The sequence below is a fragment of the Athene noctua genome, chromosome 1, assembly GCF_965140245.1.
Source record: "Athene noctua chromosome 1, bAthNoc1.hap1.1, whole genome shotgun sequence".
Classification (NCBI taxonomy): domain Eukaryota; kingdom Metazoa; phylum Chordata; class Aves; order Strigiformes; family Strigidae; genus Athene; species Athene noctua.
In genome coordinates this window covers 28,699,557-28,836,986 of record NC_134037.1, presented here as the reverse complement: position 1 = coordinate 28,836,986, position 137,430 = coordinate 28,699,557, and the positions used below count along the sequence as shown (strand labels likewise).

The 137,430-nt window shown below is 38.2% G+C and overlaps 1 protein-coding gene across 3 annotated transcripts; it reads left to right on the top strand.

Annotated features, from left to right (window-relative positions):
* Positions 1-57,069: 57,069 nt before the first annotated feature.
* Positions 57,070-117,775, top strand: BMP5 (bone morphogenetic protein 5). 3 transcript variants are annotated; one of them, XM_074922478.1, is made up of 8 exons: positions 57,070-57,981; positions 58,126-58,184; positions 84,603-84,795; positions 90,678-90,826; positions 101,216-101,413; positions 109,905-109,981; positions 111,808-111,918; positions 115,533-117,775. In XM_074922478.1, exons 1-8 carry the CDS (start codon positions 57,701-57,703, stop codon positions 115,680-115,682), a joined length of 1,218 nt encoding a protein of 405 aa, XP_074778579.1. In that variant the 5' UTR covers positions 57,070-57,700; the 3' UTR covers positions 115,683-117,775. The 3 variants fall into 3 exon arrangements, with proteins under 3 accessions (XP_074778579.1, XP_074778559.1, XP_074778569.1); XM_074922458.1 differs by having other exon boundaries at positions 57,070-58,184; XM_074922468.1 differs by lacking the exon at positions 111,808-111,918 and having other exon boundaries at positions 57,070-58,184.
* Positions 117,776-137,430: the final 19,655 nt, after the last annotated feature.

Genomic DNA, 137,430 nt, shown 5'->3' with positions numbered 1-137,430 from the left:
CTATGTCGACCCTACTCAAACACCTCCAGGGACAGGGACTCCACCACCTCCCTGGGCAGCCCATTCCAACACCCAACAACCCGTTCTGTAAAGAAATGCTTCCTAATATCCAGTCTAAACTTTCCCTGGTGCAATTTGAGGCAATTTCCTCTTGTCCTATCGCTTATTACTTGGTTAAAGAGACTCATTCCCAGCTCCCTGCAACCTCCTTTCAGGTAGCTGTAGAGGGCGATGAGGTCTCCCCTCAGCCTCCTCTTCTCCAGACTAAACACCCCCAGTTCCCTCAGCCGCTCCTCGTACGACCTGTGCTCCAGACCCTGCACCAGCTTCGTTGCCCTTCTCTGGACACGCTCGAGTCATTCAATGTCCTTTTTGGAGTGAGGGGCCCAAAACTGAACACAGGAATCGACGTGCGGCCTCAGCAGCGCCAAGTACAGGGGTAAGATCCCTTCCCTGTCCCTGCTGGCCACTCTGTTGCTGACACAAGCCAGGATGCCATTGGCCTTCTTGGCCCCCTGGGCACACTGCTGGCTCCTGTTCAGCCGGCTGTCAATCAACACCCCCAGGTCCCTCTCTGACTGGCAGCTCTCCAGCCACTCCTCCCCAAGCCTGTAGCGCTGCTGGGGGTTGTTGTGGCCCAAGAGCAGCCCCCGGCATTTGGCCTCATTGAAACTCCTCCAGTTGGCCTCAGCCCATGGTTCCGGCCTGTCCAGGTCTCTCTGCAGAGCCTCCCTGCCCTCGAGCAGATCAACACTCCCACCCAACTGGGTGTCATCTGCAAACTGACTGAGGGTGCACTCAATCTCCTCATCTAGATCATCAATAAAGATGTTAAACAGGAGTGGCCCCAAAACCGAGCCCTGGGGGACACCACTTGTAACCGGCTGCCAACTGGATTTAACTCCGTTCACCACAACTCTCTGGGCCCGGCCATCCAGACAGTTTTTTACCCAGCAAAGTGTGTGAGTGTCCAAACCTTGAGCAGTCATTTTTGCCAGGAGAATGCTGTGGGAAATGGTGTCAAAAGCCTTACTAAAGTCAAGGTAAACAACATCCACAGCCTTTCCCTCATCCAATAAGCAGGTCGCCCTGTCATAGAAGGAGATCAGGTTTGTCAGGCAGGACCTGCCTTTCATAAACCCATGCTGACTGGGCCTGACCATCTGGTTAAGTATTGAAATAGAAGAAATAAAAGAGGCAAATAATTTTAGGAATGCCTCCACCTTTAACCACCTTTTGCTTCTTACTATATTTATGTACTATTTTTTAAAGAAAACACCCTGTATGATAGACCTAAGAATCAAACAGGTTAGAAACAGTAGGTTTTGGTGTTTTGAGATGAATTTTTTCATAATTATTGACATCTGCCTTTGACAAGTTACTTGAAACTAAAGGAGTGATTTTACATTCCTACAACATTTCCAGAACAAAGGAAAACTTCCCAACGCAGCTATCAGTATTATATTTTAATGCCATCTTTTTTACTTTCTCACTCTGCCTTAGGCTTAATGTTGCAGGCCAATATTCACAGCAAAAAAAATGGGATGGATAAGAAAAAGTGTCAGTGATTTAGATGTCTGAAGGAGCTGCAAATTTGTTTAACAATATTCCTAGATAAAGCTAGGAACAATTTTCTAGTGAGCAATTTTCTATGCAAGAGAGAAACAAGTTCTTTCCCCTTCTCCCAGAAGTGGTCATGACCTATCTGATTGTGTGGGAAATTCCTTCATGATCTAAAGCATGATATTCTGTTTTAAAATACGTTCAGACAAAATGTAATTCAAGAGACTTTGGTACCATGAGGAGCACTTGTACACATTGTCTGAAAATGCTATTTGATTAGGTGGACTTCACCTTTGTCTCCTCTTTACTGTGCTTAAGGTAGTGAATGAATAGCTCAGCTTCAACTCTGTTAAAAGTTCACCTTTTTGTGAATATTCAGTGAATTATGCACTTTGTAATGAAATGAACTTCTCAGACTGTTTAAGATAATTGAAGTTCAGTTCTGCACAGAAGTCAGACGGTATCCTGTGTTTCTGCTTTGTCCAAGTGTGGATTTCATTCAGAAGAGAAAACAGATTCAGCTTATTAATTTAAAGTGCAAGCATTTCTGAGCTGTTCAGCAATGTTTATTCAGCTCTAAAAAGTGTATATTCTGTGCTAGTATACATGATCAAGTTCTCTCTGCAATATCTTTCTCATTTGAAACCTCAATTAACACAAGATAGCATCCAAATCATAGAATCCAAATTCTCTGGATTCACTCACCATGCCACTCTGTGAGTGTGTATAAGACATAGGGAGCTGACATGAAGGGGTTTAAGGGGTGGAAGGGAGATGCAGTATAGCCAGTGGCCTCTAGAGCTGGATTCAGAGCCCTCGGTGAGGTGCCTGGATTTCCTGAACTAGTAAATAGCTGTTGAGAGTGAGCTGAGAAGGAAAGGTTTAGGAAGGGATCAGCCTTAGATTCTGCCCTGGAGGCACCTCTCTCATTGCTGAGGAGGGAAGCAAAGCATCTATATCCCATTAGCCACATCTGAAGGTAGGTACATGAAGATTTTCTCTTGATAAATATCAACATGATTGTAATTTCCCTTTCCTATAAAGTGGGCTATTTTTGAAAGCACTCATCCAAAATATAGGTGAGAGCATTTGATTCCTGCTCGAGACTGAACGGTTTGATTGAGCTTCAAGGAACTGAAGGGAATGAACTATTGTACATCTCAGGCTACAGGGCACCTACCCAGAAGTTACGTATGGAAAAGTGGATATCCTGCTCCTGCTTTCATAGAAGTTTACACATGTTTGAATGCCCGTTGCCTACAGAAACAGGTTTTGAAAAGAGACCTGACTGCAGTACTTGCAGTTCAATGTTTTAAGAGTCACACCACTGTGTTGTGCTCCCACCCTGGTGCAAAGAGTAGCATGAGGTAGACAAGGAGTGACAGTGCTCCGGGATAGTCTTTAAACTGCTCTTTTGGCTGGGACCTTGAGCGTCTTCGGGATAAGAGGGTTGAAACTTCTTTCTGATTTCTAAATGTTTTCCCTAGCACCTGGGCTGTGCTGGATGCTGCTGCAGACCGCTTGTAGATGGGCTGCTGCCCTTTGAAGGAAATTGTGAGTGGCAGACCTGGCTGCAGCGGGGATCCTGGACTGAGGGTCAAGGCAGGATTTCTGCACAGGACAACCTAGCCCAGGAATCCTGCCTGGATGAGAAATAAGCCGTGTGGCAAGTTTCTCTGCTTTGCTGGTGTCAGAGGGCTCCTGGCGTGTCCTCTGCCACTACTGCCCTGCATCTTGGAACCTGCCGAGCCCTTTGGGCTGAGTTCACTACCTTCATGCTGCCTCCCGGATGACCAGAATTTGAACTGACAACACATGCAGTCAAGGGGGGGAGTTTCTGCCCCACTCCTGAGGCAGAGTGAGGAACTCTGAGAGCATGGCAACCCCCCAGGGGCACCTGAGATGTTTGGAGGTAGCTGGGCCAGGCACAGAGCCTGCTGTGGGGTCAGCAAGGCTGTTTTTACCAAAATCTAATTCTTGATATGCCCATGCATGGATGGTGAAGATAGGACTTGAATTTAGGCACCAGATAACTTCAAAAGAGAAGATGTGGCAGCGCTGAGGCTGGTCTGTACTCTGCATCAGGCAGTGGCTGGGGAAGGGTGATTTCAGGATTGCAGGTTTTGACTGAAATGTTCAGTTAGTTGTTTTGTGGGTTGGGCCAGCTACAGTCCTGGTCCTGGTCCCAAATAAACTAAATTATTATACACATAAAAGACAAAAACCTCCACCTTGAGGTTTATAATTGTCCTCCTATAAAATTTCCCCTACGATTTTGGCCTGAAAGACTATTAAATTCTTATGTTTCCTTTGATTCACAACCTGGTATGTTTTTTTCATTCCTGAAAAATCAAACAAAGATTTTGTAGAAAAAAGATATCAAAGAAAAGGGGGAGTGGCAGGGAAAAGCCAACAAGGCAGATAAATCCATTACAATCAAAGAAATAAAATTCATAGGTGTATACAAATGGGAGATTTTTAAAAAGGCAGTCAGAAGGCCCAAAGCCTTGTTCTCTGCTTCAGCCAAAAATTTTGTGAAATAACATAGCACAAAAAACTAGCTGAGAAATTACATAAATAAATACTTAATTATTACTTATAATTTAATTATGGAACAGAATCTACATGAAATGAAAAACAGTTGAGTTTAGTAGTTGGAGTTGTTATTTTCTCCACCCCCCCCTCCTTTTTTTTTCTTCTTTTTTTTGCAAAATGAGAGATGTATGACAATGAAACATGTAATTTCCATGATGTAAACTGCAAAGAGTGTTTTAATGCGTCTGATTTCTCACTCAGCTGTTTCATTCCCTCATCTAGCTTCCAAATTTTCTCCAAACAGGATATGGATTCCTCATTGGATTTATCTTTTCTCCAATCTGTGAGTTAAACTGCTCAACTTTTCCATACTCTTTATGATTTTATAGATCACTACTACATCCTTCCTCATCTCTTTTTCAGGTTCTAATCTACTTAATGGTCTTTTGTACAGGAGTCTTTTCATATCATTCTCATTGCCTCCTTCCCTGAGCTTTTGTATGATATCCTGTAAGGCATGATGTCATGTCATGATGCAGTGTTTTACATTTTGTATATTATGTTTACTGTTTTTCAATGTGTTTTCCTCTTTTATTTTAGTAATTCCAAATCATATTTGACTTTTGACTGTGGCTGAGCTTTGAGTTAATGTTTTCACAATTTTCACAGTATTCAAAATAACTATGAGGCCTTTGAGAAGTAATAAGAAATTCAGACGCACATTTCTGTATCTGTCCTTAGGAGTTTTTTTCCCTCTGCATACAGTTTTTCACTTTCTGGATAACGGCTTTCATCTTCAGGAAATTTAATTGCCTGGTAACTCTTTCTAGTGAAAACTTTTGATTGCTCTATTCAGCCAGTTTTGGATTTGATGATCCTGAGTACATCTGTGTCATCTGTGAACTTGGCAATATTTGTGAACTCATTATTATTCCATTTTCCACATAACTTCTGAAAATGTGGACCAGGAAAAAAGACCAGAGAGCAAATTCTTCCCATTTCAGTGTTTGTTTATTCTGCCTAGCTTTCTGTCTTAACCAATTACTAATTTCCTAGAAGACTTTTTCTCTTAGTGCATGATAGTTTCTCTTCTTCAGCTTAGCAAGGAATTTTACTGAGAAGCTTTGAAAAATCAGACATACTACATTCCGATGATCATCCTTATCTGCATTTTTATTGATGATTTTTTGGTTGCCTTGCTCTGGTTTTACGTTTACAATTTAAATATTTCCTCTGGATAGATGTTGATTTAGTTATTTAAACTGCTTTCTTACTTTAATTATTTTTATTTTCTCCTTTTCTGCTATTTATCTATACTTTTTTTCTTTCGTTTGCTAAGTTCCTAACTTGTTGTTTAAAATGTCTCTATCATGCCTGCAAACCTTTTTAGTAATTTATTTTATGCTTTTTTTAGTGAGTCCTCCTGTTTAATTGTTCTCAATAAAGTTAAAGTAGAAAGAGATCTGGGGGGAGGGGAGAGGGATTTTTCCATTCTACAACGATGCTGAGTGTACACTGTGCTTGTTACATTTTTCTGTAGCTGCATTTTGATTTTTGTCCTCTTAATTACTCAGGAAACTCCATAGTTACTTCTTTATGGATTTTCTGCCTAGATTTTGGCAGTCGTGTAGTCATATCTTGTTTTGCTTGAAAGTTCATATTTTTTCTATTTCCTCCCAAAGCCATGCTTTAAGTTATACAAACTTATTGAAATCATGATAATAGTAAACAAGATTTTCTCCATGGAGTACTTTGAGACTTCTGTGTTACACAGTCCACATGTACTATAAAGTATTATTGTTATCATCCAAGTCAAATGCATTGAGAGTGTCTCAGAAAGCATATTTGAACAATAAACTCTTCATATTTCTTCGGAATTTCAATGTACAGCATAAAATAGCTTAAATGATATATTTAAGACATGTCAGTTTTATCTCTAAATGTAAGAAGTTTTCTTAGTGCTTTGAAAATACGCCTAATAATCTGATGTAGAGGAAGAAGGGAAATATAGTAGGATGCAAGAAATTTAAAGTATTCTTCAATGACTGGAAAATTAAACAAATCTCACTGAAAGCAAGAACAGGTATATTTCTATTCTCTGAAATGGGGCATAAATGTGAGGCGTAAGTGTGCAGGTGTAGAATCAGAAAGATGAAGATTTAAATAGACTAAAAATTATCAAGAGACAGAAAGAAAAACTTAAGTTAGTAGAAAATTTGGCTAAACCAAAATGTTTTATTACAATTCTTATTATCATTAATGTTAAGAATATGGGACAGGAAAGGAGAAAGGTCAGTTAGTGAATATTTAGATAAATATAGGATGATACAAGACTATATAGTTTACTTAAGGAACAACATGAATCAATTTCTGAATCATTGAGTTCTTGGGAAACTCATGGAAGGCTAGGGAATCCTTGAGAACTGGTAAAAGGCAAATAAATTACATTTAACGTAGAAGGAAAATAGTTTTGAGTGGGGCCTATTTGTTGAGAAAATGGTAAATTGATAAAAATGCAAATCATTGCTTGTCAATAAAATATCTTCTCAAAGAAAATTAATATCCTTCCTTGTAAGAGCAAGTAGTCTAATGGACAAAGGGAAACAGCATTTATGATACAACTTGTCTTATGTAGGCTTTTGGTCTGTCCCCCATGGGACTGTCATGAACAAATCAAGTAGTTGGCTGTGAGGTGGATACAAAACTGTACAGAGACCTATAGTCAAACAAAAAAGTGTTTCTGGTAGCTGGCTCTTAAGGTGACATGTCAGTGAGGTGAAACCAGCCTCCCCTTCTAGAACAGCTGGTGCCCTTCTAAATTTTTATGTGTTCTCTGTACTTGGCACTGGAGAAAAACAAGATGTTTGCAGAAGACAGTCAGCTGGCAGACATCAGAGAAAACATGACTGCCATTCAAAATGGCATCGCTGAATTACAGGAATAGCCTGAAATTGACACAATGAGTGATACTTGATAATTTCATGGTCACCCTAAGAATCGTTTTCTAGCTTCTCATCCTTGACTCACTTCTGCCTGTTTTAGGAATCCAATATAAGAGAACGGTCATTCTCTTTTGTATCCAAGAATTGCTCATTACACTTTGATTGCTTCTCCTCTGTGTGAAGTTCATGTGACCAATAAACATTGCAGACATTTGTATCTGAACTTGTAGTCCACGGTCAGGAGAGTGGAATAGGCTGTGATTTTTTTCTCATTTTAAAGTAAATGTCCAAATTAGGCTAGATTAAATCCTTTCTAGAATTGCCTGGTTTTGTTTACTGAATACTAAGGATTACTATGTTGGGAGTAGCCTCTACATTGGAGGTATATTAAAAACTGGCAAGATTAATCCTTCTCTCTGGCTGAATCTGTACTAGAAAGTGAAGCACTGCCAATGAATGTTTTTGTGTCAGTGAATTGTTGGAAAACTCTGTGGCATGATGACTGATCTTCTCCCAAATAATTGCCAGGTACAGTTCAGAAGTTAAAACATTCCAGAGACCTTTTCACTAAGCCATGTGCATGTAGGTACCATGTTTTAGACACCAAGAGATCTGATCACATTAGACAATTAGTTTACTAGTATAGAAGTGTTAATTTGCCCTTTCTAATTTACAGCTCCCAACAGGACCAGCTTTTCTGCTCTGGATATTTATACTGGTTGCCTCCACAAAAGCTTTTGTCCACTTGTTACTGTTTTAGGTATCTATGGACAACCACTGTTGTGACCACATTTCCCTCTACCCTAAATCCTACATGAATATGTATCTAGCCATGATTTCCAGGTAACACCTAAATCACCTTCCTACTGTATTTTAGTTCTGAATAAGTAAAATGTTTGTGAAAGCTATATCCAGTAATTCTCTTGTTATTCTAACTGGGTCATAATTTTGATTATATGAATGCTTCCACATTTTGCTAGCACTCTTTGCTTTAGGATGAAGCCATATAATGTATTCATCAACTTGACAAGTGACTTTTAATGTTTTTTCTGATTCTCATGCCACCTTAATCAATGATCCTTAACAACTAGAATTTCTTCAAGAGTTTCAGATGACTGTATCTAAAAAGTTTGTTTCCTTTCTTTTTGGGTATCCCATCTCTATGCAGCAAGATATCTGCAGCGCAGAGAAGGAAGCCAAAGTATATATATCTTCCCTCTGCTGCTTTTATTTTGTCCTTCTGTCCCTGAAAGTGTGTGTATACATCATATTATCCAAAGAGGTCAGTCGTTGTCTAGCTTTTTCATACTTATGAAAGAACTGAGGAGAATATAATCTGAACATTTGCCTCTAGTAATTTCTGATCTGACCACTTTTAGTCCCAGAGGAACCATCAGTACATATGTGGGTTAGTAATGTGGTGGAGTATTCTGTGATTCAGATGAGCCCTGGCAGATTTTATGTAGTGGATTTAGGGGCCTTAGAAGTGGCACTTTCTGATACTTCACAAGTCAGCAGATCCATTCTTCTAGCTTCCTCAGTGGTGAGTCCCAGAAACACTGCTCTTTGAAATGCATAAGCACCACTACAAAGAAGCAGCAGAGTCCTTAGGGCATTTATTTATTCTTTTTTAAATCCATAGGGTAGATTCCCTGCCAGTTACCAAGATAACAATGGGTTATTGGCCTTGACTTTTGGGGGTAAGCAAGCAGCATTTTCTGCCCCAGGAGCAGCCACATTCTCTTCTAGCAGAGTTGCTTCAATTTCTGTCCTGGTTCAGCTAGGTACCCCAGCAGTGGGGAGGGAGCTCCAGCCCGGTTATTCAATACCATACTGAAGGCCCAAGCGAGGGAACAGTTTCAGGGATAGCTTTTGTCCCTGAAGTACCCGTGACAGGACTGCTGTATCCTTGTGGTATATCTCTGTATATTCTCTTGGCCTGTTCATTGTTATTACTGCTTATTGTTATTTCTATCGCTATTGTTGTTGTTCAAATTATTATTTGTTACACTGTTGTATTAAATTTTTCCTTATCTCAACCCCAGGGTTTGTGTCTCACTTCCAGCCCCGTCTGATCCAAGGGTAGGGGAGGGACAATGGCAACGTGGTCTCGGGTCCTGGCAGGGACCTAAACAACAACAGATTTCCTGGATAACCTAGAGCCTTCACGCTTCCAGATCTTCTGCTTTAGACAAATATGTATTTCTCATGTTTCAGTCTGCCTACTTCCTTCCCAAGCTTTTCTTCTCTTCTTGAGAGGGTCTACTAACAGCAACTCTTGTAATGGATTTTTAATTTTATTTTCCTACCTACTTTCAGTAGATGTAAGACCCACTCTTTAAAAAATCCTTATCAGTACATGCTTATGTTTATTGGAACTCCTGTTTGCACACAGCTTTCACAGAAGCAGTGGAAGATCTGCCAAGGAGATGTCTGCAGTGAAACATTGAGGATGCATCATTTTTGTCCTTGCATATTACCATGATCTTCATTTTCCTGTTCTGTAGCTGTTTCCTGTGGCAGGAAACTCCTCTGCAGCTAACCTCTTCACTTTCCTTTTTTCTATGGTTTTCTGTAGGTGATTACAGAAAGGGGAATGCTTATTGGAGCCTAGAGTATATTCCTACAAGATAGTGATTATAGAAATGCATACAAATAAGCAGTTATGAATTGATGTCTCCTTTGGGATTTTTAGTGAATGTTAGTAGCCAAGATCTCTTTGCAAGACAGAGAAACAGAATAATTTACATTAGAAAGGACCTCTGGAGGTCATCTGGTCTCTGCTCAAAGAAGGGCCAGGTTTCATGTTAAATCCACCTTTGAAGCTAGATCAAGTTGCTGATCCATAAGATCAGCATTTTCTTAGGGCCCTTTAGTTATGGACAGTGCTTCCTATTTCATGTGATGGCAGAAGCTATTCTTTTCTACTAATCTTCTGTACCCAAAAAGTATATTTTTATAGATGCTTTATAGATTCCTGTCATTTGATGAAGAGGCTGCAATACTGGGTATGTTAAAGGCATGACCAGAAACCAAAGCAAAAAAGATGCCTGGGAGCAACTGACAAGGGTAGGAACAGGAAAGCTGAGTTACTGTTATAAAACCACTCATCACCACTGCACCAATCAAGGCAGAAGTAATGGAGATGACAGACTGGGAAAGCTTCCCTTTATTGACCTTTTCCATTGTTGGAGGGCACAGTTCTTTTACACAAATCGAAGTTTCTAGCTGTGGTATTCTTGAGAGAAGGGAGAGAAGAGGAAAATAGGAAAGGCTAGACTGAGCCTAGCCCTAGGCAAGTAATAAATAAATTAGAATGGTTCCTTGCATACCATGCATTCCTGTACAAAATGTGCATCAAAACAGCCTTGGGGTGTGTGATCTGCGACAAACATCTGTATTTTGTGGCCTTGTACAAACTTATTTGGAGCATGCTCATGTTTGATACTGGTTGATCTAGTTATGCTTTTGGCTGCACTGAATTCTGAAGTTAGTTCCCTTCTACTTTAGCTTTGCTGTTGTCAGATCAGGACATCAAATTAAAATATAGTGGATACTCATATCTACTTCTGAAACTAATAGCTATTGTTGTCCAAAGCAATAACCGGTATCCTAATAGTAAAATGATTTGCCAGTGACATGGCAGCAGAAAGCTTCGATTTGCTTTTGATACCTCTAATCATTAACCAAAGTGAATCCTACCTAATTTGCAAGAATTTGCATCATAGTCTACTTCCATCATAGACTATTCCAAATTAACCATGAAGGAACAAGACAATGTTGTAAGTCTATTGAAATCAAAAGGTGATCTCAGAACACCATTAGAGTCATAGAAGTACTCAGAACTTGTAAATAACCTTACTCATCAGAATCGGTTATTAGCTATTACACTGAAAATTATTTTATTGTAATGTATTCTAATATTTGCTACTATTTCTCTTTTTTTTTTTTTTTCCCTTTCTCTTTTTTCTTTAATTGTTCAAATACATTGAAGGCAAAACAAACTAAAAAGTTACTTAGCATATGTTCTTCCAAGCACTTAAAATTGCCAGGAACCATCTAATTTCTAGCCAAAGTATTTGCAGTTTGCTGAGTTGGAAAAAAGTACATGTAGCTGACACAAAATTAAACAGCTCCTGTGTGCAGCTGATCTTTGGGGATTCTTGTTTGAAAACACTGAGCTAATAGAAGTACCACATGTGTTGGCTACCAAAATGCATCTTATTACTTGTTGCTATGGTCATTGCCTACGGAAACTAACTTTTCTGCTTAATGGTAAAATACAGCACTTCTTTCTGTAAACATGGTAAGAAAACCTGGAAATTTGCTTATTAAGATACATTATTATAACCTTGGGCTGGACTTCAACATGATGTGCTCTAAGTTCATATATACTGTCCTTTTTAAACATGTAATTATAAATATACTGCTTTGCAGTTGAAACACTCCCTGCAATAATGGCCATATGCAACAAAGTCTGTTTCTTCAATTTTTTGGCACTCTCTGACATGCATCAGTATTTCATAAGTGTTATCAGGGTCTCTGAGGAAAACTTGCTTTTAAAGAAAATTATTTGGATGATGCAATCCATAATGATATAGATAACTTGTCACATCCCTACTACTACAAAGAAAAATGCATACAATACTTTTGGAAGCTGATTATGTGGAATTAGGCAGAGAAATACATAGGTCATTCAAAATGTGCGGCTTCTCAGCAAAACCAATAAGAAAACTGTAATGAAGAAGAAAAAAACTGGAACTCTTCACTCTTCTTGTCATGGTGCTCCATATTGCTCTCATATTGCCTTTTATCCAATCGGATTTATTTTTAATATTCCACCAAGTCAAAATGGCAATCACACAGTATTTCCTTTTCTTTCATATAAATAACAAGCAGAAAAGAACATAAGTAATGCCATACTGAATCAGATCATGTGTGCATCATGCCTGTTATTTTGTGCCTTGCAGTGACCAGTAACTTAATATAAATTTGATAGAAATAGACTATGCTTAATCTGCTCACTTCCCTGGAATGAGCTCTTCATTTATGGCCATCAGTGGTTGTAAGCATTTCCTGAACTGTGGGTCTCATCTGGAGTATCATGCGATGTGGTCTCTGACAGATCTATTCTCCATGAGAAATTTTTAATGCCTTTTAGACCTTTTGGACTTTTGACCCCCACAACATCCTTTGATAATGAGTTCCACAATTTAATTTTGCATGAGATTTAATTATGTGTGAAAAATTACTTCCTTTGTTTTAAACTTTCTGTCTAGTAAATAAATTGGGTACTCCCTGATTATTATTCTAGGAAAAACAGTGAATAATACACTATTCAATTTCTCCACATATTTCATGGTTTTTTGGACCTCTACCACATCTCCCTTTTGTTATCTCTGTCCAAACTGAAGAGACTGTGTCATCTCTTCTTGCATTAAAATGACTTCATATCTTTGTTCAAAGATGTGCAAGGATATATAATGATGGAACAGTGAAGGTGATGATGCTCTTTATGATAATAACTCACACTAAAATGACTGTGACTCAATTTCTTTTACAAATTAGTGGGACTTCTGACCAGCCAGTCCTTCTGACTACTGGGCTGTTAAAATGAGTCTCTGCTAATATATATACTTTTCTCAACATATCCATCACCATGATGGATGACTAGCGCATGACATTAAATTCAGAGATTCAGGTTAAATTTCCACTCTGGAATCACTGTCACCTTTACTTTCCCCTCTTCAATCTAGAATCGGTGTACCTATCTATGATTTTTTTTCTAATCTAAGAATTTAAAAGTGCCGTTTAATTTCTGGATATTCTAGACATCGTCTGACCCAGTTGCTACTAAAGCTACACTGTCTTCATGACCTGCTTAGATATTAATAGGTTAGTAATACAAGTACCTGATTAACAAATTTCACAACTATAGAAAATGAAATTTCTACATCAGGCAGCTTTGTGTCACACAGCAAAGACATCTGAGTCACCTGATTTGCAGAAGACAGCTGCTTTGGCCACTGCGGTCACTCAGAGGTGCATGCAGAAGGAGTTGTGGGAACTGGTGGAACCAGAACTTCTATTAAAAGTGCTGTGCACAGAGAAATAACTTAGATCCCAGATGTGCTGTGTTTTCTTGTATTTCCAAACATGGCACTTTCATTCGTAACCAAAATAGTCTTAGCTGCAACAAACCCTATTTTTATCACATGAATGCTTTTAACCTGTTTTGATTAAGCATTATATTTTATGATAAGATTCAGTGATCCTTTTCCATTAATGTTTTTCAGGTGTATACAAGTTACAACCTGTTAAATAAAGTAAGTATGTGGGGGAGCAGTCACTGTCTTGGTGACATTAAAATGCTCTGACACTTTGTCAATGTGAACCTCTCTGGGCTTTGGCTTTTGTTATATTCTCAGGCCAGGTTCCCTAGGTTTTGCCAATCTTTTGGTGATTCTTGGTCAAGTTCCATCGAGTTGGGGCCAAGTCTTAAGTACTCTGGAAACTGGACTTGGTTCAAAACCTAGAATAATTTATAGTTTGGGACAATATTTATATAAAACTTACTTTGATTCAGCCAGAAGTTGGTGGATTTGTATGAGTTTTATTTCTAGTTTTATATCCTATTTGAATGGATCTGTGTAACTGGAATCTGAAGCTGATGAATGCATATGCTTATGGAAAAACAAACAAGAAAAAATGCTTAGCGTAACTAACAGTACTAGCTGGTTTTGCCTATTTCCATGAAGCAAAGAGTGAGATGAGTAATTTTCTTCCATTCTATATAGTAAAATTAACAAGGTTCAGGGATCCATTGCAATGGTTTTCTGGCAAACTGAAATGATGTTCTAATAGGATCACACTGTGATCTTAAATTGTTCTGTGCCTGTAGGGGCAAACATATGTATTGTACACCTACCCTTCAGTATGAATCTCTCCAAGATCTTCCTACATTATCTAGAAATAATATAGCACACATGTTAGAAAACATCTGAGATCTATTTTGGAGTGGAACATGTAGTTCTCTCACACACAACATTTGGAATAGTTTACCTCTTGCATGTTAAAATGTTTCTCACTTAGAGAGAGGTCAGACCGGCAAAAGACAATTTAACTGAAGGCCTACATCTGAGGGAGGGTGTGCAATTGCAGAAGTTCACAATATTGTCACCTGTGGGTATGTTTCTGAATGACTTCTCACTGGAGGTTTTCAGCTCAGCCTGAAAACAGTTCCTGAAATAACAAATAGACCCCAGAAGTCTAAAATGTAGTCTGTGTAAAAGTCCATGACATGCCTAGTTTAAGTGAGATGGAAGGGCTTGATGTGAGTAGGCACAAAGATCTGTGGAGCTGGGGCCAGCACACACTAGAGGGTGCTCCTAGTCTAGAGAGGGAAGACATGAGCTGGTCCAAAGAACGCATAAAGGATCATGAAGGTAGTATAGGTGTTAAGTGATAATTCAGTCCTTCTTTGCTAGTTGAAGTCAGTTTGCAAGATCAGGCTTCTTTGACTTAGCACAGTTTAATTCAGAAATAGACTTAAGACAATGGAAATTCCTCAATAATTTTTTTTAAAATGTAAATTTTATCTCTGTTTGCTTTGTAAGTTGCCTGTGAAAAATTGTTTTCTCAGATGTAGATGCAATACTTATTTAGTAATTTTGTAAAATTAATGGTCATCAGTGGCTTTTGCAAGAATGATTACATTGTGTGATACTAAGCTGCTTCAGTTTAAATTGAGAGGATGACAGGTCTGTTTCTCTGAAAATATATAATTGGATTTCGAGGCTTTGGGATTGTAATTAATAAATGTTTCCAATGAATATTCTATAATATTTATTTAAAGTCAATCTTCGGGATAGAAAAAAAAAAAAAAGAATGCAAGCACAGTTGAAATGAACTATTATAGTATTTTAAAATAACTTTTTCTTACAAAAGGGGCATAAATATATAGAAGCCTAAAATTCAATGGCATTTAATCTTAGGACAGATTTTGAAAGAGGTTTACATATACATGCAGGGGTATATGTAGACTTGAATATTTGTATGGAGTCCCATCAGGCTGAAAAATTTCATAATTTACATTTCTTTGCTATCGGTGGACATGACTTCAGGTTGTTATTCAAATATTGACACCCAAACTGTACTTCAGATGACTTTGCCTCAACTGGGTCCTCAGTAATTAACTGAAGATTTCCTGAGGGTGAAATTAAATTGTATTGTCATTGTTGAAGGCATTATCTGACGTGAACACAGAGACTACTTGGGTAAAATTTATTACTTGGCCAGGTAAGTCCAGCAATGAGAGAAGTTTTCTATTCTCTAAAACATAGTTTGCAAAATCACCTCTGTTCAAATTATCTTTCAGGTTCAGCACTAATACACTGGAAGGTACAGGTGGCTGGTACCTTCAGGTTTTCTCCAGCATGTGTCTCAGGAAGGTCAGTATTAAATTAATGGTACTTATGATTAGATTACCTATTTATGATAATACTACTTACTTAAACATTACTCTGACATTTGTTCTTTGTAATTCAGAATTTGATTATCTTAAATGCATTAAATATGGCAAGAGGAAGAATACTCCTCTGCTTCCAAGATACTATGCAATGACTTCTGCATATCCCAAATGGCACAAAATGCCTATGTGAGGACAAATGAATTGAACCATTTGTAGTAGTGAAAAGAATGAAAATGTTTTCCTTTATTTTAGAGAGATGTCTTATTTGAGAAACAGAATTACATAAAACTTGTTTACTTTTTGACTTATATATTTTATTGCCATGTCTTCATCTATACACTTAACATAAGACCCCGGAAAATAACTAAGCTGCTATTCTTCAAGCACTTATCAAAAGAAAGCCTTCAACTCACAGTATACACACAGTAGTTACAGCCTTACTGCTGTATCCAAAGTCAGTGGAGTATAGCTGTTGTGATTTCCTAATCAGAGAGCTCTTTGGGGAGAAAAGCTGCGGGAAACCGACAGGAAGCTCATCTGGAGTCCTAGGCAACCTGCCCTAGTGTTACTACCTATCACTTCAGTTGATATATTTCATCCCCAGACATATTAAAGCAGTTGGAAAGACTCCAGTAGACTCCAGTGGGCTTACATCAGGCAATGATATGATTGTTGGAGAACTGGAAATTGATGGGCTTTTACTTTAAGTAAAAATTCTTTTGAAATCAATGTAAAATTATACCGGACTATTTTAGCAGATATTCATCTTGGTGACATATGTGTCGTTTCCCCTAAGTACTGCCATTGCTGAATATTAGGGAGTGAATAGACATAAGGTTTAATCAAATATTTCCTTCTGAGTCAGACAGGGATGTAAGCTTGTCAGTGTAGAAGTGCGAGCGAGCTGGTACTGGCACGAGAGTGTAGCCATCTGCCCTGTGCACATGTAGTGATACGATCACTGAGCCCTACAGGCACTGGAATGGTTATTTTCCTAAAATAGTTTCAGTATTGCATTCCCACTGAAAAAAGTTTCCTTTGTATTGACAAATTGGTTGTCTGACATAGACACTTGCAGATGTAGTTTTCATTACTTTATAAAAAAGATAATTATTATCTCAAGCAAGTCTTAGCCTTTCATATTCCCTGAATATCACATTAGTATACAGACTCCTCACCTCTATGTCTGAAGCCATGAGTAAGTGCAGACTTCCCTGTGGTCAGTTGAGAATAGCCCATAACATGTAAAAGATATGTTAGAAACAATTATCCACTCTTCATTTTCCCCAGGGTGTTCTGAGCCTTCACACTTAAACATATGAACTGCCTTGTTGAAGTCAGTGAGACTACAAGCAAACGTTTTAGGGTTGAGCCGTTTGTAATAAGTTTGGTCTTCAGGGTTTTCTCATTGATTTATTTCCATTTATAAGGTACTGTAAGTTGGGCGGTATACAAAACACTTCTGATATAATATTAAAAGATGAAATTGTGGTTTTGGACTATAACTAGCCAGAAATTTTCAGATTCAGAAATAAATGTACCGAAGCCAGAGTCAATCCAAAAAGCAGTCTCATAGGCATGCTTGTTTCCTGGCCAAGCATTGTAGTCTTTCTATACTGATGCTTTGTGTTCAGGTTTAGAGTTTCCCCAAAGGGCAATAACTTCTAACAAGACAGATTTTTATTTCTATCTTTTATAGACTCTCTAGCTCTCTCAGGAATGCCATGAAGATTTTTTGCTGGATAAAAGGTTAAGTCATGAACCAGCATTGGCTTTTTCAAATGGTTTTGTCTGCAGTGGTCTGCCATATATATGGTACAACACACAGAGAGTTAATACAATTTCATATCATGTGTGCTGACTGTAAGAAATCAGTGTTGACATTTATGCATGCTTATTTCTATAAGGAAGTACTTCAGTTATTGCCTTTGTCTCCTTTTAGTTTCCTTTCTTTTTTGCCAAGAAGCATGTTTTTTTCAAATGAATCACTAATTTTTTTCCAACACTATTATTTTGTTTAACTGAATTTTGAGGCCCTCTTAATAATCTGGAAGGAAATCTTGGCAAGAAACAAAACAGATCTTGAATTAGTTGTCTGAGTCCATTTTTACACTCCTTTAAAAAGACCAAGGAAACATTTCAAAAGAGTTCAAAGAGAGGGAGTAGAACATTTGGTGCAGATGTGACTTTATGGCATGTGACTAGAAATGAATGGTAATGCAAAATGTACATTTTGACTATCAAATGTAAACAACTTTGTTTCTTATTGGTTTTAAGGGTGTTTTTTCTCCTTGATTTAATTCATGGCATGTATTGATTGCATTTCAGCAGCTGGATTGACTCAGAGTTTTGGATTATTTAGGTTTTTTAATGTGACCTTAAATCTACATTGAGTGTTAAGTAATCATTATATGCTTCACTACAGTTTTCACTCAATTGCAATTATTTTAATAGGTTATTCAATATTTATAAATTATAATAGCACATAGCTCTATGAACAGAGTTTCAATGCAGTCAGATCTCCTACATATTTGTGTCTTGGGTAGATATTTAATAAAAGCTGAGATGATACTGCAGATTTGAGGCATTAAAAAAACTTGTCTTCTGTTGATCTGCCTATTTCCACCAATTTCATGAGTTCTTTGCCAAATTGGGCTAACTTTTGGTTACCTTGAGATCAAATGTTTGTGGGTAGGACTGACAGTATGCCATATAACACTGATTTTTACTTTTTTTTTAAGTATCCAGACAAAAGAATGACACACCAGTGCTGAGCCTTATCTTGCTGTTATATGTCCATTTCTCTCTCCTCGGTTTTGGCAACCAGTGGCTTAGGGATTTCCTGAGCTAGAGGCAGCATCTGGACCATCATATTTTAATAGCCACTGGTGGACCCCTTCTCCATGAATTTGTCTAGTCTCTTCTTTGACTCCATTTATGCTTTTGGCCTTAACAACATCCTGTGGCAATGAGTTCCAAAATATAATTACGTGTTGTGTGAAAAAGTACTTCCTTTCGCTAGTTCTTAAATAGTTGTTATGGGCAAAGTACATTCTCTGCTGAGTGATAACATGGATTTCTGTACTGCACTGGGAAACAATCGCACCCCGGACAATAGGTGTTCCCAGCAGTAGGCCAATGTTGTTCACATGGACATCAGTGAGAAGAGTGACAGCAGACAAGAGAAGCGTGTAGGGGCCCTAAGTTTATTTGACTTTGTTCTGTCAGGAGACTATGTGCAATAACATTATACCCTTAAATAGGAACTGCACTGCTGGGTCATTTATTGATGATGTTTAGCGAAGTGGACAAGTGTTTAATGTAGGCTCTTCCTCTCCCCTTACTTTGCAAATGAACTGAAATATAAACTCTAATTTACCATACATGGTTAGATGCAAGTTTCCACCTCTCTGTGTTCAACAATGTACAGTTAATATATTATGCACTAAACACTTGTGTTTGCAACATAGAAACGTTGCTGTCTGACCCACAAGATGTACTTAATGTGTCACAGATTTCAGGGTAATTTTTTTCTGGCCAAGAGTTCAGACCTAGCAGCTGCATCACAGGATGTCGTTATCAAACCATGCCCCTGCGCATCAGGATGAATACTTTGTTACTAAAGATGTTTTATTTGGTAATAAAATCTTTAACAGATATGCTGACTTAATTGGGATTCCTAATTGCTTCGAACTTAGGCTTTTTACTTATGCAGCAAATTAAGGATATAGGGAACTGTAACCCAACAGTTACTAAAGAAATCAGTGCCTAAAAGGTAGGAAAAAATTTGACCAGCTAGATCCTCTTATTCATGTCATCAATATCCCAAAAGAAGATTAGGTCAAATAGAGAGGTTTGAGGGGGGGTGGGTTGGGGGTGGGGTGTCTGTACACAGTAAGTTAGTTTTTAATTATATCAAGTCATTTGTTTTTTGACCTTATATTTGGAGAGCAATCCTACCCATTTTTAAGAGGAAGATTCAAGAACTAATATTATTGTAGAAGTAGATGAAGGTCACTCTTTTCACCTGGGTTTTGAAGACTAGAATGAAATTGTTACAGAGACATACCTGACTGCAATATAATGTGATGTCTTCTTTCACTTCTCATTAAAATGAACATTTATTTAACAATTAATAAAGAAAAAAGGTGACCAAAGAAATGCCTTATTTTACCTATAAAGGGAAATGAGATATTGCTTTATATGGTGGTGACAGAATGTCATACTATCTCTAACCAGTAAAAGCATCTGGAGCTGAAGCCATGAAAATGCAACAGTTAGTCTAAATTACTAGAGTTTCAGTTTGTTCTGTGTCATCAAGTTGTAGGTGTCTAACTCAAATATCTAAGTAAGGGGGCAGTCTCCTTATATTCCCATGCATAGGAAACCATAAGAGAAAGGAAGGAATTCAAAGAAAATCTTAAATTAAATTCGACGCCTATGCCAAAAAAGAGACACTACTAGAGGAGGCGATCCATTGCTCCTATTCACAACTATGCTTTGGAGGGCCCTGTTTATTAGCTCTATACAGATGTTAGCGAAACTAAGATATCTCCTTGAAGTTTGGTGATGTGGATTTCCTCCCTGCAGGTCTCACTTCAGGGAAGCATCATGAACTCCTTTGCAGGTGCTCAGGGAACTCAGAATAGTGTAGAAATGAAAGGTGGGGAAATTACGGCATTCACATGGACTGTGGGATTCAGTTAATGAAGAATTTAACTTCGTACTAGATGTTTTTCAAGCACTTGAATCTACTGCCATGATTTATGCAAACTGAGGAGGTCAGAGTGCAGTAAATTCAGTCAGTATCATTTAACTTAAATTTCACATGCAAAATAATTTCCAGCAAAATGTTTTCTTACTTTCCTTCAGAGGCAACTGATCATTTTCTTCTTGGTAAAACATTCAGCATGAAGTCAGTTTTTTACAGCCATGCTTTCACCAGGGGCTCTAGAACTGTGCTTACAAACCTTCTCCTTTAAAACACAATGCTTAGAGGAATTGGGACAGATGAACTACAACTCACAGTGTGTACAGTATAGTCCTCAAATAATTTCCTAAAATTTACTGGGAAAGTAATGGGCTTTCTTAGTGTTAAATATATGACATTGTTTTTCTTGAATATCCAATTTCTGAAATAAATAAAACCTTGCTAATCAGTTAGGAAATGTTACATTGTCTGATCTAAATGTAAATTGCTGAGTATTATTTTCCAGAACTGGCACTGCATGCATAGGTCTATTCATTTACCTCATGGTAAACAATTTCACTCTAGTATTAAAACGATGTATTTTAATAATACAATGTTTTCTCTTTTTGCAGACTGTATCTGATCACCATAAGATGAGGTAAATTGCCAATTGTGGTAATTGCTTTGGTACAGACTAATTACCTAATTACCATCTGCTATAAAATGAATATACAGGGAGCTTCTACAGGGGTAGTTTCTACCTCTTCTGTAGACTCTCTCTTTAGGATGACCTAGTAAAAAAAGGCCCATATTCTCAAGAATGACTAATAACCTTTCATAACCAATTTCAGATCCCTAAAAGAATTGACTTGTGGGGAAAGAGTGGATAACTGCACAAAATTTCTGAAAATCAGGTTATTTTATGATACTCTGCATTGGTTATTCACAAATGGAGGTTACCTGAGCCATAACCCACTTTAATAATATCAGCCTACAAGTTTATTTGCCAGACTATTTTGCTATTTTTAGCAAACCCTACTCACTAAGAAGAGCTAAATGGAGGAGGCCTGAAAATAAAGAGTAAAATTCAAAAAGGAGGAATGCTATAGCAGGTAGAAACCTGTCAATCTTAGCTTTTTGAATTTCATTCATTAATTTCTTCAGTTATTCCCCAATACTTGTAAAATATATGGTCAAACTATTAAAAATCTTCATGCAATTAAAATGTGACCCTATCTGTGCAGGCACAGCTGAGCTTGCTTAGACTAGTTGACTTGGGTGCTGGCAACAGCCTTAGAAGCAGCAGTGATGGACAGTATGAATCAGCTACCAACGTTTTTAGGCAGGTTCCCAGCCAGGTTTTGCTGTCTAAGTTAAGCTCCGTGTCTTTATGGTTGAGTCTGTAATGAGTACATGAGTGGTAAAGGTTCAGAAATGTACTACCTATAGCTGTAAAGGTAGGCATAATAAAAATATACTGTGTGCTATACAGTATTTTCATCCCAATATACTTGCAGCATTGTCTCTGCTTGTTAGTGCTAGATTAAAACGTTTGTCAGGTAGAAATGTTGCAAAATGTGAGGAAAATGTAAATGATTTGGACTCTGGCTTTTTTATGTAAGTGGTTAATTTTATTTCAGTCTGCTGCAAGTACATAAGGGCAAAGGAGTTAGAGCTGGGTTAAAAATAGTCACAACTTTTATTTCTTTGACCTAAACTCTTTGTATGTCCTTCACAATCTGTGGAATTGTATTGACTTTGCACACAATGATCACTGTGTGTAACTTGTTTTTTCAGTCTCTGTTAATAGATGTTTATTTCCCTGTTCGGAAAATAACCTAGATAAGTGAATATTACAATGCATATGATCCCATTAAAATAAAATCTTTGAATAATTGAACTTGTTATTCCGTGAAAACAGAAGCTAGACTCGAGTCTTGGTAGAGTTCTGATTGCCCATCTAAAGCCGAAAATGTATCCAAAATCCCTTTAAAATATTGCAGCATAGAGGGACTGGTATGTAAAACTGACATTTTAAAAATATTTCACTTTTAAATAAAAATCAATAAATCCTTGTATTAGGAAGAGTAGGGAGGGTGAATAACACAGAGGATTTATTGGAAAATTTTTGTAAGTATTCAGGACAGGCTTAAAACTTCTAGCCATATGGACAACATATGTATACATTAACTAAAACAATATGTAGTTTCAACTGTCCAGGCACACAGAATTTATTTCATAAATGCATCTTTAGACCAATAATTGTAAGACATAATTCCTTACATAAATGAAACCTATAGTTATTTGTTTATTGACTGAAGTAAGCATGAAGAATCAGCACTTAGATTAGCAAAACTGAGATGGCTTCCCATCCAACTCACTTTCTGAGCCAAATTTTTTAATTATTTGAGTGATATTTTGAGGGAGAAACAGTAAGCAAAAAAATACTGTATTTGTTAATATACATTAAAAACATGCTTTTGAAAAGACAAAGTTTTGCTTGGGGATGTGGATTGTTTTTCTTGTTTGTTTGTTTTTTTTTTTTTTTAAATAGTGGTTATCTTTGTGCATAGCTTTTCATTTCAGAGGTATATGTTATTTTTTTGTAAACTGTTGCTCCTCCAAATGTGTCATGACTTGAGAAAGGTACATCATGAAAATAGGCCTTAGTATCTTACTCCTGGAATAGACATAATCAATCCTGCCTTAGATTAGTCTCAAAATTATTACATTTGAAGGGCACCTGATATTTGGAAGGTATCTTGTATTTCTTAGCAGTTTTTTTGACTATCATTTTATTTGTTGAAGGGTAGTTTCACATGACTTAGAACTATTTCATGTAGAGATAGAAAGAATTGCTGGGATCCCACCCATGCAATCTGTTGCAGCATCCCTATACTGACTGGTATTCTAGTATGGACTAGAATGTAAAGTCATATCATGTAAATGTCATGTAAATCATGTAAAGTCATATCAGGAGCAACATAGCATATAAAACAGTGTGGGCAGCCCAGAGAACAACCCCACACACAGCCTTATGTTTTTCTCAGGGGTTTTGGAAAAGAGGTAATTATACAGTCCTTACATATAAGAGCAGGTCTTGGGAACAAAAATCCAGGTCAATGCAAACACAGACCTGCTATCAGTGAAGGAATAGTTGGTATGCAAACTATTACAGGAGATTGTCCCCTACAAATTGATGGGCTCTGATGTTACCCACTGAGACTGTTCAGATTTGGCTGATGTTGTCGTGAGACCACTCTCTGTAACCTTTAAGAAGTTGTGGAGATTAAGGGATATCCCAGAAGACTAGAGGAAGGCTAAAGTCATCCCCATCTACAAGAAGGGCATCTACAAGGAGGACCCAGGAAATTATAGGTCCATCAGTTTTGGTTCAATCCCTGGAAAATTTATGGAAAAAATCCTCCTGGGGGCTGTCACAAGTCAAATGAAGCACGTGATTGGGAAAAGTCATCATGGATTCACCAAAAACAAATCATATTTGACAAACCTGATCAACATCTACGATAAAGTAACCTGCTTGGTTAATGTCAGGCAAGCAGTGGACATTGTCTCCCTGGATTTCTCCAAGGCTTTTGATATTGTCCCCCACAGCCTCCTCTTAGAGAAACTGATGTGTTATAGTCTAAACAAGTGGTCTGTGTGGTGGGTGGGGAACTGGCTGACAGGCTGACCCAGAGAGTGGTGGTAAATAGCTCCTTTTCAAGCTGGCAACCTGTCACAAGCAGGTCCCCTGGGGATCGATATTGGGCCCACACTATTTAATATCTTCATAAATGTTGCGGTTTGAACTTGACGGGCAGCCAAACACCATGCAGAAAGGAAATAGGGGAGGAACACAAGAAGACTCAGAGGCTGAGATAAAAAACAATTTAGTGATGTAATAAAACAGTAACAATAATAAGAAGTAGAAACAGGTAATGCACAATGTGATTGCTCACCACCTGCCAACTGATATCCAGCCCAGTCCTGGCCAGTGATCCCAAAATAATGAAGATCCAACTGTTGCAATCCAGGAAGCAAGAGAGAACCAGCCCCCTTTATATACTGAGCATAATGTCACATGATATGGAAAACTCCATTGGCCAATCCAGATCTGGAACTCCGTCTGTGCCCCCTCCCAGCTCAAGAAAAGTTAACACTATCCTAGCCAAAATCTAGGACAATAAGTTATCTGGATGATGGGATCAAGTATAGCTTGATAAAGACCTGGGTAGGCTGATGAGTGGGCTAACAAGAGCCTTAGGAAATTCAGCAAGGTCAAGTGTAAGGCCTTATACCTGAGAAAACATAATCCAGGAGTGCAGCACAGACTGGGATCTACCCAGCTGGGGAGCAGCTCTGTGGAAAGGGACCTGGGGGTTCTGGTTCACAAGCAGCTCAGTATGAGTGAACACTGTGCTGCTGCATCAGCGACAGAGAAAGCCAACAGGATGCTGGGTTGCACCAACAAGGGCATCACCAGCAGAGATAAAGGAGTCATTGCCCCACTCTGCTGAGCCCTTGTCAGGCCACACCTGGAATACTGTGTTCAGTTTTGGTTCCTGCTATACAAAAAAGATGTGGACAGGCTGGAGAGGGTCCAGAGGAGGGCCACAGAGATGGTCATAGGACTGGGGAGCCTGCCACATGAGGAAAGGCTGGGAGAATTGGGTTTGTTCAGCCTTGAGAAGAGAACCCTTAGGGGAGATCTCATCATCATGTTCTGCAATTTAAAAGGTGACTACAAATAAGATGGAGACTCCCATTCTTCAAGGAGTCACATGGAAAAGATGAGGGGTAAGGAGTACAAGTTACTCCTGGGGAGATTCTGATTAGACACAAGAGGAAAATTTTTCACAGTTCACTGGAATAATTTCATCAGGGATGTGGTAGATTCCTCAACATTGCACACTTTTAAGATTAAGCTGGACAGGGTTCTGGGCCATCTTGTCTAGACCATGCTTTTGCCAGAAATGTTGGACTAGATGATGCTTGAGGTCCCTTCCAATCTTGTGGTTCTATGATTCTATGAAGCTGCAAATCTGTGGCAAGCCAGGCTGTGGTCTAGCTGGGTGGAGCTGATGAAAGGTAGTGAAAGGCAGGAACCTGAAATTGCACTGAAACAGCTGTTATGATAAGCAGGATTAATACTGGCTTCCAGCTGGGTGACTAAGATGGGACCTTTGGAAAAGACGATCAGGAAGTTTCCCACCCATCACTGTAGAAAGCTGAGATCTGACCAAGACCTTGGAAGGGAGGTTGGATCCACACTGCATATCTGATGACACATAAGCCCCTGCTACTGGGAGACAAAGATCACATAAACTGTAAGGGAATATTTGTGTCTGGGATGGTGAAACTTCAGTTGTAGGAACAAACATTTATTTGGATCTCTTTCCATGGGGAAGGGTGTAGTTTTTCTTACTATGTTTGAAGACTCATTTCAGTTTTCTTCTCTATTGGAATAACAAGACTAAAACCAATTCACTGCATGGAGATTAAGAAAGGAATTTGCGTGAGTTAGTTATTATGGTGGTATGCTAAATACTTACATGATTTTTAGGCTTCTATTTCTAGGATTTTAAAACTCACAATCACCGTGCAAGTTGTGTGCCAGTGTGGCTTAGCTGTTAGCTATGTTACTGCTCAGAAGAAAAGTCTAAGAAATTAATACAAGATTTTTTTCTTTCTTTACATAGATGGGGATTTTTAGGGTTTCACATATGCCTTGACCTCTTCTATTGAATGTATCTAGACACCTTTCTTTGACAACTTTCTAGAGATGACAAGGTCTAGTACAAGGCTGAATGTTGTCAGATGAACCCTTGCAGACTTGCACACTGGACACTAATGCTGTTTTACTATAGCTTTTTGTTTTCAGCACACTTTATCATTAGACTGTTTTAGAAATTCTCAAATTAAAAAGTGCCTACAATACAACTATTCATATAAATCTGAAATCTCAATGTGATTGGAGTATATAATATTAAAAGTTGCCCCTTAAAAAGGAAGTGGAAATTCTACCCTGTGGAAAAGAATGTCTCTTCTGAGAGTTTCAGGTGGAGATTCAGATCTGCTCATTAAAGCAATTGGATCAATGTCTTCTGGGTTAGTCTCACTTCCAGTGACAGGTTAATCAATACAGTCCTATACATAAACTACTTGGCAATAAGAAGCAATGATCTAATGATCTCCATGAAACAGTTCATTCAGCCATTTTTAAGAATACATTGCCATCTGGTGTACAAAATTTTGAATTTGTCTACTATTTAAAATCTAACATCCTTGAGCAGAAAATCGTGCGTCATTTGAAATGAAATTCCTGGAATCAACCTACTGATCTCAATGAACTGAAAACTATTGTACCTTTCGATACTATAGTGTAATAAAGTTTCTCTGAACCTTTGTGAGTTCATGCAATGGAAATAATACATTTAAAATGTTACAGAGACTAGTCACAATTAGGGGCTGTTGGTTCCCTGTGTGACTGAAATATCTCTTGTTTTATCTCTAAGCTAAGAGAGGAAAGTGAACATAATCCTACAAAAATAAATTGTGCTTATATTAATAAGACAGGCACTACACTGAGGTGCAATATCTTTATTGGTTGTACCTTGTGCAAAAGCAAGTTTAAAAATCAAGGGGCAGATCTTCATACCAGATTTTATAGATTTTAGGGGACATTTAATTGATTTAAATTAAGTAAAATTTGATTTCTAATGTCTAGTTTGATTAAATTGCATCTGTGTCCAAAGAAGTGTGGTTAACAGCAGATTTTGATTACTTACTTTCATTTGGTCTCGTAATAAGCAACTCCGAGTTTGTATTAGCTCTTTAGAATATGTCTTCAACTCTTCCATAAAGGTTGATCAAGGCTGATCATGGTATTATGGAAGCTAGTAAAACCGACTCTTCAAATATTACATTTGTCACATGATAGACATCATACAATAATTTTCCTGCTAAAAATACAGTCAATCTGTAAAAAAAGAGGCTTGCTTAAATTCATACATTTTTCTGAAGTGCATATAAAAATCTCAAGTGTCTTAAAAGCAAACAAAAAAACCACACCACCTCCCACAACCCAGTCTACACCCACCCACAATTACATCCAGTCTGATGAGAAATGGACCAGTTCCTATGTCCAAATCAATTTTGGGATTGGTTTTGAATTTTTAAAATTATGCTAATGAAGTTTTAAAAACTTGCCTCTTTAAAACAAATTATTTCTATTTGGAGTAAATTTTGGGTAAAGTAGTAGAGTGACTTTCTGACAATGGCGGTATACTTGCTGCTCTGTGCCTCTGCAGTGTCTGGTACAATAGGGTCCAACTCTCCTTGGTCATGAAAGCCTGCCATGCCAATAAACATGTTTAATACTAATCTTTCTTATCTTGGGTTTCTGAGGATGTCTTTTTCTCTTCTCATGGAATCTGAGGAACAAATACATGAGGTTACTGGGTTAGGCTCTAGTCCTTCTAACAATGAACTTTGATTTGTTTAATTCCTCTGTCAGGATTTGTTTGGCTTTACATAATTACTTCCAGGCTTATCTGTGATAACTTAATGGCTTACTTTTGTTGTGACCTTTTTGGTAAGGTTGTATATAAAAAACCCACACTGATTGCTTAAGAGGATGTGGACAGTATTATAGAAGACATTTGTTTGATTAAATGGTAATTAAAAGGAGAATGTAATTAAACATACAGTTATGACCAGCTCTTGTTCAGTATGACTCTTGTGGAGCTTAAAGGTCAGTCTATGCTATTGCTTAGAATGGTTATTACTATTTATTACATGTATGCTGAAGTAAGCACTTCACAAATAAAAAACTACAAAATAGTTCTTGCAGTCCGTTTACAAAAAAAATATTGTCTAAAGTAAACTTGTAGTGAATTTAATTTAAAAACTCTTCCTAATTTTCATTCTGAAGTTGTTAGCTGCAGTCAGGTTGAAACTCACCTTAGAAAGCTGACCCTTAAAAAGACCGTGATTTTCAACACTGATAAATGTTTTGGCACGTGCTGCAGAAAGCTAGAGTTGCTTTGATTTTTCTACACTCTATTTTGGGATATTAATACTTCAAGGGAAGATAGTCCCTGCTGTGTGTGAGGATATAAATAATGGTTGCACAAGTGCGGGAAGACAGTGAATATTTGCACGTCCTAATGAAAGAAGGAAGAGTCCCTAGATCCCCATCTCAGTATGACTGTTTTATCCCTATTAAACTATGCTTTGCACCTGATTGCTGCTGAGTCAGGAAAATAAGGAAAAGACCATGCTACAAATCAGAGAGTTGTTTAATTATAAATGTAAATAAGAAAAAGCTAAAGCTGTCTGATTAGGCAAGAGAATCAAGAAAAATATGTCCGTTTTAAGATCAGCTACAGACCTTTATTTCTGCTTCTTCATCAGGACGATTTGCAACATTAATTCTGTGATCATATTATAATTTTTAAACAAGAGAGCAATCTGTGTTTTTCCAATATACCCATGCGATCATAAAAAATTAATAAAAGGATAAACTGGTGCATTTTGTCTTCTCACTGAACTGCCTTTTAGTCTGGGACAGAGGCTAAAGCTGGAAGCCATCAAGTCTTGATTTCTCTTTTGACCCTTTTCTTGTTGGTCAATTTTAATAAATTTTAAAATTATCTTATGAAGCTTTGCAACATATCAGAGATGGCTGCAACACCTACGTTCAACAATGATCTCAGAGACATAGAAAATTGAAATGACATGTCCATCCAGAATCTTGATGCATAAATTGAAAAAAACGTTCAGATCTTGGAATAAACTAATTTTATTCTTCCAGTCTTTTTTGTTGTTGTTGTTAATAGTGTTCAGGGGGTGAAATAATTTTAATCTACTTGCTTCATTATGTTGTCTGTGAATAGTGACTGTTCTTCTCTGTCACAGATTTGTAATCAGCCTTGAATAGCAAGGTGGTTCAGTTAATTTGTGTTTGGATTTTCAATCAAATAAAAGTCTTAATGAGTCTGATAATATTAAAAAGAAAATAATAGTAATTTTTCTGCAGGCTTAATGCTAAACTTGGATTCCCTTTCATGTTTTGCTAGTAGAGTTAGCTGTAAATTCATCTTAGTCTATGTTTTTAAAGAACTTTTAATATTGCAGTGCTGTTCCTAATCTGCTGTGTTTGTGCCAGATCCATATCTCTCCTCATCTATATTTCTTCTTCTGGGGTTAAAATCCTAATTCAGGCCAGCTGCTTAGGTAGCTAATGTCTGCTTTTTTCAGCCGGTGAAAAATGTCAAATACTAGTAAACACTCACTGTAGATGTGGAAGATCGGCAGCTGAGTCTCTGCTCTAAATCAAGCATGAGCTGTACCAGCTGTAGCAGGTATTCACGCGCCAGATGCATCTCCCAAATATTTCTGTGCTGACCTTTGGCTGTAATTATGCTCTGAACAAGTCTGTAGGCTCGAGATCAACTAACAAATTGGGTGTTTTCTATGAAGTTACATCTGTAAATGACAGTAACTGTAAATTGCTTGAGAAGCTCCTTAGTGGAAAGTGTACCTTCCTGTGTGACTTGAGAGGACGGCAGCTTTGAGACCTAAGCTAATACAACTTTGGCTGTCCCTTCCTTTCTCTCCTGCTCATTATCTGTTAGGAGAAATATATGATGTGAAGTTCAGATGTGAACACCGAACAGTTTGTTTCATCTCTTTTTTCCATTTGGCATGCAGGACAGTTGGCTAATCCTCAACTGAACATTAACTGCTAGCTTTCGAAGCTAACCAAAGTCATCTTCTGGTGTTCTTCATTGAATCTGCTTGCCCCACAGCCCTACTTGGCCACCTGAAACAGGATTGCTCCTGGGAGGAACAGCTGTGGCATATACAGGGTAGTTAAGACAAAAGTTCATAGTTTCAGGTGTTTTTCTTGTCTGTTGTTTCAGGATTAGAGGGAGTTCACAAGATGGCCACAGAGGAGAGGGCTGGATGCTGCTTTTATACCTAAGACAGAGATATTTTATCACCCAGTAGAAATTAGGTCAGTGAGCGTGTTTGATTTTGTTGTTGTTTTCACACTTGTTTGCTAGATTTAGTGTAAATGTTTAAACCATTGTGTTGCTTGAAAAAGGGTGGGTTTGAGCCAGACAGGAACAGTAAATAAATATTTTCCTGATGCTTTTAGTTACTAGGGACCCTGTGGAGGGGAAACAACTAAAGTAACAAACACATGCGTGGTTAGCCTTACTCTAGTATTAATTTTATTTTTACTGTAATAAATAATCTTCCAATACAGAATGTATGATTTCCTTTACTGCTACTTTCAATATGATAAAAAATAACTAATTAAAACCTAGATTAATATTAATTTCTAGACCTCAAGCTATGCCGGGTGCGGGCGCCGTGCAAATGAATTAAGCTCCCTAGGTTGAGTCTGTTTTGCCCATGTCGGTGCTTGGTAATTGGTCTCCCTGTCTTCATCTCAACCCGTGAGCTTTCTCACTTCTGTTTGTCCTCTTTTCTCCCTGGTCCCGCTGATGGGGGGGGAATGGAAATGAGGGAGTGGCTGTGTGGGAGATTAGCTGATAGCAGGGGCCAGCCCACTCTTTCCTGATGACCCTTACTGTGACATCAGGGTCTCTTACACTTTGATCCTGAACATGAGTCCTCGTGACCAGAATATGGCCCAGTTCTGAGGTCAGTGAGGAATTTCAGAAGAGTAACACCTACCTAGCCAGTGATATAATGAGGGTAAAATGTCCAATTTGGATAGGCCTGAACTGTGATTTTTCATATTCAATGTAGATCAGAACAACCTCTTCTCTGCTGAATTCAGGGCTCCTGAATCTAGCATTGGCTCTTCTCTGTGCAGTCTTGGTGAATTTAGGCTGTAATATCCTTTATCGCTTGACTCTGGGAGTGTGGAGGAACATTGTAAGAGCTCTCTTGGATTCCTGTCTCTTTCCTCCAACTAAAGTGCCCAGCACAGATTTCCAAGGTATAATTCAAGGTCAGGATTGTGACTGTGTCTGTAAATACAATAATATATTGAATTTAGAACTGACAGTTCTGATTTGTCTATGTGAGGTATTAAATTCCTTTGAAGCTCAGCTAAGAGGAAAATTAATGATCAACTACAGTACTCTCGGAGCAGCAGGGAAGAACCTTGCCTGAAGACAGCCTATGAGACATATTGCCCACTAGATGGCAGAAGACACTTTGAACCAAAATATTCAGCCATTTCTACAAAAATTAGAATTACTGGATTTAAATACTGTGCTTTGCCCATGCCCACAGCTGCAGAGGTTTTATTTATTAAAAGTACATCGGGTCATACATTATCCAGATTCTTTTGTGTATGTAGGCCCACTCTCTCTACAAATAAATGTCAAAATCAAATCACAAAGGTTTGATTACGAAATTCTCCTGTATTTAGGTGACATTGAAATCATATACAGGTTATAGACATTTCCATGACATAAATACATAGAAAAATCTACTAAACCAAAAGAAGCTGCAAAGGTGAAACTGATGCAAATGCTATCATTATAATATTTTCATTACAATGTGTATCATGTTTTGAGACTGTATGTATAATACACTATATGTATTTTAAGTGCTTTATATTATGTAGCATATCGAATTGCTGTATGGCAAGCTTTTTACCTAGTAATAGTTTTCACTAACATTTTCATGGATGCTCAATTTAATGTGGTTTTGGTACAACACCGTGACAAAGCAGTAATCTGTGTTTTGTCAGCTCTTGCTAGACCATTTGCAGTTCCAGCAGCTGGAATCTTCACTGAATAATGCAGCGAGTATGCACTGCACATATGCATAGAAATCCCTCTCTCTCTAGTGTACACACATGTATGTAAATATGTATCTATGCTTTGACTTATTTTTCCCTAAGTGCTTCTCTGACCATCAGGCAATGCTGCAGTTGCTAATGCCATTGTTTACTGCGAATGTTTTCCATACAAGTTTGGCTTCAATAACATCTGCAGACTGGAAACATTGAAAAACCCAGCTACCTCTCAGGTTGAGAGTGATATAATGTGTTCTAAAACATTTAGTGGAAAGAAAAAGGGTGTCAAAGACTCCAGCAAAACTTACCCTATTGTTTTATATCCACAGAAGAGATGAACTGCTGAGTATCAGTAGAAAGTTTCCAAATAAAACAACACTTAGAGCTCAGTTAGTTTGCCTTAATTAGTTATACTTAGTTAACTTGTCCTTGTGACTTGAAATGTTTCCTAGATACTATGTAACTTGTATGCTGTTGAGACTAACAGAAACACCTCTACTTTTAATGCTGCCAGATCTAACCCCAGTTTTCAGCCCCTTACGATTTTCTGAACTCTAACATTTCTTCAGGGTAGTATTTTATATCCTGGCTGTACCTCAGGCTGAACTTTTTGGAAATTTTTGGCTGAGAAGTGTCAGCCATTTCCAAGAAAGCCTAGAGAAAATGAGTTATTTATTCCATCTTTAAAAAAAAAAACCCTGAGATCTTTTCTTTGAATGACTCTTGCTGTCTGGTGTTCTGAAGTTAGAATTTGAAATTACGCTAGGGAGAAATGGGTAAGAAAAGGCAATTTAGTCAGAATATGACCTTTGCTACTCATGGGAAAATCTGTTACAGACCTTTTCAAAATTGGTCCTTGCACATAGGCAGTATGATCTCCCTTAGTTTTTGTAGCAAATGTCTCCAGAGAGCACCCTTATGCCAGAGAGGGCATGCAGCATCCCTGCATCATGAATGAGAATGCTACCCTCTGTCACTGCTTCCTCACGTGTCAGGTTGGTCCCTGTAATGTTTCCCAGGTAACTGAACACATGCCAGTCCATGGGACTGTGTCCAGAGATGGAAAAGGAGCCAGGTGGATTCATCACTTCTCATTTCAGATATCTGCATCTACATCAGCTGCTGCATGCTGCTCCCTGTATAGGCTTTCTTAGGCACAATATTTATCATCTCTTTTAAACTCAAGATGAGCTGCTGCCATTGGATGGGGTAACCTATCTGAGTTATATATTTCTAGTCTGGATGGATCTGATCTGATGACTCCAGTGAAAGAATAGGATATGCAGTTCTGGAGAAGGAAATGGGCTGGCTGAACATAAAGAGGGTGCATATTCTCTGTATAAATTGGTTTCAGATACCTTGTTTTGCTTGACAGAGGAGACTTTCTAACAGTACCCAAAAGCCCCTCTGTACTTTTGGCATCAGGGACAGTCCCCAGAGTAGCTTCTTCAGCTTAGTAACAAGCCTGTCCCCCAGTTCCCAAAAAAAGCAATTTCCTTGGCATGCTTGGAAACTACCACAAACGTTTAATAATGGAAGAAGTCTCTTTTATTCTGCTAAGATAAAGGGTTACTGATTCATTTGGATGAAAGGAAACAGCTCCCAAGAGACAGGACAGTGATACGCTGTTGGAATTTAATTAAACGGTTTTCTCTCGAGCTTGTGGTGAGCCTTAGGAAGGAGAAAGTGTTCTTGCACAGATTGTCTTGCATAGAATAAAGCTGAGAAAACCTACCCCAAAACTTCTAACTTCTTACCTTGCATAAGGAAGAACAGAACACAAATGGTTTTTCAAAAGACACCCTTCTTTCTGTGGCGTAGTTTGAGGAAGTCTACTGTATTACTTTAAACTACAGAAACCATGTGCTGATACAAGCAAATTTTTTTTTAACTTATTAGAGCTTGCCCTTTGTTTTGGATGTTTGGGGTTTTTTTATGCTCTCCTTTCTTCATCCTTTTATTAAGCAGAAAGTATAAACATTGTGAAATTTGTTTCCCTTGTTTTAACTGATATCTCTTTTCTTTTATAAAAGCAATATGCTGTCTGTTATGTATATTTCTTAAGTGAGATCAACCTTGCCTTCACAGCTACCATTTTTAGATCTATTTCACAAATCATATATTATATCTCAAGAAATAATTATTAGTATCTTAATAGCACTGTAGAAATCAACTTGTCCTCAACAGTTCATAGAGACCAATTAGTGTAAATAAACATATTTTATTCCAAAATTGGAAGAAGATTCTCTGAACAGTATAATGCTTCTCTCTACACTGCTTTAGGGAACTGTTCCAGTGGGATCAGTCACACAGAATAGTATCATGGTCTAGAAATATCCTTTCTTGCATATGAACAGTTGGGTTTATTTATTTATTTATATATCTATCTCAAGAATTTCATTAAAATGATTGCCTAGATGATTTTTTTCTACTTTTCATAAAACATAAAACAGAGGGAAAGTGTTAAACAAAGGGAAGTGTTAGTAGTTTCTTCTGAGAAACAGCTGCTTCTGATGACGTTTCCAACTGATCTGAGACCCACTAGAATTCTGGCCAGGTTAGGGTAGTTGGTAATGTTGCGTTGTGGTTCTAAACAGGTTTTAATGTTCTTGCTGATACCATATAAATATTCCAAGAAGACTTACACTTGAAACCAGTTAAAAAATCAACTGTGTCATTTGGGGGTATATTTGGGTCTATATTCCCTTTGTTGTTTCTGTAAAAGATAACACAGCACTCCTTTAAATATATGTTTCCTGCCTCCCATAAAAATCTTGGCTCCAAGTTTGCTTTCATGTTAACAGAAGAGATTAGTTCCAAATGACATTAAGAATCAAAGAAGCTCAGCAAATAAAGGTGTCTTGAAAAATCTATCAAATAAATCCAATAAAATTGATTGTTTGGTCCTGATAGCGAAACAAACCAAACAAAAACAACATCCCGTGTCTTCTAAAATTTCAGTATGGTGCTGGAATGGAGGTCAGAGCTTCCTCGATATGAAAAGGAATCCTGTTACGGGGATAAGTAATCAACCACCTGGGAGAATATAAAACTAAAATGAGAGGTGTCCATGGAGACACAGCAGTGCTGCCAAGTTAGAGATTTAAATCCAAATAAAATATTACAGTAGTCTCAGGTGATAGCATCCATAGAAGTTTGGACCTCATTAGGGGAATTGAAAAGCTTAGAGCTGTTTCCAGTAATAACACTCAATTTAGTTGGGTAAATTAAAGCCAAACTAATCTCCTTTCCATGAAGTGTTTGAGCAAGTTGTAGAAAACTCCCCCATCAGTTTTCTTGTAGAAAAGAGAGAAGTCTCATACAAATAGGGCTGCAAGACTAAACTCAAACTCTTTGCACCAACCTGGCAGTTCCCATTTACACTTTGGTGTGGTCATACCTCTTCACCTATTAAACAAATCTAAGACCTCACTGTTTCATCCTTCATCAGATCTTATAAAATGAAACTTCTGGAGAGTGTTTGGGTTCATGAGTGTCAGCTTTACTCTCGTAAAGCAAGTGGTGAGTTCATGATTTCAACAGAAGCTGATGGAATTTGGTTTAAAAGAACTGGAGTAGAGTTTTCCTTTTCATGTGGCATCCTTGGTGTTTTTTCATGTAGTCCTCAACTGCTTATAAAGATTCTTCAGAAACATTTAACTAGCCAGAATTAAAATGAAGAGATGATTTTAAAGGAACTATTGAAGTAAGAAACAAAACGTGTTCCATGCATTAGAAATCAGTATTAAGCTGAAAATTAACCAAACTAAGCAAAAGCTACACTTAATTCAAAGAATGGCGAATCCAGAAAATTATTCTGTACAGTGTATGTGAATATCCTTCAGCAAAGACTTTTCTGTGAACCATGTTCACAATGTGTCAGTCAAGTTATAAATTCCAGCAGTTATCAGTGATTAAACTTAATTAGCAACCATCTCCGTTTTGGTCTAGCTAGCCTTAAACAGTCCTATTTCCTCTCACCCTTTGTAGTTTTCCATGACACTTCTGAAAGAAGTGTCAGTGCTACAGCAAATTTGTTTTCCCAGTTTTCCTTGGCATTTTTGAATATATGCATAGCCAGACTGAAAAATTTGTGTGAAGAGCTGTCTCTGAAAAGTAGCCATGAGCACGTTGAAAGCTTAAGAGTAAGAATCAGTGACTGAGGCAACAAAGGGACCTTGTGCTTGGTGTCTACTACAGTCCACCCAATCAAGGGAAGCCTGTTTATAAAGCCTTCTTACTCCAGCTTCAGGAAGCATTGTACCCACAGGTTCTTATTCTGCTGGGAGACTTCAGCCACCCCAACAACTGCTGGAAAAGTATCACAACAAGCTCTAGGCAATCCAGGAGACTTCTGGAATGCATTGAGGATAACTTCTTAAGCCAGCTAATAGACAGACCTACTAGAGGGGATGTGATACTGGACCTGCTGGTCACCAGTGCAAGTGAGCTAATTGGTGATATCATGATTGGAGGCAGCCTGGGCTGCAGTGATCACGCACTGGTGGAGTTTGCAGTCCTGAGGGATTTGGGTCAGGCAAAGAGTAAAGTCAAGACCCTGAATTTTAGGAAAGCAGACTTCCAGCTCTTCAAGAAGTTAGTCAATAAGATCCCCTGGGAAACTGTCCTCAGGGACAAGGGAGGAGAACAGAGCTGGCAGATCTTTAAGGCCACTTTCTGTAGAATGCAAGAGCTCTCAATCCTTAGGTGCAAGAACTCAGGAAGAAAGACTGGCATGACTAAGTCGAGACCTGCTGGACAAACTAAAAGTCAAGAAGGAAATGCACAGGCAGTGAAAGCAGGGACAGGTATCCTGGGAAGAGTATAGGGATGCTGCCTGGTTGTGTAGGGGTGGGGTCAGGAAGGACAAAGGCACAGATGGAGGTGAACTTGGCAAGGGATGCAAAGAAGGGTTTCTACAGGTATGTTAGACAGAAAAGGAAGGTCAAAGAAAGCATAACCACCACCACCACCACCCCCAGTGAGCAAGACTAGCAAACTAATAATGGATGACAAGAAGGCTGAGGTATTCAACAACATTTTTGCCTCAGTCTTCAGGGGCAATCTCTCTTTCCACACCTCTCAAGTGGATGGACTGCAAGATGGGGACTGGAGGAGCAGTGTCCCTCCCATTGTAAGAGAAAATGAGGTTCATGACCACCCGAGGAACCTGAACATATAAAAGTCTATGGGACCTGATGATATGCATCAAAAAGTCCTGGGGAAATTGGCTGATGTAGTTGCCAAGCCACTCTCCATGATATTTGAAAAGTCATGGCAGACAGGTGAAGTCCCCTGTGACTGGAAAAAGGGAAACATTTCACCCATTTTCAGAAAGGGTAGAAAGGAGGACTCTGGGAACTACTGACCTGTCAGCCTCACCTCTGTGCCTGGGAGGATCATGGACAGATCCTGCTAGAAGCTATGCTAAACCACTTGGGTTCAGGGATGTGAATGGAGACAGTCAGCATGGCTTCACCAAGGGTAAGTCCTGTCTGACCAACCTGACCAACCTTGCGGCTTTCTATGATGGAGTGACTGCATCAGTGGACAAGGGAAGAGTTATGGATGTTGTCTATCTGGACTTCTGTAAGGCCTTTGACATGGTTCCCCACATCATCCTCTCTATACTGGGGAGATGGATGTGATGGGTGAACTGTTTAGGTGGAAGAGGAATTGGTTGGATGATTGCATCCAGAGGGTAGTGGTCAGTGACTCAATATCCAGATGGAGATTGGTGACAAGTGATGTCCCTCAAGGGTCCATACTGTGACCAGTACTGTTTAATACCTTCATCAATGACATAGAGTGGGACTGAGTGCACCCTCAGTAGGTTTGCAGATGATACCAAGCTGAGTGGTGCAGTTGACACGCCTGAGGGATCAGGTAGCATCCAGAGGGACCTGGACAAGCTCGAAAAGTGGGTCCATGTGAAGCTCTTGTGGTTCAACAAGGCTAAGTGCAGGGTCCTGCACATGGATGGAGGCAACCCCCGGTATCAATACGGGCTGGCGAATGAAGGATGAAAAGCTTGACATGAGCCAACAATGTGTGCTCACAGCCCAGAAAGCCAACCATGTCCTGGGCTGCATTAAAAGAAACATGACCAGCAGGTTGGGGGAGGTGATTCTGCCCCTCTACTCCACTCTGGTGAGAGTACCTGGAGTACCAGGAGTACTGTGTTCAGCTCCGGAGCCCTCAGCACAGGAAAGACATGGACCTGTTAGAGCGGGTCCAGAGGAGGCCACAAAAATTATCAGAGGGATGGAACAGGGAGAAAAGGAGAGTTTACAGCCTTTGGAAGAGGGGGCTAGTGACTCACAGTGATTACAAAGATGCTGTGAGGCTATGCAGGGTGGAAATCAGAAAGGCTAAAGCCCAACTGGAGATTAATTTGGCCTCTGCAATCAAGGATAACAAGAAAAGTTTCTATGTCAGTAGCAAAAGAGTCCAGGGAGAGTTTCCATCCCCTGCTAGATGCAGGAGGAAATTTGGTAACAAGGGATGAGGAGAAGGCTGAGGTGCTTAATGTCTTCTTTGCCTCAGTCTTTAATAACAAAGTTAGTTGTATTGATGAAATCCAGCCTTCACAGCCAGAAGACAGAGACTGGGAGAATGACCCCCCTGCAATCCAGGAGACAGTCAGTGACCTGCTGCATCACACAGACACACACAAGTCTATGGGACCAGATGGGATACACCCGAGGGTGCTGAAGGAGCTGGCTGGGGTGCTCGCCAGGCCACTTTCTATCATTTACGAGCGGTCCTGGCTGACTGGGGATGTTCTGACTGATTGGAAATTGGCCAATGTGATGCCCATATATAAGAAGGGTGGGAAGGATGATCTGGGAAATTACAGGCCTGTCAGCTTGCCCGGGAAGCTGATGGAGCAGCTCATCCTAAACACCATCATGCAACACATGTGGGACAACCAGATGGTCAGGCCCAGTCAGCATGGGTTTATGAAAGGCAGGTCCTGCCTGACAAACCTGATCTCCTTCTATGACAAGGCGACCTGCTTATTGGATGAAGGAAAGGCTGTGGATGTTGTTTACCTTGACTTTAGTAAGGCTTTTGACACCGTTTCCCACAGCATTCTCCTGGCAAAAATGACTGCTCAAGGTTTGGACACTCACACACTTTGCTGGGTTAAAAACTCGCTGAACGACCGGGCCCAGAGAGTTGTGGTGAACGGAGTTAAATCCAGTTGGCAGCCGGTTACAAGAGGTGTCCCCCAGGGCTTGGTGTTGGGGCCACTCCTGTTTAACATCTTTATTGATGATCTAGATGGGGAGATTGAGTGTACCTTCAGTCAGTTTGCAGATGACACCCAGTTGGGTGGGAGTGTTGATCTGCTCGAGGGTAGGGAGGCTCTGCAGAGAGACCTGGACAGGCCGGAGCCATGGGCTGAGGCCAGCTGGAGGAGTTTCAATGAGGCCAAATGCCGGGGGCTGCCCTTGGGCCACAACAACCCCCAGCAGCGCTACAGGCTTGGGGAGGAGTGGCTGGAGAGCTGCCAGTCAGAGAGGGACCTGGGGTGTTGATTGACAGCCGGCTGAGCAGGAGCCAGCAGTGTGCCCAGGTGGCCAAGAAGGCCAATGGCATCCTGGCTTGTGTCAGCAATAGCGTGGCCAGCAGGGACAGGGAAGGGATCTGACCCCTGTACTCGGCACTGCTGAGGCCGCACCTCGATTCCTGTGTTCAGTTTTGGGCCCCTCACTCCAAAAAGGACATTGAATGACTCGAGCGTGTCCAGAGAAGGGCGACGAAGCTGGTGCAGGGTCTGGAGCACAGGTCGTACGAGGAGCGGCTGAGGGAACTGGGGGTGTTTAGTCTGGAGAAGAGGAGGCTGAGGGGAGACCTCATCGCCCTCTACAGCTACCTGAAAGGAGGTTGCAGAGAGCTGGGGATGAGTCTCTTTAACGAAGTATCAAAGCAATAGAACAAGAGGGAATGGCCTCAAGTTGCGCCAGGGAAGGTTTAGACTGGATATTAGGAAGCATTTCTTTACAGAACGGGTTGTTAGGCGTTGGAATGGGCTGCCCAGGGAGGTGGTGGAGTCCCCATCCCTGGAGGTGTTTAAGAGTCGGGTTGATTTAGAGCTTAAGGATATGCTGTAGGTGGGAACTGTGCTAGGCGAATGGTTGGACTAGATGATCTCCAGGGTCCTTTCCAACCTAGATGTTTCTGTGATTCTGTGAACGGCTCTCGTATGAGGACAGGCTGAGAGAGTTGAGGTTGTTCAGCCTGGAGAAGGCTCCTGGATTCTTATTGCAGTCTTTTGGGACTTAAAGGGGGCTTATAAGAAAGATGGGACAAAGTTTTTAGCCGGGCCTGTTGCCATAGAAAAAGGGGTAATGGTTTTATACTAGAAGAGGGCAGGTTTAGACTGGATATAAGGAAGAAATTTATTACATTGAGGGTGGTGAAACACAAACAGGTTGTCCATCCCTGGAAACCTTCAAGGTCAGGTTGGACAGTGCTCTGAGCAATCTGATCTAGTTGAAGATGTCCCTGCTCATTGCAGGTGGGTCAGACTAGATGACCTCTAAAGGTCCCTTCCAACCCAAACTATTCTATGATTCTATGGTTTTATGTCTATGTTTAGATTTACCAAGAATTTTACTCTAACTAAAATTAGAGCACTACAGCAAATGTGAGCTTGATATCATAATAAATTGACGGTTCTTGACACCATGAAGGCAAAGTTACCTTGTTTTGTATACAGTTTTAGTAAACACATAGAAATAAATCTTGAAAATATGACATGTCTGTTGGCCTTTTTTGTTACTATATTCTACAATTTATCCTGGATCCAATAACGTACTTAAGAGGAATTGGCCTCAGTAAATTTCAGCATGTGTTTAAAGGTTAGCATATGCGGGAAGGCTTTGCTGAACTAGACATCTTGCTTGTGTCTTGTGATTTATCATGCTTTTATTATGCTTTCTAAGTTTTTCATGCTTGTCACCTTTGCTTTCACAGCTTAGATAATTTCTTACTTTAAAAATTCTCTTTGCTCTTGATAAGTAGTGTAAAATTTCACTTTTCAAAGCAAAAAGTGTCCCATGGAAGCCGTGTACAGCAGGAATGAAAAACAAAAGATGAGATCAATCAGAATTGCTGAATCAAGAGGACCAAAATCAAGAAACTGCTTTCTTATCATCTGAGGGAAGGAGGCATTTTACCATAAACTGTCTCTATCCTTCAGTGTGCTGCCACCATCATGTCAAAAACTCTCCACTGTGGTCCATTTGAAGCTTATTAGGTGGTTTTGGAAATGTGCTAAATGTGCTAAATGTGCTCAGGGATGAGGATAGAGTTCCACAGATGTGTAAATGAAGACACTGCACCATTAGGGATACAGACCCCCACTGGACTCTTCTTGGGCAAGTTATGGCTACTTTTCTTAGGAGAAATAGATTACAATCACAGAGCATGGGTGCTTCAGACTGATCTGTCCAAGTCTCTGCTGCTCTGCATTTGTCTACAGGATCCACAGGTCATGAAGTTTAGCTAGACTATGTTGTTAATGAGGGCAAAGCTGTTGACTTTAGGTTGCAAAACTTCAGTTTGACATGTCAGTCTTGCAGGGATGGTCATATAGTCACTGAACAGTGACTTGTGAAAAAAACTGTTTCTGCCTGGGCAACTAAACTCTTGGATTGTGCTGTACAGGTTGGTCATAGCAGCCTGGGGTGTCACAGGAACAGAAAGGCTGATTCCCATGCCATGGATGTTTCCTTGCTAACCTATGCATGCAGAGCATCACCAAGGCATTGCTAATAATATCCGAAGTCTTGAGTAACCTACACATGTGTTTAAAATTTATGATTATAAACGCCTTAATAGCTTGAAAAGCTGTAGAGAAGAAATAAATTAACAACCTTGTTTAAAAATAAAATAGCAAAAACCAGTGCTAGAAGGTTCAAAGGTTAAGCTGGTATTTCATGTCAGATATACCCTGTTTTTGCAATAGTTGAGGCCATTTACAGTCTTCGAAGTACCTTGTGTTAAAGTAATCTATGTTACATAACACAGCCTTAATGAGACAATGGTGCTCACCTCACACTGTGTTGTTGATTTAGTGGGGTGTTTAGTCAGTACTCTCTTCCTTTCCATGCCTTTTTCTTCTTTATTAAAGTCTCTTTTTGCTCTTTACTAAGTCCACTGATACACAAATCTAAGTACCATGAGTCAGTTAAATAATTTTTTCTTTCTAAAAAGCAGTTGATCCAACATCTTCTTCAACACTCATTCTAGATAATAAATATTATAATTAATCTGTACTTATTTAAAAACCACCCTACAAAGAGCCCAAGATAGCACTTCTTGTTGAGACAAAATGCAGTGGAAGCTGTGCTGTGGAAAGGAATGCACAAATAATCACAGAATTATAATGTGATTTCATTTTATTCAGTGCTCATGAAATTGCTAATCGAAGAAATTAGATTATAGGAACAAAGCATGCTTACTGAATACAGCACATTTGTGAAACTAATTTCTCATTTATGCTTTATTCCTATCATATAGACAGTCTAGAGAGTTTTTTTTTTTTTTTTAATAACCATGTATAACTCTCTTAAACTGCGAGAGTCTCTTTGGAATATAAGCCTGTTTATTTTATTGTGCTCTGTTTAGTTATTCTAAAAAAAAAAAAAGTTACAGACACATAATTGTAGCCATCTGTTGTGTTTTAAGTCCAATCTAGCCCAAAAGTCAAAAAAGTCATGGCAACAACTTATAAAAACAATGGCAATAATATGAACTCACTATGGTTACTGGTGAACCTTTATTTCTCCCCTCAAATGAAGTAAGTTTCCTCAGAGAATTATTTTAATGTTTGATTTATTTCTTTATTAAATTTGCCCACAGTATTACCAACTTCTCTATCAAGACTGTCATATAGCTGTCTTCTTGACAGTAAATCTGTGTTTCTTTAAAAAGGTGACTTCAGTTATTATATAAAATAAAGCTCTAAGGGAAACCTCAGTACTTACCATATATTACTTTAGCAAAAGCAGCAAGCAGGATTAAGATAGTTTAAAAAAATTTATTAGTGTGGTTGAATAATGTTTATCATATAATATATTCAACCCATAATCTGACCGATTTAAATTTCATTATTTATAGATTTTAGATATTGCATGGATTTGGTTTAATAATTCACCAAGATATTTAGTTTCTTCAATTAATTTCATCAAAATGACAGTGACTTTTATGAGAGATTGTTAATTTCCAGTATTATCCTGACTTCTGGACATATTCAGTTTGTAAGTGTACCACGGCTATTTTAGCTAAGAGTGATGCATTGATACTTGTACTGTGAGCAATAAATAGCATATATGTGTTGAAAATGACCGCTAGATGTATTGGATAAAGTCAGATAGATAAATGCTTTCTGCTACTGCAAATTGTTGACATGGTATATTTCATTTGTTCCCTTTTCTCTGTATTTATTGAAGAGTCACATGATAGAAATCCACGCACAACTGTTTTTACATAATCATTCACACACCTACCTCCTGTTAAACAAAAAAGCTGAAGAGTGTTTGGGGAGCAGTGTTATCCTTTTAGGAGAATTGCAGAGCATAGAATTCTAGTGGCTTGTAATGTCTTGAGAAAGGTGAGGATGCTGGAAGCATGAAATGTATCCTGGTTAGACCTGTTTCTCTATTTTGATTATGGAAAGCTAGCCTTACAACAGCCATAATTTGGCGCCTTGTGCAGGGTGGATATGACTCCAGGCCATTGCCAGAGAGATGGTGGTCCAATGACAAGAATCATCTTTCACCCAGGTGATGAAGCAGTGGGCATTGTTGTCTGACCTACAAAGTTCTCTAATAGTCACCAACAGGGAACTGAGTTGTTTCTGTCAAACCAAATTGGGCACTGTAATGGTGAAGTTAAGACAAAAAGTAACAGAGATCAGTTTCCAGTTGTTTAAGCCACTTCCATGTGAAACAAGAGGAGATGCTTGTAGACTGTAGATTGGTTTATTTAGCTAGTACTAACCTGAACAAAATGGCAGGTATTTCACAGTGCTGTAAATGGGAAGTGAATTAAGAAATGTAAATGATGGTGTCTGTGCAAACTTCATACACACGTATAAATGTAATGTAAAAGCCAATTGCTTTTCTTTCACTTCTCATTTATGGGGCTAATTAAGACTGTGTGTGGATGTCTTTGCTTTTACTCTTGGTTCTTTTCATAAATATGTCTAGTGAGCATGGAAGTGAACACGCTCTCATTAGCATCTTCCTCACACTACCATTAAAAGTGATGGTGGGGACTTGCTTTTACAGGTTATTGCTAACTTTTTTTTTCAAGGGTGCACAAAAAATGTTGGTTTGTAACCTAAAGATGACATATTTACAGAGTGATAGTAACCAGAAAGATTTGAGCCAATGTGATTTTTTTTTTCTGAGAAACTTACGCTGAATAATTATTTACACAGTCAGACTTTCCCTGTATTTTCTTGAGTTACAGTGAAAAACTTTCTACACAATATCATCTTCTCATTTATGTGTCCTTGGAGTCCTTCCCCTTTTTTTGCTCTTCTACTTCTGTTTTTATCAGACTTCTGATTCTCTCCCATTTAAAGCAATTTTCCAAGTATTTATCATTATTTCTTTTTTGTGTGTGAATTTGTGCAACTGGAACTGTCTGTAGCTACTGTCTTTTGAGTCTTAATGTCTGAAGTTATCTGGTTTGATACATTCCTTTTATCAAACACAGTAACTAAAAATCAACTTAGTTTATATCATCCATACAAAGCACTCATTTCTTTGCTACTTTATCATACAAATCTCTCTCAGGCTTCTTGTACTATTGTATTAGAAGCAGGTCAATGTGTAAAAGTACGGCATGCCCATGGTTCAGAAGACAGCATGTGGCTGCAAAAAAGAAGCTGTACCAGACTGGAGTCTCATCAGTAGTGCTGCGGGTAACCTCCCTCAGTCATCACCCACAAGCAGCTGGGATTGGTTTATGCAACTGCAAGCATTTCTGCTTTTTGGATACTGTGTCATCCACAGCAAATAAGAGAAGGAGTTTTAGAAAAAGGAAAGACTATAGGACATTATTCAGGTCAGGAAGCTGAAATACTGATGACACCAATTTAAATGCAAGTGGGATGGATGGGATGACTTAAAAACAAGGTTATTTTTAAAAAAAATTAGTATACCTGAAAATCAGAGACATAAATTTTTAATTAGAGATCTTATCTGTTAAGCAGGTGATTGTAAAAACCATTTCAAAAGTATTAGAGGGATCAAAATATCACATTTGTGTTTTGCAGTGCATGGAATGTCAGTTCGCTCTAAACCTCTCCCCCCCATTTAATCTCTTTCAGTCTCTGCTTAATCTTAATCTGGGTTAATGGTGCAAACATTCTGGGTGTGATGCAATAAGGCATAAAAGCATGTTCATAATTTGCAGTAAAATTGAGTCATCCTTTTAACTGATAAGCATATGATTAAGTGTTCTGCTGGAATGGGGCCAGAGTACATTTTACTGCTAGCTAGAATGAGTTTTCTCGCGCGCTGTAACACACAATTTTAGATCTGACTCCATCCCTACACAGGATGGAGTTTGATACATCGTAGACTGGATTGTTATCACATTAAACAGGCAGACAGTGTTCAAACCATTCTCCAGTATTGTATCAAAAAAGAAAAAAAAAGGTAGGAATCATAATCTGCAAGTGAATAAAGAAACCAGGCCCATTTCCACAGTTCGCATGAAAGGAAAGTCTCCCACTGACTTAATTAGGTGCACTGCCTGACTAAAGGCTGCATGATTTGGCCAACATTTCCTATCATTCCAGTGTTATGACAGAAGTCACCACAACAATTCCAGCTGAGAAGCAGTCCTGCGCCACAATTCGTTTGGAGAACAAATGGTGGATGACTGCAGAACCGGCACATGGATTGACAATAGCTAATGATACCACATAATCCTGTTGCTCAGCTCCTGTTGAGCTCTTAGATTTAATGACCCTTCTATTTACACAATGACATGAGACAGAAAAGGCTTCCTGTCAGGTAAACAAAATTAAGCTTTTGCTCTTAGCTCTTGTACATTTTGTATAGGAAGTTCTGTTTTGACAAATCCTGCAAAAGTAGCATTTTATTTTCAATAGAAACCCTTAATCTTCTATCCTACTTATTATATTTTTTCTGTTATTGATATCTGGTGCAGAGATTTAGTTTCATTAGTTTCCTATTTGTGTATCAGTCTTGTGAGACCTAGCAATCACTTCTCATAGTATTTTTGGTTATCTCTCTTTTCTTCTTGAATAGCCTAAATCTTGACAATATTGAGATGCTGCGAGTTGTAAAGCTCTTGGTTTTCAGGGACTTCTGTGTCTGTAGCTTGACCATAGAAGCTTAACCATGAAGTTTCTCCTGTTGACTGTAGAAGACAGAATCATCCTTTTATTTGCTTTTTCTTCCGCACCTTTTTTTTGTAAATTTTATTTCTGAAACACATCTTTTTTGCATTTTTGCTGTTTTAAAAAGGCCGTATTAACTTCCTTTCTACAGCACAGAATAACAAAGTGCTGCAGTCAAAGACATACTCCTAGGAGATGGATTCCACTGGTTTCTGCTTTCACCTTTGTAGGCATCCTTTTCTGGGAATTAGAAAAAGGTCCCAAACCCCCCAAAATATGTGGAATTGATAAGCATGATGTCAAGGCAATCAGTCTAGTCAGTTTGGATAAAGGAGTCAGATGATGTGCTGGTGTTTTCTCCTTTTCATTGTCACACACAGTCTGTTTGTTGGTCCCTCTCATTTCCTGAGTGATGAAATATTGCTTGAGCTGTATTTGGAGGATTGGATAAAGAGGTGTTTTAGCATATAGCCAAGCAGAGAATTTAGGGAACTGAACCTACAGTAGCATTTATTGCAAAAATTCTTCATTCTCAGTCCTTTTCATTATCAGGCTTTTCTAAATCCTTGCTGTTGCACCCTGATTCCTTGCTTTCACCTCCACAGCTATGCTTAAGCAGCACTGGGTACCTCTCCCCTTGGACAACCCGGCCAAAGGTTCTCCTTCCCTGGTATAGCATCTCACCTTAAAAGCTTCTCTCTTTCTCATGATTAAAAGCAGAGTTCAGGTCAAGATCCAGAAAATGATCCATTGCTCCATCAATTGGATTTTGCTTTTCCTAGCGACTTCACTGGACCTTGGCTGGATGTGGGCATCCTAGGCTCAGACTCCAGCTTTTCTAATCATTCTATAGATTATTGCTTGTTCACCAGTTTTTCTGCCTGAGCATTATCACTGAAGCATACCTTCCAGAATTTTTTACTCACGCAGTTGAAATCAATGCCACTTAATAAATAGCTGGTGAAGAGTGATATTTGAGATATTTGAAACCTCAAATATAGATATTTGAGAAAGGCCTGTGATATAATTGCTGTGAATTTTCTATCAATTTTCTTGCTGTGTATTTTTCCCTTCAATTTCTTGCACTTGTTCTCCAAGGACACAAAATAAAAACAAATACTCTATTTCCATTTTCATTCAGCTGTTTGGCCATAATTATAACTCTTCACTAACGTAATACTGATAACTGTTGCAGGACACAAAAGAAAATCACAAGACTATGCCATTATTTTCTTGCCTTTTTTTTTTTTTTTTTTTTTTCCAAAAATATGTAGTAGTAGATTGTCTCCTATGCTCTTTACCCTGTGCTCCACTTGGAAAATCCAGAGGCAGCAAGGACTTGTTGAAGGTCCTCTTGGCAGGAGGCAAACTTCTGTAAGAGATCTGCTGGTAAAGCTGACTCCTTTATCTCTTTTCTTAGCCTGGGAGTGTGTTGGAGAAAAGAGAGGAAGTGACATAATTAACTTTGATAATCTCTCTGTTTTGGTAGATAGTCCTGGGGGAAAATGACTGAATAGTGTTTGTTAGAACAGCATCATTCCAAGGCCAAACAGAGAGAAAGAAAGGGGCTGCGAGCAATGCTTTTAGCTGAGACTTTGCTGTACCCAGTGCCAGTCATCAGAGAAAAAAAAAAAAAATAATGAGAAACATATTCTTCTAGTCCTGGACTGCTTCAATTCATGTTTTGTTTTTCAGTTAAAATGTTAAACACTTCTATTGATCTCATTTGTGTATGTGCCTGTGAGGTACTAGTATTACAATATGTTATATTACACATGTGCTGGTGTGACCTACTTAATTTTGTGCCTATCAAGATCCTTCCCTGAATACCTAGTTACCACCACAGTTTTCCTGTTAGATACCCAATGCTTGTAGAGCATACACATAAAGAGCTGATTTGTCACTGTTGGCTGTGGAAGGACACACACTCCAGCAACATGAACAACTGAAAAGAAGTCAAGAAACAAAGGCAAAGGCCAAAAACTGACAAGGGATGTTGGTAGTAGCAACTGCTGTGGGGGGAAAGGGAGAGGGCGAGGCAGGTGGAGGGAGCTGGGAGGTGACAGCATCCTGTGTGGCACCGCCTCACTGCCCGTCCAGCCCTAACCCCCACTGCTGGCTGATGTTTCTGAGGCTACTATGTGCTGTAGCTTTTATTCCAGCCACATACAACAAAAGGAGCTTATATGCAAATAGTAAATATGGCTTGGTGTCCAGGAACAGAAATTCTCCATAGTGTCTCAGCAGAGATGTCGCACGGCAGGTGCTGCCTGTGTCAGAGCAGCATAGAAACAGTCTAAGTGCTTCGGTGTCACTGGGTAACAGTCTGTAGTACCTGCCTACGGCATTAGGAGGGCATAGCCAGAGAACATGCTTTCTTATGGAAGGCCTGCATGGTACAGATTAAGACAGATGACAGAGATGCTATAGCGTTATGCTTCTCAGAGACCTAAACTGTAAACCTCTTCTGGTCACAGATGAGAGGAACAAAAATCTCCATTAAAAAATATAGAACAACTGAAGTCACCAAAAGACAGTTAATGATGACCTATAAAATGCATGTAATCTTCCAGTCAACAATATAAAATGTATTTGAAATATTTAACAAAGAAAGACTACTAGAGGCAAGAGTCTCTTTTACAAGAGTGTCCTGGCAAGAGGGGCGGCATAACAGTCAATTATTACAAACAAAATCCAGGTTTCTTAATTAAAATACAAATACTGGCTCTGCTGTGTAGCCTGTAATAAGTTATGTCTTGAGAAGACTGTAATTACACTGGCGCCTGCTAGTGCCGCCATAGTTAAATCTGTCACCATTTCCATTATAAACCCCATTTTTAAGCAATTTATAATGTAGCCATAAAAAATAATTTTAGATTGAAACTTGGCAAAGAAATTCTTAGACCAAAAAGTTTTGTTTCTTTTTTTATTTTTTATTTTTTTAATACAAATAATCTGTTTGGTCATCTTTATGTTTTTCAGGAGAGCACTAAACAAGCCAGAAGTTTTATGGTTTTCAAGCTTTCTGGCCATCTTGTAGTATAAACATATTTTCTTTTTTCATCTGCTTCAAGAGGATTCTTCATTGCTTGGAAGCACATTATTTTAGCTCTTTGAAGGTCCATGAATACAGGAACACAAACTTCATGATTCTTTACAGAAACAGTGAAGACTGATTAACTTTCACTTCCAATGAAGAAGTGACAACAAATAGAAATTAGTTAACCTTGGGCCTCAGAATAAATCCTTGCAAAATGCTTCTGGCATGAGACTGACCTCGACTTTCCAGCCCCCTTCTCATGACAGAGGAAGATGTGGCCAGAGCTGGAGACAACAGTGTCTCAAAAGTTGATAATAAAGCTGAGGGTGAAGCTTTCCTGGCAACCCGTGTCTGCTTCTTCTAGTGACGTTCACAGGAGCATATGGAAAATATCGGCCCAGAACTCATAGAAAATTCTCATTGATTTGTCCCAGTGCACATTTTATCACCAAAGGGTGATAAAGAGGAGAAAATGAGCACAGAAAGTATTGGGCATTTGCTCTGAGAAATCACCGTGAGGAGGTACACCTGTGTGCTTGGGCTATGCAGAAGTAAGCTATACCTATTGACCCCTATTGATATAACAACTGAGTAAACTAAAGAGGTTCCCCATGTATCATCCTAATCTAAGATATGAATGAACAAATTCCAGTTTATTTTTATGATTCAGTGTTGAGTTTCTAGAGAGGCAGATACATTTTTTGATGAGAAGCACTGAACAACAAATAATAAAACCTACGAAAATATCATTGTGAATCTGCTTCCCAAAGGAAAAGACTGTTCTGCGGTCCCAGTCTGCATCTGTGGCTGTTTTATAATTTACATGACTTAACTAGAATTCCTCCAGGAAATGCCATTTGTTCCAAATTAAAGGTCTGAATGCTAAGGAAGGAGCACTGAAGGTAGTAAAGCTAAAGAATCAGAAATGAAGGACTGTGTGTTTCTACCATGTTTAGATTACAATGCAGTTTCAGATGCAAAGGTTGCAATGTAATTCATGATCCTCTTGCCTAAGTTTGGTTCATGAGGGACATGGATTACTCTTTTTAACATCATGCAGATTGTGTTTTCAGACCTCTGGTTACATAAAGTTTAGGTTAGCAGCTAAAGTGATCTTTCAACTTCAACATACAGATTTTAGTGCAAAGTAGGCATATACCTTCTCCAGTATTTCAGTCTTAACCACTGTAACAAAGTTCTGAAGGAAACAAGTGGGTTTTCTAGGCCAGCAGTATAAACTGGCTTCTTGCATTATTTCTTTGCTTTGCCAGCGTAACAAATTCTGGCTTGAACAGACTGTTGTATTAAATTTTGGCAATGATTACCCATTGTTGATTAAATAAATTTCATCAGCTGTGGCCAGTTGTAATCATTTTGCAAGATAAAGGCATTACATGCTAGAAGGGAGTATGGTCTAATGAAAGAAATTCAGGAAACCAGTATTTTATTTTAAGGACTTTTCCTGACCTGTGTTATGACCATTGCCACCACTGCTACTGCATGTTGACAAATTGAATAGACCCAGACCTGGAGAGTTTCTGTGATGTGTTCACACACTTGCCTGTCTCAATGCAGCTTGTTTGCTACCGTCTTTAGGGTTCTTATGATGATAATTTAGTACAAACACGCAGGACAAATAATGTCCTCTCTGACTGAGCTAGCATGGAAACAGTGCTAGCAGAACACCGTTTGCTAATATTACTGGGCAGTCCACAAAATCCCTGGTTTTGTACTGCTGATTCTTTGCTGACTCTGATGCTGTCTGTTTTCCTGAAAATGCCGTTGTGGTGAAAACTTTACAGTATTTTGTCGCTGGGTTGTTTCCAGTTCCTCAGCTGGGACTGGCCTGCCTCCCTGATGGATCCCCACACCTGAAAAAGTCCATGTAGAAAGATCAGTCAGCACACATCGAAGATTTTAGGGTGTGCATAGTCTAGCAGTGGTCCCATACACATCTTTTTGTTTCACAGTCCTCCTACAACAGCAAGAGATGACTGGTCTCTCAAGGACTGTGTGATTCATAGTAGTGCTCACTTAATTGAAAGTACTGGAGCAGCAGCTCCTCTTTTACTGCCTGAGAGGCCAGCTGATCTCTTACAAAATGGGAGAGTTTGTTAAACAAAGGAAGTAATTTTAAAAGAAGAAAATAACATCTGTCTACAGATATGTGGGGAGGGAAAGAAGAAATGTGAAAATGGAGATGGTGGGGGAAAAAAGATTAAAAAGCTGAAAAGAAACTCCATGCGGGATCAGAGGCAGCACATCCAAGTGGTAGCCTAAACTATAGCCCCCCTATAATGGGTATAATGGGAGGAAGTATAGGAAAGAGAGTGTGTGTGTGTGTGTGTATAACACAAAACACAGGAAAAAGGTATAGCACACGCCCCCCCATACCCCCCCCACATCCCCCCCCTAATTTAGAGATTGAGAGACTGCTGCATCATCCAGTTGCCAGTAGAGGTGCTAAAGCCACGGCTATAGGATTTAGTAGCAAAATGCTCAGGGGAAGAAATAATTCTTATATTTAGATAGGTACAGTATTTCACGACATGAACAATAGTGCAATGTAGCTACCTAGAAGGCATACGTTTAGGAATGAATTTCTATACGTATCTGTGGTTGAAAACAAAAAGACGGCCAGCAAGAGGCAGAAGAGATTCCCTGCCCGGGAACACCACAAAATGCTTGTGGCCGTGCTGCAGCCAGAGGAGACCAGCAGGTACCAGTCTGCGGCTGGGGCACAATAAAACCCTTCTACAAGCTGAGCCAAGAATAATCTTCTTTAAAAGTGCTATGCTTTGCTACTTACATATGTGCTCTTGTCCAAGTGTTTTGTATTTGCCTCAGTGCAGTTCCTTTTTCCTTTTTTTTTTTCTTTTTTTTTTAAAAAAAAAAACCTAATTAGAGTCTTATTGTAAACCAAAGGGGATTTTTGGGAGCCCTTTGGGTTTGTAAATTATGCAAATGACAGCACTGTGATGTTGGATTATATTATTAATTGTATATTTTGCGGTTCATGTATTCTGAGGAGTATGTGTGAAACAAGTTTTTCGTTTTTTTTTTTTTTTTCAGTCCTTCAACACAATAAATTTAAAAAAAGCGCCTTCAGGCAGATTGCAAAATTATTTTTTATCTATTTTCTTGATGTTAGAATATATTTTTAATGCTACAAACTATTCTGTGCTGATAGCTTTACAACATTGCGCGTAGTACTATGAATAGAACAAACTTCACAGATGATTATACTTAAAGCTGGAGGTCTTTCTGTAAATTTTAAACAAAGTGTTCTATTAAATGCAATCTATAAAATGCTTGATGACTTACCTCCTAGGCTGATTTGTGACTTTGCCCGAGCTTTTGAAATCCGGGATGAAAAACTCTTTTGCTGCAGGAAACTGATAGTAACTGAATAAATAGCACTGTAATCTAAGTATTGAACACTTCCACACAGCAAGTATTATTTTGGAATGCATTCCTCTGCCTGCAGCATAAAATGGAAGTACTCCGTATAATGCTTAACAATCCCCAGGAATATGTGTGAAGTGTATAGATGTCAGGTAAAGCCCCAGTGGTTATCCTAAAATTTCCCTGTGTCTCAGGAGCACAGCTATCTTTGTGGTTCAGGACAGCTATCTTTCTTTCCTGATATGAAGTTAAATAAAATAATAACGTTGAACTAATTTTCTGTTCCAAAACCCATAGTGTTTCTGCATCTGACATGATTCCTGTCTATCAATTGGCAAATGTTGTGAGATTATTCAGAATAAAAGGGGTTTATATGGATATGCAACATTTACAAAAATCATACTCAGTTTATGTCTCAACTGCCAGTTTCTGCAGCTAATTCTACCAATTTTCACACTGTGTCCATTACAAATGGAATTCCCTTTGTATTAGGAGACATCTTTTATTGATACAGAAAAAGATTTTTTGTGTTTCTTATGTTTGCAGAGTAATACAACTATCATACAAAATCAAACGATGAAATTTAAATAAAAAGAGTGAAAGATGTCATAAATGTTTTGTAGATTGGACATTTGGAGCATATGAACATTTACATACTTACGTCCCGAGGCCTGAATGTATGCGTATATTGTAAATACGACTTGGTTCCAGGTATGCCTAACTAGGGTGTCTGTGTAATGCTTCTGTCCCAGGAAGAGTTCAGACAACTTGCTTTCTTTTTGATGGGCAATCTGTAGTTTTAACATTTAATGATTTTCCTGATTTCATGAAACCTTTTCATAAAAGTATTTCTCCATGTAGGTTTTGCAGCAATAGCCTTGCAGAGAGATAACAAGGACAGATTTACACATTTTTAATGGCGGATCATCTGTTTATGCATAATATTGATCTGAATGCCAAATTTAGCTGGCCATTAAAAGGAAAAGGGCCAGCAGAATCATTCAGTGTGCATGTGTAGATTTCAGATTTAGGTTGAAAATATCTTGGAGATGGTCTGCATTTTAATCTGTTTTGTCAGGCAGTTACAAAAGAACCATTGCTGTGTAAAATCATTCTCAGCTGATGTGATATTGAGAACCCAGAGGGATTCTGCATTCAGTAGCCATTCACTAATTTTACATATTTTCAAGTAGTGGGTATTGCCCATATTGCAACCTCAGTGATTGCAGTGACCTGCTGGGTAGTTATAATATTTTTCACTGTTGCAGTGTTATGTTCCTTTAGAATCTGACATTGGTGAGATCTGGATTCCTAGGTTTCATTACTTCCCTTATGATATTTGCTTTAATGTTGTTTAGGTTAGTACAAACTTAATGAGCCCTGAATCCACTCATCATGTACATATATGCCGCAATGTTTAAGATATTCCTGCAACTACTTCCTATTTTGTGCTGCCAGGGGTGCCTGGATGGTGCTTTGCTGCTCTCCTGTCCCTGAGACCCTGCTCTCCAGGTGCTCCACTCTCTACATGTTCCTCTGTCAGAAATCTGTCCCTAATGGGACCTCACTTCTGGAGTTATTTCAATTTTCCTTTTACTTTTAAAGGACTGGATAAAAACTGGTCAGGTGATTTCTTATGTTGCTTCCAGGTTGAGAACCTGAGGAAGAAAGAAGATCTATCTGTGTGTAGGTTTTATATTTCAAAATTTCAGTTTTAGATGCAGGGTAAAACTGGAATCTCTGGGGCATCTTGTTCAAACCCCTGGTTTTGATTTTTGGTCAATACTTTATACTGACCTCAAATATTACTTAGATTTGACTGCATCTAAAAATGGCATGAATGTGGCATTTCTTTTAAGTTTCAATGTTATGCAAACAGCTCGGAATAATTTTTTGTTGTAAAACTTGAAACTTAGATCTAAGGTGACTTTGAAGCTGAACCCTAACCTAAACTACATCCAGATATCTGTGCCAATCTATTTTTATGTATTATCAAATAAAATATCTTGACATGCTGAAATTGTATGTGGTATTTTTTCTTTAGAAGCAAATTGATTCATATTGGAAATATGAAATGGGACCTATCAGATATTACAGATCCCTTTCATTTCTTTAGCAAAGGCTTTCATCTTTAGAGCTGGCTATCTCTCCCATGTATGAAATACCCATGTTAACAACAATTGTTTATGGAACACAGGTTTATTAAAAAAGGACATTGTGTTTATATTAATAAAAACTGGTTTTTATGTTTGTGTTCTAGTTAAGGATGTTTGGTGCCTCTGTTTAGGGTAGGTTAAAGTAAATCTTTTTCATTTATGTTACATGCTTGGTTGTGACTCCATCCGAAAATAACAGAAGCTGTTTTCATCAAACATATGATTACTAGCTTATATGTTTTCTTATTCAGTTTCTGTCTGGAAAAATGTTTATTACATAAAAGCATCCTCAAACTTGAGGGCATTTTTTGCTTTAAAATGGGAGGAGATTAGCTAAATGTGGAACTCCAGACACTCTAGTGGGATAATATAGGAAATTTCTATTGCTGAACATACTGATGGGCTGAGGACTTAAATCCTCTGAGCAATCAATCCACTGGCTTTTATGAATGCTTAGGGGAAAAAGGGAAATATATTGCTGGAAAAGAGAAATAAACCTTATTGCCGGATACATGATGGCCAAATTCAAAAAAGACATATGTATGGTAAAGTCTCATGTATCACTGCAACTGTGTGAGCAGGACAAGTGAAAGAAAAACAAAACTGGGAAATAACGTTTTTCTTACAACAAATGGATTTTGAGGGAAAATCTCAATGACAAGAGAAAACATCTTGAATCTGACTGTTCTTCTGTTGAGAAGAACAGGACTTCTGTGAAATAGCCTAATAATTAATTTTTGTGTTAATTCAGCAGGTCTCGTATGATATAAATCCTTCCTTGAGAGAAGCATTGTCCATTATGTGTGCTGATTTATGAGAGAGAATCAGCTGTATTTTAATGATAGCTGGACTACACTGTAAATATTGGATAGGACTCACAATATATGAGAAAAACTCATTTGCGCTTAATATACTAGATAAATTGTTCCTGCCTTCTTAGGGTGTGACTATACTTGCTGTCACACTCCCAAGCTTACTCAAGAACTGTGTGATTTGCTGAGTAGGTGCTAGTCATGTAAGGGAAAACCGGATGAGATGCATTTTATATACTTGGTTTTTCCTCAGTGTCAGGTATTAACCTTTTTTGTCCTTTTTTGCTCCCCTTCATCAAAGGAAAGTCTCCTCAAGACCAAAAGCAAATCATAGGAGGGGTGAAAATGATCACCAGTAATCTGAGCTATATGAAATTTAGCACTGCAATTTTGTTTTAGTGAGATGAAAACACCAGTTGCTGGCTGTCCGAAAATTCTAAGCTGAACCTTAACTTCACGGGCAGCAGCTTTAAAATCTATTTAATGTTTCTTATTTCTTAAATTAAGCTGCTTCTTTCTGCGTTAATAATAGGCTGTGGGATTAAATTTTAGCTTTTGATACTTACTGAAGAATGTAGTATAGCAATTTATGAGTCAAAATGTACTTTGAATAAATTATCATTGCAAATTACAGTTTATGAAAGTTGTGATTATAACCATAATTACACCATTGGCTATGCACAACTTAAAATCTCACTTGCTGAATAAATTTGTTTTCTTTCAGATTGCATTCCCGAAATTTTTAGAAAAGAGTGAATCAAGCCTCACAGACAAAATTTCCTACAGAGTTTATTAAAAAGGTCACCTTTGTTTGCTAAACTTACCTAAAATATAAACATTTCTTGAATTAATGAGATGCTATTTAAGTCTGTTATGAGAGTTTCCTATTGAATTTTACTAAATCATAGACTCATAAGGAGACTCACAAGAGCTTCCAGATTACACCATGCCTTTAGCTATCTATATATCCTAAAACTGTTAAAGTTAAAATTAATTCTGCAAGCTGTTAGGAAAAAAACAGCCGACAGACAAAACTGGGTATATTACTGTAAATTGAGGGGGGGAGAGGTTTAAAGCTCTGTCTGGCAAGAGAAGGGTTAACGACTTTTTTGCTATACCCGTTTCAAATTACAATGAGAAGCCTCTTCTTTCCCAGCAGGGTTGTGCTTACATTAGTCTTTAGATCTCTCTTGAAGAGAGCTGTTATATTTGTGCCTGCTAGAGTTGGAAATAACAGTTCAGAAGCTGAAAAGGGTTGAATGGATTTACAGAAGGGTTTTTTTGCGAGTAAATTCATGGCAACACATTAATTTGATTAGTACATGCTTTAGAATTACTTTACACTCAAGCGATTCAAAAGATGTTAAAGTTATCACCAGGCTGCTGGACAAATATGTGTTACACCACCAAGGTACAGATCAAGACAAATCTGTGACTCAGGATTTTATCTTGGGAAGAGCGCAAGGTGCACGAAGAACTCAGAATAACGAGGGAAGATAACTCTGGGAACTACAATGTGTCAGAAGAACAGCTCTTGCTAATACAGCTCCTCACCAAAGACCTGGTTATCTAAGGTTTATATAGGAATGCCTAGGTCAGCTGACAAAATACTGGTCTTCTGCTCCATAAATGCAGAAAAACTGATAACAACAGTGGAAAATTGGAAGTCTGAATTTCAGCTTTCTTAGAAATAACTGCAACCTGACACATTCCATAATATTTAAACAGGGTGGGGGGAGAGAAATCACGAAAGATGTTACGTTTAGAGATGACATTGACATGAAGAATAGGTAAATTTTATTTTTCAGCCACTGGGAAAGCAGACCTCATAGGAACTCAGAACAAGTAGGAGAAAAGAGTTTAAAAAATTTTTTTTTTCCTTCTTCTTTTTCTTTTCAAAGATGAACCTAACTGTGCTCAAAGCTTTCATGGGCTTGCTCTGGAATTGCTGGGTTCTGGTGGGTCACGCACAGGGAGGTTTAGGAGACAATCATGTCCATTCGAGTTTTATTTACAGGAGGCTGCGGAACCATGAGAGAAGGGAGATTCAAAGAGAGATTCTCTCTATCCTGGGTTTACCTCACAGACCCAGACCATTTTCACCAGGAAAGCAGGCTTCTTCTGCACCCCTCTTCATGCTGGACCTGTACAATGCCATGACAAATGAAGAGGATACTGAGGAGCTGGAGTATTCACTAAAGGGATCGATGGCAGGAGAGAGCAGAGGGATGCGGAAAGGATACCCTGCCTCTCCAAATGGATATTCGCGGAGAATACAATTATCTCGCATGACCCCCCTGACCACACAGAATCCTCCCTTAGCCAGCCTGCATGACACCAACTTTCTGAATGATGCTGACATGGTCATGAGCTTTGTCAATTTAGGTACGTGGAAAAATTTTTTTTTTTCTGCTCTCTTTGACAAACTGTTAGTCCGATCTTGCAAGGGGCAAGCCTCTCGGCTGGACTGTAACAGTTCTAAAAGGGCAGGATCGGGCCCAGGCTGCTGTGCCACCGGTAAAAGAAAAGTTGCACTGATGGTAAAGTAGCTACGTTGTAGGTGGCCATGGAAAAAGATTTTTCTCACTGTTTATATAGTCAGTTTCTATAACTCCCCTCTGCTGGCTTCTGTTTTCTTTCTTTCATTGATGTAATGAAAATTCTAGCCTTAGGCCAACTAACTCCTTTTTTTTTTTTTTTTAAATCTCAAAAAATCAAACACTTATGCCTATTGCTTGGTTATTTCCCTTACTGTTTTGCTTAAAGCTCAGACATGAACAAATATCAGTTGTTAATATTTTAAAGCCTAGAATGTTATGAAAAGGGAAAAGTAGAGCTATTTCTGAAAAAAAAAATCTTAGGTTATTTAGGTGTTTTTTTTTTTTCTGTTGGTAAGGGTCAGAGTTTTATTATCTTTTCAGCTGGATGGCTGGATTTTAAATAATCTTTTGCTGTTTCTTTGTTATTTCTATTTAATAACCACAGACTGTGTTTTATTATACTGCCATGGTGCTCAGAGTCTGCAATGGTTTTTATTTTGTGTCATAAATAAATTAAGTAACAAGTAGAGCACTAAACATCAGAAACATACAAGCAAAGAATGCTTTTGAAACTGATATCAATTCAGACACAAAAACTGATACAACTAAATTATATTGGCTTCTGAGTATAATAAACATGTTTACCAGTTATGTTGTGGTTAAAAAAGCAGTTACAGATTTTTTTAATAGAAGGCAACTTAAATCTCATTAAGAAAGCTGCAAATAATTCATGGAATGTATTTACTATTTTTATAAGTATTTTAAATGCTGGGGGACTCATAAAGTTAGCTAAAACCCCCTTCTCATTTGATCTGAATAGCAAGAGATTTAATTGAAAACTTGAAGGTTCTCTGTAAACTGGTACAAAATATGATGAACTCGTGCTTTCCAGGATAATACTTTCTGTAGAAACTTTTTAAGCAACGGCATATGTTCCAAATACCTTCAGATTTTCACACACATTCTGTACCTTTTATGTCTACCAGGTCTTTAATGCTTGCTGCAGGATTAAAAATGCTTCCAAACCCTAAAATTCTCAACAACTCGAATTTCTAGGAAAATGACACCTTAGAATTTAGTTGTTGAAATAATAAAATTACTTTTCATTAATTATTTGGCAGATACAGAGGTGTTCATCCTGAGACCTTTGCCTTAAGAGTAACATACATCCACAACTCTAAATATATTTGCTTGTTGCTCTTGCTCCTGAAATAGCAGACTAGAAAAAAAAAAAGAAACCTCTACTTTTTGAAAATGTGTTCCTCATCCCTAAGGAGTTACATATTATACATGTATTACTTTTAAGTTATCATTGTATGCCTCGATTTACCCAGAGTATCTGGAGTCAGCTGAAGTTAAAATGGCAATGTTACAGAAGAAAATAGGAAATTATCTGTTCTCCTAAGCATTAGTTAAGGCCCTGATCCCGCAAAAATTTTCCTTGTGTGTCCTGAGAAATACCCTCAGTAAATATGCTGCAAACCATTTCATCGGTAGCTCTGAGGACTATTTAGCTGGGACCGAGGCTTTGATTTCTCAAAATGTCTTTGATTTCAAGCGGACTTCTTACAGTCTCTGATTAGAAACTCTTTGAAGGCTCAGTGTCAGATATGTCCTAGCCTGATCCTGCCGTGCTTCCCCAGGCAAAAATCGTCTCTGGAAGAATGCAAGTTTCCACTGAATGTCTTACCTTGACTAGGAAGTTTCTAATATTTGTCTCATTCTATTGGGAAGCCAGTGTTGCTTAAGAAAGGAATTTTGAGAAGCTAAAGTGTATCCTATGTTTCTAAACTGTGAAAACTGGGGGTGACATGCTTTATTTTTATAGTGATTATGATTAATAGACACTATTAACATATAAAAAAATACTGTGTAAATACCAGGTTTTATTTGGCTTTTGTAAAATTAAAATGTTTCTCAGCATTAAGTGAGTCTAAATCCTAATTCACTTTAAATGCTCTTCCATACATGTTGGATATTGTGGTTTATCGCACATTCCACCATGTAACATGCTTAAGAAATATTGATGACCAGTATGGATTAGCTTCAACATTTTTATTAAACAATCTTATGTTTCAGTATAATTAACATAAAAATGAAATAAATCATGGAAACAAGTAACCATTTTATATGATTTATGCAGCATAAAATCATGACAGATGAGGGCAAGCTCTTTTAATGTACAATGGGGAAAAATATGCAGTGATAAGTGAATGCTAACACTGTACCTTAAAATCAATAAATGCTGATGCAGCACAGTAATAACTCAACTGGTTTTAGATTTGAAGCCTCAGTCAACCTGCATCAAATTAATCTGCTCTGGAAATAGTATTCACCATGTTCATACTTGCACACCATTAATTACATAATGTGTAATTATAAAGCTTTATTAATCATCATGATATTTTAAATTGAAACTTTTGTATATAGTTGTAACCAGTTATAATAATTTAAGAGATATATATATTAAAACAAGAAATATGTAGCTGAGATGTTGGTTAGGAATTACTAAGCATAAGATTGAAAAGGCTGAACAGATTTTAAAAGTAAAATAAAAAAATAGACAAGGACAAGTAATTTTATATTAAAGAGTAAAATTTGAAACATATGTTAATTTTGATAAAAATCAACCTATAAGAGTTGCAAATACCTGACTTTCAAAAACATATTTAAAAAAATAATCATCAAGAGAACTGCAATAACAATTCTGTCAAGCAACCAAGGAGAAAAACAGGACAGCATTTACTTCTGACATTAAAATTGTAAACACCTTCTCTTTATACTGGAATTTATACCAGAATTTCCATCTCTCTTGAAAGATACAAGACAAAAACTATGTCTTGTCCTGTATTTTATATAAGACTGTGAGCATTGGCAGCTCTCCATAAATATTGATGAGTGTAACAGAAGAGTTAACTGGGGTTGGTCCAGCAGTCAAAGAATAAATCCTCCACTAAATACACTGGGGTTTTCAAAGATCTGATTGTATCACCTACAAGTTCAGGACTTTGTTTTCCTCTCTGGGTGTTTTTTATCCTGTTGTTATGTTTTATTATATTGTTGCAAAGCCCTGACTGTTTAGAGTTCTGGCATCTTCTTTTTGGCCGATCTCCCAAAATGACTTATATAGGATACCCTGTTCCTCAGAGAACAGACAAATAATACTCATGTAGTCCTACTCACTTTTCTGCTCACTGAAAATTTATTTAGGGAAGGACTTTGTTAAGATAAATGTTAGTGTTCCCACTCTTCACCTTTCACCAAAAGAGGGGGATTGAATAAAAAAAATATGTACATGACTGAGGCTTGGAGAAACAGCAGCACTTTTATAAAATACATTTAAAAATTTCAAGGGCTGAATTTTCCATTAGCATCAAAGTGATCATTAAATCCACTCTACTTAAGTGTTCTTCCTCATGCCATTCAAATGGTCTGTATTTTCATTTGTTTACAACACATCTGTAAGTTTTTCTCTAAATAGATTTGTGCATTTGCTAAGCAACTGTTTTCTTTCTCCATATTTTCCTATTAATTTATATGAAATTTTGATAAGATAGGGGATAAATATATACAAGTTTTATGGTTTTCTGTTATGTTTTCTTTCTTAGCATATAAAATTCATTTCAAGAACTCAGATGTGAAGATCACTATAAAATTTCTGACCCCGATATACACATGCTAATTTAAAGAAAGATACAATATTATGGAGATTTTTAAAGTAACCGATATACGCCAGAAAGACAACTTATTTTGTTCACACACATTGTGATTCTGCAATCTTAATTATAATAATCCTCAAACCACATGTGTTGTGATCAGTTCTTAAATAGGATATTGAAATCAAAGGAAATTTTGCCTGTTTGAGGCATAGAAGACTGTTCATATTTCTCCAGCTTCTCTACCCCAAGTTTGTACACTGTCTTGAAGATTATGTTCTTCTTAAAAACCTGAATCACTAAGCAAATACATAAATTCACGAGATTTACAGCCCATTGTCTTTATCGGAGAATGCTAACATGGCAGAGAACAACTTTTATACAACTACACCGAGAAACCTACAGTACATCAATCCACACTGAATACCTGTACAAATGTATTTTCGTTACACATGAAAAAGAAAGGACTCCTAACTGCAATCAGACCTTGAGCATATATAGTAGCTAGTTTCTTAAATTAAACTAATTCAGTTTCTACAGCCTTCCACTCACAGCTAACATATCATCGGCAAGGGATATGGAGTGCTAAGCTATAAAATGCCAGGAGCTGTGGAAAGGGAGCTGGGTTTGAAGGATACACACAAAAAGGCCTCAGGATCATTAACTTCTCTCCTCAAGGCTTAGGAATGAGCACACTTTCTTTCTTTCTTTTCCACTGGATTTCAGATGTTGCTGTCTTAATTTTAACCTTACGTGAATTTCCTTGGCTGTGGTACAGTTTTAGTCCATAAAATGCAGGCTTCTAACAAAAATATTGACACAGCCTTAACTGAAGTGATGGAAGTAGTTCTATTATCTTGCCTTGGACAGAGGGATGCTATTACAGAGATAAAACTTGTTAAATAACAAATAAAGCCCATGTCTTCATTTGTCGAGTTGGATTAATACTGAGAAAAAATGAAAAAACATTTGTAAAGTTCTTTTGAATGACAACCCCAAGTCAATAAGATGTTATTTTTCACTCTTTTACATAAAATTTAAAACAAAATAGATCAAGCAGGTCTCATTTAATCTTCACCCAAAGTAGATCTCACTGGCCTCTTGAAATCCTATTTTTTTTTTCCCTTAATAAAATTTTAGTCACCCAACTAGTGAGCTGAACTGATTTGTTGTAACCTAGGTATGCAATCAAGCTTTAAAAATAACTCTTAATGATTAAATAATTTTCTACGGTCAATTTAAATATTAAGACAGCTTTTTGAAAAATAGGTTTATTTATTTCTAGAACAAAAGGACTTTGCCCACAGGATGACATTTGCTAAAAATCCTCACTGAATCCTTACAATTCATTAGGCAGTTTTAACCAATTTTTGTGTGATGACAGAGCAGGTTGTTAAGGATTGATTTTGATTTTGAGCAAGAAATATTCTCCATATTCCTTTTTGGAATTACGCTACATTTGTTGTTTTATATTGAAATATTTTATACTTCCTTTGAAATCTCTCATGTTACACGAACCTTATGAACTATATAGCTCTACCTCAAAATAGGTTTGTGTGTGATCCATAAATATCATCTAACAAAATAATGTTTTTATAACTGTCAGGTTTTTTTTTTTTGCCAAAGTTAACACTTTAAATCCAAGTAAATTATTGTATCTACCCAGCCAAAAAAATGTCAAGCTCTCCATTAACTGGGGTATAAAACTGTCTGACTTTCCTTGCCGACAGATTTGAAAGAAATTGCAGATAACTGAAGAGAAACTGATTTAGCAGATGGTTAGACGTGCATGGTGAAAAGCTATATATATATGTATGGATATATAAAAATATATATTATTGTTAATATTTTTCCCATTGGGAAGAATGGCTGACCCAGTTCCGCTTCTTCTTTAGAAAGTGCTCCTTTCCAGACTAAACACAGACTTTGGGTGGGGTTGTGGGGATTGTATGTATTGTACGGTACATACTTTCCCAGGAAAACACAATCTTGGAGTAACTCTGACTAGCCATGAAAGAGAGAGAGGGAGGCTTGTGGAGAGGCCTCTGTGCGGATGATATTAGGGGAGGAATCCACTTGCTATGGAGTGGATGGAGACCCTCTTGGTTGTCTTCCTAAACCCCAGGTTATTTGTGTAAGTAACAGGACAACTTTGGCACATACATGATCTCCCACACTTATTGCTCCTGTTATTATTTTCTCTGAATGTTAAATTATGCAAAGAATTTTACCATGGCTACCTGCCTACTTATTGCCTGAGTTATGGAGGTAATTATGACATGGGCAGTTCCTTTTTCTTCTCTTTTTAACCATGGCAGTTCCTTTCAGCTTACCCACAAACTAATAGAGTTTCTCAGAAAATTGATTGATTACAGTCTGATCATTCTAGGTGTCATCTGGTGTTTCCACATAACAGAATGAACAGTTTATGAAGTGCCAATTGCAGCCTCAGCTAAAGAAAGGCTCCCCAGGGCTTCAGGAGAGCTCTGGCTGCTACCAGACTTTATAATTATTTCCCACACTTTTCCCCATCCTCTCCTACTTGTCCTTTCCCTTGTCTCTAACCCCTGCCGTCTAGGCAGGGTCACTGAACTTTAATTTTCTGTCAGTGGCATTTAGCTGCAGAAGGGATTAAAGGCGGACAAGCAGTGAGACTAGGCGACAGCGCAGGAGATGGAGAGGGAAGGAATGAGAGCAGGCATGAGAGAAAAATGGCAAAGCACAGACCAAGCCTTGCAGGGAGGATAGCCCTCTTCTCCTCAGTAGGCAACAGCCAACCTGTGGGGCTGGATACAGACCTGCTGGGCATGGGAAAAGTGCACAACAGAGAAACAGCCTCTGCAGGAACTGGTATGACTGGGAGAGTTAGTCCCACTCCTCTGTGCCTTACATGGAGCATGATGTTGTAGCACTGAGCATTTCCCACACCAGTAGAGTTACAAAAGTGGAGGAAAGTTCATCATGGTATGGAGAAGAAGGTGCATGCAGACAGAGAAAGGACAAAGAACATAATAAGATAGATAATATGAAAATGAAAGAGAAAATGAGTCCGGTTATGGGTTTCTTCTCCTAGTAAGCCTTGCAGGTGATGGAAGCAGTTTTCTTTGCAGTCCCTCATTGGCAGAGCAACTACCTCAACCTTCCCGGGCACTTGGCTCCCCAGGCAAAACTTCATCCTTGCAAAATAAAATGCAGCTCCCCCCACCCTTCAGTGTGTGTATGTGGGGAGTACACAGACTGGCTACTAACATTTGCAGCCATAAATAATGTGGAACCTAGCTTTTAAAAACCGCAGGTTAAAGGATGAGGGCTGCCATGACGCACACAGAGAGGTTGAGATCAGAGGAGCAGCTAAAAGGGGTCGGGAGAAACAATGAATCCCCTTGTTCTGAGTCATATTTATGAGTGCTCCATTGCACCTAAAGTTCATATTTTATTGGCTACACCATGGGGTTTCCCCATTTGCTCATCTCTTAAAATAACACCCCTGGTTAAAATTTCCTATAAACCACAGAAATGCTACAGCAGGCAGAACTTGTCAACCCTGACAACTACATTATTTAAGTTTTTGGGTGGGGTACACCAAGCAGGAGCTAGTTTGTGTTTTGTCCTGAATTATGAATTTGTTTCTATACAGAAAATTACTATAAAGCAAGTAGAAAAGGAGAGCTCTTACAGTTCAGCTCTCTAATCTTCTCACTATTATTGAGGGATGCTCCAAAAGGTGAATCTAAATGCTTAGTTATCAGCTCTTTTTCATCAGCTGCTCCAGTGCAATAGAACTTGGCTTTATTGACCACTATCAGACAACTCAATGACATCTGTGGTACTTTCTCAGAATGTGGCTTTACTTTTTGTCCTACTTTCAGGGAAAGCTGAGAAAACAATTATTGATGAGTCAGCCTAGAAAACTAGTCAGGACAGCTAGTGCTGGTACATGATATACCCATAGCTGACAACCAGTGGCTTTGCAGAAGCAAAATTACATCTAACTCTTTATGGAGGAGAATCAGGAGGAGGTAGGAATTCGAATAGCTGAAATTTCTGTTAGGATTATCTTTATCTGATTTAGCAATATTACATTCAGTACATTCAGACCCTATGAGAACCTAAAGTCCTTTTCCAACCTGAATGATTCTGGGACTCTATCCCTTTGTAGACTGTCTATCAAATGAAATTATTGTTCTCATGTATTTGACTGTAGTCAAATTAATGAAGCTATTTTCATATTATCTGGAAAAGTTGTACCCATAATCCAGAGTAATTATTATAAATTGATAACAATTTGTCTAGGCATATCCGTTTAAATCATCCCTTTTTTAGTGAGGGGGAAATATGGGTGGGGTATTCAACTATAGGACACTGCAAAATTATTTCAGAAAAATACTGTGTTGGACTTTTATGATATGGATGGCATCAGGTTTGGAGATAGAGCTGTTAAATCCTGTCCTGGCAAACCTAGACTACAGAGTATGAAAGAACAGAGAGACAATGCTTTGTGAGTCTGATCTTGGAGCAGCGGGCAGACAGCACCTGATGGCACCCTGGAGCTGTGGGATTCTAGCTGTATGGTTTGCAAAGACGTTAGCTGAGAAACCAAAAGACTAGGTGAATAGTAGTGTGGATGATAAAGCCATGGGAGCAAGAGCAAGTCCCATGTACAACCCCATGACAGCTGTAGACTTTGTGGTGATTTATGATGGCTGAGATCCAGCAGGAACATAGCTTTGGGAAGGTTGTTCCCAAGGTTACCTCAGCTGGGGTATCTGTCAATAGCTACAAGTCTTAACATGTCAGTGATCCCAAAGGTTAATCTGCTACTCCTAACCAGGTTACCTTACCACCTTGCACATGAAATCTGTGCAAATGTTTTGCAGTGAGTCTGTCCCAGCCCAAGCCTAGCCTAAACATGAAAGTCAGCGAATGAAATGTCTGAGCAGCCAAATAGGAAAAACCTGAAGAGCCTCAGATCAAGAATGAAAATAGTGTGCCTGTTTTCCAATCCATAAAACGAGGATGGGCAAGTACTTCTGTGTTCATTCTCCCTGCTCTGCACTCTCATTCTTTGAACTTGCAGAGTACTGGAATAGGTTTCTTACTGTGAAGGCTCTTTTTTATCTGGCTGTACGCTCTGTAAAATACCTCTCTTCTAAGAGCGTCACAACACCTTTTCTTTCCTCATGGTGATCTCAAGTGTTATTTTAGAAATGTCTAAAAAAAACGCTTTTCTAAAAGGGCAACAAGTCTATTTACTGTACTTAAAACAGATAGTTTTACAAAATAATGAAAAAGAAACACTGGAATAAAAGCACCAAAACTGAGATTTGAGTTCTGGTGCAATGGAGCGAGATGTGTGGCTAGTTTAGCTCTTGCTTTCAGGATATAAATTTGTGCTTCTCTGAGGCATGTATGCATGTGTATCAGTCTGTGTGCATGGCTTTTTTATGTACTATAGAAAGCATGTAAATCTCTTCAGTTTTAGTCACTGGGATTTTTTCCCTCTTAAATCATAATATGCTTTCCCATCAATATTATGTGGCTTTAGCAGCCCTGACCTTTCAAGTTGCCTGTTTGGGCAGTGTTTATCAGATGACCGTTTGACCTCCTTGTTAATTGTACTTAATTACATCCTGTTGTAACATTTTGAAATAAGGAGGAGAGTTTATGGGTCTGCTCCAAAGAGCTGAAGACTAAAACGGCAGCAGAATTCAGTGGTATGAGGTGCTGAGTAATCTCATAGTTAGGTCAGTAAGAGCTGTGCCTGGTCCAGTTGTTTGCAAAATTGGATCCTTAAACCAGTCCTTTTGCATTTAGGATTCTTGATACTTATGAGAATAAAATCACACAATTTTCTTTGTTCTGAGAAGGGCTTCTCCTCTCTGATCTCAGTTTGGAGTTTTCTCCAAAGAGATCAAGGAAGGAGTGAGAGGTCTACCAACAGTACTGCAAGGGCTGAAGTTCACAATACGATGATATAAAAGAGACAAGCCTCTGTTGTTACAAATAATGTCTCTGTGGTTTTCCAAAACTTCAGAGTTCCTTATGCATCCCTAGAACTGCCAGTTCGCATAAGCTTTTTGAGACTTGTATAATATTTGCTATGAGATTTTCTGTGCATTGATGATTTATGGGCACATCTAAGTTTTCATTAAAGAGAAGCAGTTACCCCCTGTAGTTGCAGAAAAACAAATATGAAAACAAATCAACATCCAGAAACAGATGCAATTCTTTAAAATGGGCACTCTAAAGGCTTGGAAAGCAACTTCAAACACTTATTTTATAATGCTTTTCATACAGCTGATAGTTTTTGACACACATGGGGTTGACTATATTGCTCTCTTCTCACTAAAGATTATATATATATATATATATATGCTTCCTTTACTGTTCTTTTTCTATTGCTCACTTTCCACAAACTTGATTTATAAGAATACAGTAAACTTGATTTCCTAAAATGAATGAAGGCAAAAAGGAATAGAAGCTATAAAACCATTCATACCAAGTGAAAATCCAGTCCCAAGACTTTAAGGATCACAAGACAAAAGAATATGCCTTCAATTTTATTTTATTAAAACGCTGATAATTAGAGTTATTGGGAACTGAAGTGCCATAAAGAATTAATTGTCTGCAGTATTAAACTACACACAATTATGGCATTATTGTAAAGAGTTTATCATCCAGCACGTGTCGTGTTCTAGATAGACAAGTGTTGTGCTGTGAGACTGTAGGCTGACATAGTACTGCACATGATTATCACCATGAACTGAACGGTATTGTTGTGAAATCTAAAAGTCTGTACTAGGTCTTTCAGGTACCAAAGGTTAAACCTACAGTTCAACTGCAGACAATTGCATTTACATAATTAAAAGGTTTTTACATGTTGATTTAAGTTAGAAGCTTATATACAAATAAAACACATAATTTGCTCAATATCATAGTAAGGTATTCAAAAGATTATAATGTTTAAATCCTCTTTGGTGTTAAACAATAGTAAGTATAAATGAAACCATGAAATTAAATATGATGGCTTTCAGGGAGGGCTAGTTTATTTTTCAGAATTTTGAGCGGTATGTGTAGTATGACACAATATTGTTTTGTTTATCAAAGTAGTTTAAAATTAGGTATTATTTCAGAATAAATTTCTTTCTTTGGTTCCTTGGTGTTCTCCTTTATTAATGTCATCTTATAGCTATCAACTATGGGTCTTCCAAAAATAATTTTTTTTTTCATCACTTCATAAACTGTTGAATTTGTAATTGTGTTTACTGAAGCTATGTATCATAATGAGATCACATTTACAAGGAGATTAATTTTTTATATATAAAAATAATTTTCTTTTAAGGTAATACATTTAATATTTTATAAAGTGTATGTACATATATATTTTTATATATAGTAATGGAAAATCCATAGACATTTTATGCTATGAAGTGAATACCAAGTAGATCGAGTTCATGTTGTACTCATTGGGTCAGAATGGAGTGAGTAATGTCATTAAAATTAACAATATATTGCCCCCATTTTGGTTTCCCAACAGTTGTGGTTTGTTTTTTCCGTATTTGTATGTATTCCTTAGAAATAGAAAAATGTAAAGGATGTGCTTACTAGCACATGCGTCTGTACAGGAGACACCTAATGTGAAAGGGGTTCATCACAGGACTCAAATCAATTAAACAGGCACATGTGTGAATTGAAAACTTGGCTCTATGGGCACAGCTGCCAAATAAGTTATGACCTGTTCACCCTGTTTACATTACAATCTACTGCTGTACAGGAATTATTTTATTAACATTATATCACCTTGGGTCAATGAGGTTTACCATGGACTCCATTGAATCATGCTGCTTCAATATAGGGAGTGTGCTCTCATCAAAATGGGAATGAAAGCAAGTCTCCAAAAGAAGAGACTGTGATGCTTCCAGTTTTGGGGATGGGCGGCAGATGGTTTTAAATTTTTGGAAAAAGAAAACCAGACCTATGAGCAAAGATTAAGACAGTAGTCACTTCTAGCCCTAGTAGAAACAAAGATTTAGCACAAACATCTGCAAAGGCAAAGGCCTTTGATCAAAATGCTGTAAAATGCATGCCAAATATTCTTAATGGTGTTGTACCGAAGAGATTGCATTTAAAATAAAAGCATTATGTTAGTGGTCAGGTTCCCACTCCCTGATCATTCTTACCCTCTGCTCACAAAGAAACCCAGATTTTGCCTGAGACACATCAGCCCAACTATTAGGAGTGGAGAGAAGCCAGTATTCTAACATGTAATACAAGCTTTAGAACATCTTTGCTGTTACCTATAGATACCTCTACAATCAACTTGGGTATTGTGTTTGTAGGTAATTTGGTGAGGAACATGAGAAATGCAGTTCCAGATGGAATAACAGTGAAAATGCAAGAATGTTACGAGCATGTTCATGGTCCTGGGCAACCAGCTCTAGGTTGAAGCAGATGACCTCCTGAGGTCCCCTCCAACCTCAGCTGTTCTGTGACTGTGGTAGAGTGGTTACAGAGAAGTAAGATCTTACTCTTGTCTTATACATTGACATCAATCATAGTTACGTGGGGGGTTTTTTTTGTTTGTTTTTTTTGGTTGTTTTTTTTTTTTTTTGAGTATAACCTTGCTCAGACAATAGTTACACAAACAGTTTTGTGTGTTCAAAGTGTCATGTCTTTTCTTTCTACTTTGGAAATTGTTTTATTGCTTTTTATGTCATTTTGAGACTCCTGTGTCTCTCTCCTCAAGTCTGTCCAAAGTAAACGACTGTGAGGGATCACCACCTATTTTCCTGTTACTTGGAGCTAATCTCAGATATTTTATGGCATAAATATTTTTTTAAAGACTGCTTTTCCTTTCCTCTGGCAGTGCAGGTGTAATTCTGGATGGCCAACCCAGAGATCTCTTAATTCACTAACAGTCAGTGAGTTTCTGCCCTGAAAGAGGGTCTAAATATTCATTAACTTTGGTAAGATTTAAGTTTCATTCAGGAAAAAAAAAAAATGTCCAGGTGTTTTTCCCTTCTTGTTGAGGGGATTTATTCCATATGGAGGTATATATGTGGGTGAAATAATCTCTGTGAGAATAAATCATGATCAGATTAGACTACCAGAGCTGCAGAGGAGAGGGTGAGGTTTGAATCAGTATAAGATGCTATTAAAATCACAGCCAGCTCCCAAACTGGCTGTTAAAACCTGCTGTCTGAAAGTGCCACTCCTCACCATGGCTGCCCAGTCTCCTGGCTGCTCTTCCTCCTCATCTTCCTCCTGTTTGCCCCCAGGTATAATGTCTGGGAGGGCCTGTTTGTGCTGTGCTTCTGGCCCTATAACTCTGTTTCTCAGCACCACTGCTTAAGCTCTCCTGGGTGGGTCCTTGGTGTTGGCCAGTAGCAAGCAAGCACAGAGCAAACCTTCAAAATGAGGGCTAATAATGTATATGAAACGATATTCCAATCTCTTTTAATTTTTAAGGGATGACTCAGTTACTACAGTGCTTAGTTCAGAATATATTTTTATGCACAAAGTATAAATCTGAGGAATTCAGAATTCATTTGAGACATGTTGAAATACTAGCTAAGCACATGGTCTATGATCTACTTTTTACAAATGTATTTAACACCCTATCTATAATATAGCATATCAAAATAATTTTAAATTTATTTTATGTAATAAAACATTTTTCTGCTCCCTAAACAAGATGTTCTTGAGGGTTTCCTTCCTCACTGTTGTTACAGCTAGACTGTTCTTTATGGAATGTTTGGTCAGTGTTAATGGGTATGGGTAATACTAAAATACTAAGATGTGAGCACAGGGTAAGCAGAAAATAGTGCCTATCCAGTTTTATCCAGTTTGGCATGCAGAAACAATTCATATGGAAGCTTTTCTGACAAATTCCACAGCAGGAAATGGATGGAGTTTATTAGATGACATGTGTGAATGCTAAATGGTGGAGTGACTTGCCACCTCTGGGTGGAAGTGAGCAGAGGGTTAACATGAGCAGGAACGAAGGAGATGTGGGAAGATAGAATGGGCTTTAATGTTTAGCTTTTACTCCCCTGCCAGTTGCCCTATGATGATATATGCCCTTTCACCCTCCTGAAAAGTTATGTTCCATCTGTATACTTTTACAGTGTCAAAACAGTTATAACTTACACCTATTTTCTGACCATTGGATCCCAGAGGTATAACTTTTGTTCCTATTCAGTTGCAGCTGAACCCAAGAGGGATCTTTTTTTCTGTCATTTGTTAACCTTGAGGTTGTGTTGATCTGACATCCTGACTTTCACACACAGTCAGAAACCTGGGAATAATTGTTAGTTTTCTTTGTGATGATCTGTGATTAGAGAAAAAACAAAGCTAAATATGAGAAAAAAAATGGAAGTCTATTGACAGATGATATCAAAATGTACTGGCTTTGCCAAAGCCCAAGCAAAATAGACATTATTGAAAATGAAGACAAAATTAACAGCCTCAAGCATGGTGGTGTAAGTATTAGCTGATTTATCTATGCATTAGCTCAGAACTACATAACACAGTGATCTTTGATCTGTTCTATTCTTTCAAGTAAAGATTTATTTATCATTGCCGAAAATTAACACAACCAAAAAACCTAGCAGATATGTATTTTTAACATAGGTATTTGTGATTGGAATGCCTTTGTAATACTGTGTGACTTAAAACAACGAAGAAATCACAGGGTTCTTACTTATCACATTCAAAATAGCAAACTGCATGTGATTTTTTCTGGTTTCACTGCCTCCTCCCAGACCCTTGGTTATGATGCTTCCTTCTTTTGTCACACTCTACTACTGAAAGCACAAGATAGGTCCAAATACGACCTGTTACTTTTAATCCTAGAAGCTGTGACCAGCTGGACTTTCAACTTTAAAATTTATGAAAGAAGATTCAGCTGAGATTAATTCTGCCACTGTTGGTAGAATTAAAAAGCACATGTATGCAGTTTACCTTTTGTTGTGATTTGTGATACAGCTGAACAACTGGAATGAAAGTTTTGCATTTGGGAGACTGAAGGACACAGTGCTTTATACTGTTGAAACCAGAAGAAAAATTAGATTTTGAGGAATCCTTTGTATTAAGATCATGATAATACCCAGACTTATACTCTCATAATTCTGGTCACTTCCAGAACTCAGTCTTTTTATTGTGGTAACTTCCTCCTACTCTTGCATTGGCCAGGATCAAACCAGCATAAGAAAAGTAGGGTGTTGCTTTTCCACTTGTTTTGTATCAACAACTGAAAGCCTTCCAGCATTTAGTTATTACTGGAGCAGCTGCAGCATAGCACTTGTTTTGACTTGTTGAGCAAGTGCATTTGACTTGGAAGAAGAGTAAATTGAATGAATAACACATGTTTACCAATGAAATTTTCAACAAAATATTGGCTATTGAATGAAGACTAGAAATGTCATTAAACCATCTATTTCATCCCATATTTTAGTATAAAGTAACAAGAAGGCATCATAGGTAATCTCATGGTGTACAGAACACCTGGGAGATTACGCGTGAGAAAGCCAAGCACAGTTGTGTCTCTGGTCGAGGCATTTCTTTAGGTCTGTGCTTATAAAAGTTGCTGGCAGGCACTATTATACAGTCCCTGGGAACTCTTTCCTGCTCAGGTTTTTTTAATTGACTTTATCTTGACTTGAATTACTTTGCAATTCATACAGTTCAGTAATTCTGTGCAATTATGGAAGGGATGTTCTACCATTAAAAGTCTGGATTCAATAAACAATAGATGATTTTTCATTTATTGAAACTGCCACTAACTGCACAGTATTTAATCAAACAATTTTCAAACTGTCCCTAATTTAGTTAAGCAAAATAGCCAAATGTTGGTCATTGATGTCAGTAGCTGAACCGAAAATAAAGAATTTAGTGAAATAACTCTAAATTTACAGCAGTATAACTTGCTTCAGAATATGACCTATCAAGTTTTCTGCTTTGTGTTTTAATAAGAAAGCGTATTTTATGTAAAAGCAATTTACATCATTCTTTCAAAACCACATCTGTGAATCTATAATTACTTTAAATACAACCAGTCTAATAATAATAAATACAGAGAAACTCAAATATACAGTACTGCAAAAAAGTAGTTCTTAAGAAACAGAACTGATTCAATGAAAAAATAAGTAAATTTTCTACAGACTTACCCTCTTTAATTAAGCAAAGTTCTCACTGATTACAGAAATAGTTTTGCATCATTTTGTAGGGGATCAGAATTTGGATTAAGTTTCTGACAATGATTTTCATGTTTAAGACAGGATATGTGTGGAATGTAGTTTTGGAGATACCTGTTTTCAAACTCTGCCTACATTTTTGACCTAAAAGGGCAGAGAATCATCGAATCATCTAGGTTGGAAGACACCTTTAAGATCATTGAGTCCAACTAGCACTGCCAGGTCCACCTCTAAAACATGTCACTAAGTGCCGCATCTACATGTCTTTTAAATACCTTCAGGGATGGTGACTCAACCACTTCCCTGGGCAGCCTGTTCCAATGTTTGACAACCCATTTAGTGAAGAATTTTTTCCTAATATCCAATTTAAACTTCCCCTGGTGAAACCTGAGCCCAATTCCTCTTGCCCTATCGCTTGTTACTTGGGAGAAGAGACCCACAGCCACCTTGCTACAACCTCCTTTCAGGTAGTTGTAAAGACCAATAAGGTCTCTCCTGAGCCTCCTCTTCTCTAGACTAAACAACCCCAGTTCACCCACATGGTCTTCATAAGACTTGTGCTCTAGACCCTTCACCAACTTCGTTGCTCTTCTCTGGACACGCTCCAGCACTTTGATGCCTTTCTCGTAGCAAGGGGCCCAAATAAGAACATAGTATTTGAGGTGTGGCCTTGCCAGTGCCGAGTACAGGAGGACAATCACTTCCCTACTTCTGCTGGCTACACTGTTTCTGATACAATCCAGGATACCTTTGGCCTTCTTGGCCACCTGGGCATACTGCTGGCTCATGTTCAGCCGAATGTGACCAACACCCCTAGATCCTTTTCCACTGGGCAGCTTTTCAGACACTCTTCCCCACGCCTGTAACAGGATCTGGCACTGAGCCTTGTTAAAACTCCTCCAGTTGGCCTCAGCCCATCGCTCCAGCCTGCCCAGATCCCTCTGCAGAGCCTCCCTACCCTCGAGCAGATCAACACTCCCACCCAACTTGATGTCATCTGCAAACTGACTGAGGGTGCACTTCATCCCCTCTCCAGATCATTGAAAAAGATATGGGCCAGAATTTGGCCCATTACTGAGCTCTGGGGAACACCACTTGTGACCAGCCACCAACGAGATTTAACTCCATTCACCGCAACTCTTTGGGCTCAATGACACAGCCAGTTTTGTACCCAGTGAAGAGTACACCTGTCCAAGTTGTGAGCAGCCAGATCCTCCAGGAGAATGCTGTGGGAAACAGTGTCAAAGGCTTTACTAAAGTCTAAGTAGACAATACTCACAGCCTTTCCCTCATCCACTAAACAGGTCACCTTGTCATAGAAGGGGATCAGGTTTGTCAAGCAGGACCTGCTTTTCATAAACCCATGCTGACTGGGCCTGATCACCTGATTGTCCTGTATGTGTCAAGTGATGGTACTCAGGATGATCTGCTCCATAACCTTCCCGGTCACTGAAGTCATGATGACAGTCCTGTAGTTCCCTGGATCCTCCTTCCATTCCTTCCTGTAGATGGGCATCACATTTGCTAACTTCCAATGAACTGGGACCTCCCTGGTTAGCCAGGACTGCTGATAAATGACTGAAAGTGTCTTGGTGAGCACTTCTTCCAGTTCCCTCAGTATCCTTGAGTGGATCCCATCTGTCTCCACAGACTTAAGTGTCTAAGTGGTGTAGCAGGTCACTAACCATTACCCCTTGGATGATGGGGGCTTCATTCTGTTCCTTGTTCCTGTTTTCCGGCTCAGGCGGCCGGGTACCTGGAGAAGAAGTGATCTTACTATTAAAGACTGAGGCAAAGAAGGCATTAAGTACCTCAGCGTTTTCCTCAACCTTTGTCACTATGTTTCCTCCCACATCCAATAAAAGATCAGATCCTAAAATTCTCCTTAGCCCTCTTTTTGTTTCTAATGTATATATAGAAACATTTTTTATTGTCTTTTATGGCAGTAGCCAGATTAAGTTCTAGCTGGGCTTTGGCCCTTCTAATTTTTTCCCTGAATGACCTCACAACATTGTTGTAGTCCGCCTGAGTTGCCTGCCCCTTCTTCCAAAGGTTATAAACTCTCCTTTTTTCCCTGAGTTCCAGCCAAATCTCTCTGCTGAGCGAGGCCGGTCTTATTCTCCACCTGCTCAATCTTTTGGCACATGGGGATGGACTGCTCCTCCACTTTTAAGATTTCCTTCTTGAAGAACATCCAGCCTTTCTGGACTTCTCTGCCCTTGAGGACTGCGTCCCAAGCGACTCTCTCAACCAGTTTCCTAAACAGGTCAAAGTCTGCCCTCCAGAAGTCCAAGGTGGCAGTTCTGCTGACCCTTCTTACTTCTCCAAGAATTGAAAACTCTATCATTTTGTGATTCCTATGCCCCAGGTGGCCTCCAACCATCACATCACCCACAAGTACTTATCTCTTCACAAATGACAGGTCCAGCGGGACACCTTCTCTAGTTGTCTCACTCACCACCTGTGTCAGGAAGTTACACACACACAAGGAACCTCCTGGATTGTTTCCTCTCTCCTGTATTGGATTTCCAGCAGACATCTGGTAAGTTGAAGTCCCCCATGAGAACAGGGATAGTGATTGTGAGACTTCTTCCAGCTGCTTGTAGAATATTTCATCTGCTTCTTCATCTTGGTTGTGTGGCCTATAACAGACTTCCACCATGATATCTGCCTTGTTGGCTGGGGGAAGGCCCCGTTCTTACCCATAAACACTCAACCCTACTGTCACCATCATTAAGCTCTAGACAATCAAAACACTCCCTAAAATCCAGGGCTACCCCACCCCCTCTCATTCCTTGCTGATCTCTTCTGAAGAGTTTATAGCCATCCACTGCAGCACTCCAGTTGTGTGAGTCATCTCACCATGTTTCAGTGATGGCAACTATGTCATAGTTTTCCTGTTGCACAATGGCTTCCAGCTCCTGTTTGTTGTCCATGCTGCATGCATTGGTGTGAATGTACTTCAGCTGGGCTATTGATCCCAGCACCTTTTGTGGGGGGAGAAGTCCCAATTCCTACATGACCATTCCCAGGTGCTTCCATGGTTTCTAACACATCAATAACCCTTGGCATGGATCTCCATTCTTTACTTCCACTGAGCTGGCAGATCAAAGGACCTCACCAGCACACTGTCCCACAAGAATTGTTGTGCTGTCCCCAGGCTTATCTCTAGTGAGTCTGGTTTTATCCCTTTCCATCTTCAAATCTAGGTTAAAGCTCTTTCAATGAGCCCCACTAACTCCTGTGCAAAGATCCTTTTTCCCCTTTGAGACAGGTGTAACCCTGTCTGTTGCTAGCAGATCTGGTGTAAACTGACCCATGATCAAAAACCCCCAAATTCTGCCAGTGTCATCAGGCTTGGAGACAGGTATTGATCTGCTGACTCTTCCTGTTTCTTCCCTCATTGTTCCCTGCAACTGGAAGGATAGAGGATAATATTTGTGCTCCTGATCCCTTAACCAGTGGTCCCAAGGCCCTGAAGTCTCTCAATTGCCCTTGGACTTCTTGTTACAACTTCATTGATGTACTCAATCCCACTGTCCTTGTCCCCAACAAAGATGTTAAACAACACTGGTCCCAACACTAACCCCAGAGAAATGCCACTTGACACTGCTCTCCACTTGGACATTGAGCCATTGACCGCAACTCTTTGAGTGAGACCATACAGCCAGTTCCTTACACACTGAGTGGTCCATCCATGAAACCCATGTCTCTCCAATTTAGAGACAAGGATGTCATGCGAGACAGTGTCAAAAGCTTTGCACAAATCCAGGTAGATTACATCAGTTGCTCTTCCCTTATCTGCCAGCACTGTAATCCCATCATAGAAGGCCACCAAATTCATCAGGCATGATTTGCCCCTAGTGAAGCTATGTTGGCTGTCACCAATCACCTCCTTATTTTCCATGTGCCTTAGCATATTTTTCGGGAGGATCAGCTCCATGATCTTGCCAGGCACAGAGGTGAGACTGACTGCCCTATAGTTCCCCGGGTCTTCCTTTTTTCCCTTTTTAAAAGTGGGGGTTATATTTCCCCTTTTCCAGTCAGCAGAAACTTCACTGGACTGCCACAACTCCTCAAATATGATAGATAGTGGCTTAGCCGCTTTACCTGCCAGTTCCCTCAGGACCCATGGATGCATCTCATCAGGTCCCATGGACTAGTGCACCTTCAGGTTCCTTAGATGGTCTGGAACCTTATCTTCTCCTACACTGGGATGTTCTTCCTTCTCCCAGGAAGAAGGAAGAAGAAACGCCTTTTTCCATTCTGTGTCTTGGGTGGTGTGACCGAAGCCCTTGCCAGTAAGACTGAGGCAAAGAAGTCATACCTCAGCCTTCTCAAGTCTCCCTTTTCCTTCCAGAGAAGGTCCACATTTTCCCTAGTCTTCCTTTTATCAACAACCTACATGTAAAAACTTTTTTTGTTGCCCTTGACATCCCTGGCCAGATTTAATTCTATTAGTGCTTTGGCCTTCCTAACCCGATCTCACTTTCCCTTACTACTGTCTATAGAATATGCATGGGGGCACCAGCCCTCCCTCGCTCTGCTGATGAAAATGGGTAAAAAGAAAGGCAGAAGTCTTAGCACTAAAAGGAGAGCAAGCAAATGAGGATATGACTGAAGCTTTGTAGTTAAAACACTCAGCTGAATGATTATCTAGGAAGTGCCTAATGTCAAATGTATTAATCTTCTGTGCAGTGGCCCAGGATGTCCCACTGCTGAGCTATTCAGCATGCTAGCAGTTAGGATACAGTCACTGAAAGCAGCTGATAGGGATTGAAATGTCCTTTGACTAAGCAACAGCTATCTCTTAGTCCTATTCTCTGGAGATGCAGATGACTAAAGAGGAAATGTAGATAAACTCCTGTTCTTCTTACTGGTTGGTGCAAGACAGCTGACCCTTAACAAATAGAAGTGTCTCTCCACTGACTGTATCAGGCAGCCGTCTCTGGTGTCTGAAACAATCCTTTCAAAACAGGTGACTGTTTTTATCAGTTTCAATGTCTAACTCAAAATAGATTTCTTGAGTCTAGATCAGGTTTCTTACCATTCTAGAAAACAGATTAAACCTATTAAAGAAATAGTGTTTAGACAATTATTTATATTGTCTGCTTTTTTTTTTTGTTTGTTTGTTTGTTTTAATAATCACTTTGGAAAAGTATTTTTCATCACATGTGGACTTTAAAAATCCACTTGATTTAGAACCTTTTCAGAAGACTCTAGTTCTCATTCAAAGGCCAATGGGCAGAATGAAAAGGTTGCCATTTACTTCAACAAACTTTGAATTAGATTTTGGTTTTTTAGGACTTCCAGAGTAAAAAGATGAAATATATACTTGCTGAGATAAGCCTAATCTGTTTCTAAAGTTAATGTTCGTTTTCTACAGTGTTAACAGCATAAACAAAGTTACAAAGCTTTAAAATATATTTTTAAAGATCTATTATCTGATCTCCTCAACTATGAATGATATTCAAATGAATATTCTTAACTTCTCTCCAATACATTGCATTAAAATACTTTCACCTAGTGTAGCTCTATTTTTTAAACCTCCCCCTTAATTCTGCTCTAGCATCACATCTTTTCTCCTATCCACATGCCCTACAAAACATTTGTTGCCTTGTTTTCTAAAAAGTGAGTCACTTTAAATAGTCTAATTGCAGAACAGAGAACATGTTTCTAGAGTTTGAATGTTGGAGAGAGGAGGAAGAATGAGGTAAACAGCTATTTGATGTCTGTCTTTTCACAGTAGCACAATAGCTAATTCCTAGGGCCTCTGACCTTTTAGTGTCCTGTAACAGAGTACTTGCATTAATCTGTTGCTTATCTGTCACCTACCACATTTGATATTTCCAGCCTCTGCTTTCAATTATCCGTCATTAGAGGCAGTACTGAGTAATTTCAGGAGAAAACGCCTGGAACCTTTGACCTGTTTTTGTCAGATAACCACAAGTGTTCACTGTAGATAAACTATCATTTCATTATATTCAAGATGTAAACGAGTGTCGTTTGTAGTGTATCAGCTTACTGTAACCTTTATCACCTTGAAGTGATTAAAACTGATTGGTTTACTTAGTGCTTATACAAAGAATTTAGAGTCAAACAGTGAAAATCAGTGAGATTAGTGCAAATGGCCCCTTATAGTTACGCGTGGTCTCTAAGACCCTCCATTTTGCCTTGGCATGTATATTTAGTAGTTAAACAGCATCATTAAGTTGATTAGTGAGGCTTCCTTATTTGTGAATCCAGTTGGGATCTTGCGATTTTTCATTGTAAAATCAGTTTATTACAACATATTTTTGGTTTGTTCCCCAGTTTGCCAAAGAAGCTTTTGCTTTCCCTACATGTCACCACATACCGACCTCTTCAGCAAAAGCAAAGCACAAGTCAGTGGGGAGCTAAACACTAATGAAAGAGCATGTCTAAAAGTCCATTATACACTATGACCTAAAGTCATTGCTAGCACTTTTTTGCATTTTTTAAGCTCAGTCAACAGTTAAGCAGATATTTGTAGCTGAATTTGTAAAATATTGATTACTTATTATACTGTCCATCCATATATGTGCTTTGTATTTTTTTTCAGAAGACAAATACTTTTTAAAATGAAAATTGGTGCATGATATTTTATCTTAGTGTAAAAGATGACCCCTTTTCCAAAATATCTTTTTGGTGTAAATTTGTCTTCATTCTTCTTAGAGTTGGGCTTAGTGTTAATACAGTATAAATATTTCATCAGTTTGCCACATGGGTGGAAAATATCATTCTTTCCCATCTCACACACAGGTGTTTGTGATATTCCCCTGACCCATGATTTGTCTGATGTAACTATAGAACTGAATATATTAGTTTCAGGTGGTATAAAAATAACATTTTAAAAAGTTGGTACTAAGAATCCTGACTAATGAGAGCAAATGAAGAATTTGGTTGTAATCAGTATCGACCCTAATATCCTAGTTATTTTTATTTAGAAAAATTATATTCCTCCAATGGTTAAAAAAGGACTTCCTGATTTTCTGGTCAACCAGTTTTTAGATGCTTTGATCGGTCCCACAGAGATGCATTTTGGCAGATGACCTGAGCAGAGCTGGAATGACATGAGAATGCTCTGGAAGAACTCAATACTTAAAAATCTTAACCTCTATTTTCTAGGCTGCCAGTGTTGAAAAGCTCTCACATGTGAAATAAAAATATTTGAGACATGGTGTCCCCCTGCACTTTGTGCCATTTCAGCAGGACAAAGGACCTGAGAAATACCCTGCCGAGCATTCACGGTCTTCCTCGGCAAGACGTTTATTGTCGGGGAAGAAGGGATCAAAACCTGTGTATTATTTTCAGTATTAAAATACTCAATATCATTAAATAACATTTCACTTTTATAACTTGGCTACCATTCTAGCCATTAGTCACTATTGCAACATCACCATCACTGCTTTTTTTACAGTCTACTATATAATTAATTTGTCTAAATTTGCAAAAGTTGTTTTTATATTTTGTTCATTGGCCAACAGAAATTTTCAGTTTGAACTTCTGGCTTCATTGCAGAGAGTGGAACCTCCCTGGATTCAAGTGTTCAGTGGCTGTTTCCTACAACTCTTCATTTCTGCAGGCTTTTGCTGCTCCCAAGTCCTGGCCTGCCTGTAAATGCTGTCTCAACACAAGGAAATTTTGAACTCGTGTCTCTTTCAGATGGCAGTGCTGTCTCTTCCTTGGGTATACATGAAATCACAGATAAGTACTATCTGTGTGAGCGCTAATAATTGATTTGGGGCCTGTCAAGATGTGGCTATCAGTATTCTTTCAGCAGCTGCGAGTGGTCCTGGGAGAACTCCACCGATGCTGTCTCAGGGTATTGTAGAGTTTTTGTCCAAAATATAACATATGGGGAGAGAACTGCTGTTTCCAAACTAATAGTATTAATTAGAAGATACTTGTAAGAAACTAGACAAAAGGAAGCCTCAAACCCAGGAGTACTGGCATTTAAACCTTTTGTTCAGCATCTAACTCCCCAATGCTTACTCATAGTGAGTAGTGCTTAGTTACCTATGCATGCTGGTAAATACTTGTTGAATAAAAACTAACCAGAGATATCAGAAAGGGTGGCTACATTGTCTGCCTTTAATATATTTTTCATTTGAAGGTCACCGACATATCTATTCTACATCAGCTTTGAAATGCTCAGTTATAACCTTAGAAACTTTCAAAAGACTCTCTCCACTAGAAAAAATCCTCCCCAGTTCAGTGCATTTGCATATGCTGATCTGCCAAGGTCTCTCCGAAATGAAAGGCTTTACATGGTCATTAAAAAAACAAAACAAAACAAACAAGCCCCAAACCTCAAGTCAGATGTCTGTACATATCTCACAGTTTAGAACTGGGCAGTGGAGCTGCTAAATAGACTGTATCCTGTTTCTCTTCAGTAGCGGCCCATTCATCTTCAGGTACTGAGCAGCCAGTTTACATGCTTCTATCTCTTTTCTGCTTTACATTTTCTACATTCTACATGATGGCAAACCCGTGTAAGCTAAATATACACTTGAGCCAAGTAAACCTCAGAGTTAGCAGACAATTTTCCTTTTGTCAGCCAGGAGAAAATTAATTTTCACAGAAGTTAAAGTGTTCTTATAGCCTATATATTTTATTTTTGGTGATTCTTAAGGCAACATAGATTTGTACATTTTAAAAAAAAATATGTGCTAATGAAAATAAGGATAGTTTACATTTTGAAGGGGTGAAAGGGAATTACACTGTAAGGGACTAGTTACATGGCCACAGGTGATTTAACTAGTAACTACTGCTCTGAAAATAATGTAAATACTTTTTCTTCAATAGCTTTCTCTTTAATAGGTCAGAACTGTACCCTTGTATGGCAAGCCCAAAGCATTTTTTTTTCTTTTAGTGCATTTCTATTTTGTAAGACCCCATACACATTACAATAGTACACATATGCAAGTTTATATAAAAATATATGTGTTTTTACACACATACATACAACATTGTGTATGTAGACAAAATTTCTTGGGTGTACACATATACATGAGCATTTACATATAAATATACATATATATTGTAATAACATACACATTTTATTCTTTATAAATGTAATATTTAGTAATCTAAATATGCTCTTTTTTCAGAACTGACATTGTTCCTCCCTCAGATCTGAGGACTACTAATACTAAAACGCAATAAAAGAGCAGGGATTATAGGAGGGACCATTTAGTGGATCTGGATGCAGTCATAAAAGTTTAGCTGGTTATCCAAACTGAATTCCAGCTCTGAATGTTTTAGGCTTTGTCCACCATCAGTAAAACAAAACACCTATCTCACAAGGCAGGTAGAATTTCTTTAGAGTTGTCTTTTCTCACAGAGCACAGCTTCTTCACAGGTCAATGACACGTTGTACTCTGTGGCTGTAGAAACCATGGATTATTTTCCTTTCCACATCCATAAAATCTGAAGTATTAATCCCATAAAATGGTCATCAGCCAGTACTTATGGCCTGTAGGTTCCCTGCCACATCAAAACATGTATTCCATTGCAAAAGTCTCTCATAACTCAGGGTCAGAACTGCAGCAGACAGTGGAATTAACTCCAAATCAGTTGTAAACTCAGAAACTAAAATCATCTGTTTACTCCCCCTTAAAATTCTGTGCAATCCTGAATTAAGCAATGCCGAGGTTAACTTTGGTTTTAAACTGTGGCAGTGTTAGAGCAGTGGGAGCTGCACCTGCCCACCCACAACAGGTTTGAGGGGACTTCTCAAGCCAGGAGTGTGCTCCCTTTGCTGCTGGGGTGCCAGAACCACTCAGCCCTGATTCACGGCTCCTTCTTTTGACCACTGGCAAGATGATGCTTTATACCATTAGAGTACAACATGTGTTAATTTATATGATGCAATTGCTTCTTAAATATATATATATATAGTTGTTGCAGTGCACTTTAGCAACTTCAGAATTTAGTATTATTATTATTATTGAGTGGAAATGAGCAGCTTTCTGGTCATCTGCCTGGTTATTAGCAGCAATTAGTGTTTTCCAAAGTCACCTATATCTTTGACATTACTACTGATGTGCTTATAACTACACCGAAGTCCTAAATCCTTTCACAGCTTTTAGTTTGTCCATATTTCTAGTTACTTTACAATATGACTCCTTTCAGCTTTTTTTGATATTCTTTCCACTCCAGCTTCTGGAATTTGTATAAAAGCCACTGAGGTTTTTTTTCTTTTGAACTGAAGACACTGGGCTGGTGGAATTTCCTTTAACTGGAAATATGTCTGGGCTTGTGGTTTTATTATTTGCACAGTTTTATATTGTCCTGTTTGTTTACTCCCAAACACAGGGAATGCTTCATTAATCATGGGAAATGGGCATTCATTTCACCTCTTTAATTTACATTCAACTCTTTTTCTCACAGTTGAAAGGGACAAAGACTTCTCCCACCAGCGAAGGCACTACAAAGAGTTTCGCTTTGACCTTACTCAGATCCCGCATGGAGAGGCAGTGACAGCAGCCGAATTCCGGATATACAAAGATCGAAGCAACAGCCGCTTTGAGAATGAAACCATTCAGATTAGCATATATCAGATCATCAAGGAGTATCCAAACAGGTATCCTGTTGGCATGAACATGCTGCATGCTGAATAATGTCTCATGTTTCTATATTAATTAAGGAGACAATAACTGATCATAAGTCTTCCCTCAGGAAGGCATCATTGCTATCACTGTGGCTTGTGCAGTATTAATTCCTAGGCAATGACAACAAATACTGAGCGAGAATAAAAATTATCTTCAGTGTAATGTATTCTAAGTTTATGGAGAGTTACATGTCCAATGTCACCAAATAATTTGCCCATGCACAGAGGGGGTGAGGGCCTGTGTTCTCAGTGAGGAAATGGTGGAGTTCTATGCAGAGTTTAAGTGTCTGGATTTGGGAAATGCACCATTTGCTGACACTGAGGTACTACAAGCCAAGATTCACTTAGCTCCTTAAAGACAGATAGATTGTTCAATTTTGTTTACTTGTGAAGGAGCATGACTTTTCTGCATGTGTTTTAATATTCTGCAAAATGTAATTAAAAGATAAAGTCATGCACTAATTTTAAGATGCACGCTTAACATGCTGCTCACCATATCCGAAAATTAAAACAAATCATAGAATCATCAAATCATTTAGGTTGGATCTTTTAAGATCACCAGGTATAACCATAAACCTAACACTGCCAAAGCCACCACTAAATCATGTCCCCACATACGATGCTACACATGAGGAAATCTCTGATTCTGAGTTTGTAGAGCTCTGTGTGTGACAGATTTCCAAGACTCTACAAGACCTGAGTAAATGACAAGATTTCACCAGGCAAAGTAACTAAATACCTGAAAATTTCCATCAAAAATTATTAACAATTCCAAGATGCTTCTGGGAAAAGCTACATATGCCCAAAATGTGGGTTTTGAAATTAAATTAGTTTATGTCTTTTCTCAGAAAAGTGGAGGGGGGGGGGGGGGGAGTTTTGTTTTGAGATAAAAACCCCTCTCCCTCATCTTGGAACAGATAAAATGTTTCTATCCTGGCATGTTTATCACAAGCAAAGACAATGACAGCCTAAAATTGCAGAAAAAAAACCCGCCCTGTCACCAGTTAGCTTGAAGGCTGGGCCAGAGTTCAAATATCTTTTCTGCCCACAGAAGCATGAGCTTGCACAAGCTTCCAGATGAGATCTCTGGACATCAAGTTATAAAATATTTATGGCTATAAACAGAGAGTCATTTTATATCAGTGGTGCAGAATCAACAGGAGGGAAAGCACTCATCCTTCCAGAATACCTTCTGCTTTCTTAGTAAATCTGAGGATGAACAAAACAGTGCAGGATTCTTTTTTACCTCTCTCTTCAACTTGCAATTTCTTTTGACATAGGTTCTAAAAGAAACTTTTTGGAGGAAGGAATGAAACAGGAAGGAACAAAACATATCTTTTTAAAGAGCATTGGTCAAGGCTAGGATGATGAAAGCTCTTCACCTGAAAACAAAACAGATTTTGTTAAGAACTACTGGGAAAAGTTAGGTTTTCATTTGATGTTTTCTTTTTTGTTATGTTTTGGGTTTTTTAATGTTTTCCCAGTAGGTGGTTTCTATTCTAATTTAGAGAAAGTAAAACTTGCTTACTATTTTGAAGCAAGATCACAATTTAATATTATCTGACTGGTTAAAATGACAACTTTGTGAATCCATTAAAGAATGCTCTTGATTTCTTTCAATACATAAACATAAATTTATATTTTATATTTCCATTTATAAACATAAAAGCCTCATGTCCTTCACTGGAAGCATGATGCTGGCAAGGGGGACATGAAATGACATGCCACCCATTTGGTTTCACGAGTATAATTACAGAAGCTTTAGATGTAGACTCAATGTTTCCCTCCTATTGTTGTTTCCCTCCTATTGTTGTTTCCCTCCTATTGTTGATCTTGCTAGTTTCTACTCGTATATGGAGTATATAAAGGCAAATGCCTCAGTGGGACAGGATAAGAGAAGACCACAAGCTCTCCACTTTTCCAATTAGAAACAATGAACTTTCTCACTAACTTCTTGATACCTCCAGACAGAACAGCTCCCAATAATATTTCCTCTTTTTTTTTTTTTTTTTCATTTTTCCCCACTAAAGCTTTTGTATAGCTTTTGCTTTGGGGCCCAGACTTCAATAGTGTTATTCTTGACTTTGTCACCTCAGGTTTGTACTACATACATACATACATGAGATTTTAGGTAAAAAAGTTTCAGAAGCTGCAACTGCAGAATGTGAGGGTGAGAGAACAGTGAGGGTGGTGAGACACTGGCACAGGTCTCCCAGAGAAGCTGTGGGTGCCCCCTCCCTGGCAGTGTTCAAGGCCAGGTTGGACGGGGCTTTGAGCAACCTGGGCTAGTGGAAGGTGTCCCTGCCCATGGCAGGGGGGTTGGAACTAGATGGTCCCTTCTACCCAAACCATTCAACAAATTTAGGATTCTATATTGTCCCACAGTTACTACTAGTGCCATACCACAGCAGAACCACTGGGTTTGACCCTGCTCCTTCACCCTTCTTTGCTTTGAACAGGAAACGTGGGTGTCTGACAGGGCTCTGCAGTCCCAAATACAGTCCTGCGATGCTTTCAGGCAAGGAGTGGTCAGGGTTTAGGGTTTCTGAGTTGCAGACTAAGGACTATGTTGTAGTCTCAGACATTTTTCTGTCTCTGTGGTAGCATGGCTGCTGAAGTGTTTGTGTATTGAATTCACTGGGAGTTTGCTGAAATTACAGTCTTTGGGATTGAAGTTTTCTATTTGTTCTAAGGAAGCATATAAAGCACAGCCCATGGCAAGGCAAACTTTCCTATGCAGCCCTGCCAATGTACTCCTACCCGGATCTTTTCTCATGACAAAAGTCATGTAGTCCAACAGGCTAAATCCTTGTTCATGATCTGGTGGCAGCTAGCCACTAATTTAACTAAACCCCAAGGATTCTTCCCACATTAGGGAATCCTCAAGTGGTGTTAAGATACTATAGCAGCTTTCTGGAATGAGGCGAGAGGTAATAGGGATGGCCCATTACAAATCAAATCATGATTTGATCTGGTTGAAAACTTTGCTGGGTTTCAAGGAACATGTAGATGGTTTATTCCACCTTTACTTCCTTAAGTGACCCAGGAGATGTGGGGCTTCTTAGATGTTCTGCCCGCAGCCTCTTTGCTGAAATTCTTGACTGTGGTAGCATTTCTGCTGTAGACAACTGGCCATCTGGGACCAGACTGAGATCACTAAACTTAAACTGCCTCCATAAAGGTAAAGCCAATCAGCTGTATTCTGCCTGAATGTGTTCACTGTTGCATTTCAGGCTATTTACGACATAATGCCTTACTTTTTTATTATGTGTTGTGGGCTATTTTTTAAATAGAAATATTTTTTCAAATTAGAGCCAAAATTTGCAGCTGTTTTTAATTTTTAGAGTGAACTTTTTTTCTTTTTTACAGAATAAAGGAGAATTTAAAAATTTAAAATGTCACAAAATATAATGAGTGAATGACACCAGCTAATAGGGGAATCCTGATCCCAGAACTCTAACTGCCTTCTCAGGGATCCGGTTTTCACCTTATGTTTGTATCAACTGTGAAAAAAGTTGGTTTTATTCCTGACAAATACTTTGAATTTCTGTAGTAAATTGGCTGAATCATTAGCATTGGTCTGGAGACATTTTCTCTATTCTACTGTGTGTTCTCAAGAATCATGTCTAGTTTTCTCTAGGTACCCACAACTAATTTTTGGTTCATTTGCTGAATTAATGGGTAAGAACAATCTATCTCTTTGAGTCTCTTACCTTAGCAAGATCACTATGTTTGTGGGAAGGTAGACAAGAAGATTGACTTATCGATGCCAAAGACACTTCTGTGTGAGATTCTGCTGCAGTACAAAGTAATAAAGTCACATTGAGGAGAGATCCACAGGGAAATTTTGTTCTTTATAGGGATTTCTGGACTGTGTCATTAGAAGCGCCCTTTTCTGATTTGGCATATGAGACATTGCGCATCCTAAATTTTGAAAACATTTGTATCAGTCCCAGAAATGGTTGGAGCTGAAAGAACCTATATGGGAAAACAGTTATGTATTCTAGGAGAAGACAAGACAAATGTGAAATTATAATATTGTGCTATTGTAATATTTTATATTGCAAAAAATTTTAAAGTTTTCTATTAAATCTATGAAATGATAGAAGAAATCTTTATAAATAAATATCTTAAAGGCTGTCACATTCAGAATTAAAACTTTCAGCTTTAAAGTTCTGATAAAACTGCTTGTTAGAGGAAAAAGTTGGTATTTAAGACTCCCGAGATGCTATTTATAAGCTAGTGGTACGCTGTTAATTTGTTCAGTGCTAGCATAGCAGGTCAAGCTCTTTTGAATTGTAAGACTGTTTTCATGTTAGCTCCAGAGGGAGAATGTATGTTTTCTTCTTGTGTGGTCATTAGAACGATTCTACTAGAATGGAAGTGATGAGAGCCCAGCAAAAAATTATCCTTTAACAGAAGGAAAAAAGGTGACTTGAAAGAAAGCCTTTTAAAAAAACAAAAAACAAAAACCAAAAAACCAACCCTCCTTTATAATTTCTGAGCTCTTTAACCTAATTCTGTAGATATTTCCCACAGGTAAGTAAACATATGCTCATTCGGTCTTACTTTCCTGAGTGTTGAACAACCACAGTTTTAAGAGCTAGATGAGATGGTTTTTTCAGTATCAGATGTTCTAGGTGCATTTACAGTGTTTAGACTAGATAAGACAGTAACTTCCTATGATGTCATTACGATTAAGCAACATAAGAATGCAGTGACAGGACCATCATAATTTTAAATCCACTTTTTATACACAAAATCTATTATTTCTGTCTGTCTTCTTTAAACATATATTTATGCTGTCTGTAAGGTAATAGTATCATTCCAAGGTCTGTGTAAGCCAAGTCTGTCTTTAGCTGTCTTGTACAGTCAAAATCTAGAATAAAATATTTTTTATTGTTTATTAGAGTTTTGGTTACTATTTATGGCAGAAAAGAAATAGGTTTCTATAAGCATAGATTTAAGTTTTAAAATCTATATGGTGAAAACAGTTTTTAATAACACATGCTGCTTTGTAGAAGCATGGAAAATGAAACTGATGAGAGTTAAATATCTTAGGTTTAGTGTAGCCATTGCAGTAAATTATTTGTAATACAGATGTGGTTATGGAACCGATTGTGCCAGGAGATATGTGAAAACAGAACAAATAAATGATCCACGCTAAACATTTAGTAACACAATTATACTAACTCCCCTGAGCAGCCCTTCTGAATTACTAGATTTCAGGGGAAAAAAAATTGAGAATATTCCAGGAAACTGAGGGTTAAAATGTAATAATTACTTTATTGAATAGATATATAATTTCTAATTTGATATAAAGACTTATTTTCTAAACATTTGTACTAATACAATGCTGTCTGAACTGTCATCTCTTCATGTTTTGTCATAAGATATAGCTGCTGTCATATGTTATTAATAATAGATTTTAGCAACACTATGTCTTTGCATTTTATTTGAAATTGAAATGTGATTTTTGACATTTTTTGTTTTTTACACTGAATGCTTTATAAAAGTTATTCTTCCTGAGACATTTTAGTGCTGAAAGATGAATACTTTATAAACAGCCTTAATTGTATTTTTTGTCTACTTATATCAGGAATCTGGATTTTTCAGATTTTCCAGAGCTGTAGTTTTCACATGCTAAGACTAATTTCAGAAAGGAGTCTCAGGGGAAATACCTGTATTATACCTAACAATTACATATTAGCTATAGCACGTGCTGTACTGTGTCATGATGAGGATATGTCAAACTGTTATTCATTTGGACTCCAGGAAGTTATTGTCAGCAAGGAAATTAAGGTCAAAAAAGAAAAATTTTTGAATGCCTTAACTCTCTATTTTCTTTAACTTAGGGATGCAGACTTGTTCCTGTTAGACACAAGGAAGGCTCAAGCTTCTGATGTGGGCTGGTTTGTGTTTGACATTACTGTGACCAGCAATCACTGGGTGATTAATCCACAGAACAATCTGGGCTTGCAACTCTGTGCTGAAACTGGGGACGGTAAGATATAATTGTAGATCATAACTCTATATATGCTCTTGCCATCTCTTGCTAGGAAACTTTTCTGAACAGTTGTTTTTTAGCTTGACTGGGTGACAATTTGCTGAGAGTTTATAAGCAAAGAACACAAGTCTTATCCTGCCATAGTTATAGTTTGTAAACTTTCTGTTATTCTTAATTCCATAGAATATGGCAATGAAAAAGCTAATTGAATCAAGTTAAATTAAATTAAGTTTAGGATAAAAGCTCCTACATACAAAATGCAAAGTGAAGTTCCATTTTAATGTTCTTCCACTAATGATTATATTCAGGAAACTCAAGGTTTGCAAAATTTTTGTTTTAGAAAGTTTCTAAAGAACTTTCTGGGCCGAAGCATGGAGAAAGGTTTAAATATACCTCAGGACAGTTCAGGAGGTACCTCATGGCTGCTGGTACTGATGTTGGAGAGCAGTTAACAATAGGGTAATGTGGGAATTGGTTTACTATCATTTTATTTGGGAACAAAAATTAATTTAAAAACTTTTTATCTTGAAATGGGTTAAAAATTTGAAATATTGAAAACTTTAGTAAGATGAAAATTAGAAAGAACACTGTCAAATCTGGAATCAGAGCTGTGGTTTTTCAGTACAAATTTGCTGGGCTACTACATTATCCACAGTTATGCTCTTCATTAAAAAGTGAAAATGCATCTCAACGTAAAATAATCTTTTTGTAAGAAATGTTCTTTACCTAGACTTCTTTAGAAACTAATAAAAAGAGACTTATATACTGTTTTTTCTGTGATGGTTCACTTAATCCATACTACTTTACAAGCAAACTTTCAGATTTAGCTCTTTCGTGTCAAAAAGCTTTTTATGTCAGAGGTCAAGGGATCTATGATGCCAGTTAATCTAAACCTTAGCTGACATAATGTTAATGAGTAGCAGGAGAAACCCCGGTGTAAGGATTAATATTTTTTTCTTCTTTCTTCGTTCAGGCTACATTTTCTCATTGTTTTTGATCTGAATTCACCCTCAGGCTCAGTTGGGCTGCGAACAAAGCCTCTCATACTTTTTCAGCAAGTGCTTCTGCTGCTGAAATGTTATGCAAAACCTGTCCTTTAGGCATGATGCTTAAAAAGGGAGTTGGCAGGCTTGAAGGAGGGCAGTCGACCATTTCACCTAATACTGTCTATATGGTCAGAGTACAGTCAGTGGAAAAAGGAGGCAGCAATGCAAAGTAGACCACATTGTTGCTGCTCTCAACTGGCCTTCAAAGGCACCACACCTGAGCTCCGGCTGTATGGGGAGTGGCTCTGTTAGGCAGCCTGGTTCTGTGAGGCCATGTTTAAACCCTTAAAATTCTGGAGAGGTGACACCTCCGTCAGGCATCCAAATTAGGTGGACTGGCTTCTGGCCAGTTATCCTGCTCCAGAATAAACTCCATCCTTGACTTTTTTTCCAGGAGATTCAAATACAGAAATTCTTAAAAATTGAATATCCATGAAAGGCATTCATTAAGAAGCCCTGGAACCAGGAATTTGTTGGTTCTAGCCTCAAAATTATATCTGTTCAGTAAACAGCAGGAAAGTTTGTATGGGTAAAAGGAAACCTTTAGGTTAATACACTGAAGAAATTGTAAAAGAATAGTTTATGTAAATATTTCCCCTGTCCTACTCCCAAGATCAGAAAGGTGATAGATATTTTTCTATTTTAAATTCCAAAGACACAGCAGCTTTACCTTCTGCACCTCACTTATTTGAATTTCTCAACACAGCTCCTTGAGTGAAGAGAGAAATCCCCTCTTCCCTCACTGTCTGTTTCTTTTTCAGTTTATTCATGCAGGAAGAGTGCCCTTCTAGGTACTACATTTTTCAAAATTATAGAGAAGACCTGTACTATACCACTTCAGCTTAGCATAAGGAAAATCATCCTTTCGTGCTCTTACAATTTTGCTCTTAAGGCTTTGATTATTTTTATTGGGTTGCTGTTACTTCTGGAAGCTATTAGAAACACCAGCAGTTGAATGACACATTTGTGTACAGATGGAACACGAATTTTTATACATGACTCAGTATGTAGTGGACTCAGTTTGTAACCCAGAGAACCCCACCCGCCTTCCCTCCAACCAGTTTTCTATGAAAGCTCAGAGACTGGTTCAAATCAACCAAAAAACCTTCCCTTGGCTTAGGTGAACTTTAGGCCGTGCAGGTCTGAAGCACATTTCTTCATGCCTCCAGCTGTCCACTGAGTTTTTGGAAGGTAGAGGAGTTCTGCTGCCATAACTGGAGGACATTTGTGGTTGGACCCGAACCTTTCTGTTGCAGCAGACCATTAAGCTAAATGTCATTCTGTTAAGTCAGAAGATTCCCATTTGAGGTATTTAGGTGCTGCACTGGGGCGCTGGATAATCAAGTCTGTAAATACATACTAATTTTTAGGTGTATTCATACAGCACCTTTAAAATGGGGTGTTATTAATTACTGAGGCTCTGGGGTGCTACTATGTTGTTATCATTACCATTAACAACAATCATTCTTGCCGTTATCTTTCAGTGACTTTTTAGGCAATTACTTCTGTAGATATATTTCTTTGGTGATCCCTGAAGATGGTACATATATAATAATAATGTCTACGTGAGGAATAAAAAAATTTGTAGCTATTTAATATAACAGTGTGATAAAAACAACTTTGAAAGAATGTCTGGTTGTTGTAATTCATATTTTTCCCCCTTTGAAAATGCTGAAAAAGTACAAAAAGCCACATGACATTGGAATGTGTTTTCTTTTTTCTTTAAGACAGTATTTGGTATCATACGTCTCATTTTAGCATGAAATGTAGACTTTTTCTCTTAATGGGACATTTTATTTTGAACAGTAAGAATAAAGGTTTGCATGACACATATGGAAGCTGTCAACATATAATGCACTGTTTCCCTGGGGCTGTGGTAAATTAAGGATCAGGTTTTTTTGATTCTCTTTTTTAATGTCTGCTCAACATTCTGCAGCATCCCCTTTTGGCCAGTTCCCTCCTTTTGACACCAAAACTCCATGGTGTTCAAAATGAGAGGTGATCATTTTCACGCTGATGGAAGTGCGAGTGTTAGATGAATTGCAGCATAAAATCAATACAGATGCAGAAACAATTCGAAAAGCTCCATGCAATGCTTTTCCTGTATATATGCCATATGTCTCCTAAGACTTAAAACGTGTTCCAGTGAATCAACACCTTTGTATTAACATTTAACTTTTTTATAATTGGAAGTTAGCAATGGTTTGAACATCACTTGTACTGGAGGAGTGTAAATAGCTGCAAAAGCATTCCTCTTGCTGTTTATAACATTGCGGAAGAGAATCTAGTGTTATCCACAGAAAATGGGAGAGGGAGATAATACGTAACAATGACTAGTAATGATCCACAGTATAAAACATGTTCCAAGTACACAGCTCTAAATACAACATCCTGGGTAGGCCCCGCAGCCATGTAGTTCTGTGCCTTTTCTTAGATTACTGCAGCTCCATTATTTTCCATCTGCCTGCACATCAGAGAGGAAGAAACTGGTGATAACTTTAAAAAACCCAGGGTGATTAAGGTGATTTCTATTACCACATAGTCCTATGGAAGGTTTCTTTGGGCTTTCCTGCTGTTTGAGGTGGGCAGGCAGCAGGAATACTCAGCTCCCCAACTCTGACTCTTATTTCAGGGTTTTTTTCTTCCTCAGAACAAAGGGAAACTTGAAATAGATAGGTTCCTTGATCCAACTGACGTTCGGAGAAGGCCAATGCTCTCTCCAGCACGTATTTGGGTACACTCCGAAATATGACACCTGGAAGGAGGTTTGGCTCCTAGTCCTACATGCTGCAGGAAGGATTGGTGAGGTCCTTCTCCAGCAGTGATGGGGGAGACATTAAGAGACACGCGCTCTCTTTTTTAGCCTCTCCTCCTTTCAGCCCAGGCCTTCCAAAGTCCCTTTCTCCTACAAAGCCTTCAAAGAGGCAACATGGCCACATTCTCTGAGTTGCAGAGGGTGGCTGTCTTGCTTTCAACACATAGCGACCTGTGGCAGCACCCTGGCTTCTTCAGGTAGTTGGCTGCATACTTCATACTGGCCTTGGCCTCACCTTTACAACACTAAATCTTATCAATCTCAGCTCGAGGTTACCCCCAGTCAACCTTGACACCCAACTTACATGACCATGGTAGCCATCAAGTACTCTGAAGGATGCTGCTGGGTTGTTACATTTAAGTCTCTTCATGGATCTGGTATTTACAAGGCAAAGTATCAGGAGTGAGTTCACCTTCATTAGTGTCCTTACAGTGGGGGAATTTAGGATATATATATTTATATCGATATATATATATGGACTTTGGCAGGCAATAGCTCTGCCTAAATTCTGAGCCATCTGGAAGCCATATAGCCATGTTAGCACAGCACTGAACCCAAGCTAATATATCCTGCCCCTCAGCAGGTTTTATTAGCTTGGGCTCAAGCACTGCCTAAGTACAGCTACATGAGTTCTAGTTCAGAGCTGACTTTGGCCAAAGTTACACTAGTAAATTAAACATGATCAGGAATACTGTGGTGTTAAACGCACTGGATGGATGACTCTCTCAGTCTCTGAAACAGGGTAACCTTATGGCAGCTGCCCCTCTGGGAGAGGTCCCTGCAGCAGTGCCTTGGGGTGCTGGGGTCTCTGTGGTGGAGCTGGTGTGGGACCAGGAGCACCTTCCCACCCTGAGCAGAGCAGATGATCCTGCTCCAGTACCTGGGAATGCTCCTGGGCACTCTAATTTATTCAGCTAGGTGTAACCCCCATTTCCAGCTGGGTCAAAAATACAGTCAGCATTTTCTTCTGTCTGCTTGTAGCAAGCAGGAGGGTCAGGGAGGTGAGATGGGTTCCCGCCCCTTCTCCTGTCACCACTGCATAGTGGTGCATACAGGTCCTGGTTGTACAACTGTGTGACTACCCCTTCACCCTGCTCCTCAGACAGATGAAGGATACATCTGCTTCTTAGCACCAGTCTTTTAAAGATAATGGCATTTGTCTTTCATTTCATTCAGGAGGCTTTTACGCATTTTATTATTTGGTGGATGACCAATTAATCTAATATCTCCTTGTTTTATCGTCTTCCTGAACACATTTTTAACTGTGCAGAAAAGTCCTAGGACTCCCACAAACCATTCATAGTTTAAGTACATTAAAGTGAAAGGATACATCAGGTACTTAGAGGCATATTTGTATATGATTACATCTGATTTTCTGTGTAAGCACACATGGTACTGCCGCAGTATACAACATACCATGGTTCCTAACATATTCCCACGTGCTTTCTTCAAGGGCTTTATGAAGATCAAAATCTACACAAAAAGATACACAAAATTCCTTCAACTGAACTGAATAAAAACAACAAAATGTAAGATTATAAAAATAAAACCTGAATCTTTAGTTTTAAGGCTGTGAAGCCTAGGAAATGAAGAGCAGAACATCCAAGACCACCTATTTTCAGAATCCCTTACAGACTCCAGGGAGTAGAAGGGTTAATAAAACACATGAAGCTTGTGTCAAAAGAATATTTTATGTTGATATAGATAAATGTAACGACCAAAGGAAAAGTTTGCATAATAGTCTATGTAGATGACACTATAGGGACAGTATAAAATACTTCAGAGTTGGAGCATTGAGGATGTCTTGTATAAGGATCATCACATTTGTGTTGTTTTCTCTTTTATTTTATTTAATAGGCCTTCATTTAAGCTTTGGTAGCCAAACTATATCTCAATTCTTTTGTTTCTGTGAAGTCCTATTGCTCTCAGGAGCACTGTCCAGACATTAGAAACCACACAAGTTTCTATCTAATTTTGAAAACTATGTTGTAAGATTTCAGACTCAGAGACTCAGGACAGTTTTCGCTCAGATATTATATGTTATTGGACCTTGTATACTCATGGTATTTCTTGAAAACACCTTTCCCAATCCTTATTTCAGATACCACTCCCCATGAGGAGGAAAACAGAGGTGTGGCATTGGAAATTTTTCTTTCAACAAACCAGAAATGAATTCTCAGCATCACTAAAGTTTTCATTTCTATCTACAAATGCATAAAATTATTACCAAAATAACTACTGTGACCTAGCAGTAGTGGTTAATCTGTAAAATGTGTTTTGTGGCTTGTTGAACATTTTTGGAAGTAAATAAGTGCTTGTTTTTCATAACAAAATGAGTGGTTTGCTGCAGTTTGATGACTCAGGACAAAATAATGGATCTTGGAATCACTTATTGTCCCGTGTTGCCAGTGTAAATCTGGCCAAGATGCATAATGGCTGAAAGCTCTTGCAAAATTAGTGTCTGCTCATTGCCTTACATAAAATATATACTGCCTGAGGAGAGACAGCCAAGTCACAAATCTTATCACTGTCATTGGCATCCATGCTGGCGATCTCAGAAGTCAGCTTTCTGAATGTCATGAAAAACAACGCGAGGTCTCCAGGTCCGGATTGTGAGACAGATTGTTACTGAAAGCTTAAAGGGCTCTTGCATTTCCATTTGGAGCAGCTGGCGGCGGGGAAATGAACTTTTAAAATGGAACTTGATCAGTTCATGAAAAGAATTGTATGACATAACTGCATGTGACAACAGAAAAGAGGACATAGTACAGCAAATAGTACAAATATTCCTATCTTGTGGGTTAAAAGAAAAAGAACAAAATCATCAGGATTGTCGAGGTAGGACCTTTCTATAAGCTGAACTTCACAGTTATTTTTACAACAGCAATTCCTTTATTATAAGGGGACAGAATGTGAAAAGGCAAGTAATATTCATTCAGTTCAGTCAGTCAAACTGGCACTTCCATACAGGCTTTCATGCAAACCTGCTAAGGGCACTTTACTATCAAACAGAATAAAACCCAAAAATAAGTTTAAATGCCAAGTCAAACAAATGCATCTTGCCAAAGACTCAAAATCATATGAATAAGAACTATGGAGTTCAGCAGATTTGGAATATAATGCTTTACATAAGTCTTAGTCTCCAAATATACCTGTCAATATGGAGAAGAGATAATAAATTATCATAGGAGGATTGAGAAGCACATGCAAGAATGTGAGGAATATAAAGGCTCTGGACAGTCCCCACCCAGAGTAGGTTCAACTGTGATGCTTATTTGTTTTTGTTAGGTGTAGGGGTAATTGCAGTGGCTAGGTTCAGTGGAGCAGGTAGGTGACTGCTGTTTCTTGTCGTTTCTTCTTTTCTTCTAAAGGCTTCAGAAAAGGCTTTGAAATCCTCAAAATTAAAAATATGATAGAAGGATAAAACCAAACCCATTTTTCAGAATGCTTGACCACGTTCAATTCTTGTTCAAGAGAAGCAGAGACACACCTTGCTGTTTTGGTTTTACCAGTTTCATGTGGGTGAAGTTCCTAGGGAGGTGGAGTTAAGCAGGTCAGCCTGAGTCATTCAGCTGATTTTAGAAAATATTGCTCTAATACCACAGTGTGGAACAAATGCATGCTGGAGAGACCTGGATTTTCAGTTGTCATCAAGCCAAGAGTTTTCTAAATGCTTACAAGAAATGATAGACTAAAACTACTTACTAAAAATGAAGCCCATGAATGCTTCTTGCTATAAAGGCCAGTTCAGGTTAGGGAAAGTTTTTTCTTACTGTATTATGAAATCCACACTGTGGACAAAGGTGAGGACTACCTAACAAGACCATGGCACACAGATGGAGCTACTGCTGTGGCAGAAAACTTGATGCATTTCAGAGACAAAATACTTTGAAATATCTGCTGTTCAGGAAGGGGCAAAGCTTTGTGTTCTTAGAGAAGGAAATCTCCCCCACACACCCCCTTTAAAAAAAAAATAAAATATATATATATATATAAAGGATAATAGAAGTTCTGTAAATGCAAACTTTCTTTTGCACAGAAGCAACCTAAAATGGAGACAACATATGTGGTTTGAATTTCCTAACCAAACAGTTCATAGATCCTCTTCAGAAGAAATATAGTGTCTCAAGGGCAGTGTATATTTTGATTGCTTCGTCTTCTGAACTTTGCAGTTAAGCTAAGGCATATGATAAACCGAGAGAGAAAAGTTTAATGATGAACTCACAGAAATCAATAAAAGCTTTCCTGTTGACTGCACTAGAAGCAGAGCCAGTGCATATACCATTCATAAATTGAACAAATGGATCCTGAAAACTCAGGCTGGCTGCTTAAAAGATCAAGCAAATCAAGGAATAAAGTGACATAAGACATTTCTGTGTGTAAAAAGGCTGTGGGTTACAGGATTAATTTTTTATCATATATCTCTATACTGTGAATAACCAAGTAAGCCTTAACTTGTGGAATCTTAATAGCCATCTCATTGCTAAAGTCTAAAGGAAACCCAGAGGAAACTTAATAATATTAAAAGTTATTTTAAAGGGAGTTCACATTGGTTTGAAGGATATTTAGCTTCGCACACAATATCCACCATTGTAAATTCAGAGAACCTAGATTTAAGTTCAGAAAACCTCCACACATCTTTACAGCCCTCAGTATATAAATCTAATAGTATTCTTAAAATGTCCGCTAGTAAGGTATTAATCTTTTACAGATAAAATTAAAATTCTGAAAGACTTTGGAACAAAAACTAAAGAAAAATAGTAAAAATATTCCCTCTAGAAATGAGGGGAAACTTGGAACTTTGTGGTAAGAGGCTAGTTTGTCCATGTTGCAATGAATAGAGAATAGTCTGTACAGTTTTTCATATCTGACTTGCAACAGAAGATTGGAACATATAGAAATTAATGTCACTAAATTATTTAATAGTAACTCAATCACATGAAAAGAAGAATTAAAGAAACACAGGACTAAAAAGCCATTTAAAATGAAATCAGAAGCTTCAACAAATATATTTTTCCCTTGCAGTCAAAAAAGTAATTATCAAAATTGTTCAGAGTATGTTGCCAATTACTCTGCTCCATAACTGCTAACTTTCTCAGTTCTTCTCTTGCTTTTGCTGGGCTCTCTGTCACTGGAAACATCTTAAACCAATTTAAAGTGCTACACCTGAATAAACATGTTGTAAAAGTGTTTATGTATTGAAGTGGGTCAGTTCAAGGTATGGTATTTGGCTGGAACTTCTAATTTCTCTTTTTACTGCAAAAGGGCTGCCAGAAGGAGGAAGTCTGAGCTGAATTAATACATTTGTTACAGTGGAAGTAGAATGGAAACTACTTTAACCACAAATCAAACTGCCTCTTTCATTTACGCCAGTGATAGAGTTTTTCTAAGAAATATAGACTCTGGCATACAGCCACTGTAAGTTTGTGTTTGAAAAGGAAACCTATATGCTTATTTCTATAAGGTTTACTCCTATGCTTATTTGCAAGTTCTTTTTCAGGATGATTGAGTTAATGGCATTATATGTTTGTGAGGCAGATGCTTCTTTGTCGCCCATATAGCAAACTTTTCCAGTTGGTGTAGAAGGATCCCCAGGCAGGCTGATGTTGCTGAGCGCAAATGGTGCCTGTGCCCATACCTTCCTGCTGAAGGACCTCTGTGTCCCCCACCCAGCACAGCTGCACAGCTTCACATGACACTGTCTCATTTTCTGACGGTTGAAGGGCTCTGCATAATACACGTACGCACAAAAGTGTTTATGCTGCCAAAATAAATTCTGTTAAGAGCAAGGGTTTATTTGCTAAAATGTCACTGATGCAGTTCAAGTGACTTGTTTTGCTTTCTTTTCTTTCAGTGAGGTTTAGATCCTATAATAGAGCGAGGTTACCACACAGTACTGACTGAACAAATATTTTAAAGAAATATGCACATCCCCTGGGAACAGAACCAGAGTCAATAATGTACATATTTCAAACTCTGTTCTCTTGAACAACTGAATGCCTTCTTACCTTTACTAGTGAATGAACATCAGTTTGAGTAACACTGCACAATATTTATTTTTAAAGCAGAAGTATATTTATTATCTACACTTCTATGCGCTACTGATTTGCTTCGGGTATATAAGGTTCCACATCTCACACTCCAGTGATGTAAAAATTAGATGACTGCATTACATTATCCTTTTTATAGCCTATAGACTTTAATGGGGCTCATTTATTTTTCAGTTCTATAAATGTGTACATGAGACTGAATTTAGATATCTGGGTAATGAATAAGTTATATATTGCACAAGAGACAACAATTTTATGCAATGACAAACAATGACAATGTTGAAACTTTTGTAAATTGTTGAATTTTTAGTCATTTTAGTTCCATTCAACAAAATGTGGTTAGGATTCTTAATCACATACATTCAGGATTATGGGCAAAATCCTTGCCATGCTTCAGTCAGCAGTTGAACGCCCACTGTGGCTTCAGGAGGGGCAGAAGTTCACCTTTTAACTTAACATTTCCATTACTTTATAGGTCGAAGTATCAATGTTAAATCTGCTGGCCTGATAGGAAGACATGGGCCTCAGTCAAAGCAACCATTCATGGTTGCATTCTTCAAGGCAAGTGAAGTGCTTTTCCGTTCTGTCCGGGCAGCCAACAATAAAAGGAAAAATCAGAATCGCAACAAATCCAGTAGTCATCAGGAGTCTTCTAGGATGCCAAGTGTTGGGGGTAAGATGAAGCTATGATTTACTAGCCTGCTTATAGGAATTATGGGTACCTGCTCAAATGCAGTGGAGCCACAGCAGTTCAACAAGATACTGCTCATTGGCTGAACTGTCAAAGACTGTCTTACCACTCCATTTCTACCTGCCCCTCTAGCTTTGCTTAAACATCTTTTGTTATGTTGATCCTGAGCATGATTTACATTCTGTGAGTCAGGTCACTTACATGTATAATGGCCGTGAAAGTGTCAGCTGTTAATGAGTTTAGACCAGCTGACATGTACTGATGTAAATACACAGTGTATCGCTGAATGGAGTGAATTCAATCCCTTATTTACCTGAAAGGTATTGACAATAATGCATGTAAAAATGTTGTTAGTCCCATTAGAGCCTGGAATAAATTTTGCTCCCATTCCTTTATGAAATGCTCCTTTCATCTGGAGTCAGAGTCACTTCTAAATATTCTCACTTTTGAACAAACGTTTCTACTTTCCAGGGACAGTATGTGAACCTGTATCTTTCTAAAAGCATGGCACATCTAGTATCAGCACATGAAAACCTCAGTATAGATGTTATTCTTAAACCCCATGGATGTCTGCAAGTAAGCAAATTAGTATTTAGTGTAAAGAATTCAGCCCTGGAGTAGAACTCACTATTATGCATTACTTATATCCATCTGAAGAACCTTTACAGTGGCAGATAGAGACCTCTCTAATGTAATGCATAAGCTTTTCCCTGATCTTCTGCACAAGGATGAATTTTACCTTAACAACCACAAACTGTTATTGAATTGTTAAAGAAATAATAGAAATTAGTTTAATAACTTACCTTTCTAAACTTTTTAAAAGTTTACCTGATAATCGACTGGAATAACATTCCACTTTGAGGTTAAAAATTAGTATGAAAACGTACCTGGAAAAAAAGTTTTTCATTCACAGCAGTAATTATTACAGCTTCAGTACTGGGCTCAATTTTATTTGTATATGGTGTATAGGTAGAAAAAACACTGAGCTATTTCTCTAGTTTCCGTAGAGGACCTGAGCATAGTTCTTTCTGAGGTAGATGATTTAGAGATGTATGTTCCTTTGGAGCTTATGAAAAGCCCCTGACATTTGTTAAGGCACCAGGGATCTCTGTTTACAACTGGTTTTTGTTTGAGGTTATTTGAGTGTTGTAAAATTTTCTGATAGTCTGTATGACTACACAACAAAAGCTCATCTGCACAATTAATTTCTAACCTGTTATTAGTCATATTGCAGGGGAGCAGTTATAAACAAATAATGAAAGAAGTCCCAAAATGGACAATTTCAGCTTTTTATTAGTAAAAAAAGAAATTAAAAATCTATAGCAGAACAGCATGTTTTAAATTATTCATTTATGAAGTTATATTAACTAAACACTCTCTTCATTAACTGCTTAAAATTCTTCAGATTTTTTTGAAACAATGTAAGTTAAAAATTGACTTAGCATCTTGTAATTCAGATGTGGTTTAAAAATGCACATCAGTTAAGCTTCCTAGCTGGTGCTCGCTCTAAATTTACTTCAGTGCATGAATTGAATCTGCATTTTGTGTTGTTCAGAATGGCCAGCTTTTTTTTCTGCAGAAACTGTTCCTTCTATTTTACTGGTACCATATGATGCATGTCCCTATTTTCATAAAATGGCTGTGGAATGAATGACATAACATGAGCATTTTCTTGTGGGTTTTTCTGGTTTTGGTTTTGATTGTTTTTTGGGTTTTTTTTACATATGGTCAAACATGATCTGTGCAACTGCATTAACTCCAAAATACAATCTCTTACCTCAAGGGTAAGTAATGTCTCCGCACAAAAAATACTTTAACAAGAATTTTCATATTTCCTTGAAAATGTCTACTAATTTTGAGAATCACATTATTTTGGGGGAATGGAAAATCATCTAAGTACATGGTACACATAGGATACCTAAATATAAATATCATACTTTCAGATTGAATCTTATGGTTCTAGTCCATTAGGAAATAAGAATTGAACAGATTTGTTAAGATGACTTGATTGTAGCAGGAAAGCTGAACACAAGTTCCTTGCTAGTTTAAGCTGTGAAAAACTCAACACATGCCAGCAAGTTGCATCATCATGAGAACTACCTCAGGAATAGGTATGTCTCAAACGACCAGTCAGCCTCATCTGTGCATTCAGTTGTGCTTCAGAGCTGTTGTAAAACAACAAAAATCAGAACATCTATAGAGAAATGTGCATTATGAAACAAATTTTCTCCTAACCTCTTGAAGTACGTGCAATTGCATCAAAGGCAGGGGCATTGGCCTCTGACTGGAGATGAAGGCAGCAAGATATGGGCAGGCTGGAACAGGTGGAAAAGCTGAAGGCAGAAGAGTAATCTCAACCTCACAGAACAACGTCCTCTGTAGCAAAAGAGTAGTTCCCACACCATGGCAAATCAGCTTCCATGGTCTTGTCTTGCAGTTTGCCTCAACAGTTCCCATATAACAAAAAAAACCCCTCCTTTTATTTGGGTGCCATTAATGATCAGTGATGGGACTCTTCATAAGTGATTCAAACCCACATTTTCTTTTAATAACTATTGCAACAATACTCATTAAAATCTGCAGATGAGCACGCTGATGGCTACAAAGGCAATGTGCAGATTCTGTCCAGATGCTCCAGTGTGCAAAAAACACATGGAAGAGAGAACACATTCTTATTTCCCATATCTTTGCATCTTTGCAGAACACAGTCCTTCCATGGAGAGAGCCATTTTCCTCCTATTCACCAGTCACAGGAACTGGGGAATATACTGAAATCCTGCAGGCTTGTGGGAGAAGGATGATTCTCCTAGTTCTCTATAGCTTCCCAATAATGAGCAGTGCTTTAAAAGTATAATTTAACTCTTCATATTTAAACCACAGAAAACCCCTAAGAATACGGCCTATCATTTTCCTCATGGCAGACTGTCAGTGGACCATGCTCGGTTCTTATTCACCCCCTGATGCAAGACAGTGTTGGCGTAAAGGACAAAGTGATGGGCAAATGCCTTTGTGTGATGTAGGGCCTTGTTTCTGAACTTGTTACATAATCTTGTATCTACATCATCTACGTCACACATTGACTATGAAAAATGCTCATCTACATAGCCAGAGATTATGTAGCCAGACCCAGATAGGTATGCTGTCATTTCTGTCTCACAGTCTGATTATACTTCTATTTGCATATTAATCCCAGCTTTACTACAGTCATGCCTTCCTTTTCTCCTTGCTTTTTCCTTCTTCCTTTTCTGTTTCTTCCCCCCCTCCTTTCTTTCATTTTTTCTTTTTTTTTTCTCTTTCTTCTTCCATTTGCCCTTGCCTTTTGTCATATTTCTTTTGCCTGTTGCCTTTTGTCTTCTTCATTTTTCCTTCTTGTTTAAGTTCTTGGACCTCAGCGATTAGCTTTACTGTATTCTCAGTACATCAAAAAGGAAAGCCCCACTGGGCAACTCAGTTCTTCCCTTCCAATGGACAATGCATTTTTTAATTATTCATGAAGATATACATAAACACAATGTGAAGAAAATAAAATATATATCTGTCAGTTATTATAACAGCTGGGCAACTGTTGACAGATTTGGGGTCAGCATCCCTGTGTTGCTAAGATCTTCAAGAGAAGATGACCTCAATGCAGCATGAAGGCAGACAGAATTAAACTTAGCATTCAGACTCCACCTGCCTGCTGTGCACAGAGGATTGAGCTGTTTATTACTCACGCAGTTGTAATTTTGTCAAACTGTAGATAAAAGGAAAAATATTTAAAACAAATCAAAACAAGACAACTTTTCCCAAAGTACATCACATAACTCTTCCTTAAAACAAAAGCTGGCTTAATTTTATTTTTTTCAACATAATCTAAAAAAAGTGTAACTGGGCACTAGAATATATTCACATTTAAACAGGGAATAGTGACATACACCAGGAAGTTCAAAAACAAAGTTACATATTTTTTGTTCATAATGCAGTGAGATAAAAAAACCAACAATACATAACTCTGCATTTCCTGAATTTTACTGGTTGGTGTGCCACTAATTGATTAAAACCACAGTACTTTGTGATAGTATATATAGTCATGTCTAAATGTCTTTATTTCCCTTAAAAAAAAAAAAAATCCTCATTAAATCTCTTATATTTTCTTACCCCTTTTCACATCTCTTTCTGCTATGTAGGGGTTTGGACCCCAACTGCAGTCCCTGAATAGCTGATGAACAATGTTTTCTTAGTCACAATAGCCTATGGTTTTGGTTCTTGACAGAATAAGCATATGGGTCTTGAAGCTACAGTATGTGAAATTGAATCCTTGGCACCAGATCTTATAAATGTCACATTTGATACTTTAATGAAATTTTACATTACACAAAACATTTGTCTTACATAAAAGATAGAAGTCAAAGAAGAAATACAGACTTGCCTGAGTTTCACTTTCTTTGTAGGTGTATGGGTTAGATGGCTTGCATATGAAATGCAGACCATCTTATCAGGTGTTCTGGTGTGACTGTTCATCATCCACCTGTTAGTCTATTCAAATAATACAGAGTATCGAGACAATGAAGACATCTATGCAATGATTTACATATCTATTATTCAGCCTTTCTCCTTTAACTGTAGGGACTTCTGCTACATCCTGGTGCAAAAACGTCTGTAGATATTCTTAAATTTGAAAACGTCACAACTGAAGGAAAACTGGCAGAAGCACACTCTTCAGCTTTTGTTTGTTTGCCTGCTTGGGTGATATCTAAAACCAGACTGTGACTTTCCTGACTTTCTCATATGCATATCTTCATATCTTTCCACATTTTTCAGTCATGGTTTTTCTACAAAGTTACTTGCATTCTACTTGGCTGAATTTGAAATTCCCACTAACAGCTGCAACAGAAAAGCTCAATATTTAGCTCCTATGAGCACTATTATCAGTCAAAATCAGTATATAGAACCTTGTGAAGAGTGATCAGTGAAACATAGTTCAACTTTTTTTATGTTAAAGTTCCTTTACTTTCCACTACCTTCACTTCTAACATGTGTGCAGAACATACTAGATTATCACAGACAACTCAGCACAAAGTATGACTAAGTGGTTTCTGTTATATTAAAGGCATAGAGATTTTTGAAAACTTGTGATGTTTTAGGGCATCTTGCCTTGCTTCTAGTGTCTGTTCCAGAAAGTCACAGGACTCCCATAGGATGTGGGTATATATTTTGACCTTACATGCCCTGGGACAACTGAGAGTATCTGAGATGGCAGCAGGTAACTACTTGTAGAGAACCTTTAATGACCATCAATGAGAATCAGCCCATGAAGGGCCAGGAAAATACCATAGGAAAGAAGGTAGTATTCATCTCTAAAAAGGAATGAGTATTTGAGGTATTATAGTTTAGAAAGCCTAATTTAACATCTCTGGTGGTACTAGAACAAGTTTAGTATTGCAAATAGATATATCTTGACTTGTGCAGTTTTTGACACTGTATCAGGAGACATATTGGGCCCCAGATCTGTTCAACAGAAAGTAGGTACATAGCCTGTTAAAAAAAAAAAGTAAAAGCATATTCAAAGAGCATGTTACCAATAAAATTTGGGTGGGTAATTTGAATGACATCTCATTGAGGCTCTTCTGGATCTGATTCAGACCAATATTTTATTGGATGATTGATCACTCCTCCTGGATCTGGTATCCTCTGTGAACTTGCAAAGAGCACACTCTGTTCTATTGTCCAGATTACTAGCAAAGAAATTAATCAGTATTGGCACCAGTACTGATCCTTTAGGGACATCCCTAGTAAACAGATGCCAGCTGGAATTTATACCACTGATCACAACCCTTTAAGCCCAGCAGCCCAGCCAAGTTTCCACCCATTATATTCTTTACCTATCCAAACCATATCTGACCAATTTGGCTCTAAGAATACTATATGAGACCATATAAAAACCTTCCTAAAAGCAAAGTGAACAATGCCCAGTGCTCTTCAAAAGCTCACAAAGCTCATCATCACAGAAAACAACCAGGTTGTTTAGGTACAGTCTGAACTAGGAAATCTGTGCTGACTGTTCCCAAACACTTTCTTGTTCTTCATGTGCCTGGACACATCTTCCAGGAGAATTTGCTCCACTGACTTCCCAGAAACTGAGGTTAAGCTGATTGCCCTTCTTGAAGATTGGTGTGACATTTTCCACTTTTGAATCATCAGAAATATCTTCCAGTCACTGTGAACATTCAAAAATGGCAATTGCAATGATGTTGGTTAGCTCATTCTCCACCCTGAAATTCATCCCTTCTGCTCACATGGACTCGTCTATCTTCGATTTGCTTAAGTGGTTCCTAGTCCTTTTACTGTGGATAGAGCTTCAGTCACTAGGCCTGGGGACTTTGGAGTCCTGAGGGTAAATCTTGCCAGTAAAACACAAGATGAAGAAATCACTGAGTACCTTAACCTATTCTGAGACCTTGCCACTAGGTCCTCTGCCCCACTGAACGATGAATCTGTATTTTTCTTTTTTTTTTCTTTTGCTATGGATATGCCTATAGATGTCCTTCTTGTTGACCTTCACATTCCTTACAAGTTTCAATACCAGATAAGCTTTGGCTTTCCTAACATCCATCCCTGCATGCTTAGGCAATGTGTTTATATTATTTCCATGTAGCTCATCTCAGTTCTACATTACGTTTACTTCTTAGTTGAATTTGAGTTCAGTCAGGAGTTTCCTATGCAGCCACAGGGGCTTTGTGCCATACGTGCTTGACCTGCACAGGAGAGTGGACTTACCTTGTGCTTCTCTCAGAGGCTGTTCTGGTAGATCAGCCAGCTCTCCTGGTCTCCTTTGCCCTCCAAGCCAGTCTGCCATGAGATCATGTGAAGGAGATCTCTGAACAAGATGAAAACTTTCTCCTAAAGTCCAGGGTTGCAATGCTGTGATTAATTTTTGTCATCTCTCAGAACCTTTTAACTCCACCATATCATGGTTGCTGCAGGTCCATCATGCTGCAGTTCTCATCAACATCCTCAACCCCATCCTGTTCTTTATTGATTGATTTTTATAAATACAACATAATCCTAAAGACATTAGGCAGGACTATATAAAAAAGGCATCTGGAACTGATCATTTGACAGTGTGGTTTTGCTTCAAAACTCCTGTTCTGGGATAAACTCTGAGAATATAATCTGGAAATTATAGGAAATATTTTACTTTATTAGGCATTGTGTTCAGTTTTGGTCATCACATCTTCAGAAAGACACAGATAAATTGGAGAGAACCCAAAGAAGCAATGATAGCACAGACCAGGAAAACTGACAAGAAGCAGTTGACAAATTTGCAGAAAAGCTCCTTTAGGCCAATTATTTGAAGAGTTTTCTGCAAGGATAGTGAACTTCCTTTAATTTTATGTGAAAAAGGCCTCTCTCTTAATTCTCCAGGAATTTTTCAACAGAGACCCTCCCATCCCAGCCTCAAGTCTGGGCTTAATGTTAAAAAACTGTCCCTAAAAAAATTCTATTCCTGAAAATGAAGACTTTGTTTCTTTTTCAATGTCTTCTTTGTTTGTTCGGGTGGTTTTTTTTGTTGCTGTTGTGAATTTTAGCCAAACTTTTTTTTTTTTTTTTTGTTCCCCAGCCAGAATGGTTATTTTGGTCTGAAAAAGCTACTTCAAGCAATTTTGAAATGGAACCAGAGGAGACAGCCTGACCTTCCTGCATGCCTCACTGATAGCATCACTTGAATAGCACTAAACCAACTCTGGGGTGCTAATATGGTGAAGGCATGACCCTATTACCTTCCTTTCCTGTTTCTCAGGAGCAGTAAGGAACAAGTACTAGATTTTCTCCAAGATAAAGATTGCTCTGGAGAAGCATGTATGGAAGGTTCTCTATGTCCTTCTATCCTGACACGTCAAACAGTGCAAAAACATCCAGGCCTTTAAAAAGCATCTCTTAGTCTACTTGTTTACATTAGTATTACCAAGTAAAGATCATCAACTGGTCAACATTTCCAGAAAATATGGTAAAAAATGGAGGAGTACAAAGTGTGCTAATGTTTAACAGACTTGGAAATTCTGTTATTTCAGGATAATTTTCATCATGTTTATCTTTTGTATTGGTTTATTTTCTTTACCTAGTAATTAAACCTGCACCATCATACAGGTGACTTCTCCACATCTTGGATCAGGGTCTCACTTGTCCTCCTTTGATTACCTGTGTGCATATTATCAGAGTTGTTACCTAGCTAGGCAGCAAACAGACATCTTGTAAACCTGTTTCCCATAATGCCGTATGCATTATCTTGTCTGTGTACACCAATTTTATCAGGCTGACACTGCTGATTCTGCATTTTCAAGTTCACACTGCCTTTACGACCAACCCTAGGAATACAAATGACAGTGTGTTTGTTTCTTTCCTTTGTACAGCTTGGTGAGGAGTTCAAAAATACCTATTTGTTGTCAGTTCTAGCAATGCTTCTAAACATTTTATTATTATTTTCTTCTTGTAGATTATAACACAAGCGAGCAAAAGCAAGCATGTAAGAAACATGAACTTTATGTGAGTTTTCGAGACTTAGGATGGCAGGTATGATTATGAATGCTGTTTCCTATCAATTCAAATCAGAAAAGTCTATTTTACAGTACCCTGTTATTTACAGTCTGTTTTCTCCAAGGTAATTGGTATTTAACTGATGACAGACAAGTTCTTTAATTTTGTATGTGCATGTTGTAATTAATCTTTACCATTATTGCGTTATCTTTATTGTCTGCTATTCTCTCAAAGATTTTGCATACATTAATGGCTTTACGATCTGGATTTATTCACAAAAAGATAAATCTGACCTATTACTCAGATATGAATAGATCTGCAGTAAGTGTAAACAAAATCCCCACACTGATCAATGGAAATTTAGAAATTTGCACTTGAATTCTCACTGGTTCAGTGATGTCTACTGCAGGTCAAAGAGATTTCACTGGAGTAAGGTTCTTAAGTACCTAGAGCTTGGATCACTGATCAGTCGTCTTTATAACACCATAGCTAGATGTATATAATTTATGGGAAAAACTCATCCTGCCATACAGTAACAAAAAAAGAAGGTACTTATAGTAAAAGGTTGTAAAGAGAGAGGCAAGGCATGTTGAGAAAATAGAGATCAATGTAGGGTTTTTTTCCAGAAAGCAAGGAGCTCTCTATAAAGAAAGAACAAGAAGGCCATCAGCAACCTATAACCTAGAAATATTGCATAGGTAGGTAAGAACTCAGAGATGGCTGTCTGTGCATTTCACATTTCTCAGAATTATTTCAAAACAATTCTCCATGAGCAGAACAAGTCTATGAGGAGAAAAAGTGTGCTATTATCTTTAGTGATAGCTCATCCTTTACATATCTAGCTTAGAGTCTCATATGGCCTCATTAGTTTGACTGGTATTTTGTAGTATACTTATCCTCACAGCAGTCTGAAGAAGTAGGCAGAGATAGTTTTCCCAAGTCTGCAGAGCATAATCACCCTGTCCATGGCCACAGACCAGACTTGTGGTATTGACTTGAACTCAGGCTACTGAACAAGCGAGCCATTGTCTCTCTGTAGATCACAGATTTTTCCAGGTATCAACCATTTTTTTCATTTTTTGAAACAGTAAATTCTGATGTGTCCCAGGATGTGCAAGACACTCAGATCAGTCACTCAGGGTGGTCATAGAGAAAAGAAAATCTATGTTTTTCACAAAAAATACTTGAATTTGAAGTTTCAGTTGGAAATCCAAAGCTACACTGTACAATATTTGATCAGTGAAATTCAGGCTGAAATGAGATATAAAGAAACAAAGCCCAAGAAGTAGGCACTTCCCACAGCACCTCCATTACCTTTGCATGTCAAAGGAGGAATTCAGCAAACTAAACACATAGGTTTCATTAACATTTTAAAATATTTTCCCTCTTGTGTTGTTTTCCCCATGCTGTGTTACTAGAAATACTAAAAATGCATGATTCGGCAACATTCCAACTGGTAATCTCTAGCAATCCTCAGTCTCACGCAATAATACAATTAATGGTATTGAGTATGCCGAAGAAAAAGAATTCATTTTATTACTTTTGCACCAAGAAGGGCTCAAGATTTTTGGTTTGGGAAGAAAAGTATTCTGACGAATATATTTGGACCTTTAATTCTCCTTATAGTTTCATTAGTTGGTATTCAGTACAGATTTTTAAATTTAATTTAATTTTCTTCTGAGTTTTGCATGAACAATCAAATACTTCTTTTATTTTTTTGGCAAAAAAAGTAATTTAGCATGCCACATTCTGAAGTTCATTTTGTCCTTGGACAAGTCTTAGTTCGATATAGTTTTAAATTCTCTGAGAGATGAAAAAAAAAAAAAAAAAAGTTTGAGTGGGTTTATGTGTTCTTGTTTTAGGATTGGATTATTGCACCGGAGGGCTATGCTGCATTTTACTGCGATGGAGAGTGTTCCTTCCCCCTCAATGCCCACATGAATGCAACAAATCACGCTATTGTTCAGACTCTGGTATGCCTCTGCCTCTGTTGTAGTTGCTTATTTTGCAGTTATGTCTTGGCGCGGGGCTGTCTCTTCGTCTCTAGTATTATACTTTGGTTGTTTCTGGGTAAATGATAACCCATTTCAAATACATGTTTTGGTGATTATGCTGGAGAGAGGATGAACTGTCCAGAGTGGCCTGTGTGGTAGGTTTCCCTTCCATTTCAAATGCAATAACCCATGAGAAGACTGTCATATTACTGGAGAACTGTGTAGACAGGAACCAAAGGGGCCCCCTGCTCCCACTTCCAAGAGTTTTTTGCAGCTTATTGAAGCTCCATGTTAACATCTACATGCTATACCTTCCAGAAATGTTGACACTTGGCCACTCTGTGGACCTCTGTTGTCAACTGTTGGCAGAGATACTTAAAATATAATTCAATGTGAAGTTTTGCAAGCAGATGCGTTTGCATGTACGAAACGGTGTTCAGTCATGCCTGGCTAACAAAAGCAGTTTATAAATAAGTGGATCTGTTGCTCTGCCTGGTACATGTAAAAGGGGATTTGCAGCCAGCTTTCTGCCTCTGCTAGTTCTTATGTTAGTCTTGTGCATCAACTGGAGCAGCCAAAATTGTGATCTTAGTTGAAGCAGCTGGCTAAGCCTTCTATACATCAGCAGCATTCAGCTACAGAAATCAAGACCTTTAGACCATGCCTAAATGTAATGCTCTGAGCCTGAAGTCTGGTCATGATTTTTCACCTGTGCCAGCTGAAGCACTGTCTCTGAACAGCATCTTTATTAGCAGAATGATTATGAGGAGGAATGAGAGAGATACACAGGGAGAGAGGAGGAGTACAAAAGCAAAACAGGAAAGGGTTGCCATCCCTAATTAGTTCCTGGAAAGGTCAAGAAATTCAACTGCAATTAAAGAAACATGGGTTTAAGGCTTCCTCTGTTTTAAACTGATGATAGGAAAGTATCCTGACCATCAGAATATGTTGATAAGTCTGTCCATGAATGATGATCTTTTTCTTTGATTTTAACATTAAAAATCTGGGCCTGAAAAACATTTTTCCTTTCAGAAATGAGTGCAGCTACTCCCCTCCTGGGAAAACACCCCCTCCAAACCAAAACCCCACACCAAAGAAAAAAAAACCAGAAACAAACAAACAAACAAAGTTTGATTTCTTTCTTAGAAAATAAATTCTGATTGTGAAAATTGCCAAGTATTTCTGCATGAGAGGGGTATTTTAAACCCTCAGTATGTGAGGAGACCTTTTCCTTTCCATTCAACTTTTAATTTATGCACCTTCTCCAAGTCCAGACACCAATGCAACATTATTCCTCTATACCAGAATTCAAGTCAGCAAGATTTACAAAAAGAAGGGAAAATGTCAGAGTTTGGAAATAAATAGGGGTGTGGTAAGGGGTTCAGGTGGAAAGGAACAGCAACTGCCAGTTGGCAAGGAATATAGTAATGTGCCTGGGAGACAATGAAGAACAGCATATATGCAATCCTGAGCTGAAAAGAAATAGGTCAGCAAAGCAATAGTTCAGCATTATGCAAACATTGTCCAGAAAAGTTGCCAGTCTCAGTGAGATCCCCAGGTTAGAGTTCCCTTCTGCAATTATGGACTGTTGAATAAGAAGTGGCCCAGTGTTACTTTCTCTTGTGTGCCTACCCTTTCCAGAAATGGTTAATCTTTCCATTATTAAGAAATTTGTATTTGTCCTATTTTTCAGATCGAATACTTAAATTTTCCCTTCTTTTCATAGCCTTTTTGGAATTGTGTGTCTCCCTCTGCATGTACTGTACATGCATTCAATTGTGCAGCCAAAAAATCATGAAGCTAATTAAATTTTAACTGCACATAAATTAGATGAGATAACAGTAGTTGAATGCTTTCTGGTTTAAATTATACAAAATTCAGATTTACACAAGGTGTGCACATGGGGATGGCTTGGGAAACAACTATTCATGCACCCCACCCTAATCCATATGTAATCATCTCCCAGCCATACTGATTACACCATTCTAAAAAAGCCCACTCTTTGGGATGGGAAGTGATTTTTCCTTGGTACCCCTCCAAACTGTAATGACTCATTTTTTTTTCTTTTGTAACAAGAATAGGAGAAATGCTGGGCCAGTACCTCTCTCTCTCTTCTTTTTCTGAAACTGAACTTAGGCAGACAGATGATACATATAAATACAAGACCGACTCCATTTAATGAATTATATGATCTTTGTTGTCCTCTCTCTCTTCCCATCACCCTGAGAACAGGCACTGGAGTAGTATTGACTTCCTGGTCATGCGAGTTAGTGGATCAGCAGGTTGACTTGCACTGACTTCCAGGCTCACTCTTGAAAATGCTGCGAGCATCACTGTTGTGTGGGGCTAGCAGGGCCATGTAGCTCCCAGCTGGGGTGGCAGGGGCTAGAGGGACCAGGAGTTATGGCAGGGCAAACATCTGCCTAGACAAGGCACAATCATTCTTTTCTTTAGTGCTTTGCTATTCATTTGTTAAACTGTTTTTAAATGTGTGTCTAAAACCTTAGTAAACTGCTACTTCAGGATTTATTATTGCTCATTTCAAAAGACCTTCTCATGGTAACAGTTATGTAAAAATCGTTTCCTGATAGACTGTTCTCTGTTGTCTGGCAAAGGCTCTGGGCTTGTATCAACTGCAAGACAGATGGCTCTAACAGATTTACAAAGACTTACCGTACAAATGAAACCTATTACTGCTGAAGTCTTCATCCATGCCTTAATAATCTCTTGCCCTCTCTATTACAACTCCCTCTTTTATGGCCTCCCCAGTTTCCAAGTCTTCAGCATGTGTAGAATATTACGTCCAACCTTCTTTCAAGTACAAAGAACTTGTATTTCCCCCATTTTCAGATATTTCCACTAGATCTTGTTCGTTCTGGGATGATGTTCAAAACTATTTTCCTTCTCTTTAACCTTTCATTGATATATTTCAACCCAGTGAACATAAAGGCTTCTCTGCCTCAGCCCTTTCCCCAAACCTTCCGTCCAGCTGACACCCACCTTAAGAATTGATTTTGATTTCAGTGGAAGTAAAATTGGACCCACAGATGCCTAGATAAGACTTTAAAATGCACTCATGCTGTCTGAAAACCCACATCTTACCATTTCATAGGCTGAAAACAGCTTCAGTATGAGCCTTTGCCTGCACAGCCTTTGCTGTCTGAAACAGACTTTCCTCCATGCTGAGACCCTGACACAAGAAAGCATTTTAGCATATGCTGCGGTCCCAGTAGAGACGGGGACTTCAGCCTGTGCTTCATGTTAAGTACTGTCCTTAGCAGAGATGGCACTGACAATATGTTTAAGTGTTTTCCTGAGCAGCTGCCTAACTCTTTTCTAAATTTCATCTGAAAACCAACTTTCTTTCTTGGCCGCTCATCCTCATTTATCTCTCCATCTGCTATTATTGTATAACTCTGCCTGCACAATTGAAATCGGAGCAATGTTTTGGAGGTAAGCTGTGCTTTAAAGTTGCTAACCAAGGAAAATCTGTGACCACAGCACTCTCTGAATTGCAAAGACATGTTTTGCATTGATGTTGCCCTTGTACCTCTCTGTTTGATATATGAGCTATGTATTTATCTGTCTTTCAGGTTCACTTGATGTTCCCTGATCATGTACCAAAGCCATGCTGTGCACCAACAAAACTGAATGCAATCTCCGTGCTCTACTTTGATGACAGTTCCAATGTTATTTTAAAAAAATACAGGAATATGGTGGTGCGTTCATGTGGCTGTCACTAGAATTAAAAAAAAAAAAAAAATCTAAAGCAGAGGGTTTTATTCAGAATTGTAATAAAGTCAAGATAGGAGCCTTGCCGATGAAAAGGCAGTCCTAAATTTATTCCATTTCATGTCATCTCTCATTTAAATGTACAGTATAATGTGTATAGTAGCTTTTATTTATTTAAAAATATAGTTTCTTCTGTATGAGCAGAATTTCAGAACCATTTATTTTATGGGTCACCTTACTACACAGTAGAACTTCCCAAACTAATTTTTCAATTGACCATACTGGAATCTATTTCATTCCATTTCAGTATTTTAAAGTAAAGCCTTTGTATAGATTTTTTTAAAGCTAGACACTCCAGAACTCCTGTAACTGCTTCATGTTGTTAAAGGAACTAAAATACATTTGGTCATATTGTGCCAATGAAAACTGTGGCGGGGTATTTATTTAGAAAAAGGCACAGAAAAAAAACTAAACAAAACTGCTTGGCTAAACGTATTTTTTCTTTTAGAAGTTCTGCTCCATTAGAAAAAGTGAAATGTTGAACAGTGCTTAAGTAAATAAATAGTAGATAGAGTATAGAAGTGAAAAGATTGCACATAATTGTTCTATTTTCTTTAACAAGATGACTGTAACTGGAGTAGTATGTTACTTCTTGGCTTGTGGGCTGCAGAGTTTGTGAAAGGATCAAGAGCTTTGTGAGTTCTGTGGAGACACTTTCATCTCTATCTTTGACTTTTCAAGTTAATACTAAAAATTGAACTACAACATTCTTACCTCAAATCATACCAGTCTATTATCCATTACATTGCTCTGGCATATAACAGCACAAGGTAAAATAAAAAAAAAAAATAGTCAAGACTTCCCATTATATGCACAAGTTACTATATACACAAAATATACACAAGACAGGCTGTGGAAGAGCTTTGCTTTACTTAGCTCCCACTTTTGGATGGGTTTTCTGAGTATGCAAGGGACGGCACAGGGGATGCAGCAGTTGTCACCTGTTTAATTGAGAATCTTGTCCCTGGTGGCGACTGCTTTCAGGCAAAGATGAAAAACACATCTTATAACGAGCCATTGGGTGATTTGCAGCCTACTTTTGGTCTCATATGTTTTTCTATCTGGTGGAGATTGGTTTAAATCATGAGACTTAGATGGGATATCGTTCCCTTATTTTAGCATTAACTATTGGAACTTTGAAAATTCTTAAATCCGTATAAATAATTTTTAATCTCCCTAAATTTTTGGCCTCAAAGGAAATCCTGTGGTTGTGAATTGCACAATTAATTACAGATTATAATTACCACCACCCATATGCTTATTTTGAATTAAGCACATTTAATATCTTGGACACCCCTTTGTTTTAGTGTTGTGAAAATAGGAATATAGAAACTCTGTTTTCTCTTTATTACATGGCTGATTATAATATATGCTTTTATCATGAATTGCCTTGATTAAAAATTTAAAGAGTTCTCAGAGAGTTGTTAAAAAATGAATAGGACATATCAATTTCTTCTTAGACAGTCTATTCATATAAACTCTGACTTCTCTGGTTATTTAAAGCATATTTCAAGAAACTCAGATTATTACAGACTGATAAAATCAGCATGTGTGTGTGACTGTGTCTACATGTGAATGAGCAACTGTCTTTTTTGCAGAAAATAATTTATTTTGTCTTGCTATTGGAGTAATACATAAATCCTTTCTATGCATACACTGTTTTTTAAAAAAAATTAACAGTTCTGTTTTCAGCCTTGGGAGGTATTTCACCTTAATACACCAGTTCCACTTTACACTTGCATTTCTATTTTATACTGACATTACTTACATATCTATGGTTAGCTGCAGTTCATGCACAAGGTTGCATAGCAAAATATAATGTCTCCAACTGAATCACCATTTTGGAACAGTTAAAATCCTGGGTTGTCTTAAAAATTTACTGGTTTCTGTATAAATTATGGATATGCTTATCTGAACTCAAATTATTCTAAATGGAATTTGATGGAAACTAAATTTTGGGTACATTAAGTAATATATTTTTTATTAATGGTGTACCATTTTGAGAATAATAAACTGAAGATTATTGTTATTTTATTCTTAAAAATATGCTGTTGGAATATATTTCTATATTTTGAGACATAATAAACATGTAATACTATTTTCTTCTACTGTGATTTTGTTTCTGAGACACATGATAAAATGACACTGACATCGTATATTCTTTTAAAGGTAGGTAAAAGCAATCACCGGTAATTATGGATAGATTTTGTTGCAGTTCATTTTTGCAAAATTACTTTTATTTTGCTACTACTTAAACTGCAGCTGGCAAACCATCTACACTAATAATAAAAATCATCCCTTCAAATCATGACTCCAAATGTTAATACTCTACTCAAAATATACTACAAAGGAGAAATAGTTCTTTAAAATCTCCATAAATCCCTAACTGTTCATTCCTCTGTCTGAAAGGAAGGATAATGGCACCACACCTTCTGTACGCTCTGGATAAGTGTATATATGTGTGTTTTCATGTAAACTTGTTCAGTAGTTCTTAATACAGGGCTTTTTGTTCTTTTGCTTGGTCCTATCAAATACCTGTTATTTTATGTATATTTATACATAAAATATACACACATATCTATAACAGAATGTTTATGTAATTCTATTAAATTATATTAAATATATAGCCATATCTATAGCTATATCTATTTCTATAGCAAGAAAGACCATTCCATTATCATTCAGGACACAAGAGCTTTGTTCTTTTTAAAGTTGTTCAAGCTTTCTGCATCCTTAACAACTGGAAGGAGTCTAAAGGGATAAAACCCAGAAAAACAGAAGCAGCTCTGTACAGAATTAATGTTACGTTATGGCTTAGAGCTTCTTAGTCTTTAACTTACTCAGAATGTTAATACCATTGCTACATATTCTGGTCCAAAACTAAATGTTTAAAGGATGTTACTAGTGACCACTTCTACTGCTTAGGAGTATTCACCCAGTGGAAGTCAGAGTTGAGAGGTGAATAGTATTGCAGCAGTGATTTCATTTCCCTTTGGAAGCGCATTGTTCTCCAAGTGTGATTTTGATGTCCAAGACAAGATGAGTGCTGACTGACTGAAGTATGGATCATTTATAAATTCTCTGATGTGCTAAGCTGTGAACCCATATAACAGCCTTCCTTCAGTTAGACCACTTGATGGGCATCTCTCTTTTACCTGGATGCCCTTTTCCACAAAGTGTCTATAGACTTAAGTTTTTCTGATTTTGGCTTAAGTTTTCAAATTCATTAATTAGGGAGCAGGGGTGGGAGATGTTTTCTGATAGTCAAAAACATACTTGTTTGGAAATCTCAAGCTAAAAATTAAATTCCTGTAAAGCTGTCTGGTAGCTGACAACACAGCAATACATTCAATTTCAGCTAGAGATATTTTGGGAAAAAAAAAATTAGCTAGAGATATCTTGGGCAGATATCAGTGTGGATGTCTTCAAACAAAAAGGATGACCATTCCTTGTTCTGTGGTGTATGTGAAGGGCTGTCCTGACTGACATGTCCTTTACAACCCCATGACTCTTCCTTCTGCGGTGGCCTCTTTAGGCTTTTAGGTAAATATGCATTTATGTTGAGTGATTAGGTAGGTAATGTAAATGGAGCCATATGAGGAGCTCAGGTATCTTCAGAAACAAGAAACCTTTACTTTATAGCTGCACAGGAGAATGCAGCTGTTCATTTTGCATACTGGAATCTATAGAACTGTAGGACAGTAGTTGGTCTTTACATTATGATAGGAGACAATTGTCAGAAAATTTGGGGCTTCATTTTAGTAAATGGTATATACATGAGTGCTGTCAGTTACATCTATACTGTAGACACCTAAACTGAGACTTTCTTTAGGGACAACATACACAAATTACTCATTTGGACTGCAATTCCCTTATTTCTCTCCGAAGACCTTAAAGTGGGTTTAGGGCAATGGCTCTGCTATAGAACTTATCTGAGCAAATGTAGTCAGTGACAATTCATGACACCTTTAAAATAAAGTTACGTTGTTGAAAAAGTTTTACTGGGATGTTTAGCTGGGATGTGAAGCTTTGAGCAATCTTCTGTTATCATGATGGGATGTCAGACACTTCAATTTCAGAATATAATTTTCTCTGCCATTTACTTGGAGAAGGTGGGATTGCTGACTGCGTATTTCTTTTGGTTTGTCAGCTTGTCTTTTGTTTCATCAATAACTGAAGGATTCTAACAACCAGGACTTTAAAATGATGTACTTTGCAATCTCTACCAACATTTCTGCTCACAGTCAGCTGTGCATAGGGAGAATCTGACATGTGGTGCCTGAATGACGAAGAAGCCACATGTGAATTATACAGCATTATCTTTTACTATCTCATCTGCAGTCACAGAACTTGCGAACTGTGATTTACAATGTGTTACTGAATTCTTACTCACATGGCTTGAGCAAGATCTTGATTAAAAACAAAAGAAAACTAAACTAAAAATCCAACTGAAAGCAGAGAGAGGAGGTTTTCTTGCCATCTTAATTCAAATAAATCAGCACCAAACGTGGTACATGAGGGATCAGTAATCTCCTGTGAATTAAATGGGCCTTTTGTATTCTGTTTTCCATATTTATAACACATGACACAGACACTTCTCCTGACTGCTATATTTCCATCTACATACTTTCTGTTCTGTTCCTGCACTTTTTTGCTTCCAGATGGGCGCCATCAATTATTATTATTAATATGAATGAAGATACTTTCATTACTTTAGCAGATGTTAATGCTTTTCAGAAGAGGTATTTGTTATTAGTATTGTTACTTTACAGGTACAGAAAAGTGGAGAGACTTGCCTAAGAGAAGAGTAGATGAGAGGCAGCATAGGGAAGACAACCAGATCTCTGGTGCTCTAACCCCTATCCCACACTCTCGGTGGAGTGATCCATACACTTGACATTCGTGTCCCTGAAGTTTATAACTTTAATGAATGAAAGGCAATCTTCGGGGTTACCTATACTTTGCATTTACTGAGTACTTTTCTAGTTTCATAACTGTGGAAATCTGGGCAATTCCTGGTAAAACTGGGAATGTGCCAGGTGCAGACCACAGCTTTTCTATGTGGGGTTGGTTATATTTTAAAGCTACTTCTCGGGAACCAACCAAGATCTCCTTGAAGCTGATCTTGGGGCACTTTTTCAACAGCATCGTAAATCTGCACCAGTAGAGTTGAAGGCAATGATGCCTCCCTCCCTTTATTTCCTTACACATTTTCCTCCTGCTCAGTGGGAAGTTCAGCAATGCGTTAAGACTGAGACTATGTTAATATCTGTGTAGCAGGGAGTGTCAGGGCAGATGTTGGCTGGAGATATGAAAGCAACTCTGTTCCTTGGGAACAGTTCTCTCAGAGAATAATATTGAAGCAGAGATGTGGGAGCAGGACCTTCTCTCTATAACTTGCCCTGGTCTCTTCTGGACTTGTGAGCAGAAACATTTGTAAACACGAGAAAACTCTTTAATTAAATTGTGAAGAGAAAACTTGGAGGGGGCTCTTTCTGGCATCTCTGTCCCTGATAAGTCCTTCCACAAAGGAGAAATCCAGGCTCAACCCTTGAGCTACTCAACTGCAGAGACCAGAAGTTGGACAAGATGTGGTGGAGAAACATGACACAGGTATCAAACTCCCTGAACTGATGTAATTGGAAAACAAAGCTTTTCACGCCTGATTATTTTCTTGATTGCTGAACTCTCTCGCAATAACTTGCCACAAGAAAGTGTGTTCCCCTTTATTCAGGCAAATTATACATCGACCACTAGGATTCCTTTTCAAATCTAGTGTTTCTCCCTTATCCTCTGCAATGGCTCTTTTCAGCCTTCTCTGCATGTTATCTGCTTTATTATTCAAGACTAACAGCTCCCAAAGGGAATGCTGTTTCCTAGACTGTGCTGCAGGGATGGAACAAAGACAAGACCTGCCAAGTCAGTTACTTGTTTAATTGGGATGTGAATCTTTGAGAAATCTTTTTGCTCCCTTTTGCTTTCTTTTTCACACATGTTTGGGATTTTTCTTTGTTTGCTATCTTAGTATGAATTTTTGTGGATAAAGATAGGTAGGTAAATAGAGTTCCACGAAACCTTCCTGTGAGAAATATTTGTGCATTTATCAAGAAACAAAACATCATAGTTGGTTTCCTCTTTAACAATTATCATATTTAACAATAATCGATATAGCTAGTAAAAAACCTGGATTCCCATTAAGGTAACAATTTTTAGAAAACTACTGAGCCTGGTTACATTTCATGTTTTGAAATCTATTAATTTAGTCAGCGTTAAAGAGTGGCTAACTAGCAGGACCTATGTTGTGTACCTCAGGACATATATCCAAGGACCATATTTTTATTCTTGGGTACACTGATGTAAATACAAAATCTATTAAAATTAACAGTGCCCTTAAAATACTTGTGGACATATTTCTGATTCTTTCTGTTTATCCGTATTGGACAGTGAGGTAATGAGAACATTATACGAGAATACAATTAACTGCTTAATTATATATATATATTTTTTTTTTTCTCCTTATAACCAAGCCCTTATGCTTTTCCCCTTTCACCCATCTACAACAAAAAATGGCTGAAAGTCATGACTTAAAGTTCTGGGGAAAGAATTTCATGCTTCAGAATTGAACTGAATGGGGAAATTCCCAAACTTCAATTAGAAGTTTTAAAAAAGATCACAAAAACACTTTTAAAAAGTTTCTTAAAAGATCATTGCTGATATGCACAGCCCACACCAGTGCCGTGGAAGTGGCCACTTGGGCAGGGGAGCCTGGGCTGTGTCCACATCTTGCAGAAGCCCCGTCAGCCTGGCAGTTGCTGGGACCATGGGGTGCTGACATACCTGGACGAGGAGCCAGCGGCCCCAGGGACTGCAGGTTCCCACATTTGTGGAAAGGAGCCTGGAAGCTGCAGGGTTCCCTTCTCTGACACAGCCCAGGCACAGGGATTCTCCGGGAGGTCTGCATCTTTGTACCTAAGGCAGGGAAACAGCAGAGGTGTCTCACAGAACGGTGCATGGTAGAACCCTCTGAAAATGCCTGCATTTAATCAGAAAAGTGCTTAAAGATATGGCTCTATTTCAAGGACGGAAAAGTATCCTTTGTGAAATTCCCACACTGGCTAAAATTTCTCCTGACATTTCTGAGTGAAGCTTCACTGACATTTTCACAGAGGTTTGCTCATTTTTGGCAGGAAAGAATTTGACCCCTCTCTTCAATCATGTTACACCCCATTTCCAATGACCGTCTCTAAGTCTTTTACCATTCTCTTAGTTTTTCCCACGATGTAAATACACACTGCACTAGAAGCAGTAGTGTTTCTCTAGATTTACTTTAGAATAACTAAGCAGCATTGCAAACTGCTTCCTACAATGTTTCCTCTCTCTTCTTGAATCTTTCCCCTTAACTGACCTCTGCTGTTGAAAAAGCTGTAAGGAGTGACCCAAATAAAAATTGTAAAGGCAGGAAACAAGTGACATGCATGTATTTACATTTTTAAAATTAGGTAAATGTAATACACAGCTATTATATCCCTCTCCTTACAGTCATTAGTTACACTCATTAGTTACACTGCCCTGACTCCAAGCACTATGGCCCATCAAGCCTTCCAGGAGAGTGGTCTGCTTGAGCATTCAGTCAATGTCAGGCTAATCAAGCTCAGATCACAAATATTATTTTTGCAATTTTTAAAACAGAAGTTTACTTGATACAGTAACATCCTTCAGAAGAAGTGCAGCCAGGATAAATAACCCCTTAACATACCTGAATGATGGTGAGGACACCTGTCCCCAGTTGGATTTTCATTATGTAAATGTACATTCACTATATTCTAGATATTAAAAATTAGACTATGGCTTTTCTAACAAGGAAGATAACTCTGTCAGATGGTAAAACCCATCTGTGGTGTTTTCGGCTTGATGGTTGTGCCTTTCTGTCTATAATCTAATTTTCACAATTGCCCAAAGACAGCAGAATCCATCTCACCCATCATATCAATTACTGCAATTAGTTTTCCTTGGACTACTCTAATTTCATGCATTTCTAATCACCCATTTTCTATGTGGGTAATTACCGTACTCATTTACATGCAACCAGATGTTTCAGTAATTATGTTCTTTTTGCTCATTTTCACACCAACATCAGCTTTTTCTCCTTCACAGTCACATTTTAATCTTTTTACATTGCAGAAAATTTAGTATTCTCTTTATGAAAAGTTGGGCAACCTCCATTTTTTCCCTTTGAAAGAGAAAAAGAGAGTGCTTCGAAGGTTCCTTCTGTGTGACACAGCAGTTCTATGTGGACACTTGAGCTAATCCTACTGCAGAGGAGTACAATTGTGTTACTGCGTATGTCCAGGTTGTATGCTCGCTGCCCACAGAGCTCAAGGTGATCAGGTAGTACTTGACTGTGAGAGCCCTTGTAGAGCAGGGCTGAGGCTCTGCCACTAGACAAGGTATGTTTGATCCCTGCAAGCACTTGGCCAGTGCTGGAGAGAGGGGAGGGGAGGAACGGCTCTGCAGGGATGGGGGAGCACAGCCTGTGGGAACAGCACCCAGGGGTTGCTTCCCTCCCGGCCAGAGAGAAGATCATGGGCACAACACGGCCCAGAGGCAGAGTGATGAGGAACGTGGGAACCCAGACAGAGGTCCTGCACAAACAGGCGGCTCTGCAGGTCTCTGCCTGCCAAGAGTGCCTGAGCCTGGCACCTGAACCGAGGGAGTTGGGGACCCCACTTGTGTGCGATGTGATCAAGTAAACGATCTGCTCAGGCAGGCGGTTGAACTGAGGGAGGAGTTAGAAAGGTTGAGAACAATCAAAGAGTGTGAAAACGAGATTGACTGGTGGAGCCACACTCTGAGACAAAGGCAGAAGGTAGGGGCTCTACAAGAAATACATGACCAGGCAGAAGGAGGGCATGTGGGAGGCAAGGGAGGATGGAGTCAGGTCCTTCCTCAGAAAGGCAAGCGAAAACCCTGGCCCCCCTCACCTTCCCAGCTGTCATTATACAATAGGTATGAGGCTTTGGAACTCAACGGCCAGCTGAATGAAGATGGAAACAAGGACCCGTCTAGTAAGCATCAACAGCTTGTCCCTCAGCCCCAAGACTTGTGACTTCTTCCAGTAAGAAGGAAAGGAGGGTAATTGTAGTGGGTCACTCTGCTCTGAGGGGTACAGAGGGGCCCATATGTCGAGCAGACCCATACCATAGAGAGGTCTGGTGCCTCCCTGGAGCTCTGGTCAGAGATATTAAAAGGAAGGTCACTGCTCTGTTGCAGCGCTCTGATTACTACCCCCTGTTGGTTATCCAGGCAGGTAACGATGAGGTGGTAGAGAGAAGTCTTAAGTCACTCAAAAAGAACTTCAAGGCAATGGTGTGGCTAATTGAAGGCTCAGGAGCTCAGGTCATGTTTTCACCAATCCCTCAAGTGGAAGGGAAAACCACTGATAGAGGGTGAAAAACATATCTGATTAACACCTGTCTCAGAGACTGGTGCAACCGTCAGTATTTTGGATTCTTTGACCATGGCGAGGTTTATAAGGCACCTGGTCTGCTGGTGACAAATGAGACAGGTGGGATGCAGCTGTCGCAGAGGGGGAAAAGGATTCTGGAGGAGGAGTTAGCAGGGATTATTGACAAGGCTTTAAACTAGATATGAGGGGGGATGGGGAGATAACTGGCCATGTTAGGAACAAGCTTAAGGGAGGTGTGACAAAGCTTGAAGGATGGTGGACTGGTGAGGGCTCTCCCTCTGACACTTCATTTGAGAGAAGGGAAAGATGTTTAGGAACTGTGGAAGCACCTGAGAAGGGTCTGGTAGGGAACAATGCCTACACTCACAAAAAGGTTTTGGATTCACTAGCTCATCTCAAGTGCATCTATACCAATGCACGCAGTATGACCAACAAACAGGGGGAGCTTGAGGCCATGATGCAGCGCAAGAACTATGACTATGACAATACAAGCAGCAATTTAGTCAGAACCTATATCTTGATATAGAAGTACACTATATCGTATAGAAACACATAGAAATGTTTCTGATAATTCAAGGGTCTCTGAAGTGAGCTGCTAAGGTCCAAGCAAGTTTGAAAAAGTTTGTGAATGGCAGTTTAAAGTGTATGTTTTTCTGTGTATTTCCTTTTTGATGTGAATAGTGCAAGCAAGCCAAGGCATACAATCAAAGGGTCTTTCAGTGAATACATTTCTGTAAAGTGTATTCAGTGAGATGCTGAGCATCAACTTGCATTGAAATAAACTTCCAATTTACACTTGGGGTTTACTTTCTCTCGAGACTGACTTCTGTGCTTTAGTTTCCTGTAGAGCCCCAGCTGCCTTATAAGTTCTATTATAATAGCACCATCTTCTGACTAACATCCTGTCAGAAGTACTTCTGAGTATTTTTATCTTTGGTTCATTGCATCTCTGAGGGTCCTACTTCTACAAAAATGTGACTGCTCCCCTGCTTCATGCAGTGCTCCAAAGCCATAGTGAAATGGTTAACTTCACTAGATACTGAGCAGTACAATCATCTGTGTAGAACTGAGAATTCCTTAACTTAGGCAGTGTGATATTGAAATGTACACACATTTCCAATGAAAATAACAAGAGAATTAAATGAAAATAGAAAATATTCCACTGATATTTTTGATGCTGGCTCAGTTTTTTATGAGTAAGAGCCACTGACAGCACTTGTCTTCTCAGCTTCTTCCAAGGTCAAGATTGTATGCTAGATATTTTGAAAAGTCTACTACAGTATAAATACTGTCCACCTAGTAAAGTTTCAACCTTATTTAACCTTTGCTTTGTAATGCATGAAGGTATAGATCTTCAAATCAACAAAAAAGTTTGCAGCTGTTGTCCTTGATGAGTTCATCTGTATAATTTTCATATCTACTTTAAGTCTTGGCTATATTCTAGTACATATGGGTCTTCCCATTTTTGTCTGAACAGTAATAAAAAAAAAAGTAGTGATGGACAGCTGACTATAAAATTAGTTAGTCAATTAGTTTAGGAAAGGCTGTGGATTGATATATAAAGTCACATATCCATTTCATATAAATTAGTAAAACTTAAGGTACAGTTTCAAGAGCATAAAACCAAAGTTGAGGGCTCAGAAATTCTGGATTGTTTCCCTGTTTCTGTCACTGATTCACTATGAAACTTTGGAAAACAAATATTTCATATCTACATGTATTTGTCATGCATTTATAAAGGACAAGTAAAATTAATTAGTTTGTGAGACATTTTGACATTCAAATCTATTGAGCAGAGCAGAAATAGTGCTGGTTTTGGCATTAGATGTTGTTGGTTTGCTTCTGAATTCTAGTCTAATATAAGTTTCTTTTTACGACAGGCCAAAATTTTCAAATATATGTTTACCTCATCCAGTTCTCATTTGTAATACAATAATAACATTTATCAATATCACAGGAGAATTAAAGGATAAATACCCTAATAATAATGAGGACTCAGATACATCTGTACTGAGGTCATTGCATATATGTTATTCGCATATACACACCATCTGATACATGTCCTCATCAGAAAATTTTACCTGTTACTCATCTGGGCTCTTCTTTTCCATTTTTTTTTCTGATGCGCTCACTTGAATTCAAGGTAATAGTTCGTTCTATCTTAAAGAACTCCTTTAGTCATTACCAAAGGAGGTTATTTGCTCAGGCTATCAATTTTTTTGGTATTAATTCCTTTCAAATTACTTTCTCCAGTCTTTGAAATGTTAATGTTTTGTTCTCTGAGTTTTCTACATACTGTGAAAAAATCTGAGAAATACAATGTGCAGAGCTGATGGCTCACTGGAACTGAGAGGATTTTTCTCTAATTAGTGACATAGTGAGATGATTCGTTGCATTGCAGAACCCTTTACATGTTCTTTACAGAGACTCACATGCTAATGCAAGGTGCAGAGCAGTAGAGAACTGAAATAAATGCCTAAATAATCATTGCAGTTGTGTTGATCTTTATTTCCCTGATGATATTGATCTATGAGTGAATAAGCCAGACAAGTACAGGTTTTTATAGTAATATTCTTTACTGTATAACTCCATTGGGATATTTGTTGAGTGTCACTAGAAACTGAAGTGTTTGGGGCTTACACACACTCAGTGCCATCTACAATTTTTCACTTTGAAAGCATATCTCCAAAATCGTGGTGAAGTCGCTGGATCAGAATACTCCCTGCTACCATTTCTCCATATATTTTCAGACCAGAAGAAAGGTAGGTTTAAGTATAGACCTCATCTAAAAGGTCATGAGAAAGAGGAGAACTATCTTTAGATAGCTTGGAGCAAGAAGACTGTGCATTCAATTAAAATATTGGTGAGGTGATATCCCCAGATGGGTTTAGTTCTTGTTTTGCTTTCTAGCTATACATATTTGTTTCATCTCCTACACAATAAATGATAAACTCAGAACATCCTGAGGGACCAAAAGCCCTTAAGGAGGAACATAGATGCCCTGAGAAACATTTCTGTATTAATTTTCTTCTTAACTTTCCAGGCTCTAACCCTGTTTACACTGGTGAACTGTAATGTATATTCAATACATGTACATTAGGGATTCTATCATGCATAGCCCCTTGGTATCTAAACACTTGAAGTGCAACCCCACCACCGCCACCACCAGGGTCTCTGATCTGCACCTCTGTTTATTGCACCAGCACACATTAAGTCACTTTCTTGATGAACTGGTGATCAAAAATCACCACCTTCCATACTGAAGCCTGTTTGAACAGTTATTTGTCTGGCCAGTCTCTTGTTTCTTAGCACATCTCTCCTCATGCTAGCTGTTAAGATGCCAACCTTGCAGGCAACCTTGTTCGACTGCCTGCTTTTCATACAAATATCTCTGTACCTTTTCTAATCATAGTTCTCCATGACTTGATCCACAAATCTGCCTCCAATTTCCTTTAAATTGCTCTTCAAGCTAAGCTTTGTAGAGAGAAAAGGTAAGGCAAAACTGGTGGGTTTGGGGCAGTAGAAAGTTCAACAGAGGATGAAGTTGAGGAAATGCATCATCTCTCATTATACACAGAGTGGCAATGCGGATGTTCATTTTGTTCATGTACAGTACCATCTGTCCTTTCAGATCAATGAGTGATGAAATATCCCAGAATATTTATGAAAATCTATATCTGATCTGTATTTATGTTACTTTAAGCTATGAGATGTGGTAGATGTTCTAAGTCATGATAATTCTCCCTTTACTGATTTTACCCTTCCCAGAATCACCATTTGTTCTGCCATCTTTCATTTTCCTCTTCACACGCTATTGTTGCAAAATTGTTTTAGATATCTGTTAGCATGTATTCTCAGTATTTGCATATCTATGTGTCTTCCCATGCGATGTTTGTTCTTCTTGTGCTTTATTTGCATGTGTAAATAATGAAAATGTCTCCTGTTGGGATATAGAGTGGCCTTTGAAAAGTTTGCTAGCCTTTTTTTCACTCTATTACAAATAAGCAGTGTGCTGTTGAGTGCAACAAATTGGTTTATGGACTCAACATACTGCTGGGAAGGCCAGAACACAATGAGATGATCCCAAGCTCTACATTTTGCTTTCAGCTTTTTGAATTCCTTGGAAAACAGATAGAAGTCAGATGGAAAAAAACACATCTCTGGGCGATGCATCTGTGCTTGGCTGATTTGTGGCTTCTTCCAGACAGTGTAGGCAGCATAGTGTGTTCAAAAGTACAAGACCTCTCTGAAGGACTGTACACATAGTGCATGGTTTAGAGCTCCCCTGTCCTCCCTCAGACAAGTTTTGCTCTTATTTTGGGACTGTTGAGCACAGGCATTTGGTCCACATGTATCAGTTCCAAGTGACGTTGTCAAAAGGCAGAAGTGTCTTTGCATGAAAACAATAGTGCTTGGGCTGTATATGCTACTACTGTATATTACTCTGCTTTGAGGTGTTGTGCATAAGACTCTTAAGCTTCCTTGGGCTAGATCTGCAGCTGGTGCATTTTAGATGAGCTTTACTATATTTGACTGATATGACCTGGAGATTTGACACTCTCACCGCAGCAGTGAAAAACAAAGCTTCCTCATGTCACAGCATGCTATGACAGTCCTGTACACACAGAAGGGAAACATGGATCTGGAATTTATCCAACAGCTAGCATATATCTCAATGACAAATAATAGAAAGATGCAAAAAGCCCAGATTTTAGTCCCATGGGTTGTACTAGCAATTGAAAAGTCTTTAATTTCTATGATTTCTAAACTTCTGTTGTCTGATAAAAAGCTATATATAAGTTAACAACTTTACTAGGTGATGGAAATGTGATTAGAATCCCAGTATAAACTATTTTCCTTCTTTGGCTCCCATGAATTTTTCTGGTTTACTGCTGTTGAAATAGATTTTGAGAAGGTAGAATCCCTCATATTTAGAATTTTTCTCACTTCTCAGGTCTCAGACACCCCCAAGAAGATATGGTTAACAGCAAATTACAGTGCATGGAAATGCATAAAGATATGATCCTCTATTGCCCTTCTGGCTACCACATTTGTGCTGTGACTGCTGTACTTGTATTTTAAATTTCTCATGAAGGTCTGAAGTATAGGTAAAAGAATGAGAATGGCAGACTGCTAACTTTGCTGGATACTCCTTGGGTCCTTTGCCTCAATGAGGATCTCAGAAAATGAGAGAAATATACTCGAGATTTGTATGAAAGTGTCTTATGGATAATGAGACATCACAGATTGATTTTGTAATAATTTATTTCTTAAGAAAAAAGAAGTAAGATTGTATGAGAGCAAGTTAATAAAGCACCATTATTTTTATAATTTAAAAAATATTTATAGAATGATCTTTTTTCAGCCACTTCTAGCACTATAGTAATAATAGTTATCAGAAAAGACTGCTCTGAGAGAACTTGTGACAATCATAGTGATAATCAGTCTTCCAAGACAGTTCTGCCTGAGTGCTACATAATATGGTACTTAGTACTATGGTGGAGTCAGGAGTCACTTGTAAAACACAGAAGTGTTTGTAAAACACAGAAGTGTTATTCTTGAATGGTCTGAAAATATGGTGGCTAAAATCCTCAAAGATACCTAGGCAAATTAGAGACTTACATCACATTTTCCAAAGTAGTTTTGATACCAGGAGTTAGAAATCTTAAATTGATCTAGGAAACCAAATGTTATCTAACAGATACAACAAACATCTTTGTCCAAACATAAATTCAGAAAAATGTTAATTTAGGCATCATTGAATCCTCAAGTTGCCTAAAGTCTAATTTCTTCTAGTGAAGTACCCTGGATGTGCTTAAATACCTCCCCTTGACTGACTACACTTGCTTAGTAGCTAGACACCTTCGCTTACAGCAAAGTCCAGGCAATCCCTACCTGTTTCCTTGGCTGGTTCAACAGGCTCATGTGCAAGCATAACCTGATTTAACTATTGGCTGCCAAGGTCCCACCCTTTGCCAGAGTCCCAGCCTCTCCCTTTTGGAGTTTGTTTGGCCCTCTCTGTGTTGAGTCATTTCAGCATGCAAATCCAACAGAAAGTGGATGTGAAAAAAGGCAATTGTTTTCTCAGCATGCTGACTGGGCTCAACACAATGCTGGTCAAATGCTCAAGTCTGTAGTAGAAAGGGTGGACAGGACAACCAGCTAACTCAAACTGCTGTGGAAACCCCGCATCAGAGCATGCTGGATTAGACCACATGAAAAACACAGGAACTGATATATTTTCTCCACCCCAGTGGTTATGAAGGTTCAGTTTCCAGTCACTTAAACTGTGGAAGGTTTGCACTTTTACTTTTTCATGTCTCTATTTGCTCATGAGCACCTGACTATATCACATGAGGCACTGCACATCCAGAATTGTCTCTGTGGTAGCAGATGACTCAAGAACTGAAAGACACACTGCCAGGTCTTCCTGGAACTTAGCTGTGATTCCAGTCCAGCCTGCTCCATCCTATGTGAGTCTAGGCAGCCACTGTCATCTTCCACCCATGGACTATTCCTGCAGCTCCTCCTCGTCCTCTCTGCTTTCCCAGGTACATGGCATACAACCTATCACTCTCAGCAATATATGCCTTAACTAGGTAGTACAAGGCGGCTTTCTGTTTTGAAGGATATTTGGAGATAAAGTGGTCTTAATATTGTCTGATGGAATTGTTCTTCTTTCAGCAGTATACTTAAATCTTTGTGTAGGAGAGAAAATATGCTTATGATGGTCATTACCTTAATCTCTGAAGAACTCACATGGGAGATGTGGGCTGTAATCAAGCTGCTCTGAACCCAATTTTACCACATCTTGGTGTCTAACACTCAGCTTTTTACATAAAAGGGAACACTGACATGATTACCCTTTACACCAACACAGCATTTTGTGCCTAAGACTGCAAAAATAGTAGTTCACAAAGGAATTTGTGGCATGAATTCCACCTATGTGGGGCCTTCTTTTCTGGCAAATCTTCCAAAACTGCCTTAGCAGTATCAGCTCATTAGCTTAGTTAGTTCTCTGTTCATCTTCTGGAACCCAGAGGCAGTAACTTCACTCTTGCTGAGCACTCTTGAGGATGATGAGATATGTAAACCATTGGGGTTATGGTGCTCAGGTTTTTGATGGCTGTACCCTATACAGACCAGGGTCCTGGCTGGAAAGGGAACTTACACTTTTAAGTCCTTTAGAAGCTTTTGAAAGTATCATTGCTTGCTGTATTAGCTGAAAAAATGTTTTATACAGAATGTGATACTCCCCAGTTGCTTTGGGATATATAATCTGGACTCTGAACCCTGTGGTCACTGTGAAGCCTCCCATTCACAGACATGTTAAAGAGATGTAGACCAAGAAAGCTTCCTGCATTTCTCTAGTGAATGTAATGTGAGACACTCACATAGTAGCTGATCTAATTTTCATTATACTCAGCTCACTATTTTGGAGGATCTCACTGCAGAAAAGAAAGGAAATGCTTATACAACTGAATTTCAGCAAACAGCTTAGAAGTATACTTTTTCTCTGTGTCTTGCATTGTTAGCTTTAGTTCTGTTCTATGATTGTCAGTTAGAGTTGTGTTTTCCATGTGACTGAAGGAATTTGTGACTGCAGTGCTTGAGAATTGTCTGTAACTAAAAAATAGTAAGACGATGCACAACAAATGCACACAAAAACTTTGTCCATTTGCTTCATCTATACATTATAAATATATCTCATGAAACTGGATGGCAATTTTAGTTACTCTGACTATGTCTAACTTAAACAAGGACAGGGCATGGGTTCATCTTTTTTCTGTGTCCATCCTGTTGTCCATCTCCAAACTGCTGGTTAATAATTGCTGATATTCTCTCTGGACATAGTTTTGGCTCGTGCTAGTTAGCACTCACTCATATCTAGGCTCAGTTCAGGTACAGTATGGGATAGGGAACATAGAGGACATCTTTCTTAGGGGGACAGGAGTGGATTTAGTTCTATGGACATGCACCATGCCAAACCATTTGTTCTTTCAGCCATAGGATGAGCCCTGGGTCATTTTATTCATTAGTATGGATGTAGTTGCTACTGACAGAAGGAGATAGACACACCTTCAGAACAAAAAAGATCATTCAGCAAAGATGAGATCTCTGTTTCAGCCAGAGAGGACTGGTCTGTCCCGACTTCTCAAATAGCAGAGCATAAAAAGAGTACCCAAGTGAACATAGCCATTTGACAATAGGGCATTTAATTTTTTTCCCCTCCAGATTGCTTTCCCACTTGATTTCACTCTGATGTTTTAAATGAAGAGAGGTGGGAGAGGTTCCACTGTCAGGTAGAAAGGGTTGTGGTGGTGAACAAAAGAGCAGCAACCCAGGACTGACCATGCTTCCTGCAGAGACCAGGGAAGATTGATGACAAAGTAAATAGCTAAAGTGGAGGGAAAATATCAGTCTAATTGGGTAACTCTTACCTCATTTAAAGATGACAGACATTTTCTGATTGAATCCTACTGATTACTGAATTAAAAGAAAAAATATATATTTCAAAGATTAATTATTCAGACTGCTTAACATCATGTTCCTTTTTCATTTTAAGTTACATGTCATATTGGATTAAATTCATATGACATTTGGTCTCAGAGGGTTTTTAAAAATTTTCCTTAATATGAGTTGGCTCATTAAATTGGCTTTGAAGATTTTTATATTCCTCCTAGGATATACAACTTTGTTTATTAAGTTTAACTCTAATAAACTGTTTATCAGTAGCCATATAATTGATTGCAATAAGCTTGTGATATTGAATTTCACAAGTTAATGTTAAAAATATTTCTTTAATCTATCTTTTCTATTTTTGTTCTCCTTCAAATTCTTTTTCTTCAGTGCATCATAAAAAAAATATTCGAAATACATAATTTCCCTTAATCATATTGCTTATTTAATGTTCCTTTTTCTAATGTAGCAGAAATGATACAATCTTTCATATGATTAAGGAACAAAAAACCCAATGTCTAAAAGAGACATGAAGGTAAAATTAAGGGAAACCTGGAATCAAATACTGAGACATATGTTTGACAGAAAAATCTTTAACTGAAAAAAGGAAAGATATTAGAAGTGTTTTGTGTTCCACAACACAGTCAGAAAATACCAAGTTTCGCTAAAAAAACCTCAACATGATTGCTCTGAACAGCATATCATAGTCTGGATGTCTTTTTGCATGCTAAAGGAAGATTCTAAACATTTTTTTTTATTAGCCTGGCACTGGATTTTAAAAATTGGCACTGCATTCCTTGAATTAACTTTTGCTGAAGATGGCAATAACGTTACTTTTGGAGTGCATTTTCTGCTAATACAGCTACTTAAGTTTGCACAGCTGGGAAACTTCTGTTTTTTTCCTGCGCCCCCTCCCCATTCTGATTTGTTATTGTTTGAAATTCTGAGAATGTTTTACACACATTGCCAGTGTACAACATTTGGACACTGATAAACGAATGACAAGTATGATATAAAGCCTCGTGGAAGACCCTGTAGGGTCTACCCAGGGAGAAGAACACATCTGTCTCCAGCTGTGCAGCTATTTAAAAATGAAATGACTTGTCCTGGGTTGGGCAGAGATGGTAATTATTTTTTTTGTTGATGTGAAGATCAAAGGTTATTCTCAGGAAGTAAGGACAAGGACTGTGGTATTTAGCAGGAAAGATTGGTACAGGACATAATTTAGTACATAGTTTGCACATTAACCTGGTGCTAATGCATGTAGATGACAGAGAAAATGTAAACAGTCCTGATGTAAGATAAATTATAATTGGTGAAAAGCAAATTAATCTACTGGTCATGAATCTCCCACAAGTTAGCAGAATCTTGAGCAGCTGTTACATTCCACAATCACACTTTGTAAAGAGGCTGCTTGATCTGAGGATTTCTTGCTACAGTGAAAATAACTTGTTCCTCCTGTCCCAGTGTGGCTTTTTTTTTCTTTTTTTTTAAAAATTTTTTTCTTTTTTAGTAATGAAAACTCTGCTTTTAACAACAGATCCAGTCCTAGACTAACAAAACTCAAAGATTTCTCCTCATAAGAGTGAATACTTTGTGTTTACAAGTCGCAAACTAAGAATCCCCCCCCCCCCCTCCAAACCATACAGGTAGTAGTTTATAAATTTTCATAACTGATTGTATCATGACCTCATGGTCAATAGATGAGATGTAATGTTTACTTCTCCAGTTTCCTGATATCAGGCCAGAAACCCATGAAATACCTTATGTTTCTCATTCCTAAATTTGTCTTATATATGCAAATGCTTTTTCTCTGTTAAAAGCTATTCAGTATAAACACAAATATATGAATTGTGTGAGCAAAGAGAAAAAAAAGCTACAGAAATGACGTGGAAGAAAACATTGGGATCCCTTAGAGCAAACCAAGATTTAACTGATTTATGCAGTAAGTATTGTGACATGAAACATTTTTCAGTAATATTGATGTGCATAAAAGTTTTTCTGGTAGAAAACGATGATTTTGACAATCCATAGGACCTTATTTCTCTTTACTAAGTCAGATTCTCCTTAGATTTTTACCATTTTAATAAGGAAAAATGCCATGAGCTAAAATGATCTGTACTGATGTCAAACCAAAATAAATGAGCTTAAATTTATGCTTAAGCTTAAAATGCTCATCGCAGATTCCTTTGACAACCTGTTTGGAGGAGGTTTGGCCAAAAAGTCAGAGGCAGGAAAACCATTTCATAGTTGTAGCTCATTCACAAATATTCATGGAAACATGTTTTGCCATGTATATTAAAATTCAGGCATTTATATCCTGAATAGTTGCTAGGCTATGGAGAAAAAATGAAAAGAATGAAATTCTAGTCTTTTTCCCTTACTTGTCTGTCTTAGTTTTCATTTTCATATGTGCAAGAAAGCACATTCAAGGGATCAAAATGTATGTTCTTCTCAGATGGCTTTGCCATGATCTAGGCATCAGATATCTGAGGAAGGCAGGTAGTGGTGGATTGCACAGAGAATACCTAAGCAGGCACTGACATGGTGAAGTTTTCACCATAAGCAGATTTGGTTTTCTAATTTTGTGCAGGCCACAGTAAATCTCTCAGCATAGACTAATCTGCTATTACAGCAAGTGCAGCCAAAAACTAGAATTCTCCAGCTAATTCCGGCTGCAAGCCAAACCTCATTGTTTCCTTACTGTACCGCCCTCCCACAGAACAAGATCTTACTAAATTCCCTTAAAATAGAAAATGAACTTTGAATTCATTGAGGGAAAATCAGCTCCAACCAGTGAAAGACAGGATGCCAAGTCTTCCTATGGGTTACTCTTAGTTTAACATATAAAGCTCTAATATAACTTCTATTTTAGGATCTTTCAAGAATGTAGATAAATGTAGCATTTCTGTGTAGTTAAACCAGTGGGGTGGAATGGACCAATGGGTCCACAATGTAAAGTAAGCAGCAGTATGGCTTGGAAGAGGAGACTCCACCACGGCTCTTTTCAGGTAGAGTAAGCAGAGACCAGCAGGTACAGTAAAGTTCAAAGTGACGAGATTACCAGTCATTAAAAGGCTGAGATAATTAAAAGCTGACCTGCCATGAGCTTCAGCTACTGAAACTGTAGCTTCCTTATTTACCTTGGTGATAAAGAGCTTCCAAGTTGAAAGATTTGGATGCCAGCAGTCCTTAGTGTCAAATTGCTAAGAAAGGAGTACGGTGAAATGAACAGCAGTTTGTGGGCATGTAGAGATCGTTTGTATCCAGCAAAACTAGGTCGTATCAGGTGGAGTAACTGCTGTGGTATCACCAGGAGACAAATGGCTATATGTGCTTTCTGGCTTTGCTGACAGCAGTTGTGATACCATGCCAAAACTACTATAAAGGTAATAAAGATTGGGAGAAGGTTATCTGTACTCCTGCTGATTAGTAGGTATAGAAAAAGGTTTGTCTACATAATTATTGATTAATTTTTTAAAAACCTCTAATATGTCTTGTATTGCTGTAATGGTAACACTTTTATGTAGAAAGTTTAAAAGGAAGTTAAATCTTTCCTGTTCTCTTTTTCTTTTATTTTTTTTTTCTTTTAGTTTCAGAATGTTCTAATGCATTTACTCTTAATGCATTTACTCCATTTTACAATTTTTACTCAGTTAACACTATTTTTAAAATTTCCCCTGAATAAGAATGAAGAAAATTTGTTTTGTATCAATGTCTATTTTACAGAGATTTATTTCTAGGGGAAAACAAAAAGAAATTCCAAACTTCTT

Bases quoted from the DNA above. Each gene is read 5' to 3' on its own strand.
- BMP5 (XM_074922458.1), top strand. From the start codon at position 57,701: ATGAACCTAACTGTGCTCAAAGCTTTCATGGGCTTGCTCTGGAATTGC. The intron at 58,185-84,602 runs GTACGTGGAAAA...TTTTTCTCACAG, and splicing joins CATGAGCTTTGTCAATTTAG to TTGAAAGGGACAAAGACTTC. The intron at 90,827-101,215 runs GTAAGATATAAT...ATTACTTTATAG, and splicing joins CTGTGCTGAAACTGGGGACG to GTCGAAGTATCAATGTTAAA.